Raw genomic sequence first — 139,139 nt, forward strand, 5'->3', positions numbered from 1 at the left:
AGCCAAGACATTGACCACTCTAATCCAGGCACAGCGGCCATGGCAGTTAATTACAGAGTGTGTTATTACTGAAAGATAAAGGATCTTTCATTAGGCTGTTTTTTGTGTTCACATGCATCGCTTTAGTAAGTTTTAGTTCAGGGCCGATCTCTCTCTATTTATCCTCCTCTCAGATAAGAAAGCAAGCGCTGACACGGAGTTCAAATGCTAAAGAATGAGAGAAAAGGAAGAGCAAAAGATCGGAATAAAAATTAAACAAAACCTAAAGCAGAGCCTTGTTTTTCCTATTCCACATCTGTTAGTTACTAAAAAACAAACAAACAAACAAACATTTTAATGAAAAATGCTGAAAGGTGGTGCTGCTAGATTACCTTGATGGCCCTGTGATTAAACATGTATAAGTTGCTGTTGGATGTGTAACAGGGAGCAATGAGGAAAAGTGCAGCACAGACGTTCTACTAATTTCAAGTTGCTGCAAACAAATTGATTCCGAAGCAACAGGTCAATTAAAATTCTCATCATAGTGTTTTCTTGTATGACATTCTCTGTGGTTTTATGTAGGCCTAAGTTTTTTTTTTTGGTTTTTTTTTTTTAATCTAAACATTAACGAAAGCATTACATTTTTTTCTAACACTGCTGAACTGTCCTGTGATAACCTGTCTGGGAGTACCCTGCCTCTTGCCCTATACAGCTGGGATGGGCTTCACACTGCAAAGTGGATCATGTCCTTCTTTTGGCTGCTCCCTTTAGGTGTTGTCTCAAAGAATAGTGTGCCTGCACCTCACTCTATCCTCTGCATCCTTCTCTTTCACACCACTTCCCTGCACGTCCTCCTTAAATGCATCCTTCTTTGGCTTCTGCATATGCAACATGATCCTTTGCCCAAGATATTCAATCTCCCTCCTCTGAATAGGATAAGCAGATGATTGATGGATGGATGGTTAACATTTCATGTTAACAGCTGTTTGTAGTCAGTTAAGCACATTTGATGGCAGCAGATGGCCGCCCCTCCCTGAGCCTGGTTCTGCCGGAGGTTTCTTCCTGTTAAAAGGGAGTTTTTCCTTCCCACTGTCGCCAAAGTGCTTGCTCATAGGGGGTCATATGATTGTTGGGTTTTTCTCTGTATCTATGAAGCGCCTTGAGGCGACTTTTGTTGTGATTTGGCGCTATATAAATAAAATTGAATTGAATTGAATTGAATTTGGAGCAGAGAATTTAGTTTCACTCTTTGCTTTAAAGTAGACTTGCTATGCTCAACACAAGCCCCGTATTTTTCTTGTTGACCTGCTAGGGTAGCATTGCATGATTCCTCTCATATGAAATCACCCTGTACATGAAATCCGTTATGTTAGCTACAGCTACCCCTCTCTTCCCTAACCCTACTTTTTTCAGATTGATTGCCCTTCATAAAGACAAAGGGCCAGATTTACAAAACGGGGCACAATAGCATCCGTGGGCAATCTCAAAACAGCACTAACAGGCATGATTAGTTTTACGGGTAATTTACAAAAGTGGGAGTGTTTTCGAAACACAGGTGCAGTCAGTTCATTTCAATAGCAAGCACAAAAAATAAGACTTTTTTTTTTTAGATTTTTTTAAAAATCATGTTTTAATCCAGCACCACAAATAAATTGACACAAGTGGAGAAATGTTTCACTCTTCTAGCATGTGCTCTTAAATCTCTGCAGCTACCACTGTATCAAACGCACTGGACTTCTTTTGTTTCGTGAAGACGTGTCATCTCTCATCTTCTGTTCTAAAAATCAAATGATGGAGAGTCCCAGGTATTTAAACCCTAGTGAGGGTTGCCCCCTAAGAGGGTTGTTGACCCACTATTAATCATGTGCCTCATCATATGAGCCAAGGTGTGGGTCATTACTACCAGAGGTTTCTGGTGAAACCACTGTGACACATTACCTCACCATATTATGTAACCTATTTTAAGTAATTGAAGAACTGAAGAAGCCTCTCGGATGAAACAAAAGAAGTCCATCTGCTTTCTTTGACTGATTTAAATACTCTCCTGCCTATATTTTACACCTTGAGAAAGGAACTCCCAGAAATGCATATGCAACAGGGTCAGTTACAGTTTTCCCTCCTCCTCCACGCAATCTTGTCACTGCGCTCTATTTGAAAATACAGGCAGTACTTTTTGTACCCCCAAAACCCAGTTTGCCCTGGAGGGGTGTGTTAGTAAATCTGGCCCAAAGTTTGAGCAGAAGGGAGGTGTGGATGATGGAGAGAGCTATGGCTGAAAAGACCACATTCAGGATATCTATTCTCACTAATACCAGAGCCAAGAGTGGAAAAAAAAAAACAGCCTTAAACAAAGCATTTTGAAGGCTGAGCTCTGTAATGATAGGGTTTACTTGTGTTTTACTATCAGAGGGAGTTTCACACATTCCCAGCTAAACCTACAACAATCCGCCGATGAAGTTAACGATCAAAACTATTAAACTATCGTAAGACCGAAGCTGAAGCAAACCACAATTATCCTTTAAAACACCATTGTACACAATAATAACAATATTAGATCCACAGCCATCATTATCCTGCATTATTATGACATCATTGCTAATAACACACTCGGTCTTCATCTGGCTGGTATAACAAAGAGCTTTGTCTGGTTTACAACGAAGGAAGAAACAGAGTCGAGCGACTGCAGCTCAATTATCTGTGGCATAACCCAGCTCTCAAACCAGCTGTGCTCTTTGTGAAACAACTTGCTGTGAACAGTGTTCTGCTTTTATTTTCAACTAAAAATCAGCACACCGCTCTCAATACGAAATGGAGGTTTACAGGTATAGTACTTTAAATCTAGTATCACCAAATTTAGTGTACCATATGTAAAGTTGAAGATTGTCAGCAACTACCAGTGACTTAATGGAAAATGTAATACATATCAATAGATATATATTTGTCCTTGCACAATGCATCACAATCAGGAATCCTGATGCTCACATTATGGATTTACACCTGCTTCCAAGTCATCTCCTGAAAAGCCTGAACACAGTTTCTTTCAGTTAAACCAAATGGATTTTGCCACTGCCTTTGTCTCTGAGCCATTTATTTTAATAATAGTAACAATAACGTTTATTCATATAGTACCTTTGAATTCAGGGTTATGCAGCGCTTTATACCCCTCAGAGCAAACAAGCACAGCGATACAGGGAGGAAAAAAAATAAATGAAAAAATATTAAAATGTCACTCATAAGAAAAGGGATAAAAATGAGTTTTAAAAGATAACTTAAAAGAACGGCGCTTTGATGAGCCCGAGCTCCTCTGTCAGATCAGTCAAAGACCTGGCTCACTTTAGTCTTAAAGCCAGACAGGGAACCAGCCAGCAGGTTCCTGTCGGAGGACTTCAGGCTGTGCACAGTTTGGTGGTGGTGGTAATGGTGGGGAAGCCCGGCCAAGAAGAGACTTAAGAGTAATCAATCAAATCTTTAAAAGACTATTCCTTTCTCTGCTGCTGTCAGCTATCATTTCAGTGTCAGATTGATGAAACTCTTCTCTGCCTCATTCATCTTCAGTTTTCCTCAGAACCGGCATCCGGTGAGCTCATCAGCTCACATCGCATCCATCCAACTCAACGACAACAACTGCTGTTAATTTCTTTCTCCACCAACGCTAGGGAGTGGATTCAGGCAATATTCCTGATCAGTTAATGTCAAAACAGCCTCACTTAACAACACGTAAAACAAATATGTCGAACTTTTGAGACTGTCCTGGTCTAAGGATAGCGTTTCTCACAACTAAAGCAGTGAAGCAAAGTAATAAATCCTTTCAAATTTCTTTCTTACTATCCTAACATCAGCCTCAGAAGGAGAGCGAACCTGCTAAACTGATCTTGTAAGAACAATTTTTAAAAAAATAAGAAAACCTATAATTTGTGCTGTATATAAATATAAATAAGATGCCAGGGTTTGCGGTGGTTTTTATTTTCCAAATAATATAGTCTCCGGTGAGTCAGCACTCCATTAAAACTACTGATTTAGTGCATTCACAGCAGGGATCATAGCGAAGTGCAGCACATGTGCCAAATAAAATGCTTTTGTGCCTCTGAGCCATGATGTGTTTCTTAACCACTTTAGCTGAGCCCGCTCCGTGCCAAAAAACAGCTTTATAGAATGAGCTTCATAGTGACGCGAGATAACAGCTGGGTTAAAAAACAAATAAAAAAACAGAGCTAATAAAATCCAAACCCATGCTAATTGCTGAGTTGATTTAAAGTGATGATGGGAAAGATTGTCACCTACAGTCTTCGCCCTGTAAAAACCTGACCATTTCTAGTTGGAGTTCCTCCCCTCAGCTTTGATGTTGGCCAGCTACCGTGGGGCAGACTTCACTTGTCACTGCTGTGCCAACAGAGTACTGATTGGAGCCAGCCTGGACTACAATAATCATTTCCGTTCCCTCTCCCTTTTTTCATGAGTCAGTCAGAATTAATTCAGCTGCCCTTTACAAGATTAGAATTCCACAAGGCGATGGGGAAACCACTTATCTATAATATGAATTCCATCAGTTACACGGCCACATTGAAATCCCAGTCTGTTCCCACAAACTTAAAAGGTAGGCTCACATTTTTGAAACAACAATCACAAGAGTTATCAGTCACCAGATTGGCTCTGAAGTAATCGTCACCTTCAGGTCATTTAACTGTAAGAAAGAGGGCAATGCGAAGTCCTTGAAATCAGATCAGCAAGAGCCAAAATGAAGCTTTCCCAGTCCGAGCTTGTCTGATTTAAATGCTCGACACACTAGCCTCTTGATTTTATGCATGGCAAGGATCATGCTTGCCTATTCTCTGAAGTCTATTCTCTTTATAGTCTTTTCTTCTTCTTCTGTCATCTTGTTCCTCTCGCCAGCCCAACAAGTTGCGGCAGATGGTTTCCCCTTCCTGAGCCTCGTTCTGTTGATGGTCTCTTCCTCTTGTGCTAAAGTCACACAAGAGAAAATGATGAGTGGAGACCGAGGCAAGGATGAAATTCTTGAAACCGTGTGCAATGAACTTGCAATCTTTTTAATTTTGAAATGGCTGCTTCAAAGACAGAATGATTTTGGTGCGTCAAGAAGACATAAAAATGGGAAAAAGCACCAAGGCCGACTGCTATCAGTCTGCGGTTGAATCAGGTCAAGTTGGCAATTATAAAACTGGCAAAAATTGAATATCTGTTAGCTTCTATATACACAGAAATTCACATTAACTACTTACTTTTAAACCACTCTCACAGTATAAAGCCTGTACTAATACCATTTAATTCGTCGTCCTGCTGTTGTAACACAATTTCCTTGTGGGGTCGATAAACCATCCAATTAATAAACCTGTAGCTGCTGCAGACCAGCAATTTAACTGTAAAATGACATAGGTGCTTGGCAATAATAATGGCAATAAAATACATATATGAATTAGATGGTAATTATTTGCAAACCTTTGTCAGTTTGTCTAAGAGAGACTGGAGTCAGTTTAAAGGTTTGAAGACGGGTCACCTCACACCAGGTGAACTGTGCAATTGCCTTGCAACCAGTAGCGGAGTGTGCAACAACCTCAGCCTCTGGGCAACCAACTTGAATGAGCAGGCAATCACCAGTTATTCCTAAAGAAGCCCGACAACCTATTTTTACACTAGTGTAACTGAACGGTTTAGAGGCTTCGGTTTTATCTCTCTATAAATAGAATTAAATAATTTTGGACTGATTTATCAATTTCTTTGGTCCAGACAGAAATATACAGAAAAAAAATGTTATTCCATTTGCAGGCATTGACCTCCACCAACTTAGGTGCTCACGTTTTCATGCCGAAAGTGAAATATCCAGGTATGGTTGAATTGTTATGAACTTTAGATATTTAAGTTCTATCTGGCGTTTGTATGCTTTGACAGCAACTGTGATTACCATGAGCTATACCTTAACATCATGAACTCTTTCTATGGTGAACTGTACATGCAGTCACCTACAAACTTACATATTAGGATGCTCTGGTTAGCGTTTTGTTCATAACTCTGGTCTCATAGACCCAGAATTGCTGTCAGTGAGGACAGTTTTCTATGCTTCTGGTTTTTATCTGTTGCAGTGTAATCACATTGATAGGGGGTCTTTTTATGACTGGCAGGAAGTTTGTCTTTTAAATCTATGTTTGTGTGAATATTGCTCTATTAGTCTAAGGGAGAACTGAAAAAAATGCTGGAACTGTGGAGAAAACGCATGCATTTGGAACTGAGTGAGGTAATCAGTTGCAAAAATTTCCCTTTTAACACACAACTGCATGTGGGGGGTCCACAAATGGCCTTGCGGTGTTTTCAAAGAGCCGTGCAACAATTACACCAGAAGTGCAGAGAAAGAAAGCTGCCTGCTGCAAAATCTGAACACTTTCTATCAGGAGCGGTGGCCAATTAACAGAATTATTAACTGAACTAACGTCTCTCTTAAACAACTGTTACAGGCCACTGTGACAGCAACGAGTGTATTTTAATTAAAGTGCCCTCCAGTTAGCTGCGTTTATATAAAGCCCACGAGGGACTCTTTTTCCAGTGAAAAAGAGATGTTCAATGAACTGCTGCACACTGCATGTGCATTGTGAACGCTTTGTCGACGTGGGCTAAATTGGTTGTGGATTGTTGTCAAGCGTTGGAGGGGGAGGGGAAAAAAAAGAAGCAATAAAACTATTTTTCTCCCTCAATCGTACCAAAAAGCTCATCATCTCTACCAGTACCACGGCTTTCCTTATGGGTGTCCAATGAAGCATGCAGATCAGCGTCAAAATTAAAGAGGGATCTGTAATGAAACTCCCAGAGCCCCCTGAGTAAGAAAGTAACAAGACAGCCCATAAATAAGACACAGAGAACAAGATCATAAACGATTTAGACACGCAGGAAGTAGGAAATAGGACAGCAGACAAGAGCAGGAAGTTTATGAATGCCTCGCTGACGTACCCACATTGTGAGCCCACAGGGAAACCTGTTTGGCATTTGGGGCAGAAATGTCATGTAGCTGTCACAAGCTATATTTAAATGAAGGATGGCAATGTCTCAGTTGTGAAGGTAGTGATCTTGGTGTTCAGTTTGAAATGTAAATCAAAAGACAAATTTAAAGAGTTCCTGCTTTGAAATGACTCAGATAAATTCACTCTCTTGCTGAATGATTTATAAAACAAACTACTGCTGCTTTTGAAGTTAGGAGTTGGCTCTAATCTGAGGGTTCCAAAATGATATCACTTTGAGCAGCGGTCCCCAACCTTTTTTGCGCCACGGATCGGTTTATGCCCGACAATATTTTCACGGACCGGCCTTTAAGGTGTCGCGGATAAATACAACAAAATAAAACTAGTACCAGTACCGAAAAAAAGAAGATTTATTTATAACACACGTGAAAAGACCCAAGAAAACCGAGTTAACGATAAAAACGATAACAAAATAACGCTGAAAACCAATAAAAACCCTGAAAACCATACATTTCACACCTGAGCCTCAACTCTCGCGGCCCGGTACCAAATGACTCACGGACCGGTACGAGGCCCGGGGGTTGGGGACCGCTGACTTTGAGAGTCGGCAGGGGCGTAACTTCCAGGGGGGTTAGAGGGGTTATGACCCCCCCAATAATCAGACCGAACCAATATAACCCCCTCAATAAAATTATGAATCATCTTGCATAAATAGGCTGTTGATTTTCTTTACTAATTTCAGGTATTACCAGCAAAATAGATGCATGTTTAATCATCTGGGAATTTACCCAGATTTATTTATTTATTTACAGCGATCTTGACCCCCCCAATGTTCAGCACAAGTTGCGCCGATAAGAGTCAAGGTTCTCCTGTTTTTTTTAATTTTTTTAACGGAGATACTGAAAGATCAACTTCGGGCGATGAGTTATGCTCTTGAAAAATGGATGGATGCCCTTGAGAATATGAAGCCTCGATTCTCAGCTTGTAATGAGTGCAGTGTAGCTGAAGCATGTTTAGCCTGATTGAGTGAAGCGCTTGTTGAGAGTTAAGAGACGGAGGAGCAGATGGTGAACAGAACCAGACCAGACCAGAGGGGAAAAAAATGCAGTGTTGGTTTCTCAAGTTTATTCGATCTGTGGTTATCAAAGACAATGCCCAAGAACATAAGTTATGAAAAACAAAAAAGCCTTCATGATGGGGAATTTTGATATGATTATTATTTTCAACATAGGCATATTTTCCTCATTTATTTTAAAATAGCAATGTTAAAATTTTAAAAAACAAACAACAAACAAAAAGAAAAACAGATGGACAGAAGAAACAGCAAAGATGCCGAAAAGGACATTATCTCAGTGGAGTGCTTCGTTTGGTGAGCCCCGGGACGGCTCTTGTGTCTGCGTGGGTGTCCGTGCGCGTGCACTGTGAGTTCACCACACTCCACATAATCTTACCATTGTTCGTTACCGGCGGAGTGACTGGCGTTCCCCGTTGTTCTGAGGGGATGAGGACAGTCCCCACTGTCGCTGCCAGTCTCAACTGCACAAACATTCATTCGGGGAAGGAAGAAATAAAAAAAACAACAAAAAAAACTGCTCACCAGTAACCAGGCACCTGGTCATGACATGGCCCCTTAGATTTAAACAGCACACACAGGCACACTTTGATCGCACCCATTCATCCTCTCTTTCAACACACACACGGACACAGTACAGTATACAATGCACAAGCCCCATACATACAAAATTAAGACCTTAAAAAGACACTTGATAAAAGCACAACGTGGTATTGTAAAATTAATTGCACGTGAAGAGACGAGATGGAGGAAGCACAGTAAGAGGGGTAAGGAGGAAGGGGATCGAGGGGGGTGTAGGTGCGGTGAGCGTGGCGAGAAGAGGGTCCAGTACATTCAGTAAACAAAAACAAGAGAAAACGAACAACAAAAAAAGGCAAGATTAGAATCAAAACCACTGAAAATAATTAAATAAAAAAAAAAAAAATCAAAACACTTATTTTCCAGTTTGTCATTTTTTTTCTCCTCAGTCATTGATTCGAAGCTCACTCTACAGTAGTCCCGGCGCCGTCTCGGGAGAGAGACAGCTCGGTCGGTTGTGTAGATTTTTAATTGTTTTCTTGCTTTATTTAAAATCAATGTTCACGTCTAAATGTCTACGGACCCGATATCAGAACGTCAGGCGGGGGAGTAGTGGTAGGGTGCAAGTCTTCCATGACCTGACATATGCACAGGCATTTACACAAGTGCGCACACGCGTTCTCTCCCACATACACACACATTCACGCTCACGCATTAACACACAGAGTGCATTCGCATTCCTATCACCCCTGGGTACAGGCTTCCTCTTTTCTTCTCAGCTTAGCGCACTAAGTACGCCTCTCTCTTCTGTACAAAAGCAGCCTCCTTCTCTGGAATCGGAGACTACATGTTTTTTTTCCTCACTCCTCTTAATTTTTTTCGATCATTTCTTCTTTTACTTATTTTGAGAGTTGAGCAGTTTGTCTGCCTCGGGGTACGTCGGGTACTTCACGGTCTCGATTTTCTCTCTGACCTTGTAGGAAGGGTAGAGGCCGGTGCGGCCCAGTTTGCGGTTGATGCCTTTGGAGTAGCCGTCCCAGTGGTTCCCGGCCACGCCGATCACGTCGCCGGGCTCCAGGGGAATGTCCTCGCTATTGCGGGGCTGGTGGGGGTAGACGGCAATCTGATTGTGGGCGTTTTGACCTCCGAAGTAGTAGATGTCATCCAGAGAGTAGAAGAAGGAGGAGGCGTCTGGATGCAGTGTCTGCATAATCTCATAAGCCACGCGGCAGACCTGAAACAGAAGCACAGCCAGGTGTTATTTTTATAGAAACATCCATACATGCTCAAGATCTAAAGCCGTCTTGGTGATATGACTGATTATCAAAGTGGTTCACACTGATAAATTCGACAGCTTCCTCACATAGATTTGACTTTTTATTCCTACAGCACATTTATGAATGTGTACCGACTCTCTCAGGTGCCTCTCACCGACTTTGGACTGATCTCAGTGTAAGGAGCATTCATTTGTGGATAAGCAAAGAACAGGAATTTAATGCTTGCTCCAGAGTGCCGTGGCTCTTCAGCTCTGCAATGGTGTCAATAGTGAGCAATGCTAGCTAACGACAGCTTGTTGATTTGGAGTCCATTAATCACTATAGACTCCCGGACCACGACCATCCTTCTATTACTGTCACTACATGACAGAAAAATGTGAATTCTCAGTCTGGTTTGCAAGTATTATGCTAGGAAATCACCTGGTAAAGCCTCTATTACACAGACCTAGAGACCAGTCAGCAACTCCCTAGAAACCACTGGTTGCTATGGAAAAATGTGTATTCCCTGACATGTTGGCACAAACCTCCTCGTGATTGCTTTGCTTGCTAGCAGATTCGCACGCTCGCCTGTAGTTTGAATGAAAAAAAGCAGACTTCTCTACAAACACACCGGTGAAACTGTGATAAGCATGATCCAAACCAGAGATGGAGAAAAATTCCCCTTCAAAATAAAAGTTTTGCCTTTTAAAATGTGCTGGCTACATTTTTGGTTTGTGTTACACTGTTTAAAGTCAAAAGGCGGGTAGTTAGCAAGTGTTTGCAAATAGGTCAGTGGCTTCCATGTAAACTAAACAACCATAATATGACCGGCTTCACCGAGTGACAGCCAAGATCCTCTAGGATACATTTGTCAGTTAGTCTGGAAATACATGATCTTCCCTAGTGACTGGTGGGTTCATATTGAGGTGCACAATCCCCAATATGCTAGAAAACGTCATGCAATGCAAGCATGAAGTAAAAAAATCCAGTCAGAGGGTAAATGCTACATGGTGAAAGCTAACGCTATCATCATAATATGGTATGTAGTATGCTAAATGCTAAATCCCACATGCTAAATGCAAGGCCTGTGGTCCTTTAAATTATATAAAGTGCCAGCTATAATACGTCTCTCATGCACAAGCACACCAGTTGGACTACACCCAGGCTGTATTGCGATAGCTGCTATGTTGGCATGTTAATTATGGCCTCCTGACTCTTGATTGACATACTCAGAGTCCTGTGATCGTCCAGTCGTTTTGAGTTAAAGAAATGAACGAACAAAAGCCGGACTTTAAATACAGGTGGGAGGAAGAGCATCTGCTCAATAACATAAGACAAACAGGTTTATCCTTTATGTGTGGAGCTCATGTGGAAAAATGAAAGAAAATACCATCAGACGACATGAGCAAACGAAGCACCAAAACAAGCACTGGGATGTGCACATACAGCAGAAACTCCAGAAGGTAGAAGAGTTAAAAACAAAAAAAAGAAAAAGAAAAAAATAGTCTGGTGTCACAGCAGACAAAAAACAAATCTCAAAGTAAAGCTGCTATAAAAGGCAGATTTACTGTGGTGGAAGAAATAACTACATCGCAGCATTTACTGAAGTTGAGTTTTTGAACCAAAATATGGTTAAAGTGCGCAATGTCATGTGTCAGAGTCAAAAAGCAAGCAAGTTTTTGAGGTGAAGCTTAAGCAGAAAGGAGTGCCCGCTATGTGCAGAGAGAAGAGCAGCAGTGTGAGCATGCTGAAAGAAAAACTGCACACTGCGTCACACACCAGGAAGGTTTGTGTGGTAAAACTCTTAAAAACTAAACATGTAATGAGCACAGCAACACCCACAGTTTACTTTACATGAGCCAAAGGTTCCATCACCTCTGGAGGAGATGAGTTCCCAACGCGAAGCCCCGTCACACTGAGGTGCGATGGCTAAGCCGATGGAAAGTGCTGAACAGATGTTTTGAGTTGTCTGAGGAAATTTGTCAGTACATGGAAAGCAAGGGGAGAGACGCCACAGAGCTCTGACATGAAAAGTGGCAGTGTGAGTTGGGGTTTCTGTGCAACATAATGAAACATCTCAAAGCGCTAAACCTCCGGCTTCGGGAGCGGGACCGTGTGAGTATAGACATGTACGCTGCAGTCGGAGCTCTTAAAATGTGGGAAAAGCGGGAAACGCTGGTTTCTTCCTGCGTGCTGCCAATCAATGACAAAACTACTGCTACATTTGCTACAAGTGGACGTTTTGCTGAAAAAAAACTGAGCATGCATAGTACATGAAGAGTTGCACGTGGAGATTTGCCCAGAAAATTAAGTTTCACTTTCTCAGTAAGTCATTCTGGAAAGAGCACCTACAAACATTTAAATCAAACTGATCAAACTCCAGTTTAGTGAAACACTCAAGACAAACTATGGCTACGTGGGCGCTGCGCAGTTCCCACGTTTTATCGCCAAAACGATGCCCCAGCTCCGCCTACAAGCTGTGAGAAAATGATTTCATTAGAAATGACTCAGACTTTAAAGAAAGTAAGACACAAAAACTAATGTCACTTATGTATCTTTTATTTTTAATGTGATCTCATCTGTTTGTTTGCTCTCTCAGATCGGTTTAGATCTTAAATCTGAATTCTAAGAAGTCTTGGGAGAAGATTGTCATAGAACAGCTGAAAAAACACAATAAAGTCAAGTATGTTTCTCAATAAATATCAACACAGTGTGGCTGTTTGAGTTGGATCCAGGTATTAATTTTCTGTGACTGAGTTTGACACCCCTGAGCTAAGTGGTGCTGATTTCATATATTTCACTATTCCAGCACTAGCCAAGAACAAAGTAAGGCGCTGGCTATAAGCCAGCCAAATCAAATTCACTATCAATATACTTATACTTGAGTATATAGTATAAACACTTTTTTAGTTAGTGTACAAAACAAATTACAGGCAACATAATAGTGCGGGGAAAGTGTCGTCCATGCCTCGTTATTGTTTTGGCCAAAGCTAAACTACACCTCAGAGTGTGCGAGCACACTACAAAGGCGAAATATAGGATGCTGACAACAGAAAGGCTGCAGGTCTCATCAATAAAGCAGCTTTTACGCAGGTTATGAAAAGAACCTTTATGCGTAAGCTTGAGAATACTTGAAATATAGTTAACAGCACATCCTGACAGATTACAAGGTTTATTTTTACTCCACATCAACTATATTTGCTTTCTCCGTGTCTGAAAGCATCAACATTCCAGTCAGCTCTCCGAGTTACTCCGAGCTGCTTTCATCCCAACATCAAATCCATCCTGACCTTCAGTTTCATGTGAAAACATATCAAAGACACCGTTTCGTGCTGGAAAGCGTGAACTGACCTGTGAAGAGAAAGTGCAGACCAAGAAGTCGGTTTGGGAGAGGAAGTGGATGTCAAGAATGACTCCTCTAAGCGAGTTCTCGGTGTAGCGGTTGTGGAGGCCGGCCGACCACGAGATGGAGTTATCGCTAATGAACTCATAGTCTGGGTACCTGAAAGTGATATGTACACGGAAACACAAATAAATACTTCAAATACACACTAAGGAAACAAAATGAACACGGGCAGATACAAAAACACGCTGTCACGTACGCATCAGTCGGACATAAACACTCTTACAGATTACACACACACACACACACACACTCCTAGACACTGACTTGGTCTTAGCTTCTTGCAGCAAAGATGGGTCATCGGTAGCTAGGTAAACCCGTTTCTTGTCGACATGAACACGCCTGGCCAGATGTTGGAACTGCTCCTCCACATGCAGCATGTACTCCTCTATGGGGTGGAAGGCTGCCTCAGTCCCCACTTTATCTGTCCTCCTCACATGGACTCTGGAGACAGAGAGAAACAAAGATAGGGCAACAAATTAGTCATCTATGTTAAACTTACACCATTAAGTTACGACTAATCAAAGGTTTTTCATTGGATTAAACTGGTTATTTGTTTGGCTTTCTGATATCTTGAATGAAGTCTGTGTTGAAATGTTCGGCATTTTCTCTCCAGGCCATAAAACAGTCGTAACACAGTTATGATGGTGCAACTCATAATTGCGTTACACGGTGCCTAGTTCTTGTGCTTACATTGCTGGAGGAACATATTTTCTTTCAATACTGGTTACTGGTTGACTAAGCTAAAAATGTAATCTACAACAACTGGAACATGTGCAACTGCTGAAGTATTTTGAAGAGCCCAGCGATTGATCACAATATTTTTACTGCACCTTACAAAAAAACCCCAAAACTAAATAAATAAAGAAAGAAAAAACAAGTCTATATTCAAACACACTCAGGGAACCTAAACTCTTATGACTTCCAAAGGAATTACAAGTGCAAGTAGCAACCAAGTGTGATAATCAGATGAACCTGGTTTATTGATCATCACCACATGCGGCTGCCTCTATAAAGAGCACAGGTTGTGGCATTTTGCTATTGTGGAGCAGTCACCACAATATGAGAAAAAGACAAGTATGGCTCATCTGGAAGGGTTTCTAGGAAAACGCGTTATCTCTCTAGAGCATGACGCACAGATTAGATTTGCAAAGTTTCATCTGAACAAACCACAAGACTGGAAAAATGTCCTTTAGACAAATAAAAGTGGAGATGTTTGACCATAAAACACGGCGCCATGATAATGAACTCCTACCAAAGTATTTAAGAGTGAAAGAGGCCACATGCATGACACCAAAAGCTTGGCCGATCCCGAGTCATGCAACAGGACAATGATCATAAGCACAGGAGTAAATCTACAACAGAGTGGCTGAAAAAGACTGCATAGAGTCCAGTGAAAACTTTCACAGGACTGCAATGCTGATGGATGTTCAATAAATATGGCCAAAGTTCCTAATAATGAGGAATGGAAAACATTCAGATTAACTGAGGTGACAAAGTTAAGGGATTTATTTTCAAAACGGTTAGAAGTCAATAACAGTCGGGGGAAAAGAAGCACACGGTCGTGACGAGAAAAGAAAATACACTTTTTTTTGTGTTACCGTCATTGACGAAACCTAGTTTTAAATCTACACCGATCTCAAAATAACAGTAAATTCATGTTTTGTTCACAACTGCATTTATTCTGCTGCAAACGTAAAAGGAAACAGCACTTTTACTTTAACGGCATCTTTGGGGAATCTTTCCATTGTTGGTGTAAATGCACACCCACAAAAAAAACGCTAGGACAGAGACAAAGTAAACAAGAAAGGCCAACAGTGACAAGAGAGAGGAGTTTAAAGGATGTAGCGAGACAGAAAAATGGACAGAAAGAGCAATAACCAACCCAGCTGTTTTTATTCCTTTCTTTTTTTTTTAAGTATCCTTGTCCTCGCTTCCAGTAAGAAAGGACAAAGAGAGAGTGCTGTCACTGCTGTACATCTGACAAAAAGAGCACAGCTTGAAAACGGAACAAACGATGAGAACTCCTCCTCGGACACAAAACCATCTGTCAACCTGATGGGTGCAGAAACAATTTTATTCCAACCATAACTATTCACTTACGCAACTACCCAAGTATATCTACATTGTGACTTCTGCCCTCAGGGAGAAAATGAAATTTATAAATATGAGACTGGAGAAAAAGACATTTTAAGTGTTCACTTCTTTTTTTGGGGGGTGGGGCAAACATGTGTGCCTTTTCCACATTAATATAATTCCACTATGGGAGCTGGCCAGTACAACCAGCTGTCTGCTGCTGGACAAGAAGCAGTTCCACTGGAAAATCTACAGTCAGAGGCACCTAGGTGAAACCTATTAGTCTTTTACTTCCACTTATTTGGGATCTCTCAGCTGCTTTGGGAGTTGAAAAAGTTCTGTGACCTCCCGGTTGCCTTGATCTCTTTTGTGAGAATGAAGCAGAAGTAGAAAAAGTTAGACGTTGAGAGAATAAACACTTTGTCTCTAATTTCTATCGCTGGCCACAGATCAATCAGTAACTATTGAGTTTGCTCGCTTTTATTTACGTGGCAATGAAACCCACAGAATGGAGGTGAGAACAGCAGGTGAATGGGCGCCGTGAGTCTTTCATTCAGCGTCGATGTCTCTGATCGGACAGAGGTCTCGACATCAGGCTTTCCCATCCTTTGTTACGGTGCCTCTCTCCTGCTCCTGCTCTTCTTTCATGTCTCCCGTTTTTTTGTTCCCACAAACCCTCGTTTTATCTCGCTCTTTTCTCTCTCTGTCAGAGCGGCAGAGGCCGCCGTGAGGTACTGCTTTGCTCTTAGCCCCCCCAATCCCACCAGTGCTCTCCCACACAACTGCCACAATAATTCAATTCACTCCTCCCTATTCATACAATATTGCCAAGGCAGACTAATTCTCATGGTGGGTGTAAAAACATACATTATAGACATCAAACACCCGCACCCTAGACGCAGCAAGCGCTGATCCTGGCAGACTACGACAATAGCATACAGACAAAATGAATTATTTGTTTGAGTATGACCTCAGTACTCTGCCCACCGGAGCTCTGGGCTGCTGGGCTTTGGAACTGTAGCTGCTATTAACATTTGAATCTTTAGAAAACAGCTCATATGATAATTACATACACAAAAGCTGTAGAATCACCGCTGATGCAACTTGTACTTTGACACCAAAACATGTCAAAGTTGTTATTAAGATTTATCTCCAGTGCTCATAATTATAGATTATGACAAATTAAATATAATGCCATCATCAAGTATCCTAATGAGCTGTCAGGGCTACAGTAAGCCTCTATGAGAGACTAAATTATATTCTCTGTTGGCAATTTGGTGATGGGTAGTGTGGGTAGTGCTATTATATCACCCCTAAATGACTTTAATGGATGAATATTTGGTGACTGTGATGGTCATATCATGATCCAGATCACACCCGGTGAGCACTCATGAAACAAAAAAGGTTATACTTTCCCTTTAGAGTACACCAGACCTTATATAGAAAATAGATCAACTCAGATATGTATAATATATATGAAAGGCATGGGAAACTACAGTTTTGCTTTTCATATCAGCACATTTTGAAACTTGCTAGCATGTCATCTATTATGAGATTACCGCCAACACAAAAAAGGGAAAAAAGATGCTACTTCACGAGTAATATGATAGATTGAAAATTACCTGGATTGTTTTTAAAGGAACCAAAAAGCTTTAAAAAAGTTGAATAAAAAGCAAACATGCTGCTGTTTATACACTAGAGTCTCTTTAAGGACAGAAAAAAATATCTAAAGCAGCTTTTTTTCATGTAGATTTTTGTATTATTGATTTTTTTTTATGTTTGTTCCAAAAGATATATTTTAGCCTGAGTTTACAATGAGCTGAGAGGTTTTAAATATGCACAGTCTAATAGAAGTTGTTAAAAAAAAAAAAAGAAAAGGAAAAACAGAATACACATGACACAGGACTTCACGGTAAATTCACCACTTGGGAACCCCTCTATATCTGCAGTAGTGGCAGTGTTCCCACTTGCTTTTTTCCCCCCTCTCTGTACCTCTAATATTAAATCGCAGCAGGCCGGACCTGCTGCTTTTAGTCCGTGGCTTCCAGCTTTTCTGCAGCTCGCATCCAAAGGGAGCAGCGGGGCATGAGTGGTGGTGTGGTGGCTGAGGCACGTGAGGTCGGCTGGCAGTTGCTGGTTGCTCTGGGGACAAGCTGCCTTTCTATCCCCTCTTGGTACTCTCTCCATCAACCCTAGCCTTTCCCACCAGTGCCGCCCTCTTGCCTTTTCCTTTCAGTCCAACTTTCACATCTTACATCCACCAAACCCCCACTCTACAGACACACTTATAATGCCTTCCCCCACAGTGCTGATAGAAGCACACAGGCACTTTGTTGCAACATCACTACATAGTGGAGTGGCTATATCAAAAGCTGAGAAGGGAAGAGGGGGGAAAAGGAATAAAAACTTTGTTCTACCCAGCGCCTCATTTCAATAACCCTTTTCCCCAGCGATATGTAGGGAGAAAAGGGTGGGATATACGTGTGTCGGGAGGGGGGAACACAAAGAACTGTGATAGAGATGTGTGGAAAATGATGAGAGAATTGTGGGTATAGATCTATGCCTTGGGAACATGAGGAAGAAGTGAGGGAGAAGCATAAAAACGGGAAAAATCCTGGAGCAGAATGAACAAATGAAGACAGAAGAACAATCATAAATGAGCGGATGTGAGAAGATGGTAGAGATTTATGGGCTCAAAATGTGGTCATAAATATTTTGTACTTGTAAATCAGTTTTGTATGTGTAAACAGAATTCGTGTGTGTGTGTGTGTGTGTGTGTGTGTGTGTGTGTGTGTGTGTGTGTGTAAAAAAGATTTGTGTGTGCGTAAAAAAAGATTTGTGTGTGGACTTAGCCAAAAAAAACCCTGCAAGTTACAAGTACGAATTTTGACCCTATTTTTCTTCCTTTCATCTGATTGGTCAATGTCATGTCAATCACAAATGTAACAATCCAATCAGAGAACAGATGGGTTTGGCTGTCGGAGGGGCACTTTTTTGAACTGCAGGTCCTTGAAAGGTAATACAGTTACATTTGTGATTGACATGACATTGACCAATCAGATGAAAGGAAGAAAAATAGGGTCAGAATTCGTACTTGTAACTTGCAGGGGATTTTTTTGGCTGAGTCCACACACAAATCTTTTTTACGCACACACAAATCTTTTTTACGCACACACAAATCTTTTTTACGCACACACAAATCTTTTTTACACATACAAATCCTGATTTACAAGTACAAAATATTTATGACCACATTTTGAGCCCATAGAGATTGACTACGCTGGGATGAGTCACTGAATTTGAAAAACAAAAGTGAAAAAGGAAGGGGCGGGGGGCTAAAAGAGGACGGGGAGAATGAGACACAGTGACAGGGGTGATGAAAGGCAGAGAAGTTAAAAAAAAAAGCCCACAAAGAATAAGGACAGAGAGTCAGAGGAAGAAAGAGAGTGAGTGGAACAAGCCGGAGTGAGAACTAAAGCAGAGCAGGACAGGAAAAGTGAGGAGACCTGGGAAGCTTGCTTGCAGCAAAATGTAAAGAAGAAAAAAGAGAAGTTATGAAGGCCGAGAAGCTGGCACAAAAGACTAGGAACATATGGATGTGAGAGTTATGAAGAGGATGACAGAACTAATGCAGGCTGACTTAAAAAAATATTAGAAGATATCTCTTAGCTTTTTTTTTTTTTTATTTTATTTTATTTTGAACTACTTCCTTCACCAGGCGGAGGAGGCAGTCTTGTGGGATGGAGCAGAATTTCAAGATGATCTCAGCAAAGTGCCTGGCACTCATTTCACATACTTTCAGATGACTGACAGCTTACTAGTGATTATGTGTCTTGTCCTAATATATAAAAATCCTCCTCCCTACTTCTAAACCAAGAGGGTTAAAACAACTGCCGAGATATATTCGCAAAGTCTCATTTGATCCAGGTTTGAAGTGGTGCAGGAAGGAATTATTTATGAGCCAAGAGGGGCTGGCAGACAGCACATGGATGTTGGTTGACTGAGTGCCTGACAGGGATACAGAGAAAAGTAAACAAGTAAATAAACAGCTACATGTCTAACCCATTTCTTAGAAGGCTGCTGTCAAAAGTGGCTTACAGTACTGTGAGCGTTCCCACAAAGGAGTGGCCCTCGTGGGAACGGATCTCGTCATACTTGTGAATGCTTTTTAACAATGCTGTGCTGGACAATAAGGAGTATCAAATCACTTTCAAGCATTGCGAGCCAAATCTCTGGAGGTGGCACAACACTAAGCATTAAGAATAAAAGCCAACACATTATCGATGACTGAAATCAGACCTGGTGATGACATATTTGGCAAAGATGCTCTCATCCGCACAGCTGATGCCAAGTTTCCTAAAAAGTAATATTTAAATATTTGTAACCTCGTAAATGTTAAATTTTAAGAGGACCGATAATTTTTCTGTTGTATATGTACTGTTACAGTGGCGGATGGTCATATTAAACAGGTTTTAACTAATGAGGTCAGTGGATGTAAAAGTAATCCCTGTGAGATAAAAGTCAGGCTTCCGACTGCCCCAGATACTCAATACTTTTATTCTTCTCCCGGGTTCGAATGATGCCAGTGATAGAGGATATCCTCAATAAGGTCACATGACTGTTTGCATAGAAGCCCCACTCACTTGACGTTCAAACCTTCTGTTTGCAGTGGACAGCCAATCAAAAGAAAGGAGTCTTAAAGGTAGAGAGAGGAGCTGAAATGGCTGCACCAAAGCCTAGTAAAAGATAACTAATGACCATTTTGAAATATGAACCATACAATGCTCTCCAATGCTCTGGGAGATGCCAAGAAGAAACTGTGGAATATTATAATGCTTCTGAAAAACATTTTCCCAAATTTTGTTTGTAAGCTCCCCTGAAATGTTACATATGCTACTATAGTTTATATTAAACAGGTAGTTGTAATGTATTCAGTATTGTGAATTAGGGTTGGGCGATATGTACAAATTTTTCAACCGACAATCATCAGTCCAATAATCGACGATGGGCGATATGTTCGTGCATGCGCAGACTTTTTGATGGGCGGTGCAATGTAATCATGCACGGACTGATTTGCGCGTTTACAACACAGAAGTCCAAACATGGACGAACTAATTTACCCCAAAAAACATTAGGGCTGTCAGCGTAAATTTTTAAGGCGCTCAACCCATCTGGAGTGCAGAATGAACAAACTTTGGACAAACTGCCTGAAATGTGTTGACACAGGCATTTCAGGGATTTTGATCTGTGTGCCACATGAGCAGACGTATAGAGCGAGTACTCAAACACGACTAACTTGCATGAGCATGTGTCCGGCTGAGTATGCTAGGCTATCACCGGCTTCTGCAGCTCCATCAACAAGCATTTGGGCGCACTCTGAGGAGGGTGCATTTGCTCGCACATGAAAGAGGGTCCTGTTAAAACAGCGCTATTATTTTTTTTCCTGTTGACTGCTTCTATTAGCTCCATCATTATCAGCAAACTTACTCATGGGCAAATAAATAAATAATAAAAACGATCGATGATAGGCTCAACCTATCGTTGATAGTCGATATATTCGTTCAATCGTCCAATCCTATTGTGAATAACTGAACCTAAATGGGAATACTCCCTTTTAAATGTTAGAAGTTCTCTTTTTGGTTTGCTAACATTTCATGACAAGCAGGTAGCCACAGAAGACCTTCGTCTACATGTACCAAATCCAAAATGCAAAGATTTTTCACTCAAATGATCATATAGTAAACTTTGAAATGCAGCATCTTAAATAGCTAAAATAATAATAACAATAATAAAAAAGGATGCTTGAGCATAATTTCTCAACTTCATTGTGGAAAGCTACATACAACACATGCTAGTGGAATAGATTCATTTTTCTTTATGATTTCCTTCAGCATAACAACAAATAAAAATAGCCAGGCTTAACCTTTAGGTAACAAGAACTGATGAAGGTAAAAGAAAAGCTGCCAGGCCACTCGTTTTTAATACCGTCGTAAAGGTACCGCTTTCTTGTCAGGTTTGACTGATTCTGAAATCACACACACCTTTAGCATTTATTTATATTTATAAGTCAAAATATCAAATCAGTATTCTCCATGGATTTAGTAATAGGGCCATTACAATAAAAATGAGGCACACTCCGGTATAGCATGCGACTGCTATTAGAAAAACACTCAGTGATGGGTACTGAGTGATGACATTTCTTTAAATAGGCTGATTTGCATGAATATAAGATGTCTGAGTATTGACGGTGTGGTAATGGAAAAAGCGAAAGCATTCTAAGGGTGAAGGTAAGAGAAAATAAATAAATAAAAATAAGCAAACAAAACACGATTATCAAATTAAGTTAATTTTAATACTATTCTATTAACCTCATATTAACCTCACCCAAAGCAGTGTTTGTATTCCACCACAGCTCTCACATCTATGTCTTTGTTTTCTCTCATTTCGTTTACTGTAGAGCAATGCTATAGGGAAAAAAAGCCATTATTACTTAGCGGCAAAGTAACGTGCACATACAGACAAGAAAGCTGGACATATTTACCCAATTATGGGGTGTTTGAAGCCCAGCTTGGCAGTGGTCTGCTGGATCTCCTTCTCAAGCCACGCCTGAGGACGCACCAGGTACTTGACAAACTGGGACACCCACCATACAGACGGGTCGCCGTGCAGACGCTGCAAGCGTGGGGCCAGGTCCTCGGGGATCGCAAGGGGCAGGTATGGAGGGCGAGGGTGGAGACTGTCCACTATGGGCAGCTCCACAACTTGGACGTCCTTATCATGGGCCTCACCTACATGGATCAGAGCAGAGGAGGCAGCTTTAAAACTTCAAGGGCTTTGTCACAGTTTCTCAAAGGCAAAAAACCCCCCAGCATGTTGCCTGAATACCAACTGAAAACCAAAAGATATTCCCTTTACACTGGAAGAAAGAAGAAGAGCATTAAATGAATACTTGAGTTTTTCCCTCACTGTTCAAACTCTTACAGGCGAGTTTTTTCCCCAATTATTCTAATCAGGGGTTAAAGCATAGAAGAAATGCGGAATAATTTGCAAAGCCCTCTGTGGAAAATTTGTGACATTGGGCTATGCAAATACAAATTAATTCATTTCCCTTGAAAGGCTTTGGATCAAACAGAGGTTAGATTGAGAAACTGACCAATTAAGGTAAGAAAACAGTATATGAAATCTGGAGGAAAACCATATGGCCTAAAATAAAAACAGGCAGTCAATTAAAAACTAGGTCTCACATGACACTTTTATTTCATTCCAACAAGTCACGTCAGAATGTGCACTCTGTTCACTTTCTTGTTAAAAGTTTGGACAGGCTTTTACTAGCCAGGGTTTACGTGTAGGACTAGGTCAGAGTGCAGACTACCACAATAACCAAAGCTAATGCCCAAGGTTGCAACTGCAAATGTCTCTGCTGCATCTTAGGAGATTCACATCATGGATGTGCAGCAGTGTGATGCTATCATGTCAGTATGGATCAATCTCCTCTAAATGTTTCCACGAAGAATTAAGCTAGTTCTAAAGGTAAACTGTGGTCAACCTGTTACTACCCACTACCATCACTTTTAACAGACTGATCAAGCAGCAATGCTGAGATTTCAAAATCTGAAAAGGGCTAAATAAATGAAGGCCCCCAAACAAAAAACAGGTGAGGGGGGTACAGATGCATATGATATGCCTGGAAAAAATATTTCACAATAACATTTTTTCTACTGACACACAATAGTATTCCATCTGAAATCGTTACAGGAACTGTTGAGTTTGCAGTGCAGCGCCTGCCATGGACGTGTCAGGTAAGCTCTAAGAGTGCAGTTGTAATGCTTACAGACGTCAGCGTGTTCTGCTATAATTAGTTGTCCTGCAATGGTTCCATCACTCATTATATATTCCATGTTAAATTAGTGAGGCTGACAGTGAAAGCACTGGGTAGTTGGTTTAAAGACCATCCCTACCCATATGTTAACACAGAAAAGTGTGTGCAGGTGATGCTCTGGCTGTTACTTAAACAAAGAGTTATGGTAGAGAAACTCAATCTTGCTGATCTGTCTAAAGCGCCAAACGCTGCTCACTGCAGAATAACGGGTGAAACAAAGCAACTTGAAATAGCAAACAGCAGTAGAGACTGAAGGAAGTCTCTGTGCACATGACTATAACCAGCTTTTCTAAAAACTCTTGGAAATAAAAGCTTTTCAAGCCAAATGAAAGATGTAAATGATGCAGATACAAAACAATCAGCATTCCTTTCAGACTTTTTTTTTGGTCAACTTAAATGCTCACTCTATATACAGTATGATAGAGTGTCATAGTTTCTATATTAATTCCTATCCTGGTTCCACTATCAGTCCAAATCCTCAACCGTAGTGTGTCCAGCTTTGATGACTGACAGCTATTGTTCACCTCTTCTTGCTGAAAGGCCAAGTCAAGCTCCTTTCTGTCAAGGTTGTAGAGGGCCAGAGGGCTGAGGCAAAGATTTGGATTTGAGGGTTTGGGGAGAGAGGTTGAAGGGGTGGCTGGTGGTGTGGCACCTTTAGGCTAAGTCCTTCTTGGAAGAAGCCCTGAGCAGAAGGGTTGAGCACGGCTGATTATGAAGGTCACCTCTTTGGGAAATAAAGAGCCCCTGAGCACTGCCAGACCTCCCCCTAGCCTTCAAGGCCAACTGCCTCTACACAAAGACACTTGCAGGTGCATGACACACACCTGCATGTGTGAACAAAAGTGGGAAATGCACACAAGCATGCAAACATGGATGCACCCAGTCACAAAAATGCCAGTGGGAACATGGACACATGAGCGTGCACATGTACAGAAGCTTCTGAACAGTGGAACAAGGGGTGGTTTGACAATGATAACTAATGGAGACCCAAATAAAAAGGGAAATATGTATTCACACCCAAAAACACAGACAAAGAGCTCCAGCTAATCTCATCTCACCAGAAGGGATATGGCTGGCAGACACAACCTCCACTCTCTTTCAGTCGTAAAGCCTGAGCAGAGTTTGCGCGTAAACCCTGGATTTAGGTAAAAACAAGTTTGAGGCCTGTGTTCTGTCAAACTTAAGTGGCTTTTGTAACTGCCACAGACAGCCCCTAGTACAGCTGCAAACGCTGCCTCCATAGCACACTTCAAGATAAATGGCATAATGAGTCATTAAAAATGGCCTTTCACAGAAAGGGTACATAAAAAACATGTTAAAAACAAGGGCAGCAACAGAGGCTTCAATTTGTGTGTGTGTGCATGCAGGAGCATGAACTGAATATAAATTGGTTGCAAGCATTAAATATTGAAAAGAAAAAATATTCCCAAGTCTGTCTTTGCTTATATAACAGAATTGGCACGATTCACATAAGGGGGAATGGGCAAATTTCGAGGCCTTCACTTCTTGGCACAAATGTACAGATATGCAGTATGTCTTCCTCCCACAGCTACTTAATTAGATCACAAAGCTACTCTAAATTGTATCTCAACTCCAAAACCCCTACATTCATTTCCTGTATGCATCATCACTTAGAGCATATGGGTCTGCACTGACACAGAATTCCTAAACTTAAGTCGCTGATGTATGCCGAGCCTAATGAATATTTTATGAGATTAACATGGCTAAGAAACTGTTGAGCTGTGAGTGACACCATCCAGACTCAAATATGGAGCCTCTCCATTCATAATACATTTGAGACTTAGTTTATGAACTTGGAGATCTCTTGTTCCAGTCTATCCATGGCAGGGAACATTATGTTTCTCCTGCTGCTCTCAGACTCGCACATAAGGCAGTAATATCTCTACAAAGAACCTCAAAGGAATATTCTCTCTTTGGCAAATTAGCTCTTTGATCAACAAACCATTGTTCCAAAAGAAGCCTGGTTTCCTCTTTTTGTGTCGAGACTTTAGTCTGTTATACCAGATGAGTGACGGTGTTAAGCTCTCCAGCTGTCCACTGAAAACAAAAGTTGTGGCAGAAGAGCAACATGAACGAGTGGAATAAACAGTCAGCAGGGGTAGATATGGAAATGCATTATTTTTTGCCATTTCTTGCAAAGTGTAAGTGTTTAAGAATGGCAGTATAAATTATGTTTATATTAACTGTCCAAAAGTTGATTCTGTTCATCTGGATGTAGCATTTTCAGTGGGAGAAACGTTTCGTCACTCATCCAAGTGACCTCTTCAGTCTGAAGAAGTCACTTGGATGAGTCCAAAACCAACAGAGAAAAGAGACTAGAAAATACTAATACTGTATATTGATCACTATCCCAATCCTTAAAAATTGTTATATTTTATATTAGGGCTGTTCGATATCATTATATAAATAAAAAAAACATCTATTGTTTCATTTTACGCTATCGTTTGTTTCGTGGTGTCGCAAAATAAACTGTTTACGGCAATATTTTTTCATCGTTTTAATGGTCACTGTAGTGGCTATATTAATTTCTTAAAGTTCTCTCTTTCTCTTATATTTAATATAACCACACTATGGACAGACAAGCGCCTGTTTTTTATGCGTTGTCGTTAGCAACAACGACAGTAAAACCATTGCGTGTCCGCTTGTTTATTTTCCACATAAACCTTTCAGAATAAAGCTCAAGATCCTGTTGAGACCTTTCAAAATAAACTGAATCACGTGAAAGAGTATACAGTGTTTATGGATGAGAAGAAAAAAAGAGCCGTCAGGTGCCAAAAAATAAACCTTAGACTCAAACGTTAGAACAGGCTGTTCCCCGCAGCACGCCGTGTAATAAATACTCACAACGAAAACGGCGGCTGTTACAACTTATGTCTAAAAATGTATCGTTTCATGCATCAATTAAAACACTTCACGCAAGTCGAGCTGCCTGAGATTCACTGAATTTTCAGAAAATGTAAAATTTTTGTGATTTATATCGTTATCAGAACGATAGATGTCTTATATTAGTATATGAGATTTTAGTCATATCGCACAGCCCTATTTTATATTTTTTAGCCATACTTCCTATTGAAAGGCACATTTCTTGGTGTCAAAAGCAAAATTTGGGTAGAATCACAATGGCATACAGCTATGTTTTTCTATCGTTTTTTTTTTCAGCTGTAGAGCAAACCATAGAAGGCAACCCTGTATGTCCTGATTATTTCAGGGTGGATCGTCTTGTAATGTTTTGTTTTTTGTTTCCCATTTGCGGAAAGAAAATCAGCGGGTCCCATAATGACTTCGTTGCTATCTTTGATGTTTCCCGCCATTATTATATTTTCCTGATAGAAACACCCTGTCACATACGCATAAACCATGGATCCTCTCTAGGTCTATAAATGTCTCACGTCCTGGGGGAAAACACTTAACAGAAAGTGGGAGAACCATGTATAGATATATAAGGAAATTGGAATTGTGAAGGGCTGTTACACAATATACCAGAAAAGTCAATTTTACCACATAAACAGAAACAATACAAAGGCATAACTCAGTACAGGACAACCCAAAGCATGTTTCTACATGAATGTAAACACAAACAAGTGGTGACATTCACAACCAAATGATAAAGAACATTTTGAAGAGGAGAATTTGAGAGAAACAAAAGTAGAAAATAAAGTGTCCTCAAAAGGGAGCGCTCACTACCATCTGGGAATTCAGCTTGTATTGGCACTACTACAAGTTCTGAAGAGATCAGTATTCACTACATTAAACACTGTAATTGCACTGGCATGGGCAAACACTTCACTTAATTAGCGAGATATTCAATGTATATCTACTTATTAATCCAAGGCTTTAGCATCCCTTTGTGGTCTAGTGCCCCAAGGAAAGTACTTGCTTGCACTGTTAACAAAACAGGCATGACCACAGGCGTAGCCAAGTACCCAACAGGATTACATTAGCTATGCCCAGCTAGTTAGCTGGCTTGATTATCAGAAACTACTGCCTCTGCAAATTGCAGGCTTTTATAAGGACAACAATTCAGAATGCTAAAAGGCCTAAGGAGGGTAGTGACATTTGGAGGGAGCTGCCTGCTGATGTGAGCTGCCAGATGGCATATATGGATCTATAGGAGACTGTTTGCAAGACAAACTCCTACGAAATACATTAAAAAGTGGAAAAGGACACATGAAAGGCAGGAGAATAAGAGAGGGAAGGCAGGGGGAGAGCAGGAGATAAGAAGGGAGAGCCCAGGAGAGCACAAGTAAAATAATGCGATAGGAGAAAAATGAAGAGCTGAAAGGACATGGCGACGAGAACGAGGAGGCAGTGGAAGATAACGTGATAAAGAGGGAGGCAGGTACAGTCTCATAGTAACACTTCTAAGTCATAACTGAGCTCCCTTTACATATGCTCCGGTAATGTCAGCTTAGAAGTGGAAAAACAAACATATACTGTGGGACTCAGTCATATTAAAATTGCACTTTATAAAACGGTTGAATTCATTTATAAATGATTCTGCTGCCTGTGCATTAGTAGGGAGAACTTTTTCCTCCCAACAGCCCCATCAAGCTTTGGCCTAAGGTATTCTGGTATCAGCTGTACATACGAACTAACTTTTGCTTCAACCGTGTTCACAATGAACTGGAAGTGTGCAGAATTCTAATGTCACGCAAAAATAACAACACCATGAATCAACAGCCATACTAGCATTGTCTGTATGTAAATCTGAAGGTGATGAGTATGACACTGGTTTTGCTGCCAGACTATTCCTTTGGCAAATGCCTAAAGCTGTGCTGGTATGGGCATTTCTACTGTTGCGAAAAATACAAATGTGAAATATGAAATAAGAGACTCGGGTTTAAAGCTATGCTCCAAACCTGCATGAATATTTATATTCCCTTTAAGTGTCCCCTGGCATATACTTAAAATGTCTTCAAAATATAAAAAAAAAATCAAGCATAAAATTAGTTCAGGCAGGCCACAAATTCAAGATGAGCCAACTATGGCAGTCAGCCAATATCCTTCCACATGTACTGTGGACAGAGCTCACCTGGAATATGTGCTATTTCAGGTCCCCCAGGCACACAGCCCTAGCACCAGTCAGCACATATCAGCCACTGGTCGCTAAGGGAATATATATTTCCTAACTGGTCGGCAAGTGGTTTCTGGAGGTTGAAGAGGGTGCTGCACCAAAAACCCTCTTGAGACCGCTTTGGTTGCTTAGCATATTGTCATGGTTTCTTGTTGTTTGCATGGAAGATGCCAACTTCTCTGGAAATGGCTGCTAAGGCTTAGTGTGAAAGAAAATTTTCTTTTGAATTTATTTATTTATTTAAAAGGGACAGTGCAGTTTAACATAGTTCAAGTGCAAGACATGAAACTGATGTACCGCACATAGGTTTATAGCTACTGCTAATTTTCAACAATTTTCTGGTTTGTTTGCACATTTCAGCTTTACTATTAATAAAAAAATAAATAAATAAATAAAAAAAAAACAGGCGGCAAGGGTTTGCAGACAAGTCAATTTGCATCTTCCATGCAAACTACGGTCAACTAATTCTTTTTGCAAAAATAATCACAAAGGGGATTTTTGTGCAGCACCCCTTACTGACTATCAGCCATCTGCACCCACTTGCCAGTCAGTTGGATAATACAGTTTTTTCCATAGCAACTTGTGGTTATGGGGGAGTCATTGACTGATCAACCTCCAGCAACCACTTGCAAGCCAAACAAGGAATACGCATTTTTCTTGTGTGACCAGAGGTCGCCAGTTTCTAGGTTGATGTATCTGGAAGATATGAATAGATTTTTGACAGGAAAATGATGCAATAGTGAAGCTGTATGGGAATATAAGACCCTTCAGTCAGTCTCTGCCACAGCCTGGGGCTACAACAGAAAAATGAGAACAGTCCTCTTAACCTAGGATTCCATAAATTAGCTCTAATTGATGCAGTTTATTTATGCTCGGTCTGTGATGAAACCTACAGGATGTGCAGGAAATTGTGAATCAGAATTTTCCCTTCAGTATCAGCCTCTAGGCTCTATCAGAGACTTTTGCACATATAAAATTACTGTAGGTCAGAGGAGTGAGGTGCATACAGAAAATGATTTTTTCCTTTTTGGCTATAAAATCTATGAACATTAACGTGCTGCTACACTGGCTGCCAAAACGTTTTAACAAGAATTGCATAGTAATGCTTAGCCAGGGAATTCACACTTTGCTTTCGCTGTAACAGCATGAAAGAAAAGGTCTGGCAAAGCCTGTTTTAGGTGGGATCGTCCAGAAATCAGCGTGCAACTAGTCACAACTGGCATCTCTGAGGCTTTCACTGTCTGTAATTCATTGTTGTGCTGTTAATTTTGTGTGTACTCACCTGACCAGTGTCCAGTGGTGGCCCCAGAGCGGTCAGTGCAGGTGTTACTGACGGGCAGAAAGACTGTTTCCCAGCCGCCGGGAGCATAGCGCCAGTTGTGAGACTCCAGAATGAGCGTGCGCTGGGTGCCATAAGCGATCATGAAGCAGTAGACGACATGGTGGAGCTGGCAGCCGTAACCACAGCCCTTATTGATGTTACACACCAGCTTTCTCGCCTTACTGCAGTCTGGGGGGTTCTGGGAGAAGGAAAGAGTGGTTCAACATTTTTTATTGCTTGACCTCCACCTTGTATCTCTCAAAGACCTACTCTGTGACTTTTAATATCAAATAGCTGATATTGTTTTGTGTCCTTTTCCTATCTAATACACCACTCTAATTTCACAATGCCTGCTTACTCCCAGGTTGCCTTTCCTGCTGTACATGCTATTTTTCTCTACTTTTTAAATTAATTTTGCCTCCTCCCCCTCTCCTTTTTAGTCTCATACCTTCTATTGTTAAAGGATATACATTCTATACTTCTTTACTTCTACAGTGTTACAGTGTTTAAGAATTATAGTGATTTTTCAAATTCAAATTCTATGTCACATACACAGTCATACACAGTACGATATGCAGTGAAATGCTTAGACAACTGTTTGCGACCTAAAGAAAAAAAAGACTATGAATAGGATAGGAAATAAATATGAAAATTAAAATGAAGGGTAAATTTAACTAGGAAGGAATAAAATAAAATATAAAAATTAAAGTTAAAAATAAGATAACTGTGCAACAAAATGCACAATACACAAATACACAATATAGAAATATATAAGAATATATGAAGAAACATAGAACAATAACAGCAGCTGTGCAAGTACTAAATGGTAATGAAGAAATATAATGTCCAGGGTTGTGCAATCCACATGTGTAAGTGTCTTGTGCAGTGCAAATATGCTTAAAAGTGATTTATTTAAGTGACTTGTGATAAAGTGATTCGATTAGATGACCACGCAGTGTAGTTGTGCAGTGGCCACTAGTGTAAACAAATGTCCAGAATGTAAAAACCATATGTGTGAGTCAGTACTATGTGGTACTATTTTTATATAGACACCAGTGTATGAATGTGAGAGTGAATGAATAATGGTATTGTAAAGCGCTTTGAGGGTCCAGAAAAGCGCTATATAAATGCAATCCATTATTATTATTATTAAATTAATAGGATTATTCCCCGAAGAACAGTTTCATGGCCAGGCGAGGCCTCCCTCTTTACTACTGTATCTGTCAGACATGAGGGAGGCAGTGTTATGGAATAGGCATGTGTGGTTGGCAGTGGATCTGGGTCACTGGTGTTTTATTTATGATGTGAATGCTGGTAGAAACAGTGGGATGAATTGTGAAATGTACAGATGTACTCTCTGCTCAGTTTTAACGAAAATTAAAATATTCTTTAATGGCCAAGTCAGTTGCATGATCTCAACCCAGCATAGCATCCTTTCAGTCATTAGTTACAAAAACGAATGTAGAGAGGCCTACAGAAATAGCAACTAAAGGTGGCTTTGATAAAGGCCTGGAAGAGCATTTCAAGGGATAAAAAAAAAAGAGCATTTGAAGATGTCTATGAATTCTAGACTACAAGCAGCCACTGATGGGAAAGACTTTCATCTTAGTAATTAAAAACAATCCTTATATTTTAGATGATAATAGTCTGTTCAACTAATTTTGAGCATCTGACAATAGAGGACTGTGCACAAAAATGGCTATAATTCCCCCCAAAATTCATCCAAAACCTTTTCGTTAAATCTCTTTAAGTATATCTACTTCAATCACATATTGATTACTACCAAAACCTTAATCCAACAAATTATGGCCCTAAAAATGTGTGAAACTGTTGTCTTCATTATAGTAAAAATAGTGACTGTAGAACATTTTCAGTTTCATACATATTTACTAGTGCATATCAACATTAACCAAAGTATAGCTCCCAGTATTATATACCATGTATAAATATATAACACTTGATGACAATTAAACTGCAGTTTACCACCTGTTTCAAGAAATTACTGAGCCTATAAAGATGACAAACTGTCAGATGAGCTCTTTTCCTGTGATTTGTTGACAGTAAGTAAAAATGTAGACTATTGAAAGCCTCATCATTTACTTTCGCTCATGCCTTCACGGTTCACAGCCCCTTTCTTTTGCTGCATTCTCAATGTTTCACCTTTACAATCACTCCTTTTACCACTCTATACCGCTTTATTTCTTGCAACTTCCCTCCTGCTTGTTCCCTTTTCCACTCCCTCTAATCCCCCATCTTCCCCACTACTTCAGTCTCATTCCTCTTCTTGAACATTAGCTTCAATATCATACAAAGTCTGAGGGGGAGAATACCAAATGAGAGGCGCTGGGGAAAGAAACAAGGATTTCTCTCTTTTTTTTAACATTAAAAAAAATAAATAAAAAAATTGGAAACCAGAAGAGAGTGACACATGCTGTGCTGTCGATGAGTTGCCGGGCGGGTAGCGATTCGCTCAGCAGCCGGTCTGAGCGACTCCACAACGCTCATGCCAACCAGCTTCCTAAACAGCAATTACAGGCTGATGGGAGTGTTTTCCTCATTAGGCTGCTGCAGCTGTGGATGGTTCACAGTAATCAGGCCGCCCGGCACCCACCGGCTAACGCTGCCTATCATACACTAGCAGGAGAGGAAAAGGAAGAGAGGGTGGAGGAGGAGGGAAGGAGAGGGAAGCGGCGAGGAAAAGGGATGAAAGAATAAAAATAAAAAAAACGTGGTGATGAATGTAAAAAGAGGACAAGAGGCAATAAAAAAAAAGGAAAAGGAAAAAAAGGAAAGAAGGGAGGATCCTTTATGTGAAGAAAACTGATTACCATCGCTGCTGCTCAATAACATGAACAGACTACAGCAGCCATAGAGGTGACAGAACAAGCCACACAGGTATTTCCCTTCGAGTTACAGGCTGCCGCTACTACCCCCATAGGTGTAGGCTAACTTACTGAACTAATAATCTACAGTGGCATCCTGAGCTTGTTTTCAGTGTCAAACCTGGCCCCCGAGTCGCAGTACGTGCATGAGATCATTCTGTAGAATGAATCTCGCGGCGTGGAGGCCACCGTTGGATGCCAGGGCGGTAATGGTGTAGCAGGAATGACTGCAGCGCTTAAGAGACGTGGTTCAAGGATAATGACGGCCGATGCATGCACAAAGGCAGCCTTCGAGTAGTGCTTTGTACTGTAGGTTAAGTGGCTGTTTAAATTGTTCTTTTTTTGAGTGTGAAAGACAGCATCAGCTGCAGAGCGATTCGCACTAGAGAGACCACGGAGATATTGTTTATTTAGGGACTATGGCTGAGGACCACTGAATCTGAGACAGAAGTATGCCGAGCTTAGGTAATTATCCACTGTGATGCTGAAATTCAATCGTGACAAGTTGTTCAAAGGGCTCCTATTGTGTTTTCCTATTTTTGTCATACGCATTTATGTTACCACACTGGATGATTATATTAGATATAAAAAAAACATGAGATCAGTGCACGTATGAATAAAAACCAAGACTTAAGACTGTTCTAAATGTTTGATTTCAAGCAATTTTTCTCCTCTTGGATCTGAGTGATGTCATTGAGAGGGGGCATGCTTAATACTGTCATCTCAGGCACATTCCTCTGGCTGTGAATGTTCTGTTTACAACAGGCAACCAATGAGAGGCCTACACTACAAAGCAGGATTTTGGCTTATCCAGGTAACATCTCTAAATCACCATGGTAACTTATGCTGTGAACCTAACCTGTGCTGGAGCAGGTTAAGATCCAGTTTAGAGATCAACAGGTATAAAATCACTACCTACTGATAAATCAGTTCTCCAGAAAATAGCATCACAACTCCTGGAAGATCCCTCAGACGTCTGTGCCTGAACAGTAGGAGCAGGTTATGTTCTGAGTTTCAGTTTCAAACCGGCTGGGACAAAATTAATTTCTCTTCGATCCGAATCAAATTGAGGCGATTTCAACTTCTTGTTTATTAGTTAGTAAACTTTAATGTTTAAATGGATCCTGTTTAAAGTTTCAGAGTTTTAAGGTGCAGCTGTCACCTTAGAAAATAAATAGCAGCACTTAGAACACAATCTGTGATAAAACAATCAACTGGAATTAAAATGTTTTATGCGCTAAAATTAATATCTAACGATCAATATGTGTCCTTTTTTCAACAGTGTTTCATTTTAAAGTTGCATTTTCTAAGTTCTCTATACATTTGATAATGTTTCTGTTGTAGGGGCTCATAGTGATCATTTTCATGGAAGAAGACGCCACTTTAAGATTCGTCAGATGCTGCCAACACCAGCCCTTTTGTGTGAATGCAAGTTAACTTAGTAGATAACAACCTTTGTGTGATCATTTAAACAGATCGACAATGTTAGAGTAAACGAATGCAGATAATGGAAAGATATCCTTGAACAAGCATCGTAGAGTAAGGCCCAGAACTTAAAGGGAAAGAGAAAAGAGTGAAAACAGCTCATTTCAAACAGAGCACTGTAAGATGAGCAGTTATATATCAGTATTAGTTTGAACTGTGAATCGTGTGAAGTCACTCTAGTCTAGTCCAAAAGTAGAATATACGACGCTGTAAATGAGCATAATAGACCCCCTCTAAAGTAAGACTCCAGCACATTTGAAGTAAAATCGGTGTTGCTGCGCTTTGCTGGCAGGAGACTTACAATAATATGTTGATGTTTCAGCAATAAACTGCGTAATATATTCAGCTCATTAAAGCTTCTGCATTTTCCTCACGGATGCCTTTTTAGGAAAAACACCTCTTGCTGACAGGCTGTGACATATTTTACACATGAAGGTGCAATAGCGTGTCATTTAGAGGGACTGGTTAATTAGCATGAACATCTACAATGGCTGCACGAGCTTCACCTTCAGAAAAAAAACTAAATCTAATATCATTATTAGAAAATCCGATGCAGGAAGAACTTTTTAAAAGGTTTTAGCATGTGTCGTTTCCTTTATCCATTCATGGATCATTTTATGAAATCATTTCATATTTTGTTTTTCCTGATAGATTTTCTTTGTTGGAAGCAATGGCAAAATGTTTTGCATTCTGCAATTGGTTTTCTATTGAATTGTTTTTCTGGTTACACGAGAAGTCTCCTTTTTGTTTATGGGATTTAAACTCTATACCTACACACAAGGGTACATGTAAGCACAACAGACAAAAGCTAACACCATAGAAAACAACATTCAATCATAGATCAAGACTGTCTTTTGATTCTTCAGCGTTAACAATGTGAGATAGGATGAATGCTCGCACTCTTCATGTCTCTAGATGTGTTATTAACAGGTACACGATCTGCTTTCCTTCTTTGGCATTGACATGAGCACTTGATTTATGCCTTACTCCAAGTGATTAGTAAGCATTACTCTGATTGGATCTCTGGCACTGAGGGGCATAGATGATCAAATCTATCTGGACAACTATCTTAAAGCTGTAACAGGTGAACACAACCACAGAGCTGCCAAAGCTCCAGTTTTTACTGAGCTTGTACAGTAGCTCTTTGAATCAAAACAGCTGCCTGCTGGGGCCAAAATTGCACAAATAAAAGCAAAACAAATCAGCTGAAAGATGCAATAAAGCTTTGTAGAGCTGGCTAGGGTGATTGTGATTATAAGCACACCCTTTCGCACACAAGCACGCCATGCCAAGCACTGGACAGATTTATAGTGATAAGTGGTCTCTAAGAAATGGTGTGCAAAAGCACCAAAGATCAAAAACATGATTTTGTTCATTAGCTTTTAACACCACTACGCAAAGGCTCATAGTGCAAAAATAGATGAAAGGCTTGTCCAACAGAGCGCCATCTGAAGAAGTGAGCCTCGATGTTGCGAGTGGACAGATGGAGCAGACGGAGAAATGGAGTTAGTTAAACCGGGAATGAAAGGAGAGGCTGGTGCGAGTGGCAGAGACAGGAGGACAGGAGGGAGGAGTCCGTCTGTGTGAGTATGTATATATGTGTGAGTATGCATAAGGGATGTTGAAAGAGACACACGCACAAACTCACGTGCACACACTCTTCGGGTATGAGCATGTGCATATGTAAAGCTGAGGTTGTGTGAATGTGCGCCAGTTGCCCGCATAGGTGCGGATGAATCCATCTGTACACGAATGTGTGTATGCGTGTGTGATGAATTAGTGATGGCAGCTGGTAGAGCGGTGTGATCCCTCAGCGGTGGTGACAGCAGCTGTTAGTGGTGCTGTCTCCACCCAGCCAGACTGACTGGGTCCTCTTCGTCAAACACACCGGCTCATTAATGCTGCAGGGCATGGTGCCGCACCACAACGCCCCGCCCGGGAACCCTGCAGCACCAGAGCTGGAGAAGGGGAGCAGGGCAGCTGAAGCGAGTGAATGCGTCCCGGGTCTTGAGTTGTGCATGCACTGGCCTGTAAGTGTATGTGCATCTCTGTGACTCTTGGTGAGTGTGAGTGTGTGCATTTGTGTCTGTTATTGTAGTGCATTGAGATTTCTTTACATTTTCGCATATCCACATGTGCTGATCTGTCACTTTGCGTTTCTGTGCTTTGCCGCATGTGCGTAGGTGACACTAAACTGCTGACAAACAACAAGTTTTCAGCTTGTCAAATGTAACTGCTGAAACCGTCTGCTATCGTACCACTCACCTGCTAGCTGTGCAAACTGATGTTGACAGATATGGACGGTGCAAATCAGACGAGCAAGTGCGAAAGATATTTCTGGTGTATGCATATGCGCATTTATTTGTGTGAAGAAAATATTTGCATCGATGCTCACAGCATAGTTATGTCTCCGACACCTTTGTGTATGTTTGTGTGTGAAATGGTACAGTCCAGTTGGCTCAGCAGCTGGTGTGTCTGTGGATACCTGTAGATAGGTGATTCTGTTTTGGACCAGATCCGACAGGTCTTTAGCCTCCTTCATTCTCCATTCACCAATTCCATCTGCCTGGCTGAGGTAGTACAAGTCTGTCATGATGGACCTGCAGACACACAAATTTCAAAACTTTATCACTAGAGAAGTCTGCCAGGCACATGTAATTTGTTAGGTCTGTACAACCCCCCCCCAAGAAAAAACACCTTTTCTAGATGCGAGCATTGCCAGTAACATCAGATTAAAAGCAGTGCATCTGCAAATCACTGCACTTCACATCTATGAGCATTGCTTTTAGTGCCAAACGCCCACAGTTCCTACCCAAAAAGCAAAAGTACATCTCTGAGAGGCTTGTACTTAATAATCTGACTGCAGTTGAAGCACCCCCCCCACCCCCCCACCCGTATTTAGAACAGACACTCTTTTGCTCTCATTAACAGTGTCAACATCTGGCACAGAGCTTTTAAATGCAATTAGCGCACTTATATTAGGTACTCCTTGGTAATATGTGTACATTCTCAAAGATAATAAAACACACAACCTTATGTCCTTAACAGGTCAACAAGTTAATCATCTTTCGCTGTGCAAAGCATGAGCCTTTCAGGGTGTGTGAAAAGTATCCAGTCACAGGCTAATATTAATTAAGGACATAAAAAGTCAATTTGTTGGTCATATGAACATTGCTTAATATGAATTGTACTTGAAATAGAGATTACAATGTAAAATAATTAGAACTTTAATGACTAGTGGCTCATCTGGCCCACGATCAATCAGGATTCACGGGTTATAGTTCTGTGTGAAATACAGAAACAAAGCTATAGGCTTTGTTACCGCTGGTTGGCTGCAATTCACAAATTAATAGAATTTATTGCCACTGATATCAAGATGTAAAAATATCAAAAAATAAAATTACATATTTAGTCCATAACCATATTGCCCACTTCTATTTTTGATATGTGGGCAGTATTAAATGTGCAACATCCATCTGCACTCATATGGAGAAGGGCTGTGGGGGCAGCAGTGTAAACAGACAAGCTCAGACCTCCCTCACCCCAGCCACCTCCTCCAGCTCATCCAAGGGAACGCCGAGGCCAGCTGAGAGATAAACTCTCCAGCATGTCCTGGGTCTGCCCCAGGGCCTCCTCTTAGTAGGACATCCCAGCAACACCATGCCCAGGAGGCGCCTAGAAGGTATCCCCATCAGATCCTCGAACCACCTCGGCCAGCTCCTTTTATCTTTCATCTACATGATGAAATGATTCGAAAGGAGGTCTTACATGATATGTAATCAATTTTTATTCTAATCTCTATCTGCGCTTTCCTGGACATAAACTGTCCTCAATAAAAGGAAATGTTTCCTCTCCCTGTAGCATAACAGTTTCCCCAATGTTATAATGGTATACACCTTACCGGTGAGACACTTGGATAAGAAAATCAACCAGACAATAGTATATTGTGCGAGTAAAGCATTACAAAGTCTGAATAGTCTTTTATATTAACAGGAAATAAATTCTAATGCTGACTGACAACAGTGTCTTTCTGGTTGTTTAGCTGCTTTTTGGATTAAGCTGGCCATCTGCATGCTGCTGGCAGCAAATTTGTGTATGTGTCACATGCCGCTTAATATCGTGACCATCCACTTCCAAAGTTACACGAGAACTGAGATATATGCAGCTAAGGGCAAATGCAAAAGCATCTCTCTCACACACACACATACACACAAACGCACACGCGCAGACACACATAATTTATTAGTCATTTGTTTGACCCAAATCAGTCACATCCTGTGTGACTGAGAGTTCTTTAACGTATAATCAGCCGTGCATACAAGGACACGCAGAGAAGATGAAAGTAACGCAGTGTTTCTTCAACATAAACTTCAGTTAGGTGTAGGTAGACCACCCAGGTATTTGTTACCGCTCACCATTTTCTTGTCTTTTCTTTTCTTTTTTAAACAAAAGCATCTCGATTTACTAGTAAATAATCTACTCACTCCAGTTTACCCCACCCGTTCCCATCTTGTATTTTTCCTATTGGGTGGCTTCCTGTCCAGGTTGTTATAGAGTTTTTTTTTCCAGGAAACTTTTTAAAGTGTTACAGCAGGGGACGTACATGTCAAATTATCAACAGATCAGTTCCGTTAAGAGACCCAAATGAGCTGCAACAGTGAATCAGCATGCAGAATTTCATCCTGCCACTGGGTGTGTGCCACATCCACTGTATAGACATGGGGCTTGCAACAGTAGTACTTCTTCTGTTTTGGGGGTCTGTTGAGAGCAGGAGCGCCTCTTTAAGAATTCTGCTGCAGAAAAGAGGTTCACATGCAGCTAGTTCACTGAAGCTCCAGAACAAAACAGTCCAAGGCAGTTGAGTTGGTGTTCAGCCAAAGGACGAGAAACTGACTAGAGAGGCAGCTGAATATGCTGAAAAGTTAATAATACGTCTACTTGACAATCCAAAACCCTGCAGAGGAGAAATCTGAAAAGTATTATTTCATAATTAATCTGAGAAAGCTTACGTGTCTCCTTTCCGCAACATATACGTCTGAAAATGCATTCTAAATGTGTGCGACACAAAACCGTACCATGGCCCCTTTTTAACAGTGCGGCACAGCGAATGGCGTCTTACTTGTTAAAGCTAACGAAGACAGCATCATTAGTCACTGTCCCATTTTGAAGCTGGAACCACAGCGTATAAATGGATGTCTCCTCCTGTAGTGCACAGGGGAGCCATAACCAACCCTCTGTGCAAAGGAAACGCAAACTGGCCCGTTGGAAAAACCTAACAAGAAGGAATCCACAGACAAGCCCTGAGGGATTTGGCAGCAAGGCAGGAGAACACCACGCTGATATGAAACCTAGCATATGCACTGTATTGTGCGCGGCTAAGTGTGTGGGGTCTTATGGATATCTGAAGCTCGCGAGCTTCGCCACAGCCTTTGATTGGCCGAAGGTGAAGCGCCAAAGGCTGCAGCTGCAAAACTTTTCTCAGCACCGACTGCAGAGCAATTACAGGTTTCAGATTAAAGCATAAATATCACAGAGTCAGTTGAGACAGATTATGTGCAAAAGGGAGGAAAGACAAGAGGTTCTTTTTTATCATCTAAATATTTTTTTTTTAATTGCTGTGCTCTACTCTGTGAATTTATTCTGGTTTCAGTTACAGGCTTTCAGTGAGGCTTTCATTCTCTAGCAGCGCAGTTATATGAGTTTAGGCTACCCAGCGGATATGTTTGTAGCACTGTTGAATATAACTTACAAATCCCTCCATCTTTCAGACATGTAGTAATTATCTCAACAGAAGTCATAAAAATTGCCAGATGTTCTGTAGCCCAAATTACACATTTCCTTCTCTGGGTGCTTTCTACAGTATGCAAATCAGTCTGATCAACTAGATTATTGGTGTTAGAAAAATAGAGTCTTTTTTCTGGAGATTTGGTCAATATCATATGATCTCCTTTAACCTCCTAGGACCTACCGTCCACATATGTGGACATCACATTTTGGGTTATTTAGACCAAAATACTCAATTTTGCTCAACAATAGCCTGATATCCACTTACGAGGACATTATACTGCTAAGGTTCTATTGAAATTTTAAATGAATATCCTCATATGTGGCTCAAATTTTTCTTAGAAACAAAAATCAGGTAAAAAAAATAAAAAATAAAATCTGGTAAATCTTTGTTTTTACATTCATCAGGTCCCAATATGCCCAGATGTCAAAGAGAAAATAAAAATGCATGCCGTGGAAGAGTTTGGGTCTCAGGAGGTTAAAATGGTGTGCTTTTTAACTGTGATTTTAAACCGTTATCTCAGCTAGACTATTTTAGGCTTAAGGTTAAGTTTACACTGAGCTTACAGTGCTAATATAGCATATTACCGAGAAACCGTAACACACACAAACACACACACACAGAGGCACCACTACTGTGACACATTTTTGATTGCTTAATTTCCTGCTGCAGACATTCAAACTTTGATCTGCTGTTTTATGACAGTTCTTTATGAACTTCCACTTCATTTCAGCTACCTGTAAAACTTAGTCAAATTAAAAGCCCTCTATAATGCAGTGATCACTTTCAGCACTTTCAGTGCTTTTTTTTAAGTGTGCTGCATTTTTTGCCTTGGACATTTTTAAGGCAATGACCTTTCAACCTTGCTGAGCAGAATTTAAATAAGGATTTATTTAAGTCAAACATTTCCCTGCTCTTTCCACCTCTGCTCCATCTTTGCAGCGAGAAGGGGAGGAGGGAGGGACCTTAGATAGAAAGCGAATGCGTGTGAAAGTCTGTGACCGTGTGCTCATGTCTGCCTGTGTATTAGGCGGTGGAATCAGTCTGTGGAAAGCTTCTTAGGCAGCAATGACTAAGACAATGGGTCTTATAAGCCACTTCATTGGGATTACAATGGAACCACTTGGCAAAGTGACACCCGGCTTTTCTCAGTTCAGCCCTCTGCAAAGCTGCAATCCAAATGACAGAAAGTGTGTCCATGACCTTTGCCCTTTATTACTCAGCAGCTATCGTAGCACTGCTTTCAAGACTATCAGGATTTTATCCCATTTATTACAGATGGCATTAGCACTAGTCACATCTATAATCCAAGTTCCTACAGTGTCTTTTTAAAAACCTGTTTGCCTAAATAACTAACTGGTACCTTAATAATTATTTAGTCCTAAAGGTGACAAAAAAGTTTGAATTTATCAAAAGCAGCCATGACTGACAGTTGTGCAAGCCCTTTTCTTTACACTTGGACACACGTATGCTAAGCTGTGCGTGTGTGTTACTTACTGTTACTTTAAAATCCTAACCAAAAGAATGGAGAGGCTCTGAAAAACACCTTACATATTAATAGGGCTCAGTGCCGTTTTTAATTTTTCAATACTGCTTTCGATGCGATACCCTAGTTTTTAAACTTATAAACTACTTTGTGAAATATGAAACACTTCTGATTAATTTAGCAACAAACAGATAAACTTATTTAACCAAGCATTTGATGTCGAGTTGGGATTTTTAACAGCTCCATTCTCTGTGGCATAATGAACTTATAGATTTCATCACTTGTCCTTACTGGCCTGGAGCACTAACCACAGGGACCATCAAACTAATTCCCCCGCAGATTGTCATTAACGTCCCAAACAGCAGCATTATTGACCCTTCTGCTGCAAAAATACATATAATTGTCAGCACATTTATATGCTTTTATCCCGGGGGTGGTGTAAGGGTGGAATTACATGCGCTTTCGCAGGGACTTATTTTTTTTCTAGTGGGATACTGCGCCAATTCCTGTATGTTAACTGCAAATGTTGAACATTTACAGGTGGTTTATATATTTTTGTTTCCTGATTTGAAAGGCATTTTAAATGGAAAATTACCAGGCTTGTGCTGTAGTTCTGTGGACTGTCCAGTGTTGGGGGCTCTTACATGACTAAAAAGTCTGAGTAGCTAATAGTTTGATAGGTGAGGGATTTTTAAATGCTTTTAGACCCTACAAAACAAAGTATATTATTTTCAGGATGTAGAATGCTTTTCCTCGACCGAACCTGCTGCAATTTTGCTCCGAAAAAAACTGAGAAAGCAAACCAACAGATAGCATTTATGTGCATATATTAAAATTTCCAAACCACGTAAGGAACCACAATCACCCAGATTTTAACACAAGATGAAATCTTTGCAGACTTCATAAAGCCTTCCACACAGAAAGGAGCCATTAGCCAGGCCTGCACCTTATTAAGATGGCGATACTAAATCAAAGACATAAAAACAAAACATGATATATATATTTTTTTTTAATTTATCACTGGTTTCACTGCGAGTGTTTCCCATTTTTTCCAAGCAGCCCACCTCTCCTGGTGTCCCAGGTCCTGCAGGAGTGTGTCAGCGTACTTCTGCCTCTCGCTGGGCTCAACATTGGCCAGTTTCTTCACCTCGCTGCGGACAAAGTACCAGAACTCCTTAACCCCATTCTCCACCCTCCGCCGCAGCTCCTCCTGAGTGGGCCCGGGACCTACAAGGACCAACAAAGACACTCAGCTTCTGTGACATTTTAGGCACAGGCGTAGAACTATTGAGTTACTCAGCTAGAAGAAACAAGGTGCCAGGAGGACTTTCAGAATATCTGAGCATTAGATTATGAGAGCGTAAATAACCTACAAGCACAAAGCAAGGTCTGGGAACATAACCATTAGTCTTCTTCTTTCATACTCTGTCTCTGGGTGTTTTTTTGACCTCATTATTAACAACTTGATCACTTTTTCCCTCCTGCTTGCGATGGCGCTCTTGTGTTTTTCTAACACAGGGAGGATCTCTATACCCCTCCCGAGCCAAACAATGTGGAGTAACCTACATGGATAACACAGCTGCCTGCTCTCATTTTTGTGGAGAAAAACAGAAGAAAAAAAATCGAGGGAAGGAAAGAACAGCCTCAAGCAGGGGAAGGAGTTGGTGAAGAGGGAAAAGCTCTTATTTTTTCCCTTGTTTCTCACATATTCTCTTTTCTCTTTACTGCCTCCCTTGTGGAAAAAAGCTGAAGGGTATTTTTAGCTTTTTCCTCCCCCTGCGGCAAGATGGAGAGACTGACCCTGCTCTGCCCTCCAAGCTCGCATGTCTTTCCCCCCCTTTTCTCTAGGTCTGTTTTTTCCCCTCACCTTTCACTCTTGCCAATGGTACATCCACACTGCTTCCATTTCATTCACACATTTCTTTGCTCACCTGACAGCTTACCTGCCCCTCTGACCATGCTTAGGGTGGCAAATACACACATAGCCCTGTCCATCTCATCATGTGGCTTTGCCATTATTGCTCCAGAGCTAGGGCAGGCTTAACGCCAGACTAGACTCAGATTCTCGCTGCAGGAAAAAGCTCATAGGAGTCATAGACTCAAAGCTCATAGACAGCCCACACCTTGAAAATCAATTTTTTTTCCTCATATTTGTAAGCTCTGTGCCAAATTCTTCCCTGCAACCTTTTAGGTAACTCTACTCTGCTTACCATCTCCAGTAAGTTTCTGGAAGCTGTGGATCTTCTGTTTGGCTCTGGTTAGTTGGTCCTCCAGGGAGCGCAGCCTTCCTGCTGCCAAGGACCCGGCATCTGCTTGACCCTCTGGTATCCTGACGGACACAACAGGAGATATAACAGGTGAATTTGGGAACATGTACATCACTAGTAAGAGAAAAGAGCAAAAATATCCATCTCTGCAGATAAGCTGTGCTGCAACTGTAAAATTAAATAGGTAAATAAAGGAGACACTGCAATAAATTCATTTTTCTAAACTCAATAATGAAGGGTCACACGATGTATATGTTGTATACTTGTAAGTCTTTAAATTGCTTATTTAAAATTGACAAAATAAAGCCATGAGTTTTAAATTTACAGTGATTTTAATGGGCTAACAGCCAATATATTTTCCAAATCATAACAAGGAAGAAAAAAATTCTCCAACATCTTTAAAACTGACATATGCAGCAGGCAAGAGAACCTCAAAATCAAACTCCAATCCAAACAACCTCTAATTTGGTGTTTTACCCATTTATATCTTAAGCAGTAATCAGTTTGAGGCAAATCGTAAAAGTGTTGTGGTGACAAGCAGATGCACATACAGAAATTCTTTGATATATTAGAGAGTCTTTGAGCGCTTTGTCACGCAATGCTTGAACATTTAGCCGGAGCGAAACTGACGTTTGACGACAGATAAAAATCGTTTGCACACATCAATGTCATGTTGTTTTTCAAAAATCTATCAAAATGTCAGATTTTTGCAGATATGTCTTTGCATCTTTATTGAAAACAGGTAAATCACATGTAGTGCAAGGCTAACTTGATGTAAAAGTCGCTGGAACACAAACTCGATTACCACCAAACTGACTTTTTAACAGTCTAATAATGTAGCTGAGTATTCTGATGAATCAGTGAAAATGTTTATCTTCCATCATGCACTGGTTAGTGAACCATATCTCTTCTGACTTAAAAGCTGCTTTCGTAACTAAGCCACGAAAGCTGGCATCTCGCAGTGTTCGCCACTGAAAATTCCATTTCATTTACTAAAAACACCACAGCGCAGCGTTCCAGAGCCCTGTCCTGATTTATTTATTCAGAGCTCAAGATTATGCACAGGGCACTGAATCACTCTCCGTGTTTGTTAAGGCCGACCTGTCTCCTACTCTACAGTTTTACAAAAATATCCCAAGAATCCACTGAGCAGTCTCTGAAGTGAAAGGCAAATGATGGTGAAATGCCATGTGTTACATTTGATCAAATAATGTAGAAGACAGAAACAAATAAAAGCAACTCTTAAGCTAGAACATGGTTCTCCTTTTACTACAAGAATGGCAAATGCATTGAGTTTGTAATGCAATACCTCCATAGGCTAACGTTTTAACTCCTTAATGGATACAAATTTGATTTAGTGGCAGGATCATAGCATACAAAGATGACACTAAATTACCATTTCAGAAAAACCACAGCTACATAAAAGCTATACTAGAGCACTAAATTGATTATTTACAATTAGTTACTGTACTTTGACTGTTTATCGGCAGATGCAGTGGGAATTCCCTCTGATTACGGCATCTATCATGTGCTACATTAGTGCTCCGGAGACTATGGTGGTCCTTTTGTTACCAGGCACGACTGTGATGCTGGTACTGTTTTCGAAATCTGCGTTGGCGTCATGGCAAGATGCCGCCCCGGCGACACTCAGAGTAGTCGGATCTACTTAAAAGACAGGCATTAGTCCTTTGGCATGTATTTATACAACCGACAAACACAAATAATACAAAACTTTGACTTTCTATATGAATATGAATTACATGCATGTAATAAAAATACAAATGAGCACTCTGACAACAGAGTTCAAATTAGCCAAAGGACAAAAAAAATGCCACTGACATTATACAAAATCAATTTCTCTACATAAACTCATTAAAAACTGAATATGTCCAAATGCACAGGGGCATTAGTGAAGTGCTGCAAAGGCCATGTTAATGAGTCATCAAGGCATGCAAACTCAATTTGCTCCATAAATAAGGAACATCAGTCGCTGGCAGGCATAAAGATGAGACTTTTAAAGTTGCAGTAGCCTTTCTTGCCACACAACTTCCCCCTCATTCCCCAGAAGCCCTGGCCTCCCACTTCACTGAGCACTAACTGAGCATTGTGCTTCAAAGCCATGGAAACTGAAGAGAAAAGAGAGGTTATTTGACATCTACATTACGTAACTGCGTCATGGAATGCTAAACCTCTGCATAACATTGTGGCACCACGGATATTTATATGCATTACTTAAATCAGGGCTTCTTTTCTCCGTGAAATCTATGTGTCCCGTTACAGCTTCCTGACACAGATCTTTTTTTAAAAAGGACCCAGGTGCATTTTCAAACCAAATATCAGCTGTAGTATCTTTTTTCACAGCTAACTCTGTTCAGAACAGCCGTCCCTAAAGGCCTTAATCCAGTAGTTACTCCATTGTACAGGAAGTAGGACAATTACAAAGTGACATCATTTCCTAGTGCTACTTTTTGTTCTTTGACAAAGCACACGGACACAAAAAACAGAAGACAAGGCGATCTATGTAACCTGAAAGGAATTTTGGCATCTGCAGGGGATGAAAAGAGGCAGGGTTACATTGCAGTAGTGCAGTCTGTGGGGTTTTTATGTCCCATTACAAATATAGATGTCTTTTTATGCAAGTATTTCTTTTGCTACTTATTTATTATCAAAAGTTCATTTTGCTGCCCTTTGTGTAGAATTCAACAAAATGCTCCCAACATATCAAATCTTTAGTTATTTCTCTTTCACAGAGCTCAAAATCTACGATAAATATTGAGCCGATCTAGACTAAAAACTATTAACTTCCATTATTAAAAACATAAAAACAACATCTGTTGAGACCAAAAATGTAAAATCCCCCCCCCCCAAAAAAAAATCTCAAAGTGCATTTGAATTCCCACCACCGATCTAAGCTTGAAGTGGAAGACTTTGTCTTTACTGCCTACACATGTAGTAAAGACAGTCGACCTATATGTGACAAATTAAAGGGAAAAAAATAAGGTAAAATGTATTAGACCACCATTTGCCACCAATTCGGTTTTGAGAATAGTTCAATCCCCTTAATTAAATTAATAAAGTAATTTAAAAGTGTTTATTAGCTTTTAAACCTTACAAAATTAATCAAATCACATTAAACAAATAAACTTCTACAGGTCAAGCAGAATTGATGCACTTGGACCCAAAGGAATTGAGGTTTCTCACATGATATCATGTGCACAATGGAGTTGTCCCCCATACTACATTACCAGTTGCTAGGGAAGAAAATGTACTTCCTGACTGGTTGGCAGTGGTTCCTGGAGATTGTCGGATCTCACTGGGTAAAATTTATTACAAAAAGGTGCTGCACCAAAAACCTCCTAGTGTTTGTTTTATTTGCTGGAAGACTTCCACTGTTGCCTGTATTTAACCATGTTTTCTGCATATACATACTAACTGCTAACCCAGCAGTAGTAAGACGTGAAAAAAAAGTGCAATACAAACTGCCTTTAATGAAAATTTACCACCTTTTGAAACATGTTTTCGGTCTGTGCCCCACTCGGTCAACTGGTCTGTAGAAAGCTTCCATCACTCTCCAGCAACCACTCACAACAACTCGGGTAATCCTCATTTTTGTGTCCCAACCAGTGATTGCCAGATGGATGTATACTGGTCTCTAGGCCTATGTGACTCGGGTTTTATTCACTTGATCCCACATTGTTATCATAATCGTGGACGATTATGGCTCAAGAGTTGGGAGTTCGCCTTGTAATCGGAAGGTTGCCGGTTCGAGCCCCGGCTTGGACAGTCTCGGTCGTTGTGTCGTTGGGCAAGACACTTCACCCGTTACCTACTGGTGGTGGTCAGAGGGCCCGGTGGCGACAGTGTCCGGCAGCCTCGCCTCTGTCAGTGCGCCCCAGTGTGGCTGTGGCTACAATGTAGCTTGCCATCACCAGTGTGTGAATGTGTGTGAGAATGGGTGGATGACTGCATGTGTAAAGCGCTTTGGGGTCCTTAGGGACTAGTAAAGCGTTATACAAATACAGGCCATTTACCATTTACTTGTCACATGTCCAAACTGATGAACAAATTAACGTCATATAGTCTGCAAAACCTTAACACATGTTCCATATATTAAATGCCTCAATGAGTGGATTTTTTACAGTGTGGATTCAACATAAGTATCTCCAACCAAGATTCTGTATGCAGGAAAAAAAAGAATCTCTTGAGGATCTAAAATAGAGACTAGACAAAGCAGATCTTAATCAAACAATACAGGAGAAGTAGCAGGAGAGAAAAACACTGAGTCAGGGGAGGTGGTATCTGAAGTAGGGGGGAAACAGCAGAGGAATGAAAGACAAAGCTGTGAAAGCAGGGGGTGATCTGCCCTGCAATTTTTGAGTACAGGAAAGCAGGTGAGGTTGAACATTCAACCCACTTTCTCCCAACCCAGTTTATCTGTGAACTGTTGCCATAGCTATCGCTCCACCGCCTCCTGCACTTGGTAACCATGGAGTTCACAGGGTTATCAGACACGGGCAGAGCAGTAAGATTAAATAATCCTGAGGTTTACTTTTTAAGTCAACCAATATGCTAACCAAGAAATGCCATGCATATGGATGGAGAGATGAAGAAATCTCGATGGTTTAAGGGATGTAAAGATGAACACGATTTTCCTTTGCATTAATGAAAAACCTGCATGCTTATATACATCTCAATTATCACAAGCTTTTAAGGCTCGACTGACATGTTCCAGCCTTTTCTGGGAATTCAAACATCTTAAGTCAGTTGACTCTAATAAGTCAAGCTAATAAACTACAACAATACAAGCGTAGTGCATTCTACAAATTGGTGGAAAAGCCTGTTCTTACCATGAAAACTGCGACCAGTGTTCAACATTTGTTTTTAAAAACGGATAAATGCCATCACCATTTACAGTATTATTTGCTGACGTTATATGCGTAGATGTTTTGTAATTTTGCATAATATATTTCAACCCCGTGTCATATTAGTTACATTTCCTGCCTCCTTCCTTTGCTGCATCCACTGAGTCACTGTTCATCCAAGTAAACTGATTCTGAATGGTGCATTTTTGCCTCGCATGCTTCAACGCCTCAGCATATCCAGGGCGAGCCAGCTCTGCTCTGAGTCCGACTTGACAGAGATGTCCAGACCCCAGACAGCTTCAACAATGGAGCTAGTGTCTATGGTAGAAGACCATCTCTCGCTGGGCCTGAGCGACGGCCGGGTCGATGGGAGTTCAGGTCTGTAAACGGCAGCAGCGTCTGCTCGGTGCGCTTGCACTCTTAAACTCTTACATCACAGCATAGGTAGATCTTCTTACTGTCCCTTTTCACACGAGAGAACAGTAGCCTCACAGAAAAGATATCTGTTCTAGAGATCAAATTTCTATTTAACATAAAAGGTAGCGACATATGAGGCAAATGTATGCAAAAAAGCACTGTGTAGATTTTACAACCTAATGTAGCCAGAAGCTAAACAACAAACAAGGACATGCAGAAGGCAAGTAATTGAGGTCTAATGGCCAATGGCCTATACCATTAAAAGACAATTTTACCAAAGCCTGTAAAGACAATTTGTCTAAATCGTGCCCTTTTCTGTCCTAGATCAGGGCCACATGTTGTTGTGTATGCAAATAATTTCTTGTATCTGCTTTGAATCATGGACACTACATGCACTGGGTCACCTGAAACACTGTGAACTGTTTATCGAAGATAAATTTAGAGAACTGCCCGTTTTAGCGTCTAGTATTTGATTGTATATCTCAGCCTGTTAGCACTGGGGTAGGCTGAAATAACATTTAAAGCAGATTAAGGCAATGACTGTGGTCTCGGCAACCCTTCTCATCCCCTCTGTCCTCATTTTTCATTTCTTCCTTGCTGCTCTTTACTTAGCGCAGTCCTCACGCCATCCATCATGCTTCCATCCTCTTCTCCTTCTCTGCATTGTCCCCTCCCTCCCTCTGCTGGCATGCCTGGGGGAATCGATCAGGTCCTCATCGCTCAGCCCAGCTGTCACTCTCGCTCCTCGTTCTCTCTGATGTCAGACCATCGGGCTGGCGCGTGTCACCGTCTCCACAGGAGCACTGGCTTCACGCCTGAGGTGACAAGCAGCTGCAGAGAGGGTGGAGCCAGACAGACCGAGCAACTTGACCTCGTGCTCACCTCTCATTAATGCTACTGGGCGATTGGTAGGCTGGCACGCTGCCTGTCACTCAAATTGCACAGGAGTGGCCTGAAGAACCGAATTGCTGTACTCGATCGGTAGGCCAGCCAGGTGATACTAATTTGAACCTAAGTGCTGATTGATTAATTTTATATGACAATTCCATTTCAGAAATGAAGAGTTCAGCAAAACTTTGTAAAAAGCGTGCAGAGAAAAGGTTGTAGAACTGAGCATTTTTTGTCATCTCAGCGACTTTCCTAATTTGTGATCAAGAAAATCAATATCCCGTGCAAACTGCTGCCGCTTCACTCTCTATTACAAAGAGAATGAGACAATGTAAACAAGATCCCTTCAGGTATATAATTAATGCACCACAATGCCTGATAATACATAACACATCTATCAAGTTCTGCTGCGGTGCGATGACAGTAACCGAGTTAAATTCTACTCTGAACTATACATCAGTGTCAGTGCAGTGGGTTTCTATTCAGCAAAATGTGCAATAACGCCGGTTTTATGGGTTTGAGGCCACTCGTGAAAAATGAGCGCACTAATGTGATAGTTAGGTACTTTAAAAGGATTGGCTCAGGTTCTTGTACAAGATTCAGAGATTCATGTTCTCGGACCAAATCTGCAGAACGTGTAAAACTGCGAATTGGGTTAGGCACGGGTTCCGCTAGTCGATCAGTGAGCTAGTGACTTGTTACATAGTCAGTCATTCTGTGACAACCTGCGGGATAGAGTCTGGCTCCGTGCCATACCCCTGTCAGCAGTTTGGTAGGAGAATGAGGCAGAGGAGAAGGAGGACGAGGCGGGAGGGTTGTAGGTGAAGGAGGAGTGAAACGAGGAACAAGAGGAGGCAATGAACAGAGAAGTAAGAGGCTGTGGCAGGGATGACGGGCAGCTCACTAACAGCCTTTTTGCGTCTATTAGAGCTCTAATATAGGGATAAGAGAGAGACGGCGGGATGAGGTGCTGGAGTTCTCTCTTGGACCTGTATCTGACTATTACGCAGACGCACACAAGCACACACATGCACAAAGAGACAACGACGTGAACAAGACAAACCAACCGCTGTTACTGTCGATAGCTCATAAAGCTTGACCTCAGAAAGCCTGTTGCCCACTTTTGGCTTGCTGTGCTGGATACTTAGCAGAAGCTTAGAGGGACTTGTGAAGGCCCTGTAGCAGTGCCCCAGTAAACAACTGCGGAGGCCTCAGTCCCAGATCAACAACCGAACTCAATAACAAGCAACAAGCGTGCAGTGTGCCGGGGACCCATCTGGACACTGGCCGACTGAAAGCTGCACTTGTTTTTTATGCCATGAATTCCACCTTTGTTTTAAAGCCAATTTTGAATAATTACAAAAGCAAGGGATTTAATCAGGGACCAGCTGTCTGAAGCAATGTGCACGCGTGTGTTTTTTTTATGTTTGTGTACACCGATGAGGGCCCCGCATCAAAGTGAATCGGAATATCACAGAGGAGCAGCAATGGCAACATCTGAAGTTCCCTATTAATATGGCACACACTGGATCGCGCTACCACTTCCCGCCCACATGCATGCGCAGTCACGGGCACCCATGCACAGGCGTAGACTTTATGTGTGCATAGAAACATCGGTGGCATGCGGCGATAAGAGCAGAACCATCTGTCTCTCTATTACACATAGAGTGAATGTGCGAAAGACGCTGTGTGGTTAATGGGCTTGTACAATGTGCTATTGTCTTCCAAAATGACACAACAAAATCTGCTGAGGTGTGCGACAGACCATCCATCTGTCTGTCACAGGCAGCATCTGCAACACCCATGATCAGCTTTGAAACTGAACACTGATCAGCTGATAAAACCCCACTCAAGCATTTTAACTTCAAGCCAGACGCAAGATGCCGATTTAGACAGATGCTGCTTAAAGTTCCATAAATTCTTAAGAAACAATCATTTCATTGCCACATTCATTCATTTGGAAAACTACTGATTGGGCCACCAGGAATCTAGACTGTGTGCTCATTGCTGGACAGGAGGAAGGAAGCATTGCACAACAGAACTTTTATCAACTCAAAAGTTTACGTAAGAGGCAAAGCAAGAGATAATAAGCAAGAGATAATAATTCAATCCAGAAAGACACAACCAGTACTCATGTGCAGGTAAAGGGACTTAAACTGAAAAGAAATATTAACGGTTAATTGTAGCATGCGAGTAAGTAAACACGCAGTTTACCTGAGCGATTCGGCCATGCGCCGCAGGTCCTCGTTCTGCTGCTTGAGTCGCTCCAACTTGGCCAAGATCTTGGAGAGCTCCCGGCTGGACCGCTCCGGATGCTCGCTGTCCCTCACCAAGTGACCACCAATGTAGAAGAGGAGTGTTCCCCAGGCCAAAAGCACCAGGGTAATCCAACGCCATGAACCCGCCCAGGGCCGCATGTTTCAGCAACGCAACCCAAAAATGCCTCTAGGTGTGCCTGTACACCCACCGACCTGCCGGCCTCCCAGCCGGATGCGCACACGCACTTTGTGCTCTGTCACCACAAATGCCACAGTGGCATTGACATCTCGGCAGGTATGGGAAATGACAGATGGGAAATGTATCTGTTTATGACCAAGGAGTGTTTGGTAAAAATACAGTGGGTGTTTCTCCGCCAATAAACCCGCCTCTCCTCTGTGCTAAAGCATGATTGGCTAATATGCTCAAAAGTCTGAGTTTTCACAGCCTGATTGGTATCTTCTCTCCTCCACCCCTGTTGACAAGGTCGTCCAACACCACCTTTCTGTGTCCTTCCACTCCCACAGGATATGTTTTATTCAAGTTGCATCCTGTAGAAACAAAGAAAGACATTGGACTTAGTTAAACCTGTTGCACAAAGTTTTGATTTGCAAATACGTTCTGTGCTTGATAGGGAAACAGAAGCAAATTACAGCCACTGAATAGTTTGCCAAGTAGGTCAACTTGGCAGAGAAGTATTCCTGAAGAGGAGAAGCGGAGAGCAAAGCATCCAACAGAAGAGTGCAATACAGAAACAGTGCGGAACAGGCCAGACAAACAGACTGGCAGACAGACAGCCAAGATGCTGCTGACTAGTCCTGACATAACCCTGTCTCAGCAGCCTACAGGATTGATCAGTGTGACACTGCAATTTGCATATACGTAGCGATGTGCAGTCCCTGAGCTATGCTGCACTGCTGTCGAGGCAGGACAGGGACGCACACATATTCCAGTCTGTCAACAGTCACTTCCTCAACATGCACGAAGTCGACACACAGAAGCCTCTATGCGAAGACATTTTTATTTCACGAACCGGACACAACCACTAATTCCGTACAACCGCCCTTCAAACACGCTCTTCCTCGATCTTAGTTAAAGCGCGACTAAATCCGACATTTAACTATTTATTTTTTTGTGGAAGACTGACCATTCTTCTTCCCAAGTGTCCCCCTGCCATCCTGGTAGCCTCGGTGACAGAATACAACACTGCCAAGGTGATACAGTCAGTTAATAGGGCAGAGAAAAAAAAGAAAAAAAATCCCTGGATCATCACTTCCCTTCATTCTCAAAGCAGCAGGGGAGATTTTGATGGACGCGTGCCGGGTTTATGAAGCAACCTTTGCTGTCAACTCCCCAACAAAGCCCTGCCACGCAACAGAGACTAGTCCTGTGATGGGATGAAGACTGGCAGATACGCGTGCGTGTACAGTTCATCCAAGTGAATGTGTGTGTACACTAACATCTCTGACTGTACACCACTGTGTGCTGGAGTAATGCCAAGCATCTTAGTCTTTATGTGAGCGGAGCTGGTGGGATGGGGTTGATTGACAACGTCACGATGTCTCTGGTGTTTCTTGTTCTGAGCTTTTCAAGATAGAAGAAAATGTTCCTGCTGGAGTTCGCCTGGCAGCATGGAAGTAGGTTAAGAGTAACTAACCATGTATGCCATAGCAGCATAGCTGATATGTAGGCCACTAATGGTGCCATGTTGCAGTGCTATAGAAGCTGTTCATGCTTCAGTGGCGCAAACTGCCCAGAATGCAACAGCTGAGATCTCTGAAACAACGAGCTGCAAACAATTCATCTTCATTCCTCACCAAATGATGTGGGATTATTAAAATCTGAGCAGACATTCCTTCTTTGCCAGTGCTCCTTTTGTGACTAACCTGGGCTGACACAAGGGTGGCTCTCCTTTATGCATGCGGCACACAGATTTGCTGAGCTGTGTTTTATTATGGAAAATAAGAGGTGCGAGAGGATAGCACTCCACCAGCTAATGCACGACTGGGACTTTACTAAAAGCCAGGCTGCATAAACCCTTGTCACTGTGTTTGAGGGAATATAATGAGGTTCGTGTGCAGCAGACTAAAACTGATAAATGCGAAACTGCCGGATGAGACAGGCAACTGCTGCCAAATCGGATATGAGAAAATTCTGAGATAAAATTTCTAGCTATTGGTTCTACTTATACAAAAAAAAAAAAAAAAAGTTAAGCTGAGCTAGTAATATTTTAGCCGGTATAATAAGAGAACTTTGGGGAAATTAACATAAGGAAATGGGCTTACTGGGACACCAACTAGTGAAGTGGTATCAGTCAAGATAATGAAACGCTAAAAAGGACAAAATACACATATACACATACAATAAATTCAGGGCACTTTTTTTGTGAACAAAAAAAAGATTAAATTCATCTTCATGACAATCACTAACAGCACTTCAAAAAAACAGCTGTATAAGCTATTCTGTGGCTCTGGATGAAGCCCTCAGAAGTCTGAGATGTCACCAGTACTGGCTTGAGCCAGGCATCAAAATATTTGACAGAGAAAGTGTGATATAAAGTGGAGACTTCACAGAAAAGGTTATTCTGCAGCAGGGACTGGCAAATGAAGAGAATACCGCGTTGAATTATGGGGAACAGACCTATCCCTAAATCGTCACTCGTACTAGACAAACTAAGTCTGAAAATGTTATGCTGTGCAAGTCCTCTTTATCACTTTAAGCTACTTTCGGCTGCCCCCTTATTCAGAAGGGGGTTGTCACATGATTTGGTGGATTTCCACACTGGATGCCTTTCTTGATGCAGCTCCAAAAGGGATTTCTGTCTCCTCTTGGGATCAAATAGGGAATCTTGTCCTTGTTCTCTCATAGGATGACAGACAAGGAGCACCTTTGATGGGTCACCAGTCTACCGCACGGCCGTGTAGTGTACACGGTATATCATATATGAAAACCAAGCACAATAATCTTCTGCACTAATGACTAAAGTTAGTAATGGAAAGCCACAAAGTCAAGCTCAGCCACTATACTGGCAGATCAGCCCATGGCTCATTTATTCTTCTTGGCAATCTCAGATATGCTGCATGATTTAACAGCTTGTCTCTCACTCCATATCTGCAAGCTGCTTTGCAACCCACCTCAGTGTGAGCTCCACTTTTTCGTGAGCTAATATCCATTCACTTATGGGCTAGATCTCAGTATGTCAATGAGGTTATTAAGCTCTCTAAATGCTGAAAGTGAGAAAAATTAGCCATGTCACTGAGAACACAAGGTGTCTAGATGTTAAATAACACAACCTTGGATCAACCACTTGCAGTTAAACCAAAAAAACAAAACAAAACAAACAACATGAAATAGAAATTCTCATTAAGAGGTTGAAAACCTAGAGGATTATTGGTTAATTCTATCTCCTTATATTAAATCCATCTTTACTAACTGCACATTATGACAATTATCAAATCCTGTCAATGTCTCCATAAAATGAATGAGGAAGGTTTAACAAATCCTTTTCATTGTGCCTTACAGCTTAGCCTTGGCTGTGATGAAATGTCAAAGGAAAAGAGAATCACATACAATGACTCTTCTAATTAAATGAATGAGGAGACATCTATTCAATATGCAGAATGTGGCCTGATTAAAGAGAAAATGTTTTCTACTATGATACTTTTGATATAATTTATTCCACTGATGAAGATCTGTCAGTGAAATATGTTACTAGAAATATAGCTGAATCGAGCCAAGCACTGAAGATTTTTGCATTTTTGCAAACCTCTCACATCTGCCCTTGAGTCAAATGGGGGGTACATAAATAATGGAAATTATAATAGTCAGTTAAATAAATGAAAGTTCCCCACTGTGGCACAATCATTTTTAAGCTGGACTGGTTGACAGATATGCTGACAATGAGACTTTAGAGAAGTTGGCCATTTCGTGCCTCTTCTTTGTTCCGCTTCCTTCCCCCAAAACCCCTCCTCCTTATCCCACCAAGTACAGCACCCCCCCCCCAGAGTTGTCAGGTTTTAGCAACTATAGACAAAATGAAATACGTGACTGCTTCGGCCTGAATGTGAAGTCCTACAATTTTATGAGTGGAAGGAATAAGTGCTGCTCATAAACAGAACCTTGGTCTGCGCCACCTACACGCTCCAAATCTTCCTTGTGACCTTGGGTTTCAAACATAATCATTCTCTCACTATGCCCTTCACGGTCAAGGCTGGTGTGGTACATGTGGCACTGCAGGGTGGACTGTCAGACCTGTCACAAAATGTCACTGTGCTGTGGCAACATAAAGAAGCCCGAGGGGTCAGCAGAGTTGACCTGTTTTCACTCCTGCTGGTGATTCTTCCGAGTGACTAAGGCTGCAGCAGAGGTTATCTCTTATCAACGGCCTCCGGTCTCCAGACAATAAGCGCCGGGATGAGGTCCGCTACTGAATTATGCATGCGGCTCTGCTTAGGACGGCTTCTATTACACCAACACAACCACTCTACTTCGAGGACAACTCTAAGAGAGTCACCTATACGGCTATAGATAGTAACTTATCGTTTTGTTGGCGGAGGAGATGCATTGGTGTGTGTTGCTAGGGCAACCCTGAGGAGGACATATAGCAGATTGTGTTTGTGCCGTGGTTTATAGCGCGGTGGCAGGGAGATATGATGCATGTGTCTAGAAAACAGACAGGTAGAAGAGGATAAGGAACAAATGCAGAGCAGCAGTGAAAGAATGCCGATGGGGGAAAAAAAATGAAAGTGGAGAAGCCATTTACACATTCATAGCTCTGATGCAGAAATATCTCTTTGACAGATGAATCTAAATGTGACCTATGATTGAAAAGAAGATGTATTTTCTGCTGATACTGTCAACGTATTCAACAGAACTGTGAATTTTCCATCCCAGCATATCGCCGGTTGGAGACACGCAATTCTCCATATCAGCTTACGAGCACAAAGCAGGGGGCATTCTTGCTGGTGTTTGGACGGCACAGATGTAGCAGCGCTGGCGTCAATTTTTAACCATTATTTATCCTCCAGCGAGTGAACAAGCTGTTGTTAGAGAAGCAGCCTTTTAAAAAATAAATAAAGAAAAGCACAAAGCTGCGCTGGTTTCTTATGGTTTCCTTCCAAACGCTGTAGAGCAGCCTTTCTGATTATTTTCTCAGCTGGTGTTGAGGTGTAGTCCAGTGACCTTTGATTCCTTAAGCCTCCTGTTTACATGGGAAGGACGATATATGTAGTGGAGTTGTAGGGTTGACACATTTTAAGTATTGTATAAATACATCAAATGTAAAATGAGTAAAAGAATCAGGGAATGGTATTTATCAGACTACCATTAATGTCTGCTAATATCACAGTGCCAAACAATGACATTTATCTTTGGCTGGTGCTTATCCAGGAATTATTCAGTGTGCTCACAACCCTGCTCTGTCATTAGAACAGACTGTGTGCCTTGCTCTTCATTCTCAAAGTGGGAGATAAAACCCTTGGTGTCTCAATGTCAGACTTGAGAGAGTAACAAGAGCTTCACCCACTGTTCCATTCAACATGCAAACTTATTTAAACGGAACTCTAACTACAAGCCAAACTGTTATTTTAAAAAACATTATCGGGCCAGAATTTTAAAAACTGGTGCCTTCCTACTTAAAAAAGGATCCAAAAAGAAACAGCAACAGTTGAAATAGCATGGTTCTGGATTATGAATAACATACAATCCGGTCGTTAAGTCTGACGTCACTAGCCGTGTCTGGGCCTAAACTCCGCTGCAGGTCTATATATCAAACGATCACTATGGCATTACTGAGAGTTGAAAAACTGTCTAAAGTCTTTCATCTTTAATAAAATGATCAGCGTTCTGCTCTACCAGGTGTAACAATTGAGTTTAACATCCAGGCATCAATGAAAACGGAATTTATGACATTTAACGGAGTTAAAGTTAGCAGGAAGTTAGCTCGCTAGCTTCTATCTAAATACAATATAGCATGTCCTGACTGCGGGGTTTTGGAAACAAATTCAAACGTACAGCTCTGTTATCACTTCCAACATAAATGAAAACAGAAAACTAAACAGCAGTGACGTTTGTAGGGTTACTGAAGTTTGGCTAGCTGGTATATAATGATGTGCTACGTGACCGCTAGCGACACAGCTATGTTAGCATAATATAAACAAGCTAACTTTTTTTCGACTCGATAAAAGTTAACGTGAGTGTTCTCGGTGGTCAGGAACAAATGCAATCGCATGGCAGGATGCTGTAAAAGGACTTCAGCCAGGAGAACTACTGAGATAATCCATCCACAATACGAGGTTAGTCATTCATATACTGCTGCATGGGCTGGGCTGTAGTTACATCCTAAGGTTTTAAAAACTGAGCTTAAATAAATGATTAGCGGTAATAAAAGCCGAGGGAGGTCAACAGTGATCACTGACTGTTTTAGGAGCTTTTTGAGATTGAATAGAAGAAAATACAAAACATTAAACATGTTAACAACACAAAAGCCATATTAAACGCAGACTACTTTAGGCCCGGAAGTAGGATTCCTCACGTCATCACTTAACGACCGGATAGAGTATCCTAACCTGAAATGTTTGTCCTCCTGTTTTCAGCCATTTGCAACTAAATACTGAGATTGAATTTTGAGTGTGACTCCCCCCCCGCCAGTATGAATATCAGCAAATGTATGAGTCATTCAATGCCAGAGTGCTCCCACTCGTTTCTCTGCTGGCTCAGAGCCAGGATACGGAGACACCCTTAGCTTTTTGGGGTGCCCCTTGTGTTTCATATGCATGCGTGTGACTCTGAGTGGGTGTGTGGGAGTCGCACGGCTTAGTACAGCCGACTGCACACGCAGACACACACCTCCACACAGAGGAGAGCGGTGAATATTTCATGAGCTGCTGTTTACTTTACAACATTTCTAAGCAGAATGTGCAGGAGTTCATTAACTTAAGCTAAAAGGCAGGGTGAAAGCTTGGCGTGGGGAAAGAGGAGAATAACGGCTAGATGGTGAACTGGCAAGATGAAAGGGCATGATGTGCAAATGAATGTAATGCATTTTATATACATGAAAAGCCCATAGCTAATACATTATACACTGAGATCATTTCAACACAGAGTTTAATTTCTGCAGTTGCAGGCAGGAAACACGGTAGCTTTAAAAAAGAAAAAAGAAAAAGAAAAAAAAGGGGGGGGGGTGCTGGCAGCAAACCAATGCATTTATGCACGTAGATCTGGTCAAGAAAGCCTGCTTAAGTTCAAACAAAGTATTGGAATGGGAAGAAAGGTGATTTATATGATTTTCAGCGTGGCAGACAGGTGGTCTGAGTATTTCAAAACATTTTTTTGCTCAAAATCATCTCTAAGGTCTATAGAAAATGGTCAGAAAACGACATGATATCCAATGAGCGGCAGTTCTCTGGATGATGTCAGTAGTCAGGAAATGGCCAGGATTTTTCTAGTTGATAGGAAGGTGACAGTAACTCATACAGCCACTTATTACAACAAAAAGCTAAAAGCACAACGACAAAATAAAGTCTTCGCAGGAATAATCTATGGTGCACCTGAAGCCATAAAACATTGCGCAAGCAAAGCCGTAACGGATGAGATATACAAGTGCGGCTCTTGCTGCACCACTTATTACAACAATGGTGTGGAGAAGATCATTTCTGAATATGAACCCTGAAACAGATGGGCTCCAACAGCAGAAGACCACACCACCCAGTGTGGTACTCCTTTCAGTTAAGAATTGGAAACTGACGGTCCCACTAACAACAGAAAATTGCAAAAACAAAACAAAACAAAAAACAAAAACATTGTGCGGTCTGATAAATCTTGATATCTACTGTGAAGTTCAGGCCAAAAATTGGTGTAAAAACATGAAAACATTGCCCCGTCTGCCTTGTATCAACAGTTCAGGCTGCTGGTGATGGTGTATTGGTGTCCTTGGCACACTTTGGACCCTCTGGTACCAACTGAGCATTGTTTACACACCGCAGCCTATCTGAATATTGTTGTTGACAATGCCCATCCCCTTATGACCACAGTGTACCCATCTTGCGATGACTGCTTTCAGCAAGACGGCACACCATGTCACAAAGCTTGGATCATCTAAAAGTGGTTTCCTGAGCATGACAGTGTGTTCCCTGTACTCAAATGGCATCCACAGTCACCAGATCTCCGTGCAAACGTGCACTTTAGGTATGTGGTGGAACAGATGATTTGTATCATGGATATGAAGCCAACAAATCTAAGGCAACTATGTGATGCTATCATGGGAATATGTATCAAAATCTCTGAGGAATGTTTCCAACAGCTTGTTGAATCTGTGTCATGAATAATTAATGCAGTTCTGAAGGCAAATAGCGGGATCCAACCCAGTATCACCAAGGTGGACTGAATAAAGCAGCTGGTAAGTGTGCTTGGGAGATTATCAAGATATACTGAAATATCTGAACAAGAAGTATTTCATATAAGTTAATGTTTTAGTTTTATAAAATTTTATAATACAACATACCATCTACTATCCAGCCACCTATCATATGACAGGTTTGATTTATGATCTCTGATGTCTTAGAGATAACAGTACAGTAGCATCATAGAACCAAGGGTCACCAAATACAATGACTCCATACAAAATCTGGGTGAAAAAAAGAAAAAGAATTGTCTTCTGCCATTTACCACTCTCCAGTTTGTTATTTTGCTGGCCAAGATGCTGATTATCAAGGCTTAAATTCAAACTGGGCATAGCAAGCAACTACGCTACAGGGTGGATATTATTTACTTTATTGTTGCCAAGTATTTTTGCTGGAACATATGTTAATGTCTAGTTTGAGGAGCTTTATATTTTTAGTTTATAGTGATGCATAGTGTATCATCTTCTTAAACAGGTCTCACGGGAGCAAAGATTCGGTTTGAACTTTGTGAACACAAAGCAAATAACAGGCATTACTAAAACCAGCCCAACTTAATTTGTTTAATCAAAAAGGCTGAAAGCACAAAGACGAAATAACAAAGTCTTCACAGGAGTATGGTGGACCCGAAGACATTAAACATTGCGTAAGTGGCTGAGATATATAAGTACAGCTCTTGCTACACCTGTTGGTGATTATAGTTCCCCACTGCCAGCATCCAAAAAACACCACCTCACCGTTAAACTCATTCATTACAGTTACAGCATGCTAATAGCACAGAATGGAAACCCTAATGGTTGATGCATATGCGTAAAAACATTCTAGTTTTTTTTACATTTCCAGGTTACCGGAAAGAGCCCAATTCTTGAGAGTGTTGTAAATGTGACTGCATACATTCACACTTGAGCCACATTGACAGTAATTTGCATATTTGTATGGGATATTAGGTCCAGGGTGCTTATTCAGGCAGTTGACTCCAAGTCTAAACTACTAAGTCCAGGGGTTTAAAACAGGTCTTTACAAACCAAACCAAACCATATATCCTTTAGATATAAACACTCTATATGACACAAAACCAACATGGAACACAGCATATGCCTAAAAGGGGCTTTGATGATAACTTGGAGGCAGCAAGACCACTTCTGGCAGCCCACTTCATTGCAAGTTTGGGATTAAATCTCAGAGAAGTGGCTAAATGTCTCAGAGAAGTTCTAGCCACACAACCACTGAGCCCACTGCAGCTTGGCATTCAGTATCAGAGCTCAGCACACAGCCTCTCCTTCAAGGTTATCTCTATGGAGAATTCGCTGACAGCAGGATACACGAGCACACGCATTCACACATGCACAGGTGTTCACATAGTGACAAAAGATAGGTACCCACAAACATGACTTCTCAAACACCCACACCCCATGCCCTCATGGGGTGTGGGTGGTCTAAGGCTTGTTTATGCCAGAGGTTTATACAAACAGGCTTTTAATTGGGACACAGGGACATATGATTAGCTGTAAAAATCCACCAATCAGTCCTGTGTTTTATGACTTTTTAATGCCCAAATGAAACTGGGCGGGTGCTCTGCCTGCCAACCCAATCTGTCTCCTGACGACTGAAGGTGGATCTCGGGGTCCGGACGTGGTAAAGGACATGATTGTAAATTCAACATTTCAGTGAGGGTGATGAACTGGCTTTGCAGCATTGCATTTGTGAATGTGTCTGAGAGAAGGGGGGGATAGAGCAAGTGTCAATGCCACTCATGCAGCTATATACATCATGGTTGGTGGATAAAGGGCATTAAGTTTCAGCGTGTGTGTTTATTAGGGGAAACTACAAATGGATTGTTTACTTTATGAATACCACAATTAAGTGATTTGCATAATGGCCATCATTATTTATGAGCAGCAAAAAAAGCACAAGCTCCAGGTCTGCGCTTTACCTCCACCGTGATCTATACCAGCGGTCCCCAACCTTTTCTGCGCCACGGACCGGTTTATGCCCGACAATATTTTCATGGACCGGCCTTTAAGGTGTCGCGGATAAATACAACAAAATAAAACTAGTACCGGTACCGAAAAAAAGAAGATTTATTCATAACACACGTGAAAAGACCCAGGAAAACCGAGTTAACGATAACAAAATAACGCTGAAAACCGTAAAAACCCTGAAAACTATACATTTCACACCTGAGCCTTAACTCTCGCGGCCCGGTACCAAACGACTCACGGACCGGTACCGGTCCGAGGCCCGGGGGTTGGGGACCGCTGATCTATACTGCTGCCGGTACCCACACACACAGCTACTGTCCGTTCTAGTTTCTGTTACTCATAATGAGTCCCAATGACGGCTGACCTTTCACAGCCTGGGGTGCCGGGGACGAGCTAAAGTGATGGGGGCAGTGAGGGAGGGTGGCTGAGCCTGCAGTGACCCCATATAGAGGGTGCCAACCTTCATTCGGTCACTTCAAAGTGGTCTAATGAGTGGCAGAATACACAGGAGAAAGGCGAGTGGAGGGGAAAAAAGAAAAAGAAAAACTGGGGATAATAGAAGAAAATCTTTGGCCAGAGAGGAAAGGTGAGAAGGAGGAATAAAGAGGACACAGAGAGCGACAGTGAGTGCATAGCTACAGTTACACTGTCCTCAACTGCCTGATTTTTATCATCGGAATATGCAGCGATGCATAATATGATATGTCCGTATCTACTGGATATGGATTTTTTCCCAGAATACAATCATACCTTTGGAACGAGACCGGGTGGACAGGCTCGCACTCTGTGACATTTCTTATAACTTGCCATCAAGTCACAATTAAATTGATAGTTAAAAAAAGGTGTTTTAAAAGTGCTCTAAAAGGAGGAGTTCAGTTATTCACTCTTAACAGTCTTTCTGATCTGCTACCAGAAGAAAAAAAGAAAAGAAAGACAAAATCATGATGAAATGACCTTATGTGTGACCAGCCCACGTAACAAGACCTGGAAGAAAGTAAAGGGAGAAAATAAGAAATGTCACTGCAGCGAGAACAGACAGAGGAAGAAGGTGTTTGAGGTTGGAAATCAGTGGTTAAGGGACACCAGCCACAGGGGGGAGAGGGAGAGAAAAATTGTTCTGGTCTTCTATTGCAATCTTCCAATAAAAACCTAGATTGACGAGAACAGGGTCCTCGGCGGTCTCTTGTGCGCTAAGTTACATTTTCAACACAATAAGCAGCGCGCCCAACCGCTGCACATTTCCTACCTCACTCATCCTCTGCAACAGAATTTACGGTCAGTGGTTAACTCCCATTATATATATGGCTCAGGGCAAATGTGGTTCCCCCTTCCACAAGCCAAAGTGCCCTTTTCTGAAGCCAAGGCTTGAATGATAAAGCAAGAAAACGAAGAGCTTTGGCTAAAAAAAGAATTTTTTTTTTTTTTTAAAAAGACAGCGAGATCTAGGCAACAACAGATGAGGAATACTAAGAATAAAGAAGAGGGAAAAGTAAACAGCACAAGAATGCCCAGACAGCAAGAACACCGAGATTTAAAGAAAAAAAAAAGTTGTATTGAAAGACAAAGAGGGAAAATAAAAACGAGTGTGGTACGAAAAGAGGAATCCATGGAGGTGGTAATCAGAAGAAAGACGGCGGTGGTAGACGCGAAGACAGAGGGAGAGATGAAAAATGTTCCCCGAGGGGCCCGAGTCCTGACTAATACAGAGAAGAAGTTCTATAAACAGCAGTAACACATAGCTCCCACAGATTCATCGCTCTCTGCTACATTACCTCCATCCTCTCGTCTTCACCTCTTAGCTCCTTTGCTCTTTGACCTTAAATCCTTTACAATGCAAAAAAGACATATCACCAGTAACATGTGACATGCTTATATAGCAAAGTTTACCTTTTAAATTCAGGCATTTAGCCTAGAAAAAAAAGAAGAAATTTATAGTTTATTATAGTCTCCTGTCTTCCCTTTAAAACAAAAGACTTTATTATGAAGTCTGGACTGGAATCCACTTTAAATAGTCCTGCATTAGAGATTTATGGATTTTAATAAAGGATGGGTCACGCAACTATTTCTCGTCTTAAAATATTCTTCTTTCTGTTGTTTTTACCAGTGCCTGGTGGTACAACTGCCAGAAGGTGGCAACAATGTAAATAGAGGATACCAACCACTTTCAAATAAAAAAAATATATACAGACCCCCAAAAATAATGAGGTGGTTCTATAAATTGGTGTCGGACACAGCAAGGGTGTCCTGGGCGTTCTGTGTGAAGTTAGGTTAATTAGGAAATTAGGTGCTAACCACCGTGATCCAGGACACACTCTCGATTCTAAAGTTCTGTTTCTGAGTTTAAAAAAAGTTCAAATTTTTTCTGATACGTTGCTAAACACCATGCTATTAAAGAAGAAAAACAAAACAAAAAAAGCACTGAACAACATGAACAGGTCTCTCTGTTTGCGGGTGTGTTTGTGTGGAAGGGACAGGATTGAAACGCCCTTCCCTAAATTTATTACACCGCATCTGTCAGATATTCAAACTGAATAGTCAGAACTTCACCCTCCATGTTCGCTTTCCGAGTTTCTCACAGCTTCGATGGTTGCCTGCTGCTCTCCAAAGACACGCACGTGAGATGAAATGAAAATTCAAATTTGCCAACAACTGCATGAATCGGCCTGTCTGGATCGGCCCTGTGATGGACTGGAAGCCAGCATGAATAAATGCTAAAGCAGACTCCAAAATTAATAATTGACAAGCTAAGATTGGGTGTTTTTGTGACTTACCCCTGCCTGACTGCTTCTTTGCAGGTGTCCTACTGTCCCCCTTTCAACTACCCACTTCACTCCCTTTTGCTTTATTCTGTTTGCTGGTTTCCTTTTAACTCCATTTCCTCCTCCTCATCTTTACAGATTTTTGTTAGAGCTTGACATTTAAACCCAAACCAAGCGGGACCTGCCTGGAGCAGACTTGGGTAAGCTTACACTGAGTTTTCCCATTTAATTGCTTGGCTTTGGGTGAGGGTTGTTTGAAAATGTTAAAGTACTTTTACCCTCTTTTAATGACGAGAAAATACTTAGCAGTGTTTAGATTGAGAGGTTTTGGATATTAACGAGTTCGGCTGTTGATTAGGCAGGAATTTGTAGAATCTGTGACACGCGGAGAACAATTTAAGTGAATATCTGATTTTTGCACGTTGCAGCCTATGTTTAACATCACTCTGTCCTTCTGCATCCATGTTGTTTTAAGCTTCTTGCCTTTTTTGTGTCCTTTCACCGCAGTGGCATGCATGTGTCACCACACAAGCCATATTGACAGAGCTCCTCGTCTCCGTCAGGTTGCGTTTTCTGCTTCGGGTCCGTACTCGTTCGTCTGCCTCACTTCTCCTCTGCCTCTTCCACTCGGGCTCTACGTCTGGCACTGTGTTTGTCTGCTTTGCCCATCAGCTTCCGCTCGGATGCTCCTTCTACTTGATGTGAGTTGTTTGTAGGTCTTTTGTACTTAAATGTATAGACTGTGTAACGGTTTCCATGTGTGGACCATAAGTGGAAGGTTTGTGCGATTTATAGGTAGCACGGCTGGCATGATTTCCTTCGCTTGGTTCGACAGGAGTTTATTCTGGTATTGTAGTAAAACAATCCTATCATCACACAGAAGCGTTTCTGCTTTAGTGGAGACACTAATCACATTCACTACATTCAGCCTTGACTTGCCTGAATTGGTTGTTAGTGTAATGAAACTGACAATTACAGGCTACAGAGCAAACATTCCCTCTGTGGTCTTTCACAACCAGAGGCCTTTTCAGTGTATTTATTCATGCTTGGCCCTAAATGGTTCAACTCTACATCCCTCCAGAGGACAATAAAAAAAAGTTACAAGAGTCCATTTGGAAAAAAAAAAAAAAAAGCAGCTCTAGGGAATGCTGTTTGCTAAATACTAAAAGGAAACACTGCCATGCAGTCTACCTTGACCCATATTAACAAGTCCTGAGAAAACAGTCACTACTTTTCTCCTCTCTACTAAGCAGAACCTGTTGCTCAGATTATATTAACAGCAGGTGAAAACAACTCGACGTGCCAAGCAGTGCTAACGCTGCACTGTTCAACTCAACTCTTACTACCGTCTCTTCCACAGGAAAATAAAGAAATTAATGAATGCGTTCCTGCAAAAACAGAAGTATGCGTTTTCTATCCAGGGAAGGCACCACTGAGACCTTATTAGTACTCCGTAAAGCCAGAGCAGGAGTTTACACAACGTGACTTTGTAAAATCTGGAAGTGAAGGGAGAGACTAAACAGTTCTTCCACTGCTGGCGGAACACTGTGATCCAACTGGGAGCAGCTGCATCCCTTGTTTCAATAACACGGCAACAACATACCGCACCCTTTACAGTTGCGAGGATCAGTCGGGGAGAACCCGCAGGGAAAATGTCACGTTCTCCTTGGTGACGTTCTGGGATTCTACAAGACGGCCACGTTGCACATCAGACATGACGGCAACATTACACAGAATATGTAATCTTTCCTGCGCATCGAGTCAGCTGTCTTAAACATCAATGCTGAATCGAGTCTAGACAACAGGAAAGTCCATCAATCGTCCTCTGGGGAGGAAAATATTTTGTTGCTTATTTAGTTCCCTTGGGGAATGATTGAGCTTTTACCCCACTACTTGCTTGCAGCGCCTATTTCCTAAGTGTGTAACAAGCTACTGTGCACAGCTGTCATGTGTCTAGGCAAAGCAGTGTGACTGACAGTCATTGTTCAAGACTGAATATGCATTTCTCCCTCCAGGACTGATGCATGCCAAATGAAGGACGTTCCCCTGATTGATGACATCTATTTATAACAGAGCTCTCCCGTTTTGCTCTTGTACAGGCTTTCTCTACATTTCTCCCCGTCTGCCATGCTGACCTCTGACAGGCCCAGAGCTAGATTCCACCAGTGGGTAAACAGAAGGAGATGCACTTGAATGCCGAATCAAGAGTTATTGGAAATCTCTTATAGTTCACCCACGTTTTCATTAGAGTGGGGGGAGGGAAAAAATTCTGTTTTGCTGCAGAAATTATGCATAGGTAGGGAGGAGTAGGAGGGAAAGGGGGAGGTGGGGGTACTCCCAAGCACCGAGGTTAGATCACAAACACAATCAATAATGCACTGCCTATTGTGTTTCAGCACTGCAGTCAGCTCAGCTCAGTTCCATTCAAGTGAATCCACGGTGCAGGACTGGCCGAGCCCGTGCTAAGTCAACAGTTCACATGAAAGATGGGTCTTCCCGAAGGCACTGACAGAAAACAGCAAGGAAGGGAGAGAAAGGGATGATGGCCTGAGCAGATGAGAGGGAACAAAGGCGGTCTTGGCAGGAAAACGAGGCACTGAGGGAGTGCACGGTTGCCACTGCTGCAGATGTTGTTTGTGAGTCTTTACACAATGTTGCATTCGATCTGCAGTTCACATAAAGAGATGGAGACGAAGCTGAGGCACATACTGGTGAAATGCCATCTTCTGTGGTAAAACGCATCTTACTGGTGTATGTCTTTAAGATCTCCTACCCTGGCTTTTCACTACTTCCCCGCCGCAAACTATTGACGCCGAGCATCAAAATCCTTCCTAAACAGCAAATCCACCCCTCAGGCAGCATCAGCGGTTTCATCTTCAGCTCTGCGAACCAAAATACTGGTAATCGAATTGAATTTAAATCCTTCAGCTTCTGTCCCTCATTGTTAATAGGTCCTTGGAGTGCATTAAAATATATATTGTCTCCACATATTTATTGCTACATGACATACATGTGGATTATTCACATTGATTTTCCGGGTAACCTTCAGTGGCCATGGTGACAAACAGTCTTTTCCATGTTACTGCCACTATATTGCCTTGTAATCCAGATGACTCGCCCTCTGGATTATTGATCCGGTCTTACGTGATATCCATCTTCGACGGCACGCTGCGATGCGACTGCGTATAGATCATTTATAAATAAAAATGTGGAAACTGCTACATGTAAGATCACAGAAATAACTCAACTGTGAAATGTATTTTCAAATTGCTTTCATGTGCTAAAACACCACAGGCACACTTTGTTTTTATTGTATTTTGTATCTGAGATAAAAGCAAATCTTATTTGATTGTACTGGAAAACCCTGAGCGAAGATGTTGCCTATTACAAAGTTCTCCAATTCAAACAACCACACGGCTTAGAAATTCTAATCATATCTCTGTGAATACATGATCCTGGAGAATCACATAAACCTACGAGGCACATTCTGTACAAAGTGCACATTGATCTTTCTCAGCTAGCACAGATATAATCCCAGGTCTATGAACTGGCAGGGTGGTAGTTAGATCCCGCGTACTTGTGTGTGTGTGTGTGTCGGTAATGGTCTAGTTTGGTCTCGGCCTGTCCGGAGGTAGAACTCTCCTCCCCTCTACACTCCTCCTTTCCTCCTCAGTCTGTCGGATCTGATCCTCCCAGTGTGTCCTCTGTGGTGTCTGCTTCTGTTCCCCTTCCTGTCGGTGAGCTGAGGGCCAGCAGAGGGGAACGGGCTGCCAGCGTCTTGGCCTGGTTGCCTGGCTCCCCACAGCCTAGTCATTACTGCTGGCTAACAAGCAGAGAGCGGGGGACGTCTGCGGCTGCTCTTTCCCTTAACTAACAAAGAAAAAGACCTCATGGGTAACTGTGGTAGTAGCAGCGGCACAGAGGCACGGGCTCCTGCTGGACCCATAATGGTGCCTTCTCATTATAGGCTGTCTCCTGGGGGAGAAAAAAAAAAAAAAGTTGTACACGCTGGGTTACAGGTCCTTTCAACTAGGCACTGTGGGACTACCGGGGGAGTGAGGAAGGAACATTATGTACACAACCTGTGACATGCCATTGCTTTGAATTATCTTTATGTAGCGATGCTTGCGTTCGAGTCTGTGCATGTGCTCTGCGTAACTCTCACGTGCGCTCAGGTGGATGTTTACACACTTTCATATTTACGCTGGTGCCAGAGACATCAGGGGAGTTCCTCAAAAGGGGTGGGGGCGTTTGAAATGCGTTTGACTTCATTTGATTTGATTCCAGCGGCTCTTTTAGAGACTGAGGTGTGTGTGTGAGTGGGAAAAGCAGGACTTTGAGAGAAATTATACCAACCATGCACACAAGCAAATTAGGCTTCATTAAATGCAAAAAAACTTGTGGTATAAGCAGCATTTTCTAATAGTTGGCAGTCAGTTTTAGTAATGGGCGATGGAGGCGTGGAATATGCTTATTAATGGCTTGTAAAATACATCTAAATCCGCAGCCCACTGCTTGTTTGACACCTGTTTTTATTAATTTTCAGCTTTGTGTCCAAACTGATGTAGGCTGTACTTTGGCTGCATTTCTGTTGACATTTCATCGACTCAGCTCAATATCTTATTTTCACTCAGCCAAGAAAGTCCCTCGCCGTTTCAAATTAATACGACTAATGTTACCTAACTTAGTCATGCAAATTTGCCATACTAATCCTTGAAACACTGTCACCGTACTGAATATGTTCTATGTTCTTTGGATGGTGGTTGTCTCCAAACAAGAGATAAAATGTATACCATGAGATCTCCAAATTCTAATGAAATCCCATGCAACAGTTCTGCAATACAAATTGTACTTTTGTGAAGCCTTTAAGGCACTTTTTGTTAACCGTGTCAGAAGTTTATTACTGTAATTTCACAGGCTGTAATTTGTGATAAGGTTATACTGGAATATGCAGTATTGGAAGTGTTTTAATATTTATTTAAAACAACAAGAATATACTTTTAGATTTTTTAATTTATTTTTTGGCCAATACAAAAGGGGCTTCACAAAATGTGCATCATATTCAAGGCTATTTTATTAAAAAGCATTACAACTTACAAGTTGATGTAATTATGTGCACCCACACCAATTTTGCATAAAAGTACAATTCATTATGCTAACTGTAGTTCAATAATTCACATATACTTCAATCTGGCTTTGAATCTGTAGCTTTTCATTTAAAATTGCAATAGAGAGAACTGCCTGGAGTCAGAAAAGAAACAAGAATAATAAGATCCAATTTCATCCACCTGTGATACATTGAAGTTTGGCTATGCAACATTTTAATGAAGGACTTGCTATTATATTTAAAGTTAAACTCTTGTAAAAGATACTATTACTACATAGTAGTGAGTTCCAGCTTTACTGAGGCATAAGATCACTCAGAAAATAAATGAATGTCTTTAACACTTTTATCTTGATTAGCCATCAAGACAAAGGCAGCTGGCAAGAATGACTTTGTTTATATATCATTTTAATTACCAGGGTTGGAATCAACCTTTGAACGTCTTGGTTTTCTATTTTTATAGATGTAGCCTTCATATCCAGCTTGATCTGGGTGGAGCTGCTAATATTCACATTCACTGTTGCTGAACGTGCTTAATGTTGTAAAACTGTCAGTAGAGCAATCATATAAAATATCCAAGATCTTACAAGCTCATGTTGTGGTTGTTGGAACCACTTAAGCTGAACTTACTTCACAAGTTACCCTATTGTTTATGAACAAAATGCAGTGTTCTGTGACAATGACACGGCATGAATTAGTTTTCGCCAGCTCTGCATAAACGTGTAGTAAACGTTGATTGGGAAAAACAGTTTGATTCTATTAAGGTTCTTGTAGAAGTTTCTAGAAATCGTCAGAACAAGGACATTTGGGGCAGTGCAGGCCATACTGACCAATCAATTGACCAGATGACCTGGACAATATAGGTCTATACTCCAAATGTTATCTCTTTTTGATTACAATGACCATCATTAATGGCAAACAGGCTTTTTATTCACCATCACCTGTTATGGCAGTGAATGTTCGGTAGATGGCATATGGTAGCCCACTGCCATGTGAGCTACCATCTGCCATCTACTCAAGAGAAACTTTGTGGAGTGAATGAATTTCCTAAATAAAGCCTTCTGAAATCTTTCATTTAAAAAAAATAACACACCTAATTAGCATATATAAAGTCTAAAACGCCTTGCAGAGTTGTTAATTTCCCTAGACTTCCCAGTTTAAGTCAGTATGCACAGAAAAGCTAGTCATCCTCATTCCTTTTAGTGGCTTAACCACAGATGTTCCATACCAGCCACTAGTTACTTCCTCAAAATCCAGACGTGCCATATGCACCCAGATCACATGGGTGATCTTGGGCAGGCTGCACACTGTGGCCTGTGCAGCACAGCTGCCTGGAGACCAGAACTCTGACCCCTGGTAATGCTTCTCGGTGGGGGGTGGGGGTGGGGTGGGGACAAACCTATATTTCTGAATACAGATGTAAACTGCCCGGCTTCTCTGCTGGGACCTCCACATGCTACCACCTCCCATCACCTACCCTTTCTCCTCCACAGAGATCATTACAATGTAATAATGTGACACTGTTGCCAAGGTTATGTGGAGATGGGAAGGGCTGGGGGTGGGGCAGTATGCATATGGCTACATTGGTGATATGAGACAAAACATTACGATGAGCAGTCGAATATGAACGCTGTACGTGAATGTTTACTGGAATTGTTTTTGTTAGGAGATACTGTGAAACTAGGGACTGCAGCACTCCTGCCTGGCCTCAGTCAGAAGCCCCAGCAGGAACCTGCAGCCCCCCGCCAACACCTTGCTTTCCAGCTGCCACTGTGATTTGCTCACCTCGTCTCTATTGCACGTGGAGATAAGTTGAGGTCGAGCAAAAAGAAGCAGTCACTCAGAATGCGTTATCATTTCCCAGGTATTTGATACATGCACAACCGCAGCTATCTACTAAGATTATTGCTCAAGGGAAGGTTCAATGCTTTAATCTAATCTAATGACAAATTAAACGATTAGCGTGGGGACTGATTAACCTCTTCTGTGTTCTGTTCACCCACAGCCAAGCAAGTCTCATTTTATCTTTCCCCCGCTCAGTGGATGCGGCTCTGCAAAGGTCAGAGTTAGCTGCAAGTGTCACTAGCTTGATGCATCGTGTTGTTCTGTATGTGCAAGGGTGGCTCTGCTGCACCCATGGCTCACCAGCCATCTGCAGCCCACTGAGGGACATATGATGATGATGGCTGAGTCACCCATTATCCCAAATTAGAGCCATCCTTCCACCATTCAAGACACGGCCGCTGGCAATGCCACGCAGTCAAAGCCATTACAGAAAACACGCGCTAAACTGATTTCACTCTGCAAATACCATTAGCTGGTGCCCCAAGATTATAAATATCCGAACTCCCGATTTGACGAAGAAAATGAGCTTGGATGGGAAACCATGTTAAGAAAATCCTGCATCAATGTCATGGCCCGAGGGCAGAGAGAGGCACATAATGGCTACAACAAGTCAAAGAAGATGAAGGCGCAACAACGGTGGCCAGAGGAGATGAATATGGACAGTTATGCTTGCTGCAGGAGTTTAGTGAAGTGCGTTTAAGGTTCCTGAAATAAAAATAAAAACAAACAAACAAACAAACAAACAAACAAAAAAAAAAACCCACACAGAAGCTTTACAATACCCCCCCACCCCAAAAAAGAAAGAAAAAAATCACTGTTTAAAATTATATAGATATGAGTAAGTGCTCTCTAAAGTAGCTGCAAAAAATGGTGGGACATGCTGTTCAAATGGCCTTGGTTTGGTAAACAACTGTCCTACATGTGGGCCAATTTGTCAAAACAACACAGCCACTTCAAGCCTGGGGAAATTGCCATTTTGTTCATACAACCTATTTTGATCCACTCATGTTTCTGTTTTGCCACAAACGCACCCCAACCCGCCTGCCTCTTTCACCATCTCCTTTACTTGAGGATTCCTGTTGAATGCCAAAAACCGTTGCCTAGCAACTAAATATTCACCCTGCAGAAATCTGCTAGATTATTATTTCTTTCCAAGTTCCACATTTCTGAGAGGAAAGAAAAAGAGAGAGAGCGAGATATCTTTGTGATGTGAAGTTTACAAATCCCAGTTGTGCACAAGCAGTGGTATGCTCTTCAAAAGAAATGTACAACCCTCCGTCACATCTACAGAGCTAAAAACAGCTGCAGACACACCACGGGCGTTTCAGGGGAGAATTAGAAAAGTGTTAAAAAAAATAATAAATCACTAATACCAACTTAACGTGCTCGGTGTAAACATGCCATCACTGATGATAAGTTAACCTCCATTCTAACAACCGCTTTAAAGGCTGCTCTTGGAACTTTTCATACAAAGTCTGATTACTGATGAGATGTGTGCTCCTCCGAACAAAACACTGGTCTTGCTGAAACCAGAAAACTCTGTATTCTGCAACTGGTTGGCGAGTTGGTGATTGCAGTCACAAGTGTGAAATTGGATGCAAAGACACTGACTTGACTACAAACACTTGCAATCTACTTCTAAATTGTGAGAAATGAAACCTAAACTATTGAACGTGAATATTCCACATTGCACGTTTCTGGTAAATGGTAAGTGTTTGCAGGCAAGTCGATATCTTCCATGCAAACCATGGGCGACTACAGCAATGTGCTAAAAGGTTTTCAATGCAGCACTGGTTGAAGCTAATTTCACCTAGCGACAGCCAACAAACTCCAGCAATCAATCATCAAATACATGTTTTCCTTTAGCAACTGGATGTTGCCAACCAGTCTCCAGGGCTGCGTAACTGAGGTCTTGCTGACTTTAACCAAAATGCTATGTTATACATCCCAGAAATATTAATGTATGGTTTTCTATAGGGAGAAATATTTAAAAGTGGGTATAAGAGAGTTTCTAAAAGTCACTATGTTGAAAGCTTTCAATTTGTCCATCCTGCATTGTCAATGAGTACTCAATATGACCAATAAAAATGTGAACAATACCACTTTGTGTTTTACTTCGCTTAGTCAGATTAAGTGTATCTATAACTGTGACAATGGGTCAGGTCATACTTATGAGTAACATGTATGCACGATTTTACCAAACTGCCACACACTTCCTTCTCCTAACCTCACGAGATTTAACTTCTAGATTTTCTTTTGTTCAAGCAGGCATTCCAAGAAATAGTTTGTCATGTCTTTATTTCTATAGCGCTGATGATCTTTTCTAAATCGTTAGAATCTTTCCTAAATATAGACCATTAAAGGTAAAAAATAGCCAACAAATGAACTTGTTTTTCCCCTTGAAGACTGAGCGTGTGCCTGTGGCTAACCAGCAGTGTGGGCTGCACTCTGGACTCACAGTAATATGTCTATTTATTCAAGACAACAAAGGCTCACTGTGAAAAATACCACTGGGTGGAGACTTGATGCACACAGCAAACATTGTAGTAATGTATCATTTCCAGTCCATATCTGAGTCTGATTGTAGAAGCGATGTGCCTCATGCTGTTGGCAGCAATTTTAAAAAACCTTCCTGTGAATACATTTCACACTAATTACTAACTTAGATGTTTTACTTTTGTGAACAAGTTTTTCCCCCTTTTTTGGCAGTACTGCATCTGTTAACAGCTGGAGAGACATTATTTGCTTTAATCTTGCGCACAAAAGTAATGAGACTTCAAGTGAAGACAACATATATTATTGTAATCATAATGAACCTTTATGGATAATCACATTTGTGTTTTGTGCTTTATAAATTCACAAATGCATTTAAAATGAATGCGTATGTGTGTAAGACTACTCCCAATTTTAGGGTGCAAATAATTCATTTAAGGGAATTAATTACTAGTTGAGGGATACAAGTTAATCATTCAGGGTTAGGAATTACGCTGGGGATATACTATCAAACATTTTGGCAAAGCCCTCTGGGATCTGTCTGTGAAGGTTCTCAAGTCATCCAGGTCATCGTAGTTTAAGGATCTTGGAAAGAAAAGCGTCTGGACTTCTTTAAGTTGCTTGAAGACATTTTACTTCCCATAAGGCTTAAATCTGGGACTCTCCACCATTTGACCTTAGAACTGAAGAAGCTTCTCGGATGAGAGGTGCAACGTCTTCAAGCAACTTAAAGAAGTCCAGACGCTTTTCCTTCCAAGCTCCTTAGACCCCTCTGGGGTCTGCAAAATTGTTGAAGTAAAAATGTACATACATCCTGATGAGGGCTAAAACACATGCAACTGTCAATGTTACACATTTGGTAAGAGAAAGTAAATCACTGACATTTTCAATCTGTCTCTACTGGGATGTGCTTGAATCTGTCTTTTCACTAACATTGATTGGACGTCCTCCGTAAAAATATTTAATGAAGCACAGGAGACTTCTGAGGTTTGAAATAAATGCATTTGCACATCCACCGTCATGACTACGTACTCAAGGAAATAAGAGAATAAGTGTAGCACACAAACAACTAAAGGAAGCCGTTATTCTGACACCTAAACAATAGGGGTGCAACGATACACAAAATTCACGGTTCGGTTCGATACTTTGGTGTCACGGTTCGATATTTTTTCGATACAAAAGAAAATGTTCATGCTTTTTTAATTTGTCATTTATTAAAATTATAAATATATATTTTAACTCAAAAGTACAGTTTTTAAATTTAATGTTGCTGAAACAACAAAGTAATAAAAAAATCTGATCGAGAAATCACTCATCTTTGGAAAAGAGAGTTTATTACAGAGAAATGGCTCTTTCCAAAATAAAAGCTATACTATACGCTTCTTCTGGGCTATATTCTCAGCAGCATATTAAACATATCAGGCCCCCTTGTCCTGGTGGGTTCCAGAGTGTGGGGGTGCCTACTGGGGTCAGCGGGGGAGCTGGCCCCAGGGAGGGGCCGCTTGCCCCTCCCTTTCTTCCCTCCCCATCCTCAGCTGCCTCCCTATTCCCGCTCTACCACACCCACCCACACACGCAGGGCTTGGGGTGCAGGTATGTCACCAGGGTGCAGGGGAGGCACTCCCCCTCTGTCCCCTTCTGGCCGCCTGTGCCTCAATTTTATTCTACAACCTAGACATCCACATTACTCACACTCTCACATAACACATACATATAGGGCCTTGGGGGTGGGCACGTTTTACAGCATCCAGAGGATGGTCGGTGTACTCCAACCCACCTCTGGCGCTGGTGCCCTACCCTCAATTTTAAATGCATTTAGACACCAAGGGTTTTCGGGAGGAGCCGTGCTGCTCTCTGAGAGGAAGCTAGTACCATGCTCTCCTGAGTTTTAAATGCACTTTAGAACAGCACACAGCAACACTACATATGAGCGGGCGTAGGGAGGTTTGAGGTCTTCACTCACCCCGGTTCTGTTAGCCGTCAGGGCTGGGGGGCTGGGAGGAGGTGCTGGCCGTCAGACTGGGGTCTGGGATGCGGGGCCTCCCTGCTACTGCAGATAAGGAGGTGGTCCGCTTGCCTCCACCCCAGAGAGAAGGGTTACATCTCCTGGGTCTAGGTGCGGCTTGCCCCTCTGAGGGCGGGGATACCTGGACCTGGGATATAGCGTATGTTTGGGGAGTGCGACTGTCTGTGCAGTGTCTATTTGTGTCTGTCTACACGTTGGGTGAGTGCCGAGTATTTGGCTGTGCATATGGGGGTGGGAATGCACGTTTGTGTCCGCGTGCGCCTGTTCGTCTGTGTCTATATGTCAGGTTGGGTCTTAGACTCAACCTCTCTGGGTACATCTCAGGCCCTCTAAAGTACGGAGGCCTATCTCCCCTCACCACACTCCCTGCCGGTGGCTGATGCCCTCAGACGTTGGTGTGTTGGTGGTCCTTGTCGTCTGGGGCTGGGCGCTCATGTATGTACCGGCTCACTCCTGGTGGCCGATTGGCGGGGCCGGGCGCCTGCGGCCCGGCTGGGCTCCTTCCGGGGGGTGGGATGCCCTCAGGCCTCTGGCCTCTGGGCCTGAAGCTCGGTCCTCTCTGGCACAGCTGGCTGCCGGCAGAGCCCGCGGGCACGCCACTGCAACCCCCTCTGGCCTCTGCTCCGTAGCTGCGGGGTGACCTCTTGTTTGGGGCTCTACCCAGCTCTTCCCAGGAGGGTGGCACGGTTCCCCCCCCTTTGGTGGTCCTCCTCGGGTCCTTGTACTCTGGGGCCTCTGGATATCTGGGGCCTGGATCTCCTCCATTCCTGCTTCATACCCTGGTGGACGGGGCTATGGCTCCCCACACTCCCTAGCAGATCGTTACATGGAGAAACCTTTGGAATACAAGCATGCTGATCCACACAGGTATGCACACAGGTGTACACACGGGTGTTCACAGACGCGGACTACACCTTTCTTGGCTGCTGCCTCAAAGCACATTGTGCGCTGTCTATCTTGCGTGCTGCACAATATCGTTTATTATTTAGTATCTACTGTTATCTACTGCTAGCTAGTTTATTGTGATGGTGCTGGTTTTTTTATTATGTTGCTCTTTGTTGTTTGCTTTCTCTTCTGTTTTTTTTCTCCATACAGGTGATCCAGGTGTTTTGTTTGTTTGTTTGTTTGTTTTTTCCTTTCTTCCCCCCCTTCTCACCGTCTCTTTTCCCCTTTGGCTTTCTTTCTCTCCCTCTTTCTTTCATTCTTTCTCCCTGTCCTATCCCCCAGTCATGTCTGTCCCGTTTGTAGCAACCGAAAATAAAATAAATTCATAATTATAATAAAGGTCAATCAAATGGACCAATATGGCAAGGCCATGATGATCCACTTGGTAAAATAAATCCGCTTGGCAACTTTCTTGGCCTTAAGACAACAATTCTGATGGCTAAAGATCCAAACGGGACACAAAAAAGAAAAAAAAGAAAAAAAACATATCAGGTCCCCATAAGGAGAATCATGTGCTAACGGCTGTCTAAATGACTCGGGTTAAGTTTGTAGCATGCGTGCTTGTTGTTTTTGTCTGCTTCCACTTGTCTTTGCACTAGGATGATGTCGGAGTAAATGTGCAGTCATATTCGTTGTGTTCCCACTAGTGCTGTCAGCGTTAATCTGAAATGACTTTAATCTCCGTTAACGAGCTACCGCGGATCGCCCCGTGCGTGGGGTTGGACGGCGTCAACACGTTAACGAGCTAACTGCGCTAACGCACTAGTTCCCACCCATGTAATTGAGCATTGCGTGGCACATCCGACATACTGTTTTACTTTTGTCCATGACGCGCTTACCTTCAGGGTCATACTTCACATGAAAACCAAAATAGTTCCAAACGCCACATCTGAATTAGGGTGGGGGAGGTTCAATTTGCCATGTTGCAAAGAGAGCTTAACTTCTGTCTCGCTAGCTTGCGCTGAGCTCAGTGAATCTGCGTTCGACTACTCCGCCTAGGCTGCACTGTCGAGCGCAGATCCACTGAGCGCTCAACACAGACAGCATCGTCAGAAGGAAAGTTGATAAAATAAATTAAACATTTTGTATTGTTCGATACACATGCGTACCGAACCGAAAGCACTGTATCGAACGGTTCAATATCGATACGAGTATTGTTGCACCCCTACTAAACAAGTCTTCTTATCTGATCTAGCTTGTATGCTTTGTTGCTCGTTAAGATAATGCAGAAATATGAAAACAAAAAACGATGGCGAGAAAGCAGGTTTGAAGCCGGCAAATAGGTTAGTATTAATGTTCTGTTGATGGTCCCATCAAAAGATTCTGAACCTCGATAGAGATCCTTTTCACTCCCTAAAGTTTTAGATGTGTCAGAAAAATCGCCACCACTGAAAGCCTGCTGTACCTTCACGCTTATGCAAATATTTATCTAAATTCACACTTGCCTTAATTCGACACGAGCAAGCCAATGTTGAATGGCTTTGGATGCAAAATGCTAATTACCCCTAAACGAAGCAGGAATAATGAACTCGTTAGCATGCTCAGCCTACTGGAATTGATTACACCACCCGACTCCTGATGGAGCAAAACCTGATCTGTTTTCATTCCCAACCGCTCCAAGCTATGTAGGCTGTTATGTGTCCAGCAGACACTTAAAACTACTTGTACACATAGAGCAAACCCAGAAGTATGAGTTCCGCTAATGAGAATGATTGCTCTCGTGTCTGCTTCCCACTGCCTCATGTGATTACACAGGACTTTTCACAGTAAAGCAGGATATGCACGCTCAGGTTAGAGTCATACAGCAGAACGCTTACTGTGGAAAAATGTGAGCAAATCAAAGTTAAACCAAGTTATATAACACATAGCATTAGTTAACGAACCAAGATTAATGAAGGATACTAACAACGTAACAATTAGACTGATTTAAAAAATGGAGCGTTTTCTGGGACACAAGCTACTTGATAAGTTAAATAATTGTGAAACAGACAAGTGCTCTCTGGAGAGTGTAAGACTTTCCTAAAAAATGCTTCAAAAAATTCAATTTAAAACGCTTCTCCATGCGTGCATCATTACTGAGGCAATTACACATTGGTTTTTACAAAGTTACAATTTCTGTTAAATTACAGCTGAGGAAAGCTTGAGACTTTTGATTATTAGTCATTACTTTTGTCAATTTGTAATCTTCCACATATATTTCAGTGGTAATCTTCTGCTTCATATTAAATACGGTTGTTGGTAAGAATTGCAAAAACCCTATTCCACATGAGGAAGTTGTTTTCTTCCTCATATTGTTTCTATTGTTCAGAGGAAACTTGCTCTGGTTGCCTATAGTTCCAATCCATTTGAGCAGACCAACAAAAAACAAGACATGCTTTCATTAATTATAGTTTAAAAAAGGTTCTTTTTCACAGTAATGGCATCACACTGATGTTTAAGCAGAATCTGACACTTTCAAATTAAACTAAAAATTGACTTATCTCTATAAAGCAACCCATTCACAAAACACCCCTAGCATACTTACTCACATACTAGCATAATTACTTTACACTCCTGTGCTTAGGTAGGTCAAGGACAGATCACAGAGGCAACCCCATTCAGCATTTGTCCTTTTTATCTAAGGGAAATGCTTGCAGGCAATCTGCCTGTTTGTCCAGCGTTTGAGTCAATCACACCCCCAAACAGGCTTACAATCAATACACACATTGCTGATTACATTTCAGATGGGTATTTGGGAGGTAAACATTTGAATGACAGTACAAACACACGCGGTGCTGTGACAGACACTGCTCTGATCCTTGCCAAGTCTGTCACACTGCAGCAACTGTAGTTTCACGATCACATTCTGCCACAACGCAGCTATGCTAGCTATTTACGCAATATTGGCACCCTGTACCGCTGGCAATTTATGACCATAAACTAATTCCATTGTTGCCGTCCTTGTGACTCACTCTGGATACAAGCATTGGCTAAATTACTAACAGCTTTTTACTAGTATAATTCAGCACCTAGCAGTGAGGCAGCTTTATTAAAGTTGTAGGGTACCTGGTGACACCCAAAGAGAATTTCAGGGCTAAAGCAGTTATTAGAAACAGCTGGGCAGCATATGGGTTAATGTAATGGTTTTGCATGTTGAGCAGAAGTGGCGTTAATCTCAGGCTATCAGAGAGTCATCGACAGAGCAGACCCGCCGCTTCATCTCTCTCATGCTCAGTGTCCCTGGCCCTGCATCTCCTGCTCTCCTTTTTCCACTCCCCTCTAAGCACCCATCAATTGAGGCAGTGAAGCCATCAGTGCCTACGCTTACCCCGCCTGTCTCATTGCTTGGATGGTCATGTGTATGTGAGAGAGGTTTAGTCTTTGAGAGTGCTTGTGTGTGGAGACCTCTGATTGGACTCTACAGCAAAAGCTGGAACATTAATGAACACTGTCTGTCACAGCCGCAGTCCTCTTTGCAGATCTCTCACCCATCACTCTGGATGGATCAGCATGGCCAGATCTAAATGGGCTCTCCTTTCCTTTTATTTTTCCTCATTCCTATGACGTGCTGCGCTGGCTAGAGATCGCCAAGCTCAGTGGGGGTATCAAATCCTGACACCCAGCAGCTTCTCTGCCCATCTCCCAGAAGTGTTTGTTACAGCTATCCTGGCAGTGCTTAAATCAAATCAAGAGACAGAAGTGACGTCTAATACTGCAGGAGGCTGTCAGATTTTGATAAATGAACTATATTACAGATATTGCAGTACTACTTTAAAATGGTCCACAAAATAAGTGGGCTTTACAAGATTTTTGCTTTATGCCTGCAAAGGAAAAAAAACATAAAATCAGCATTTAGTTGTACATCAATACCTTTAAATACCAAAGAATTCAAATTCCAAAATGAATAAAAACTGAAAATGCTGCATGACAGACTGCTTCAGTTCATTGAGGTTTGTGGACATTTGTTTATTCACAGGTTTCTTTAAGGTCCCACCACAGGTTGAGGTCTAGATTCGGACTTGGCCATTGCGACACTTCCATTGCAAGTCTTTTCTTTTTTAGCCATTCGGTTGCAGATGTGCTGCTGTGCTTGGGATCATTGTCATGTTGCATGATCTATTTTTAGCCTAGCTTTAGCTGTCAGACTGCTGGCCTTTGACAGACATTTGTATCTAGAACACTTTGGTGTACAGAGGAGTTGACGGTTGACTGTGGTGCCCAGATCCTGTGGCTACAAAAGACCAAATCATCACCCCTCCAACCACTGTGCATGACAGTTGGTAGAAAGTGTGTGTGTGTGTGTGTTTTTTTTCTTAAGCTGTTCCTTATGGTCAAATATCTCCAAATATCTCAGATTCACCTGTCCAAAAGATACTACTCCTAAACTTGTGGTTGGTTCAGATTTAACTTTATAAACCTAAGCTGTGTTGCCTTGTTCTGTTTAGAAAAAAAAACCCGAATTTCTCTTGGCAACCCCTCTAAACAAGTCATTCTTGTTCAGCTTCCTGAACCGTCATGAACTTTAACATGCTAACCGAAGCCTGAGATATAGCTGTTGAGGGTTTTCTTTTCTTTCTTTTTTTTTTTTTTTTAAACTATCTGCACTGCACGGCCTGACCTTGGATTTCATTTTCTGGGACATCAGCTCTTGTGTTAACACACACCTGAATGCTTCATTTCATTAGTAGCACCTGGGTGCTACTTCCAATTAATCCATTAATTCCAATGGAAGTCAAAAAGGTGTACTTTTTCAGAAAACTGCAGAGTCCTGCGAAAACGTTCTTTTTCACATGACTAAGTGGTACAGCCAAAACACAATGTGGTATTTAAATAACAAAAACACATAAGCAAAAGAGAAACGGAGTTTGCTTGAACACAAGGAGAATACTAGCCTTCATTAGCTCTGGCAACAGTTACTAAGATTCACACTGCTCAGTCAAACTTCATGCCACTCAGGTGTGGATTAGTGCCACTGAATTTTAATTTTAAAGTATTTTATTTCTTTATGGTTGTACATGTCTTTTACTGTGTTTATGAAAATCATAAATCAACATGACATTAAGAATGGAGAAGTACCAGTTTATTTACTTTCTTTACATCAACCAGCCGGCATACATTCCTGCCAGTGGCTGCACAATATCTCAGTCATTTACAGCTGGCAGTAAAGAACCAACAAAGGTAGTCTTTAGAAATCTTTTTAAGGGGATGGAAATGAATTTAACACATTTGCTACACATACTAGGTTTTAGTCAGTAATCCTAAATGCAACTTTTGTGTGGTTACAAGAAAGTGCCAAAGGCCATCTTTTGAACTGTAAAATTTAGTGTTTTATTCAGTAACGGCCCATCAAGTGATTTTCAGTGCTAGCAGTTTCTGCTGGTATCCCTTGTTTTCTGTATTTGCAAGATAACATCAGCAATTTAATACCGTGCAAGGAATAAAAAGGTTAGATTGCTGCATCCTCAGTAATTACTGAAACAATTTGAATGTTTTTGCTGACAAATAACTCCCAGCCAGTAGTAGAGGAGCAATCTCAACCAAGTTTTTATCCTTAAATTTATGAAATATTTATGAAATATCTAAAATAAGGGCCTAATATTTAAGAGCCCTTAAATAAGTCAAATTACATTTTTTTGGTGCATTTTATGTTTTATTTTGCTCCATGCTTTATTACGTATTTCTGTTTTTTTAACTAAAAAGAAATTATCTGTTGCAGTATTATCTCACTGCAACAGATTTTAGGATGCAGATAAATTTGGTGGCACAGTCTACAAAAGGAAAGTATGTACCAGATCAAAACGCAATAATATTTCAGCATGAGGACCGCACAAAGCCAAAATTAGTCTTGCAGAAGCCAAATCTGAACAATGACCTCATACTACAGGACCCTGCAGAACAGCAGGACATAGTTAAGAAGCACACAGCCACATGATGTCAACCTGCATAACATCTATCCACTTCACATTAGGGAGGAGCACTTATTATGAATGTGCAAGGTTACAGTACGAGGAGGAATTTGTCCCTACCCCCATGTTTTACTTAATGAGCCTGGGGTTGGCTTGATTTGATTTGCATGTGCTTATTACAGAATCACGCAGCAACATTGCTCATGCCCACACACTCCCCAATATAGTGACATTTTGATTCCATTTTTTGCTTGGCTTGCCTGTCAGTGTATGCGAGCAGAAGGACCGTGACTCAATTTTCCACCGAGGAGTCTGCCGCTGCTGCCATTTGTATGCACTTTCACATCAAGGGCGGAAGTTCTGCTGCTCAAAGTGCATGTGAGCATATGCGCGCGTGTGATCTGAGGTGTGTCGTTTGAAGCCGAGTGTGCGTGGAAGAGTTAGCTCCCTTGTGAGGGACAGCTCTGAAGAGAATAGTGCTGATGTGGTCCCTCTAACCGACAACAACCAAAGAATACCAAGTGAGGAGACGGCGGGATACGAACTACATGAAAAGGCCTAAAAATCTGCAGCCAGTTAGTGCAGGTCTTTGATAAAAGAAAAAGAAAGGGGGAGGGAAAAAAAAAGGACGAAGATATAAAAATTCTCATGTCTCTTTCTTCTTTTAATCTGAAAATGACATGGATGCTCATACCATACTTGGCAATTAATAACCCCCGGGGCAGAAACGTGTCTCATTTTTGATGATGTCAGTGCTTTGCGGTGAGGGACAGGTCAGCGCCAGCGCCACGGACATCAGAAGCCTGTAGCTCTGCGGCGAGATGTCAGCCCAGCTAGCGCCATCGCCGTGTGATGAGGCCTGGACAGCCAAATGTGACAAGGCAAGCAGAAACGGGGATGATTCGACCCTGCAGTAAGGACGGAGACAGGGAGGGAGAGCGAAATGCAAGGAGAGGGGGAGGCGGTTGTGGGAGGATGGGTACACAGAGCACATGGCGAGGAAGACTAAAAGGGAGGGGATGAAAAGGAACAGGGGGAATGGGCGGCAGGAGAGATGATCATGATGGGGATTTTAAAAAAAATTGGGAGTTTATAATATACAGCACAAAAGAATTCACTTGGGGGGTGAAAGGAGGAATGTATTAACAGAACAGTGTGGAGTGAACGAAGCACGTTAATGAAAAGGGGTGCTGCTGAGCATAGAGAGCAAATGGGAATACATCTTTTGAATAGCTGAGGCTTGTAGCAATAATGAGAGAAAGGTGTGATGATGGGAACCAAATTAAAGGATTAACACGTGGCTTGAATCAAGGTTGATAAATGGAGACCAGGAACAAGTCAAACACATGGCAGTATGACCAGAAGTTCCCCCAATGATGCTAAATGACCCTTGACCCCACATGTACCCACTGGTAAAGTACACACTATCCAACCTGCTCGGGCATAGCTGTGGCGTACTGTAAGAAACAAACATGTGGTTCTCCTGCAGGACTCCCCCAGTGAATCTGAGCTGCTGTATGAATGTGAAACAGGGCATTGCAAAACAAGAGCGCACATCCTCTGCAGACTTTCACTGAATAATTTAATGATCTGTGTTTAAAAAAAAAAAAGAAGAAGAAAGAAATAAAAAAATTCAAGTCAGTTTTTCCTGTTTTTGTGTTGCTGACATATCCAGCAAATTCAATCTTTGGACCATTTATAAAAGCGGTTTCATTTTCGCCTACAAGATAAATATAGTGAGTGCCTGTTGGGTCTTTCCCATGACTAAAGCTTCTGCACCAGGAACCTGCTAGTCATTCTTCCCTTTTTTGCTGTACAAATTTACATGATTCTCTATCTCTGTTTGTTGTTTTTTTTTTACTTCCTTATTGCGAAAATGCTAATCTAGAATTTGACTGAAAAAAGGAAGAGTTTGCTTGAAATGCTGGCCGTTTACTACGCTTTTGTTTACAGAAGACCAGGAAACAAGCTATTTTTAAAACCATAAAGTTTTCGATTTGACCAGTGTAAATGTCAGATGCTGAATGTCAGATGGTCCTTATCCTGCCAGGTCCCTAGTGTGGTGTCCAACTTTAGACAATGTCCCAGCTTGATTCTCCAGAGATTTTTCCCAGACTTCATGTGCTAGAAAGGCCAAAAAGACACCACACCTGTTTCAAGTAATTCAAGATGAGACTAAGTAATTATAACTATAAAAAATAAATACAAAAGAGACTGACAAAATGACTGGTGAGGCATCAGTGGTGATAGGGATGCTACACCTGTCTGCTGTGATGATGAGATAGCTAAAAGCTAAAGCAAAGCCATTAATTTACTGGTCGATCTACGTTCCAACCCTCACCTATGACCACATTAGATTGTAGACCAGCAGAAATGAGCTTCTTCCAAAAGGTAGCTGAGCTCTCCCTACGAAAAAGGAAGAAAAGATCAATCACTCTGGAAGGGTAACGAAACATCAAGTTGAAGTTGAAGTGGTTTAGCCATCTGACCAGGAAACCTCCTAGAGGCTAAGTTATGCGTTTCTGGGCTTGCCCCACCACAAGGTTGTGTAATGACATAATGATGCTCTTGTATTGTCTTGTGTTTTGAATCCAGCACATCTCTCTACTTTACAGCAGTGTTTTCACCCAAACTGCTTAAGCAAAATAATGGAGAGTCATAACAAAGTTTATGTATCCTTCCTCATGTGGAAATATCATTAATGGTAAGCAGCAGCAGCAGCAATTTTTTTTTTTAACTGTGGTGGAGGCTGCAGCCAACAGGGACTGCCAGTGGCTTTTGTGAGATGGGGTCAAAAACACCCTCTAGTGTGGGTCTAACTCTAGCAGATGGTGCAAGCCCCACCCACACCCACCCCATTTTTTTAATCTATCTATCTATCTATCTATCTATTTGGTTTTCAGTTGGATTAAAATTAAACACACAAAGGAAATGGCCCTAAGTAATTATGTTTAAATGACTTAAATAGTGACCACAGTATCCACAGTCATTCATTTACATATATAAACTTTAAAGGTTTTCTGGCTCGTGGCTTTCTCAGAATTAAGCTTTTCAATAGAAACAGAAAGTGTTTTGTAGCTTTGACCTTTTCAGTATATTTCACTTTGCAATTCACTTTCGAAGTAAGTGCCAGAAATCCCTAAACTGTAATTGCTACAAGATTGTGTGCAAAACATTTTTCTCTTCATTTGCAATTTTGTACTTTGCTAAAGGGAGCAGGGGCTGGAAGGACACGGGGAGTGTCATGTGAGCAGAAGGCGTGGAGCCGACTCCAATGGCCATCTGGAAAGTTGGTGGGAGCTCAGGATCTGACAGGGAGCGCAGACTGTCACCTCATATCCACACCTGAGCTCATGCCAGTGTCTGCCTTCATGTGTGCGGAAAGACAGAAAGAGACAGATCGAGTACAAGCAATGTTACAGTTATCAGGAGGCCATGATGAGTTTGTGTGACTCTACATATCTGTCAGCAACCCGTGTTTATATAACGGGCCGTGAGAAATAAAGGAAGCGCAGGGGGACAGATGGAGAGAAAATGAGATATTGTAAGTGTGTCAGAGCATATTGACAGGGGCATCCCTTAACAGAACTGCTGGTCCTTTGATATTAATCACATGACCTGAGCCTTTTGCATTCACATGCCACAGAAAATCATGAAGAGGCTGACAAATATGATGAAAGACATGAAATGAAAATATTAATGTAGCAGGAGACAGAAAAATCCACGGCGAGAAACAAACAAAAAAAAAAGCAACGTTTTTAAACTCATGGCCACGGAATTAAATGAGATCAATGCTTTACGGAAAAAGGGAAGTGAACAGAAAACCAGCTAGAATCCTTCACCACCTTTATTCTAGGGCAGCGGCCTCTCTCAGGCAGAGCTAACTGCCTCTAAAGCCAGTAGCAAACCTACTGTAAAATTAATTTCAGTGCTTTCTCAAAGACAGAAAGAGACATTTTAAGGCTAGAGAAAGAAAACAAAGCTCCGTGGTGGCACTGGAGTTCAGTGTGGACAGGCAGGAAGACTGCCTGGAGCAAGTCCTTTGCAAACATGTCTTCACTAAAGGACTGCTGACTGTGTAGTCCTGATGGGGCATCTCAGATTTACTCAAATTTCACATTAGCAGTTATTTATTAACTTGTTTGCATTTAGCCTTTATTTGACTGACTTAGAAACATTAATTACACCTTCATTTAACTGGTTGTCTGTAAGGTTAAGATGCAGCTCTATAAAAAGAGGAGCTGTTATGCTTTTTCTTTATTTATTTGTTTACAACTCTTGGCTTTATACGATGTGCATGAGCGGAGACTGAACGTACAGGAGCACCACCTACCCATTACTTAAATCTTCTGGTTGCAAAGGAAAGCCAATCAGCTTTAATGGGAGCAGGAAGGAAGCTGAAACAGCTTTGTCCAGGAAGTGGATTAACTGAGGGGCTGCACAAAGACCCTGCATGAGGTAAATAAGGATTACTTTTAAACCGCAAAGCTACTCTTACAGGGCCCAGGAATAAAGTTATGGAGTTGAATATGAACATAATAGGTCCCGTTTGCAGAGAGGCTTACAGCTCCAGCGTTTTCATCGTCTTTCCAGCATCCAGTAGTCAGCTTTTTCAAAGCGTATCATTTACGGCATTACCTGCTTAGCTTGATAAAAGGGTATCCTCACCTTTTCAGCATCCCCTCATATAGTGATTCATTCCGCTGTTCTTTTACCCAACTGTGTTTTAACTGTGTGCCTGACTTGACCCGTTTCCATTAGTGTAGTAGTGCTGGAAAAAGATGTTCCTAAACAATGAAATATCTCATATCTCATATATTAGTTTATTTGTTCTTTTTTAATTCGACAGACTTACATTCCAAAACTCAAAGATTTAAACTGAAAGCTTACAAAACTGTTATTTTAATTCTTATTTGGCTTAATCAGTTGACGATTTAAACCTCTATTTTTCCAGTTTCCCAGAGTTATGTTGACCAATGCTTTAGACCGCACATGAACAAGCAATGCAAAGCTGCATGCTGTGAGTGTACACAAATTTGCCCGCTGTGCACTGGTCCCCTGCTTCTCCTTCTGGCAAGTTTGACTGATGCCATTACACCACTGCCTTAAGCCTGGTTAGAGCAGGTCTGACACAGTCTGGGTCTAGTGCTTCTTGCAGTGTAGCCACCATAGTAGGTCAATGCACAAACTAACACAATCATGGAAAAAAAACACACTAGTATGCATACAAAACATCCACACTGTGGCCCCCTTGGCTATATAACTCCTCTTTCTCTGCCTCCAATATAATATATGTTGTTTGTTTGCTGGATCTGTGCTAGCCAGCAGCATTACCCTGATGCAGCCAAGCGTAGACTGCACTGGACACACACTATGTCAACGGCAGTAAGCAAACAGAGCACTGCACTGCCAGAGATGTGGAGCAACAAATCTATACCTTTCACAGAATGGGAGGCTGCGGATGGAGGGGGGTGGGGGTAGAGGGTATCCAGCTACAGTATGTGATAGAATTTGATAAACAGCAAGGGTCGGGAGGCAGGTCAGCACACCATTTAGTTATTCTGACAATTTTGATCCATTGTGCGCTGGGATGAAGCACTGGGTGTCGCCTGAGATGAGAAGGCTTTAAAAAAAAAAAAAAGTAAAAAGAAAGAGCTGGCAGGAAGCATAAAACAAACAGAGACAGTCTTTTACTGCAGGAGATGAGAGGAGATAAAGCACATCAGAGGGAGCGTTTGCTTTATCAGAATGCAAAAAGAAACCAGGAGGAGAAACACTCCCTCTAGAGAGTTTGGAAGATGGAAAGGGCAACACGGAGGTGTAGAGCTGTGTTTAAAAAAGAAAATTAAAGAATAACACTTTTGACTTATTCTGAGATTTCAGCATTAGTAATGACAAGTGTGTGTGTGTGTGTGTGTGTGTGTGTGTGTGTGTATATGTGTGGCTTATGTGGACTTTACTGTATGCAATAGTCTTCATCTCAGCGAGGGAGGTTTGGGACTCAGTAGGGGGGAACTAAGGCCTTTTCTTTAATTAACAGTTCAATTCTCAGGCAGCTAATGGCTTTGTAAATATAATGGGTTAATAACTCCGCAAGCATGATCAATCATCTGATTTTCACTTTTTGAAGCAAGAGAAAGTTCTAAATTTGGAATGCACATGTGCAGTACATTGTGTGTGTGTGTGTGTGTGTGTGTGTGTGTGTGTGTGTGTGTGTGTGTGTGTGTGTGTGTGTGTGTGTTTGTTTCTCTGCTGTTATAATAATGAAGAAAGTGGAGCAGCAGTCATTCCTCAGATGGGTTTTCCATTTGAGTTTAGGAAAAACTGAGCTAGTATCAGCTCTGCAAAGTTACTGCTGGCAGCTCATTGACTGTAGGTTAACCGTCTCAAATGAAGAAGTAAATCTATACAGTGTAACGGGCAAAATGATTGTGTATGGGGGAAATATTTTAAACGGTCTTTATATCCTAAAGGTAAGTTGAATCAATTTCACTTCACAGTAACTGAATGTACAGTGGCTTCATTCTGATGTATTTAAAAATGTGGTGTGTGTGTGTGTGTGTGTGTGGGCATGAGCCCAATGAGGCAGAAAGGGTGCCAGTAGCCTTTGAGGAAGGAGCATGTGTCCAGCATCCACCACTGTTGTTCTGGGTCACAGATGTCGCCTCCTCCAGCAGCCTTCCTCATACCACTCGCCCTCCCCCACTGCTCAGCTCTATGTTGCAGGTGAATACAACGAGCCAGGAGTGTTAATCATTATTTAGATTATTTAGGAAAAAAAATGGGTCAAAGAATGGTCGTAAAACTTCGTCAGATTTAATATGAGAAATGTTATGCAGAGCTACTGGCTATGTTATGTTGCCAAGGTCTTGCCAAGTGAAAGTTAAACTGAATTAAACACTGTTGGCTCCTGGGTTTAAGAACCAGCTAATCAGAATGGGGAAAAGCTTGGCAAAGGGATAACACACTTAGATCGTTTCAGCCGCAGGAAAACGTGTGAAACCAGCATCCCACAAAATAAAAAGGACAAAGAAGTGTGTGTGTGTGTGTGTGTGTGTGTGTGTGTGTGTGTGTGTGTGTGTGTGTGTGTGGCAAAAGCATATAGAGTCTGCTAATCGTAAAAAGGAGCTTCCTTTTAACGGTGTGGTCATCTTTTTGAGAGGGCCTGAAATTCCTTTTGCACGGCTCACCATTTGTTTGCTTGAGACGCTGAGAACGGTTTACCACAGGAATCCTCCATGGGGATTGTTGCGTGTGCATCATTCTCTCCATCTCTCTCGCTCTCACTCATACGCACACATTAAATGTGTCCACCCACACATCGCTGACATTTCTTTTCGGAGTGTCTTTAAATTACCACGCGTATTAGTGAAGCACTGCGAAGACCTCTTTTTATTATTCTTCCTAATCTCATGCGCTTACGAGGTCAGCGGCTGCCCCCGCTCCCCCATATGCCTTTCCTCTCCCCTTCACTCCTCCGCCTCTCTCCCAGCTCCCTTCTGCCAGCAGGCACAGACAAGTGGTTACACCCAATCTCCCATGGGAGCCCCTTCTGCAGTGCACCGGCAGATTAGGAAAGGACATCATAGCGTGCTCCTGTTACATGCCTGCCTCCTCTCCCTACACTTGCCACCAGCCGCCCACTTTCTCCCAGCTGTGACTCACTTCTCACAAATCCAGCCAAGCATTTCTGCATGCCATTTTGAATGTTATATTAATGTTACATGGGCGGAATTTGAATTAGTTTGAATATTTTTTTCACATTTGCAGGTTAGACTTTGGTGTCTGCTAGGTTACGACTTCCAACAAAGATTAAAACTGTCAGCAGGAATTGAAATAGCCATCGCCTCCAACAATTTTTGTAACATTCTGAAACAAACTGAGCATTTGAATAGCACGCTCCCTTCATGTAGACAGGCATTTAAAAAAAACAAAAAACACTCTGGTGAGGTATCCAAAGATTTAAAAAGTACAAAGAGTTTTAAATTTAGTCTCTGTACCAACTTTTTTCGCACCTCTGAAAGGTCTAAACACTTTTAAATTGTTGGCAGGGCAAATATTAACTAGTTCGTTTGAAGCATATTGAACCACGTGCTTTCACACACAATTTATTTCTGGAGCGAGCAGAAGGAGGTGCATTTCAAGAATAATTGGTTAAGGAAACAATCGGTAGATAAGAGTTTTGGGTTTTTTTTAGGAAAATGGGTCAAAGGAAGACAGAGCATCAACTTGAGCAATGAGTTATTTGTGAGTGAGTTGGAGGTGCAGAGCAAGTGTAGGGGCAGGGCTGCCTGAACGTTACAAGCATTGGCACATCAGAAAAGAGATTAGAAAACTTTATGTAATGTGATATCAAATTGTATACAGTACTGTGCAAAAATCTTGCACTGGCCCTCATTTCTTAATACTTCTAATGAGGAGGATGACATGGGCCGTTTTTTCACTCATTTTCAATTCAGTCCATATACGTGACCATGTTCAAAAGAATGTTGCCCCCCCTTTTTTTCAGCCACTTAACACTAACTTATTAAACACTAAAGCACAGCAGAGTAAGGCGCCCAACTCAGGGGATAAGGATGAACTTAGCAAGAGAATTGATGATTTCTTTAGACACTTTGTTACTAGCAGTCTGTCGCAAAGAGCTGTTAGCTGAAAACTTGAAATGGTGTGCAGTGTACCCTTTAAAAAATTTGAGGTAGCAGGACAAAAAGAAGAAGTGGCATGCCTACATCACGTAAACAGTATTTGAAAGTCACTTCTTTAAGAACTACACCTGACACAGCACCACAGAGATGCATCTGGGCCTTGCGTTGATTCACCACTGAACCTCCTGAGAAAGGAGGGTGCAGAGTAGATTTAAAGAAACTATTCTACAACTGGAATGAAAATCAGTGTCAATTGAGTGATGAATGTAAATTTAAATTTTTTGTTCAAGTTGTTATCAATATGTAGGGGAAGACTCATGCGAAGCCTGGAAGAAAAAAGCTTGCCCAAGAACGTTTAGGCACCAATTCCATAGTAAAATATAAAAAAAATGACAGGAGGCTCAATATTTTTGCATGTACTGTAGCTATAAACTGCATTGTTTCATCCTTTATCTTATCTGAAAACATATTGATTTATCTTCAAAACCTAAGACCCAAGAACAGCATTAAATCCATTTTGTACAAACAATACTCTACAAGCTGCTTGGACAAAGCTAGCGGTTGTGTTTTCCTTTCTCTTGCTATAAATAGATAATCTTAATAACTCACATCCTAGGAGAGCAGGGCAGGATGAAGCCTAGTTAATGGACCCGAGTACTTGAATAGATGACGGAGATTCACATATTTCCTCCCAACTTTGAAATGGTCAAAAATGATCAGGTAAATATCATTTCTGTAAGAAACATCCAAAGGCACTGAGAGAGTTCAAATAACTATGAGGACAGGGGCGGGAGCGCAATGTGAGGGCCTATGATTCTAATCCCAGTTAAGACAAGCCTGGCAGGCGAGCCGACACAAAGGAGCTTGGTCCAGTGTTAGAGGAATTAAAGCAAAAGCCTCTTCTCTGTTGTTATGCTAATCCACAAGACAATGATTATCTGCAGGGCAACGTTGCCACGGTGATAAACATGGCTCAAGAGTGCCTCAATTAGGGCGCCAATTGCCAGAGGAGAGCAAAAAGTGAGTAAGGTGGATGATGCTGCCATGAAGGAACAAGAGACAGAGTGCATGAGGTCTTTTGTTATTTCAGTCGAGTGGATGGGTCAGCTTTCGATTGATAGGGTAGCTTACAGATGAACTTTGACCTTTACAGCTTGACCTTCGTCGGGCTTGTCCCTGTTCACGCTGTAAAGACCTGCTCGTTCACTAGGACAAGTAGTTCAAGAGGGGATATGTAAATCAGCTCTCGAATCAAGGACACAACTATAAGGTAACACTATGAATCTCGAGTACACGCCCTGTGCAGTGCAAGTGGAGTGGCGAAAAATAAAAGGGCGTCCGGGGTTGCGGCTCTCTTCATTCATCCTCCAACATGATAGCACCGCCGTTCGGGTGACTGCAACTGTTTTCATTTTTATATAAACACCAAAAGTTGGAGGACAACCATAACACTTGATTCATCTATGAAAATCCTTCATTTACTCCAAAAATCAAAGTGAGGAGGCAAAGCCCTTGCTAGGTGTTGAAAAGCTCCTCACTGAGTTGATGTGCCAACTTCAATTCTTTGCTGTTGTAACAACATCAAAGTAAAGTTAAAAAAAAGAAAGAAGGAAAATCAGGCTGGGAGAGGCTGTTTTCTGTTTCTGGAGCAGCTTGTCACTCAGCTTTTTCACAGATGCATATTTGAAAATCTGGTCATGTGGTTGGCATCACACGAGTGTCTCCTCGATCCTCGTCAAAACTAGCTCTGGGCCACCGACGTAGACAAACAGAATGCATCCCCGCTGCTTCAGAATACCCCCATCCTGTCTATTTGGTCTTGTCCTCCACTTTCCTGCCGTTTCTATGAGGAATGTTTCAAGTTTTGCCTTTTTTGATCCAGTCGGTCACTTGCTCTCTTTTGTCTTCTCTCCCCATCTGTCCTATACAGATCCAACTGCATAATAGGCCTTGGACTGCTGTGTCATCTCACTGAGTCCCCATTAGGGGCTCTTATATCTGACTGGCACGTTGTTATTACTCTCCCAGACCACAGCTAAAACTGAGAAATGGGTCTGCCAAGCAGGCCCTTTAAAGTCCACTGCACTGATAGCTCTGGCACTGAGGAGCAGTGGGGTTGTGGTGGGGATGGTACAGCGACAGCACATAAAGATGGGAAGAGTAGGAGGTGAGGCTATATGATGCAACACCTCTAGGGCAACATGACAAGAATGTCAGATGCAAATGGTCTCATGCTGGTTTACTAAGGGGCTTTGCCATAGGTGAATGCCAGCGCTGCCACTCTCACAAACACAGAGGAGAACTAAGTGGCATCAACGATCTTGCAGAGACAGCAAGATACAAAATTTAAAAGAAAAGTGCTGACGTGGGAAAGCAAAGGTGGCCTATGAACCTGACTCAGAGCTAAAGCACAGGTGCTGGATCTGGAGAATAGGTCCCGCAGGATTCAGAGTCTTTCCCGGGTAAACAAACAGAGCAAGATGTTACAGCTGCAGTGTTTTTTGTTGGGATTTTTTCTTTTTTTGAGAAATAACATCCTCCTCTCCAACAAGAACTAAAAAAATAAATAAATCAGAAATTAAAGCAAGTAGGAACCAGAGCTGGGACAAAGATACATGATGAGAGAGAAAATGAAAATGTTTGCTTTGTTCCTCTTTTCTTTCCGGCTGTCAGAAATAAAATGAGCTTCCAACACACTTCTCCACATCAAAACCTTTAGTCTCAGGCTGGTTTCTTCCTCCAAGCAAACTGCTAATATATAGAAGTCTGGTTGATGTTACAGAAACACCAGAGAACACTTAACCTTGCACTGTAGCAGCCACTAGTTCAAGTTGTACCCGAGTAACAGAAAAGAAAGTGCGCTCTGCTGCAGCAGACTTCTACACTACGCTCAGCAACAAATAACACAGGAAGATGTTTGTTCCTTAAACATTATTTTGTGAAGCAACTGTGAAGGCGTAACCTTACAGGAAAGATGTCAGTACATGGAAAAAAAGACGCATGCAAACCCCTCAGACACTGCTTTGTACCAAAAGTACAGCTTGATTCATTTGTACAGTTGCGGTTACAGTTTGCAAAAGAACATCTTTTTCACTTCTCCAATTACATATTTTAAGAGTGATGTGGAACTGAGAAAAAGAAAAAAAAAAATCAATGTGCTCCTATTTGATGGATGGACAACTTGATGTAAATGATGTCTTGGGAATAAACACACACACTCATTTTTTGTACTGCAACCCACAAACAACTGGCGTCTGCACTATACTTGGACTGGAAATTCATCCTGACACTGCTCTAATGCAAAGCCTGCAACATGAGCATTACAAATTAATTTTATAACTCAATCAATAAATGAAAGATTGGAAGTGAGACTTCTCTGGCACACAGTACTCCTTAATACCCAGAAATACCATTAACCAGCATGAGACTGGACATCAAGGAGGTCCCATGAGACACATTTCAACTATATACCAAAAGCAAAAGCTCCTGGAAATGTTTCAAGTTACATCTATTAAGCTAACTAATAAAACCTTGAATCCATTCTGCAAATGCATCGCAACTGCAGTATGCGTCAAACGCGCTGATGTGATGCTTTGTCCCCATTTTGCAGTGTTGCTCTCTTTTGTCTTTGGGCGAGCACGCTGCACAGGTATAATCATCGTGAGGAACATGCTGTAATCTGTTCTGAGAGACCCCAGTTTGCGGAATGAGCAAACATTTCTCTTTATCTGGAAAATTAACCCAAAAAAAACTTCTGTCCACCACAATCAATACTGAGTTACTGTCTTTGAGGAACACCAGGACTGCAGTGCTTTAGGATAATTTGCTGACATCTTGCAGTCCTTCCAAAGATCAGATTTATGAGAGTAGCAGACAGACAAAATTAAAGAGAAAAAAAACGGACTGCACACCGATCTGGGCTGTGTTTGTGTTTGTTGATGTGATGTTATCTACCAGATACATAGTTGTGGAGGATGAACAGACAGTGTTTGAATTCCAACAAATTCAATCTACCCCCCCCAAAAAAAAAATAAAATACACATATACACACACACACACACGTCATGCTTTATTCTTTCTGCATTTGCATAGATTTTTTTTAAGTAGCTGTGTTTAAAATTTTAAATAAAATATGCACTTTGTACAAGTTTAAATCCAAGGAAACAACAATGGCGCTCATTTGAACGTAAAAGCAGAAAGACGCTTCCAAGATGGGCTTTATACATAGAAACTGAACTACGAGACGGCTGCTTATATCCACTTCAATTTGAATCTGTTAGACAGACCTTAATATGTTAGGTTTAAGGACTTAATTGGTTAAAGTATGTTAATGATTACAGATGAACACACCTTTTGCTGTTCTCTAGTTAAGATTCAAGTCCTTCTTTGTTTAAAAAAAGAAAAATACCATCTGACTTTTGGCTGGTGTCTTCAATTAAATCCACTAAAGGAAAGCACTAAAAGAGAGCTTTGAGAAAACAACAACAAAAAATCTTCTATAAGATGCTCTCACAGCACTGAAAACCATCAATATGTGATGAACAATGCATTCCAGGAGTTATTCTGTGATTTTTATAATTACTATTTTGTTGTGCCCACTTTCCTTCAGCTTTCCTCATCTAATTCTACTTCAGTTAGCGATTTCCTATATTTCCCAGAGTGCTTTTCAACAACCCCCAGTGAAAAGGCTCGACAAGCTCAATGGAGCAAGCTGTTTTATTCAGCTTAGGGAAACAGAGTGGGCATATCTGAGCTTTTAGGATCTTTTTTGGAGTATCGGTTCGTCAGTATGGGATGACTATATCGTCACTAGTTTGAAAAATACAGACTAGTGATCGTAATATAGAAATGCCCCATCGTTTTAGCCTTTTCAATCTAACTTTAACATACCGAGTGCATACTTGGTGTACTGAATACTACCTAAAAATTACAATCAGCTCTAAACTATCCAGTATTACTCAGAAGACACCAAATATCTTTTAACTGCATTGTATGCAGGTCTCTTGAAGCTGGTTAAAATAAATAAATAAATCTGTGAGTCATCATTTACGGTACAGAGAAAGTGCAATCTAATATTTTCTTTTTTACGGTGAATGCTTGGGTCCGCAATGCCTGAATGCAAATTTTGCTGTATATTCACAGTGTGACTGCTGTCTGATTGCTACCCTGCTGTCTTCCAGAGCGCCATGCGGTGCCAGGTGACAAGCCTCCTACAACGGAAATCCAATCAGGCCAATCCTCTACGATCCCACTCAATCCTCTCAGCCGCCGCCCTACACCGACAACCATCAGTAACACACGCAGCAAATGTCACACACACTCATAGTGAACTCTGTGACAAATATAGAGATGGACAGATTCACATTAACCACCTCTTGTGAACTTGGCACACATATTGGGGGGGGGGCTCAGTGTAAAAGAAACACGGCATCTCTTCCAGCTACAATGGCCACACGGTGTGGCTGACCCTGCATTCTGACCTCTCAATGGAGGTTACAGAGATGAATTTATCCCTTAAGGATCAATAGTGCGACTGCAAAAATCCCCAAGCACTCTCCCCACCAAGGCAAATAAACCCTTCAGGAAGCAGAACTGGCAACAGTGACACAAATAGGCCCCCTGCCTGGGAGAACGATAATGCACGCCTTTCATCACAGTCCAGGTCCCACTTTCACAGGAGCCTGGGGTTGAACCCTCTCCGGACCTGCATAGAGGTCACATGCAGGCCATCCAATACTGGCTAGTACCATTGGATACCACTGGCTAAATGGAGGACATTCAGCAGTCCTTGTGTGCTGCTGGGAATTTTGGTTTGATGCTGAAAACAGAATAATATCCACAACCCCCGTGCACGCCTGTCACACAACCTTTTTACCCAAGTGTGGGAAATGCACCCATTCTGTCAGAGGAGCTCATAGTCGTGTTCTTTTCTACCCTGTGTGTGTGTGTGTGTGTGTGTGTGTGTGTGTTGTGGAGGGCCTGTGCATTCTGTGTTCGAATGAATGCGAATTATTGTCACTGTGATCCTAATGTCCAGCATCTGGCTCTCTGACTCTGTTTTTTTTTTTAAAGCAGGGGTGAGGTGGGCAATCTGAGCATTTGTGCTTCAAGCTACACAGCTGCCCCAGTTACTGAGACTCTTCCCTCCTAATTTTCCATCCATACCCATCTGCCTCTTCTTTACTCCAAAATATCTGTCCCGTTCAGCCTTGGATGACACTAGTGATGACTTCGAAACATTCCTTAGAGTCTGTTAATTTTAGATCTTGTTTTAACTTAGACAGTGTAGGGTCCATAAAAACAACACAGCACAGTAAACTTGTCAGACGGCAAAGAATTTTTAGCATCTCTGAATCCCTCCAGCCCTCCATGCCTGTGCTGATCCTGGCCTGAGCTGTGGACTCAGAGGGGTTAACAAGGCTGTTTGATGGGCCATGGGCACTGAGCATCAGGGGTTTTGTGGGTAGATGGGTGGTTTCGGCTGTCTGTGTCCCACAGTGAATCCCTGAGCAACTTGTGATGAGCTAAAAATTCCCACTGTGTCTCATACCCATATGAATTCAGTTCCCCAAGCAGAAAAGGCACCGCTTGCATTCTACTTGTCTTCGTGTGATGCTTACACAAAGATACAAAACTAGAATACATACATATATTACATAGAAAGACATAAATTAATGCAAAGGCACGTGGGAAAGTGTGCAGCAAGGGGGACTTAAGTGCCTCCTACTGAAAAGCAGAAGAAACAGGGGAAGGAGGAAATTTAAGAGCTGCAAGTGGATGGGTACATGCCTATTTATGGATGGCTCCAATGAGCCGAGAAAAAATGTCGTAAGACCCACTTCCCACCTCAGACTGCTGCAGCAATAACTCCCCAAGAAAAAGCAAAAGCAAGCCTACACAAGGGAGTGTGCACGCACAAGTACACATTCTCAGTGATGCGGGTGAACTGCAGGCTGGGCAACCTCCCTGCAGGGCCAAACAGAGAGGGGCCAGCATACTCTTCTAGGGGGAGCCCTGGTCCGAATGTCTGACTGGTCACAACAAAAGTAAGAGGAACAGGGTACACTTAGAGCTATCCCTCAACCCCAGTGCATGTTCTAACATCCTCCAACCCCACCCGAGATAGATGTAGCAAAGACATGCGATCTATCTCCACTCCCTACACAAATCAAATCTGATGGCACATGGCTATCGGCTCAAGCTCCTATTGCGCCTGTCTGACTGAATTCCTATTCCAAACTTCTTCTTCTATCCTGTCCTTAGATATTCAAGTGAGTAAAGATGGGAAGACAAACAACAAGACATTTAGACAGGCAGACAGCAGGGCAGGCCTTCCAGGGCCCTTTTCTTCTTCTGCTGCCGGAGAATGCTATCAGCCTGGATCAGGCTAGCCTACTCAAGCTGAGCTTCAGCAACCTCACGGGCCAGCCGGCTTTTCACCATGGAAACCTGCCCTATACTCGCCTTGTGATTGGCTCATGCAATCACTAGACAGTCACTCTGTCTTACAATACGGATAATAATGGCCCTCCAGCAGGATGACAGCAGGAGAAGAGTGATGCAGAAAGGTCTTTTTCCTACAGATTTTGCCCTTTAGAAATGCTGCATTCTGCAGGTCCACAAAAAGTACAATACCTAAATCTGCTCAACTCGTTTCTTCTACAGATCCTAGCCAAACCCACAAAACACAGTCCCAACAAACTCATTAACATCTTAATATGTTAGTGATTATTTTCTCATCTCCATAAGGACGTTTTCAAATCCTAGAGGGCAAAAGAGAGATAAAACAAACCCCAAATAACCACTCTAATATGAAAAATGCCAGCCAAATGCCAGCACTGGTCATACAGCAATTGCTCACTGAACCGCATTCATGAACCAGCTATTCTTTATCTCTTCTATCTTTACAGACCGAGCTCCTAATAATACGGCTCAAAAATGGGTATGTGTCCGTGTTTCCATACATAATCATTTCCGCCTTTTTCTTCCCAAAAGCAGGGACAACAAAAGCAAAAGCGTCTTTTCAATGGCCTCTGCTCTATTTACAGTACATTGTCTGGAATTCGAATACCCAGCACAGAGATTAACAATACCAACAAATCAATGCTTGCGGATGAGCCTCTTTTGGTAACACTGTTACTGCATCTCCCTACAAGCATTGCCATGTCTTGCATAGCCTCTTCACTTCAGTTGTTCTTTGTGTTTATAGCATGAAGCCCCAAAACTGGGAGCATGTGTTCAAAATGTGCTGTTTGTTTCCTCCACAGCACAATTCAGCCTTCTCATCCGTCTGACGTTTTTAGAGAGGGGAAAAAGAAAAAAAAGGATATATCTGGGACAACAGGAGGAGAAAGGGGATGTATACACAGCACCCCGAAGCCAACATCAAGCATTATACACACACAAACTGTACACTAAGCCAAAACACTGTGATGCTTGAAATTAGAATGGCTTTTCATGCAAACAGAGGCGCTTGCTGTGCAGGTGACAGGCTGGTGCTGCAGAAAGAATTGAAATGAAAAACAAATCCAAATGCTATTTTAAATAAAAACACCACTTGGCAGGGACTCGCTGCGCTAAGCCAAACAGAGGAACGGTGCTCGCCACGTGACAAACATGCATACGTTAAATACACCTATTAAATGAGTCGCCGCCCATTTTTGCTCATCGCCCCGCATCCAACCTCTTTGCCAGAGCAACAGTAATATGTTTAATGAAGTCATTAGTCAAAAAAAATGAAGACAGACAGCAGCATGAGGCACTGAAGGTGGAAGCGCAAAGGGCAGAGACAGAGGCAGGGAAACAAAAGGGGAATGGGGGGGGAAATGGATCAGCTGAAGTGTACTTCTCTGGAAAGCACATTCTCGTGCATTATAGATGCAGTATCATGTGTGCCAGCAGCTACATAGCTGCAAATGTAATATGTGTCTATTCTAATAAACCCAACAAACAGAAGGAACACAATCAGGGGTGGCATTTTACAAAAAAAAAAGTTCAAACATGCCAAGTAAATTTTCAGGGTAACTGCATGTGAGCGTTATCACTACTGCTCGATCTAAGTGCTTCATCCAAATAAGACACCCGCGAATGAACTACTCTAATGAAATTATTAATACTTGGCTGGTATAAATGGGTCCACCCATGGCTATGCCCATTCATTCCTCAAATGGCAAAGCCCAGATCAAAGCAAATTGTTGCCAAAGCATGAGTCACAGTTGCTTTTATGTAAAATAATTGCCCCCTGACAGTTTAAAGCAGCTCAAATAAACCACGCGTCTATCTGAAGCAGCACAGTGGCTGCCACTGGAATCCAAGACTGAGCTCCCCTGCCATGGCATAGACTGCTGTCCCAGCAATATATACAGCTGTTTACTTATTCATGAATGGATTAGGGCTACTAACTCAATCAATCTGCTTCCAGTTACCAAGGCTGACTTTATTAGATAACATTAATGATGAATTAGTTGTCCATAGGTGTTGCGTTTCTCCCTTGTCAGCAAATATAATTCAAATGGGAGCACAAGGGATATGGGCAGCAAATGGATCAACACTCTGGGGATGATTGTGGCACTATACAACATTACAGACTAATAAATTATAGTCGGGCCATATGCCATTGAAGAAAGAAAAATCACTTGTGTGCTTCATGGAGATGAGATATGTCTTGTAATATCTGCTCCAGACATTAAGTGATATGAAATAATAAAGTCAAGCAAAAAAAAAAGGAGCCATGCTTTACAAATCGATTTTCATGAAAAAGAAATAAGATACCGCACTTATAATCTGTCTTATGGAACACAATTAAACAAGAGCCTTTCACTATGCTTCTTTCTGACATGCTTTGATTTTAGCTAGAGCTCTGACATCATCGCAGTATTACAGCCATTCATATACCAAGAGCTTTTGCTGCCTAAGTTGTACATTTATCACGAGCTATTTGGTGGTCCTCACATCACTATGAAGGAATACATCTTCTAATGGGTGCCCCTGCTGGGAGTTGAACCTCAGGCCTTACCAGCCCTGACGGTCCAGATTCTTATCAGTGGAACTACACCACATACAAAACACATACTTCCTCCGTGCGTGTGGGCATCATCGCCAGCTTTATCGGAACATGCACGCGTGAGAGTGGAGATGGGGAGCAGAGCTCACCCCCTCTGACCTACCTGACGCGATGCAGCATGAACTTAACTGAGCAGTTTTTATTTCTCAAAAATCCCATATCAGAGGCCTCAGCAAACACTACCCATACCTCCAGATGCCGAAAACAAACGCACGCCTGGCTCTGGTGATACAAAGCGATTCCAGATACTAGCAGTTGTGCACTGAGGCTTACACACAGGCAGTTGCTTTGTCTGCCCGCCACGCATAAATACAACACAGCAAAGGAAGGGAGGCACACACTTGTCAAACACACACGCCGGTGTCATGTGTCTTTATTAACACGTTGTGTGCGCGAGACTGGAGGTCAAAAGCATTGCATCCTTATTTAACGACACATAGAAAAGCGGCTAGCATATAGGCTACACATTTCTAGCACTGTTGATGTCAAAAATTAACCCGCTGCACGTTCATTCAGGTGATTATTGGGTCTTAAAAGGCGCTTTCACACTAACTACCCGGGTCCTGACGCGGTCACACTGTAAACCAATTTGCTCCGAGCACTTGCTTTTCTCAACGCGAACAAGCGATAAAAAAAACCCCAAAAAAAACAAAAACGGGGGGGGGGTCGCAAGGCAGTTTGTGGGTATGTAAAGCAGCCAGGTGTCAACAAGAGAGACCCCCTGATGGAGAGTAAAAAGCGCGGATGTAACGGGACCTGAAATCACTTCCTACCGTGACCGCTGTTTGATCTAACCAGCGACGCAGTCAACAGGCCGGGATGCAACGGGCTGAGCACTGCCTCTGCTGCTTCAACATTTCCGCCATGCGAGCAGCGTGATCCGCTACCTACCTTGACTTGATACGCCGGCTTCCAGAGGCATCCGACCCGAGCTGTGGAGGCTGGGTCCTGAAGCAGCAGACAGACGAGACGTGTTGCTCCACAAAACTGAGTAGGACGGCTGCGGCGGAAACAGGAACTGAGGGGAGCTGGGGTCTGTGAATCCGGCAGTCGAGGCTGCTCTGTGGGGATCTGCTGAATGGCCGGTGTCAACAGAGATCGGAGAATGGGGAGGGGGATGAGACTCCACATCCGGTGAGATAATTTCAAAATAAAGAATGCGCGCGCTTCAGGTGCAGTAGCTTAAAGTGGAGCTGGAGTTATATGTACTTTAGGGTTGGAACTAAATATATTATTTATTCTTTATGTATTTTTACTTAAAAATACAACAAATACATCATAAAACAAACATGTAAACAGATACAAATTCATTGCACATTTCCAAACACCACAGTGTGTTCAACTGTGTTGTTTTAACCTGTGTTCAGTGTATTGTCTGGCCTGGCAAATAAAACAAAATAAAAGTTATTTATTATTTCTGTTTTGGAAAGGACTAAGACATCTCAAATACCCCTACGGTTGCTGATTTTCTCAGGTTAGTTAATCCGAGTTATTTCGTTTTATTGTGAAACAGAAGAACCTTGTCTTGATGTCTTGACGCATGCTCAACCATCCAGGTAAGTAAATGATCTAAGACAGAAGAAGTCACCTGGATGAGTGACGAAACGTTTCTCCCATTGAAAACGCTAAGTCCAGATGAACAGAATCAACCTGCTGGGTACAGAAGAACCTTATTTTGTCTTGTTTCTTCCTTATTTTGAATTGTGTTTACTCTTTTTATAGTATACAGAAGCACTTTACTGCTCTGTGCCAGTACGAAGTTCATTTGCAAACCATATTGTTTCATTTATTTTGAAGGCGCGTAGGTCTAATTTCCTGATTGCGCGTCGTTCTCAGTGATGCAGACTCTGATGGGAATCGTTGACTTGAAAGCGGCAGTGCGCACACCCGCGTTGGATTGGTGAATTGCATGGGCGCTCACAGACTGACAGACCCGGTGTCACCGGCCAATGGAGGGCACGACTCCCCCGTAAGCGTGGTACTCGACCTTGTGACTGGTACAGTGCAGAATAGAGACACTGTGCACAGTATTAGGTCATCAGCTCTCACTCGCCATCACTTATCTGTTACAGCCTCTTGCATTACTCTTGGCATATTCTCTGTCCTCATAATAACCGTATGTCTAAACTGAGCGATAAGACAAATAGCTTTAATATCCAACATTTCTGTCTTGCTTTACACAGTAAATGCAGTTGGGAGTATGTGTAGACAGAAAAAGGAAACTACCCCACATTTTTCCACCAGGTAAAGGGATGACAGGAATTCACATTAGAGTGAGTCATGTTATTCTCAGTAGTTTGCTGACACAGATTTTTCCAAATTATGCTATTAATATTTTTACATCCGTCTACCAAAATGAAAACTCGAAGAACTGCACAATACACAGGCAAGGACTTGCCTCTAAAGTATTTTACAGTCTGGGTAGTGCTTTAAAAAAAAATTACGAAGTTTTAGCCACAACGTGTGTGTGTGTGTTCACCTTAAATACAAAAGATTGTGAGATGTTAATAAACCCAAAGACGTTTTTATAAAGTGGTTAGGACTGTCACCTCACAGCAAAAGAGACCTGAGTTTGAAACCACTGACCTGTGCCCACGTGTGCTCTCTCTGGGTACCTGAGCTTCCTCCCACAGTCCAGAGATAAGACTGTTAGGATAATAGTTGATTCTAAATTGGTCATTTCTCTGTGTTAGAGCCCCGTAATGGAGTGGTGACTTGTCTAGGTTGTACCCTGTCTCTTATTCCGCGACAGCTAAAATATTCCCACCTTGACTCTGGTTAGGAAACTGGATATATGTAATTTGCTACGTGGCTATGACCTAAATTTCATAAATAAAATGCTTCTTAAGGTTAGATGGCCACTGGGCAGTCAGAACATCTGTTGTTTTTGGGGGCCCATACAAAGCTATCGAACTAACACACTATAGACAACAGTACAACATAAAGGTGTAGCAAAGTGTCATGCACAGGATTTTTATGTAATGCAGCTCTGTGATGTTGTTGCAAAGCTCATTCATTTTACATTCGGTAACAGCATTCTTGAGTGGACTCTGCTTCTGCACAAGTCATCAGTCACCCGGCTGTAAACCACTCCTGCAAAGGTTGTGCATGATCACCCTCAGCTGTCCGTGCCAAGACCTGTTTATTTATTAATTCACAGTCATGGTCACAGTATATTCATTTTTAATTGCAGCTTGCTAACGTTATGCACAGAGGATCATCAACTTGGAGCTGATGCAACAAAAAAACATACTGTCTGTCATAAATGTAAGTACGCCTTTGCTGTATCTCTCTAAATTAACCCCACTTGGCTTGAAATAGTGCCAAGCAATAGCTGAAAAAAAAAAGAAAAAGGAAGTGTAAGGATGACCTTAAAGACGTATTCCATCTGTACTATTCTCTATGAACTACTACACAGATGTTTTTCTACCCACTGGTTTCAGTTTCACTTGAGAAATAAGCCAGTAAATCAAATTCTTAATGCCCAAAGGCTTTTTATTTGTTGCTGCTTTTCCATCCATCTTTGAAAAATATCTGTTGTGCCTCTGAGAGGTCTCTCTCCTGTGGCAGGAGCAAGCCCAGTCTTGCCCGTAAACCATCACGTAGTGGCGGTTGAACGGGTTAAAGCACAAATACAACCCCCACCTACAAATTTGCTTGAGTGGTCTGAGTCATAAAGCTGATGCCACAGCGCCATCATGTGGTGCAAAGGCAACTTTTTAGTATTGTAGAGAAATGAGCAGATAAAGCAGGCATTTTCTTGCTACTGTAGGCAGTATTTTAATTAGAAAGGTGTGACTAAGAAGATGTTTCATTTTTGCTTCATCATCCAGGCTCAAAACTGGCACAAAAACACACGCATACACATGCACACTATATTTTTATGACTTCATAGGCTTCGGAATGACGACCAACCTAACCATAACTACATGACTAATCCTAATCATTATCTACCCCAACTGAAGTTTACTATCACCCTTAACAAAATCTTCAAAAACATGCACACACTCACCCTACCTCCAGCAACAGAAGGCTGTTGATGCCATATTCAGCACTGTTCTACAGGCCAAAGGCAGGTCGATCCCTCCTGACCTTTTTTTTCTTCTTTCTTTCGGTGTGTGCTGACCTTTTCAGATTGAGATACAGAGTTCCTATAGTAAAACACATGAGCTCTGATCACCTAAAGGTAAAACCTGAGTTTGAAGGTAGCAGTGGGAAATAAAGCACAAGTGCTGCCTTATGTTTACAACAAATGAAATTAAAAGTTATTGGATTAAAAAAAAATCTTTATGCAGGCTTGGCACGCATCATTCTTCAGGCCATGAAATCCATCTGATACTACAAAACAGAAACAAAATGGAGCAGACTAATTAAAAGCTCATTAGAGTATCATTAGAATATCATTATCATATGAATTTGTAACACTTTGGAAAAGAAGCACTGCCACGACACTTTCCAAAATGTATTCGGTGCAACAAAACATTTTTATGAATGGGTGACATTTACAACATTTTAATGATGACATATTGGATATTTAATGGGTGTCCTGGGGGTGAACAGTCAAAGAGCTCATATTCATAACATGTAATAGAAAACACCTGCTTCACTTCTGTCTGGAGAGCTTTGTTTTTGATGAGGGCATCGGGGATGGTAACACCCTCTTTCCCCCAAGTGACATGATTAATGAAACAAGATATTGTGAGTGTAAACATCTACACAGTGCAGTTCACGTGCAGAGAGTTGGGAATTGTTCCAATGCAGAACACTTGGAGTAATAGCATCAGATATATTATATTAGAAAATATATTATGACTTCCATTCCTTGGATTTAGAAAATGATCCCACCTGGGTTTATATCACATGGGAAACTTAAAAGTTGTTTTTAATGTTATTAATTTCAATTGTGTTCCTAAAGGCACTGGTAAAGAGGCACAGGCTAATTTGAGACCCTGCTCTATAGAGTTACAGAGTTACATTACAACTAATAGATACTTGCAGTGCCTATAGATGATGACACTTATGTATGTTACCGGCATCGCTAAACAATTGCAAAAGTGAGAGACTTCACTTGTTTGGCTTTACTTAAAATAGCAACTAAGCTACTGAGTAACCTGCTGGTAAGTGAGCACTTACCAAATGTAAACACAGTAGGAAATGTTTAAGCTGACTGAGGCCTCTAAGGATCTAACATTATACTGTATTTAAAACAGGAAGAATTTATTGTATAACAAAGGGTTGAGTTGCAGGAAATTACAAGTCAAAAGTTTTAATAATTGTAAATGGAGTGAAGTGAAAACTGATAAAACTCCTCCAGCATCAAATGTTGGCAGAGAATACATTTTCATCTCTAACAAAAGCGTTATTATGACTTGTTTAACTGTGTGGAGTGTCTAGCCTGCTTTTAATGATGTCACCTTCATAGGAAGGTTTGCTGAAGATTGAGCTTAGGTGTCACGGAAATATCTGTGATATGAGTATTTATATTTTATGTAGTGCAGTAGTGCTAAAACGCAATATACTTGGATATAATATTTGAATATGAGGAATATTATGAATTTGGCATACATTTTTTAAAGGTGCATTAAAAATGGGGTAATCAGAGTACAACAGCAACACATTTGAAATTTGAAAGAAGAAAAAGCACCTGTCCCAACTTAAAACAGAATAAAATGAAAAAACGGACATCAGCATTAAAAAAAACGAATAAAGATGTTGAAAATGGTGATCCTGGGCACACATAAAGAGTACAGATATGGATCTGGAGCTGATATTGATGATAGCTATAATACTGATTCTGTTAGAGACAGCAGTTCTTAAGATTCAAATTGCTTGCTCATTAAGATTGCATAACTTTTGCTCCCCTGAGTATTTTTATATGCTGGGACATTCAGCCGAAGGACATAATTAATTAATACTGAAATACCAACTCAGTGCCCTGGAATTGTAAAGGATGGTGGTGGGGGCAAGGGCCCAAAACTCCAGTGTTAAGGTTAAAGGGAGAACCCCTTATATCTTTCATGGGTGAATGATGGTTTAATGAGCATAATAACATTTGTTTTTCGAAGGTGGGGAACTGATTGATTTAGATGAAAAAAAAGAAGAAGCGTTTGTTTACATTTATGCAAGCTGAACAGATTCATACTGATTGATTCACTGACGTGTGCAGCGTGAGCCTCCGCCTGCTTTCATTTTCCACCGCTGCTAATTAGGCGCTGTATTGACACTCAGATGTTTATGAGTGCAGCTCTGCCTGCGTGTAACACACTAATGTTTTAACTCTTTTGGGACTGTATGAGGATGAAATGCTTATATTGTGTTTTGCTGGAACTTCTTGTCATTTGATTTATTGTAGAGTGAATGAAAATATTTCTTGTCTATTAAAAAAAAAAGAAGTCACATTTACGCTAAGAGCTTTGTCACAGCTTTCAGAATGTTGTAATAGGAAATGGGTGAACAAAGGATAACATTAACACACACATAACTGCACTCATTAATCTACAGATAGCGCAGGTATTGATTCTTACAACTTGATGGTGACTTTTACAGGTTTAAGCAGTTTTTAAAATGATGATAACGGTGATTCAACTAGATTAAGACCATCGCTGGTTCGCCATTGCTTCCAGCACTTGTTCAGAAACGTCAGTGCAGAATCAGCCAAATCGGGATATATCAGCTGATATCAATCTACACACCCAATTACCAAATCTCATACAGGACACTTAAACTTTAGCTTGACTCTTCACACCAAAAGGTATTAAGAGACAAATGTAACCCTATTTTCTCTTTATAGTGCTGTCAGACCTAACTACTACTGTCATATCTGTTGTCACTGATTGCTTCTTTTATTAGTGTATTTTTATTAGTTTACATTATAAAGTCAGACACAAAGCCAAAGAGTTTAATTAATGAAATGGTTCTTTTTACTGCACACACACCGGACTCCCCGCTGTCACAAAGGGCTTTTCTCTAAGCATCGTTAATTACTCTGCTATTGATACACCTCTTACGCTGTATCACTTCATTTCACCTTATTTATTTTGTGCAGTACATTGCACCTGGGGCAGAAAGGTACATTTTGTGCTTGTCAAAAAATTTCATGGCACATTGCATGATATTAATGCATTAAATGCAGCATGATACTTGGGAGTCTACAGTTAAATGAGCTGTCTAATTTACTAGTTTGAGAATTTTCAAAGTGCAGCTTACAATAGGGAAACAAAGCAGGTTATTAGTAAAACAGATTCAACGGTAATGCAAAATTTCAACAGTTTCATTTGGCAGTTTGCTTACATTGATTTTCATCCCTTCTTTGAGTTTAGGCTTCTCTTTGAAAGAAAATATTTTGCAATTTTTGAGTTTTTGCTACAACAAAAGACAATTTTAGTGATTAATTCAAAAGGTAAGGTCATTTGAGATTTGTTGAGTGTTTTGTGCATAAAAATGAAATTCCAGCTCTTGAATACAAGGGTTACATAAGCCTGGGGGAAAATGAAAATAAATATATCTCAAATAATAAATGAACTACAGGACAATTTTTAAATTGTAATAAATTATATTATTGGTAGACTACTAAACTTGACATGAACAGGTCCTAAGGAGGTCCTAGATTTAAGTCCTTCTAAGCTGCTTTAAATTCTTAATGCAGGTTGTATAATTTCTTTTAATTATATGGTAATAAATGATACAACCTTGAATGAAAAATAAAAATAAAGACACAGGTACTAACATGTTGCACAGGTTATAAATGTACAAGATACAAAACAAACATCATGCTCATGAAAGTAAATCTTCTGATTTTTATCTTGTATATTAGGTTAGGGAATTATGGGGAGTTTAATGAACAAACTACTTTAAAATGCAGCAAGTAACTGGTAAGAAAATAAATATTCTGTGACATTTACCTTTAAATGATCATTTTAATTTAAACACTAGATGGCGATGTCTCATAATTTCTCATGTCTTATTTCTCATGAGTGTCAGTTCATTCATTGTCCTCTCAGTAAATCCAACATTTCTACATTATGGTCATTTGATTTTTGTCATTTTATTTAAATATTGTATTTAGCTGTGTGTCTGGATTATAAGCTGTGACATTCGTTGTTTATTCTTCGGTTCTCAGGTGTTTATGCTTCTGCTCAATGTCACCTCGCCAGTGCTTACTCCTGGGGTATGTAAATACAGCTGGTGATTAAACTCACAAAAGAAATAATATGGCACTTTTCTGCTGGTCAAATTGAGAAAACTCTGGAGCGCTCTCGTGGGATCTCTTGTGTCAGTACACCAGCAGGTGTCACTGAAGCCTCCTCACTTGAGAGGAAGCTGTGCTGTGATAAAGCAGCTCAGTTTCTACTGTCACCTCTGTCATTAATGTCATCATCGTTTTAAATCATGTTGGAATTTGGCATGATGGCAGCTTATAAATGAATGAAGATAGTTTTTAAAAAAAGATCAAACATGAAATATCAGACTTAAACGAACAGATTTATATAATAAATACAGAAAAATGCTATTATGTGTTATTTATTATTATTATTATTATTATTATTATTGTTAAATTAGTTAATTTTTGTCTGTACAGCCAAACCAGGGAGAATAAAAAATGGGAACAACAAGACATTTTACGGTGGAGCCTACAGGTGGATGCTGGGTTGGTGGAAGAGAATCAGCAGATGGCAGCGGAAAGAAAAAGTAGCACTGACATGTCATGACCATAATTACTGTGACTGTGCGCAGTATGCTCTGTGATCTCATTGCTTTTGAAATGGTTGCTTCAAGAATGGGGAACAGGTCTGTGATCACTCACAGTCAGCTTCTGTCTTCAAACAGACTTTGTTGCAAGAGATGGCGAGAAAATGGTGATCGAATGGGGTCAAGTTGCCAATTTCATCCAGTCCGCTTGTGATAATTCAGCAGTTAACTGATAGATCATGAAATCTATACACAGAAGTATGTATGAAACAGTCTAACTAGAAGCTCAGATTTGAGATGGAAATTCAGAAATTCCTTCACAATGAGTCATATAGTTGCTGCTGGATGGCAATTTGGCAAAGTGACATAGGTGCTTGGCAACCTTGCTGTTATATAGGAGTATAGGCAAAAAAACAACCAGCTGAGTCAAGTCTCTCATTGCGAATACATGGACTGCAGATCGGTACAGACTGGCTGTAGTGTGTTAGTAGTCTGTCCGTGCTTATAAATTAGGCAAATATTTGCAACCTTCAGACTATTTTGCCATCTATGTGACCAGCCGGTCACTGCAATGACTTGCAGTTGGTGGCTGAATGTGCAAAAAATTCAATGTAATCACCGGGTAACCACCCGTTTTTTTTTTTGTTTTTTTTTTCATTTTTCATAGTTGCAAAGAGATTGCCGTCCTATTTTTACTCTAGCGTGACTGAGTCATAATATGAGGAGAAGACTGGATGTTTGCAGCTTAAACAGACTGCCAAACTGAGAGAATGTGTTATGACACGAGGAGAGTCAGACATGTTACGCGCAAATAACACAGTGTAAATTTAGCCTGAACTTGCCTGCAGATTTAATTTGCTCCTCTATATTAATATGCATAAAACTCATATCTTACATACTGAGACTAGGGGATGTCTGGCATCTTTGCTTGGAAACTTACCAAACTGTTTAATGCATTGTTAAAATAATCACTTAATTAACCAGTCTTTTAACCATACACAATAAACAAGGAAATTATTTAACCATTGGAATTGACAGTGTTTGTTTGACAAGGTGTGGAGCTAGAACATAAAACACTGATGAAAATAGTGCCAAAACAATTAACTGATTAGGAATGAACAATACAGAACACAACAAGAGTTCTGATAACAGATTAATTTAAGAGCATCAAAAGCTGCTTCCAGTTCTCAAATGTGGGGATTTGTTAATTGTCTGTTTTATATCACTTATATCTCCGGCTTTTGGGATGCAATGCTAGGAAAAAACAAGGTAATAAACAACATGTTTTAAATGAAATAATAAAAACTACCATAAAAGTGTATTGTATCAAGTGGTAATGGCTAAAACCTCAACTGGAAACAAAGCATTTCTTTGCCCTCAAAGCAATAAGGTGCACAATATACTGTATATTTGAAGTTTAGCCTGTCAGTTATTTTACCACTCATTCCTAAAGGTTCATTAATTCTGCTGTCTGGCGAGTTCCCAGCATTTGTTCATTTTCAATGCACCCTTCCCAGCATTTTCAATTTCATCTCTCTTGTGTGATTCATACCTTTATTTCCCATAAAAGCCATTGAGTCACATTTTTTTGCACCGCAGAGCAAAGACTGCTTCACAGCACGCTGAGGTCAAGAACTTTCAGTGTATTCGACTATGCTGAGAAGGTTCAAGGTTTATGATATGTGATTTTAAGAGCGCTGTACTGAAAGGGAGGCTGACATCTGCTCCCAAATTGTTGTACCTGCACCGCTTCTTGGTTGATAGCAGTAGCTGTGTTTACTGTCACAAGCTAGGTTAAATGACTCCATCTGTGGCAGTGCCTGACATTTAGACTTAATGAGGGAGTAAAGCTGTGCAACTATGTAACTCATCAGTAGCTACACTCAGTTTGAAAATGCCACCCATTTGACTGCATTGTAAAACAAGCAAGCAAGGTCAAGCTCTGCACATAAGGGCATTTCCAAATCATGCACCATAGTCAGCAGTGAAACTTGCCTCGGTGGAAAATCCTTGTCACCTCCGCAAGAAAGATTGTTCTAAAGCACCATCTCATACTCAGCATGTCAAGTGGAGAGTTAAATTGAATCCTGGTGGTGGAGACTGTCACAAATCTGCTGCGGTTAAGGAATGTGCTGAAGAGGAGCTGGCTGAGTGACTATTCTAATTTGTGAGATAGTGGGTTATCTGGAAGATCTCTTGCTGTAAATGGGAGATGCAGAGGCAGTGAATGGTTGGAGAGATACAGTGTGTGTTGTGTGCATCGTGTGTGTGTGTGTATCAGGTATCAGCATTTAATATATAATGCCTTTGCAGACCGTATGAATGAATTCCAAAGCACACAGAAGGAGAGAGCATGTATTTTATTTTCATGTCACGCTAAATGCTTTTTATAAAAAAGGTGGGAAATAATTAAGGAGAGTTATAAATAAAATAAGACTTCTTTTGAGTGTCTGATAAACTTTCTAGATGGGCACAAACCCACCAAATGAAGTGGAGAGAGTGAAAGCACTACAAAAGAAGCACAACAGATAAATAAAAGACTCATGTAATTAGATCACAATGTGATAATATCTGTAAATTACAGAGAGAAAAATAGGGGAATTAATGACAGTTATTAATCAAACAACTTCCTTTTTTGGCTTATTTTGGTGATGTTTTATTCCCATTTATATTTGTGCATCAGTGCGTCTGCATTGCTCTGAAATCACAACCGAAACTAAGGTGATCATGTTGGACTTGGAGTTAATAGATCTTGAACAACAAGTCACTTTTTCTGAAATGCAGTGCGAGAAAGAGAAAAGACTCCAACAAATTGAGTTTGTACATGGATCGTCACAGCTATGAAAATACGGAAATGACATACAGCAGTGTGTAAAAGTCTGAAGCCACCTTTATATTTTGCTAGGAAAATGGGGAAATAGGTTACACAATTTATTGACACATCTGCACATATGCATAGAAGTATGATATATAAGGCAAGAAAAGATGTTGTACAGCTTGAAAGTCAAGATTTTGTATTCCCACTTTTATTTTTCAACTCAGCCTGAACAGTGTTAGCCAAACTTTTTATAGTCTTTAGGAATAATTCTCCAGGCCCCTTGAAGTGCAATCCAAGCTCTTCATTGAATCTTGGCTGTCTTTTGTTCTGTTCTCTGTCGAGCTGAGTCCACAGTGCTTCAGCAATGTTGAGATCTGAACTCTAGGGAGACCAATCCATGCCTGTGTCATGATCCTGGGTTTTGGACCCAACGTTTTCACTTTTGGATTTCCAGTTTCTGTTATATTATATTCTCTGTTTGACTTGAACCGGTTTTGAGTTTATCTAAAATTACATTTGTTCAGGTTGTGTGTTTGTTCATATTCAGTATTGATAGTTATAATTTTTAGTTATTCGAGATTTTTCTGTGTCTAGTCTGCGTTTGTGTTACGTCTCCCATGTCAGTCTTGTCTTTATGTTTGTCTACCTTTTGTCCATGTCAAGTTTGTGTGTTTTTGTCTCTGTCCCAGTGTTAATGTTTCCTGATTTATTATGGTGGCTTGTTTATGGTTTCTTGTGCGTTATGTTCAGTTTTGTTTCCCATGCCTCATTACTCCTGATTTGCCCCTGCTGTGTGGGGTGTGTGGGTGTCTCCACTTTCCTATCGCCTCCTATGTGTGTATATATTGTCTGCATCTCTTTCTATTCCTTGTTTTGTCCTCGTCATTTGTTGTGTACTTGTCCATCCATATGTTCCTTTCCTAGTCTTAATCTCCCAACCACCCAGTTTCTACTTGTCATGTTTGATCATTAATTAATTCAATTTGTTATCAGCAATAAAGCTGCGATTTAAATTCACCTTCTGTTTGCTGAGTCCAGGTTTGTGTCCCACCTGTCTGCTTCACAGCCAACATATGACAGCCTGATGGTTTTCCATTTTGTGTTTTTCTGTCCAGGGACGCTTTTACTGTATTGGCAGTGTTTAGAATTATTGTCATGCTGAAAAATGAAGCCATTGTCAATTAAATGCTCTCCAGATGGTATTTAATGGATCAAAATCTGGTACTTTCCTATGCTTGTAATTCCATCAATTTTGAAAAGATGTTTATCTGCTGTCAATGGTTTTTGGTCCTGACACTTCTTTTGTTCTCTATTTCTCCAGTTTACATTAATTTTTATAATTAATTAATTTTTATAAGGACACATGACACATCATTTTTTGGCAAATATCTCTTTGGAAATCACCTTGTTTACTAACAGGTATAAAAAATACTATTTTATACTTTATAAAACTAAAGAAATGTGGAAAAATAATGTGTTTTAGCGACAGGCTAACAAAGTGCCTTTAGATACAACCCAAAATATGTTCCTAACAAAATTGATTGGTATGTGTGGACACAACCACTGGTGCCTTAGGTTAAGTGCCTTTTGTATTCTTCATTCAATTCTGCTATAAGTCAGTATTTAATGTCTTAACCACCAAACAAGGAAAAGTGAAAAAGCAGCCAATGCCCAAAGAAACTTTGAAAGATCTTCAGAGAGCCTGGAGTACTATTGCTCACCACTTTAAAAACGTTTCACACAGTACTACATATTGGCAATATACTAGAAGGATATTGCCAATATTGTGACCAACTTGATACAATGGCCTATTTCATTTTATTTAATTTAAGGATTATCCTGTTGCTAATCAATATACTGTATTTTTTGGGCATATTAGTGGTGGCTCTATCACAGTTGTGTAGTTACTTTCCTTGGAAGTTAAAAACCAGTCTACATCATGGATCATGGTGTTGGTTATACAGCAATTTCATGCTATTTCTATAAATCAAACTTTACAAGAAGCTGCCTCTACATGTAGACAGGCTCATTTTATGGTATGCACTCAGGTTTTAAGTACCATTTTTGACTGTGGCCTCTTGTGGACCAATCTTGTTGATGAACATTGCTCAAAGCAGCTTGAGTTTGCTGTGCCTGCTACCAGGCGATCACGCCAAAGCAGGTGGCCATGTTGTTAGATAAAATTGCTTTTCCAGTGCTAGAAATTCAATATTTTCTTTGAAAATTAGAAAAGGGTTCTAACATTACTATGCAGAGTAAAGCTTGTTCACCAGCAGTAAAAATATTGTCAACCTTTTCAATGCTATTGAAAAATCTACAATATATATAGCTTTTATATTTTTTAAAGGGTAAATGATGATCTGTTGCTTAATACAGCTCAAATACAGGCAACCTTTCTAACATTGTTTACCACCTTTTGTAAAGAGAAATGTCACATTTAAAAAAATAAAACCAGCCTTTTATTTTGGCCTCACAGTATACCAATACCATGAAACCACAGGAAGCAAACTCTAAATAAGAAATGAAAAACACAGTGCCTGTTCTCATTCCCATGCTGGCCATATCTTCCATCTCACAGATATGAAGAAGTTGTGCTTTGCATGAGTGCCATCATGCACAAGGTTACGGCAGCAGTGAGATGGGACTTTTGCTTCCAACTCATTACATATGCATGCTTGTAAAGGACCCCTTGGCGTCACATTTAAAAATTTACATAGTGTTTTTTTTATAAAGTTAATATTGTGAAGATGCATATTTAACCAAAATTAATTAACAGCAGTTAATTATTTAGAGGAGAAAAAAAAAGTTCCTGACGATGGGTGAAATAAACCACATTATGCTGGCTAACAAACATGTGATTTACTCCATCAGCACTCCAAATCTCCTAATGTGGACTTTGGCTTTTTCCATGCCTGATCTGATGCAGATATGTCACACATTCCTGTGTTTATGGTACACACACGCCACAAAAGATGAGATGGGTGAGGTGAGATAATAAAAATGACAGTAATATTGCATAAAAGGTATTAAAGAAAACATTAAGGTGAGAGCAAGAGAGAAGGCGTCATTGTTGTTCGAGATTTTCAGGTTTGTCAACTCACTTGATCACAGTTTGCAGTTAAATTAAAAACCAAGCTTCTGGTGTGGCTAAAGGGTATGTTGCTATGCTAACTTAAACTGCAGACCTAAGCTGTTTTAAAGTAGGTTATGTTTGAGGTATGAAATCATCATCTACTGACCAATCAATTCTACCGAAAATGACGTCAGCATTCCTGGAAGTTGCCTCGTAGCTCTGTGCACATGTACTGTTTCCCTAATAAGCATCATTAATAAATACTGATTCTTAGATGCAACTTTATTCCTTGATTCTTTCGAGTTCCAAAAATGTTATTTTTCTATTCATATATATGATACATTCATATATGATCCTAAAATAGAGCACCTATTTGTACGTGTGCACCTTAAAACAAAGGAGCTAAGTCTACATTTGAATTCAGTTTTTCCATTTCTTTATTCTCACTGTGTAAAACACCACTGTGGCTCGAGCTGAAGGAATAAAACGGACATATAAACATTAACTTCATGGAATAGCAATCGTAAAATTCTCTAATTCTCATTAAATGAAACCACATCATCATCAAATTCCTTCATTAGTCATGTTATGAGTTTTGTTAACCTACACAATCAGCTTTCTTTCCTGGCTTCAAATAGGTTAGACTTTATTAATATGGTAGCTCTTTTACAGTCTTTTTGACCACACACATTCATACAGTGCTTTAAATACTGTGAGCTCTCACACACTCAGCACTGATTTATCTACGCTCTGTGTTGCCGTTTCGTGTCGTTAACCTCTTAATATTTTTCAAATATCATCTTTTATCTTCCTTTTTAAGATCAGCTGCTCTGTTGCCTGTTGTCTTTGACTGGTCATATATATTGCCAACGCCACACCTTTCATGTGAATGTGCTCGTAGCTAGATTGATATTGCAAGTGGTAGGCCAGGGTATTTATTACTTTTTTTTTTTTTTTTTTTTTTTTTGTGTCCCGTTTGGATCTTTAGCCATCAGAATTGTTGTCTTAAGGCCAAGAAAGATGCCAAGCGGATTTATTTTACCAAGTGGATCATCATGGCCTTGCCATATTGGTCCATTTGATTGACCTTTATTATAATTATGTATTTATTTTATTTTCGGTTGCTACAAACGGGACAGACGTGACTGGGGGATAGGACAGGGAGAAAGAATGAAAGAAAGAGAGGGAGAGAAAGAAAACCAAAGGGGAGAAGAGATTGTGAGAAGGGGGGGAAGAAAGGAAAAAACAAACAAAAACAAACAAAATGCCTGGATCACCTGTATGGAGAAAAAAAACAGAAGAGAAAGCAAACAACAAAGAGCAACATAATAAAAACAGCACCATCACAATAAACTAGCTAGCAGTAGATAACAGTAGATACTAAATAATAAACGATATTGTGCAGCACGCAAGATAGACAGCGCACAATGTGCTTTGAGGCAGCAGCCAAGAAAGGTGTAGTCCGCGTCTGTGAACACCCGTGTGTACACCTGTGTGCATACCTGTGTGGATCAGCATGCTTGTATTCCAAAGGTTTCTCCATGTAACGATCTGCTAGGGAGTGTGGGGAGCCATAGCCCCGTCCACCAGGGTATGAAGCAGGAATGGAGGAGATCCAGGCCCCAGATATCCAGAGGCCCCAGAGTACAAGGACCCGAGGAGGACCACCAAAGGGGGGGGGAACCGTGCCACCCTCCTGGGAAGAGCTGGGTAGAGCCCCAAACGAGAGGTCTCCCCGCAGCTACGGAGCAGAGGCCAGAGGGGGTTGCAGTGGCGTGCCCGCGGGCTCCGCCGGCAGCCAGCTGTGCCAGAGAGGACCGAGCTTCAGGCCCAGAGGCCAGAGGCCTGAGGGCATCCCACCCCCCGGAAGGAGCCCAGCCGGGCCACAGGCGCCCGGCCCCGCCAATCGGCCACCAGGAGTGAGCCGGTACATGCATGAGCGCCCAGCCCCAGATGACAAGGACCACCAACACACCAACGTCTAAGGGCATCAGCCACCGGCAGGGAGTGTGGTGAGGGGAGATAGGCCTCCGTACTTTAGAGGGCCTGAGATGTACCCAGAGAGGTTGAGTCTAAGACCCAACCTGACATATAGACACAGACAAACAGGCACACGCGGACACAGACGTGCATTCCCACCCCCATATGCACAACCAAATACTCGGCACTCACCCAACGTGTAGACAGACACAAATAGACACTGCACAGACAGTCGCACTCCCCAAACATACGCTATATCCCAGGTCCAGGTACCCCCGCCCTCAGAGGGGCAAGCCGCACCTAGACCCAGGAGATGTAACCCTTCTCTCTGGGGTGGAGGCAAGCGGACCACCTCCTTATCTGCAGTAGCAGGGAGGCCCCGCATCCCAGACCCCAGTCTGACGGCCAGCACCTCCTCCCAGCCCCCCAGCCCTGACGGCTAACAGAAGTGAAGACCTCAAACCTCCCTACGCCCGCTCATATGTAATGTTGTTGTGTGCTGTTCTAAAGTGCATTTAAAACTCAGGAGAGCATGGTACTAGCTTCCTCTCAGAGAGCAGCACGGCTCCTCCCGAAAACCCTCAGTGTCTAAATGCATTTAAAATTGAGGGTAGGGCACCAGCGCCAGAGGTGGGTTGGAGTACAACGACCATCCTCTGGATGCTGTAAAACGTGCCCACCCCCAAGGCCCTATATGTATGTGTTATGTGAGAGTGTGAGTAATGTGGATGTCTAGGTTGCAGAATAAAATTGAGGCACAGGCGGCCAGAAGGGGACAGAGGGTATTTATTACTGGCCTAACCTGTAAGGTAAGGCATCGTGTCCATTTGTCTGCAGGACCACTGGCTTATTTGATGCCCTGCAATAAGAAAACTAATGTACACAAATGTGGCTGTTTTGTCACTTTACCAAGTGACAAAGTAAAAGCTTCATATTTACCTGGAAGTTTCTTTTTGCCATATAGGCAAGGAGTTGAATAACATCTTGAAATAGCTCCTGGACCTATTTCAGAGTCTAATTCTGAGTTAAACTCGTGGATTTCACAATGGCTTTATGGAAAAACACACATTATTAGTAAGGCTTAAGCTGCATGTTCAGCCAATATCTCCAACAACATCACAATCAATATACTTGAAATTGAAAGTAAACATGTCCTCATTCCTCCACACCGATGGTCTAATGAACAACACGATGTGCCAGGAAACATACATTATCTACCAACCTAAAACAAACAAAAACAGCACGATTGTGATGAGAAAAAACTGAATACATATAACTGTTTGTTTACAAGACAAAAAAATCCACAGGCTAATTTAAAGATGCCATCTGCTCTCACAGTAGGGAAAATATCATTAAAATGCCATGCCTTTACATCATTCCACACTCCAGACTAGACAGGCAGAAACCATTCCTACAAACCTGGCTACAAAATTCATTGTGATAAAAACTCCACACCTTATTTCCACAAGTTAACCAAATTTCCAGCTGAGCGTGAACACAGATTAAAAAATAAATAAATAAGTAAAACCCCAATTGATTTTCTTCCTGTGGAGTACACAGTCCCAAGATTAACCCACTCACCAGGAATTCATTCCCCCAGCTTATCAAACAGAACATTCAGCCCTCTTAAAACAAACCGAACCCTAAGATGCAACCCTAAGAAACCCTAAGAAAAACAGTCCTTTCGCTTTCAGACTGACAATGAGAGGGCAAAAGACGAAAAGAGAGAGACCTGCCACATCGATCGTCGAGTGGCCTCCTGTTTCTTTCCTCTTTGCTATCTGTCTTCTGTTAATGATAACACACCCAGAGTGACAAGCATGGATGCAACAGTGACCATGCTGGCTTCAGTCTGCTAACCAGCAGGGCTGGAGTTGGGGCTTCATTCCCACTGTTATGCTATGTAAAAGAGACTGCAAAATAATGACAAACCGCCCACAGAAATACACCAACACAGAGACGGGTGTGTGTTTTGAGTTTGATTTCGGTGCTTTCAGAGAAAGTTAGCAACAGTGATATAAAATAGGTCACATCGGTGGCAAAGAACAAAACCAAAACCTCACATTACAAATTGACATTTTGAGCAATCCCACACATTTACAAACATGCACACTGTTCTAACCTAACAGAGAAAAAAACAAACCCCTTGTACCAAATCACTGTGACTCAGCACAATGTGAGAATATGTAGTGCAAGCGTATGCAAAGTCAGTGAAAGATGAAGTTGTAAAGATGTCGACGGAGGACGTCATCACCCCAACTTTGTTTGGCAAGGGCGTCTCTTCCCTCTGACTAGGGAGAGACACCACTCAATAAAGCTGGATGGCAATCTGGAACCTAAATTGAGCCACGTCTCGGCTTCTGACAAGATGAATTCACTTAATAATGAGAGCAGTTGGGATTTATGTATGACGTCGAGGTGAGCACCATCTCTCGTTGGCCACGGGCTCTTAATTTCAGACAAATCCATTGACTCACGCCCTCTCTGTGGATGTAGCACCTTTTCACTCCTGTCTGCACTGCACTGCCAGGAAATGCAGTTTCTCCAGTGAAGCCTGTCCTGCTCTATATTTGCAGATCAGGGTGAGAAGGCCGTGTTGCCAAGAAGACAAGACCGTGGAAGAAATATTTGGACAGCTGTGACAGAGAAATACCTCTCTTGTGTTTTCACTTACAAACTTTTCAGCTCTTTCCAAATAGGGGAAAAGTGGAGCAATAGAATACACGTTTGCTTCTTTGCTAAATATATTCAAACGTTGATTATACCTTCAGGAAATACTTTTTGGCCTTGATAATACTGTGTTCTTGTCCCTAAAATGGATGCTTTTCCTCCCAAAGGAGTTGCTTCTGAATATAGCCAAACTCTTTTTATGCACATACCTGACACATTTGAGGCATAAAGCTGCTTCCTAACAGGTGGATGGGGCCCTGTAATGAATTGCAACATGAAAGTGACGGACCGCAAGATGAATGAAATCCTGAAAATACATCTGCTTTTTGGTCATCTAATACTCAATACCTTCACGTTTTTATATCTAAAAAAAAAATAAATTAAAAAAAAAAAAAAAAAAAAAAAAAAAAAATATATATATATATATATATATATATATATATATATATATATATATATATATTGAAAATTCTTATGTTGACCAGGTCACAATCCATTGACATTTATATTAAGTAAGTCTGGATCATAAGTAGGCTTTTTTTTTTTCTTTTACACAAAACATTAAAACAAATCACCTAAGGCGGTGTCGAAGGACACTGGCAGTGGACACTTGGATCCTATGGGTTGCAGGTTGAAGCCCCTGTGGAGGCTTGTTCCAGTGTATGCTGCATAACCTTGGTTGGAATAGGAGTTTAAGGGTTTTGCTGTGTTCCTGAAGTCATTACTGAGCAGTTTTCAGAAACATACTTTCCATTAAACTGTTACGGTCTAGGGGATTTTGCCTTTTCCTCGCTTTCACATGGAGATAGGCAGGCTCTGCCCTGGACTCCACCTACTGGTTTCCCACTTGTTGGTGGAGACACCTGTTCCTCATTTGTTCATCACTCACCAGTACTTAAGGACCAGCTCAAGCTTGTTGTTGAAAGTGGTTGTGGTAATCAGCCTCTCTTATGATGGTAAAAACTCCTTGTGTTTCTCTCTGCCTCTCAGCAACCTGTTGCGTCAGCTGAAGGACTCTTCCTGTGCAAATAACTTCTCAAATTCTGAGCTGATTCTCTCCTGCAGAAAGAGCAGTTGTGAATTCACTTACCTCCAGAAACTCACCGGCCTGCCCACCCTCTACTGTTTTCTTCTTGGAAAATTCCTGACCAGTCAGCCTTCTCGCTGCCTTAAATTAAGGACTCAAAAGCAAAATAAATTCTCAACATAAGTCTTTCTCTTTGACAGAAACCTGCTCCTGTTTAGTGAACTAAACCTCACCTGTGGTCACCTCTGCTGCAGCTCACCCTTGGTTTATTCAAGTGACTTTGCAAAATAAATATTTCTGAGCCACACACTGAATGTGTTTTTTGGGTTTTGATTCAGAGTCCGCAAAAAACCCTTTTCTCTCCTTTGGTTTTCACTTCGCAGTATTTCCCAGTGGATACTAAAAATTCACTTCACCTCTCGATGTTTCTAATGTTGTGGATCTACTTTGTATTTTAAAGATGTAAAGCTTAACAATTAATACGATATGACCCCGATAGAGCACTTTATTCTCAGACTGCAGGCTTATTCGTGGTTACTAGGAAAAGTAGAATGAGATGTGGAGGCTTCAGCCTGTCATCTGTGAAACCAGCTCCCAGTTTAGATTTGGGAGGCAGACACACTCTCTACTTTTAAGATTAGGCTGAAAACTTATATATATATATATATATATATATATATATATATATATATATATATATATATATATATATATATATATATATAATTGTAGGGTTTTATCTAACAATATAAAGGGCCTTGAGGTGATTGTTGTGATTTTGTGCTGTATAAAAACAACTGAATTTCATTGAACAATTTTGCTTTCTTTGAGCAATATTTTTAATCAAGTGGTTAGAGCTTTCACATAACATGCCCACATGTGTTGACTCTAATGCTACACTGCAGGCTACATCACTGCTGATGTGCACGTATTTAAAAATGCTGCGACGTGTCAGGGCCATGGAGACCAGCTGTTTCTGGCTGCTTGCGTTTTTTTGTGTCCTGGTGCTAGCAGCCATTTTTCAGAGTGAAGACCCCATTAAAGAACTGGAATTAAACCACAGATGGTTAATACCTTTCAGGAATACATGAACCACTTTCACAGCAAAGCCTCTGGGCGATGCTGCACCCAGTATAAAAGTCAACAAAAGAGTATAAAGTAATAGCATGACGATAGATAGTGATGCAGCAGTGACACAATGCAAAACAGAGCTGACCTGAATGTAATCCCCAGTGTTACAAGTTCTGATGGTTGAATCCAGCATGTTCATATTATAATGACTATATTAAAAACATGAAGTGGTGTAATGACGTAAGATACTGTCACAATGCTGGGAGTGGACCCAAATGCAGGACTCTGGAGACTGATGATAAACTCAAAAAAGGCGGCTTCACTGCTGTACACAGAACACAAAGGGAGGATTGACAATGATGTGATAATTAACAAATGGAAACTGAAGACTTAAATACACTCATGAGATGAGGGGAGAGTGGAGATACCCGGGGAACACGGCTGAACAGAATCCAACTAATAAACCAAGGGAAGCAAAACTGAACAAAATGCACACAAGACGAGAGACTATCAAAGTAAAACAGGAAGCATAACACTTAGACAGAGACCCAGACTTAGGATGTACAAACTTGGCAGGACTAACTGACTAACTGGGGAGAACAAGGCTCACTCTGGTCTCTCAGGGAAACCAGACAACCACAGACAGGGAACACAAATGATAATTAAATATTACAAAATGTAGAAGATTAACTATAATATAAATTGGCTACAAATGTAATAAAACAAATAAATGCCTAAAGATCCTAGAAACTAAGACCGCATACACTTTTTTACTTTTGTTTGTGCAGGCATATTGGTACCAAAACGAGCAATATCAAAGCAATGACAAAGCTTTGGGATGCTGAGCACAATAATTGCATCAGGACATTGTCTGCCAAAAAGTTGTTACAGCAAATTGCTTTGCTGAAACACAAAGTGTCCTTTTCACGATTCAATTTGTGCAGGGTAAAGATTTTAATTAATAAGCTTTAGAGGTGTTTGCAGTTGTTCATTTTCACTTTGATAAAATCATCTGTTCGTGAGCTCAACTCTTTCTGTTTAGCTGAAACAATTTACCAAATAGAACTAAATATGTTTAGTCCTCCAAAAACCATTTCTTCAAGAGACGTTTGTGGGAACGACTTAAAAACAAGATTTCACCTTTTGTGTTCAACAACAAAAACATATTGCCAGATGTGTTTTGGGTTTTTTTTGCCTGACTTTAAGAAAAGATGTTAATATTGAAGGCGGAGAGGAGCAGGCTGTCAGGGCACAGCAGGGTTCTTCAGTCATTACTGCAGCCCGGCCAGACAGGGTTGGTGTTTGCTGTGAGCAGAGCAGCTTCTTAGTCATATCATTGCCCAGCAGGCTCATTTCCTCCACAACTTCACCCCATGCTGGTTTAAAGCAAAGCTTTGTGCTGGATATAAGTCATGCAGTGGAAGGCAAAGGCACAGTGCAAAGTGTTCCTGCATTCATGTCTTAGGAACATGATTAACAAATGCTGTAACTATCTAGTGTTTCATTACAAACACATGATGGATCGGAGTTCTGTTGAAGACTGCAGATGAAAGCTGCAGTTCTTTTTGGCCTATCTAAGTGCAGCTCACCCTGCCTTAACCATTGTAAATGAGTTCTCGCTCACAAAGGAAGGCTGCCCGGCTGCTTGGCCTCACCGGGCCCCTCCTCGCTCCACTGGCCCCTGGACTCGCCACTCAAAGCCTACTTTTTCCATTTTCCAATGCAGCCAGGAGCCAGCTGGCTTTATTGGAGTTTTTAAAAGCTATAGCCTCAAACATTCATCCTCTGTCTCAACACATTCTAGACAGTTTCATTTTTTCTCTCTGCCTCACTTCATCTTCACCCCCCCCCCCTCATTGCTGTAGACACTTTCTCTCGTTTTTGAAACTTCTTTCCCGTTGCCCCGGTCTTCCTTTCCCCCCCTTAATCCTTCAACTTATCCCCAGAGCTTATTCCAGTGGTTCAGTTTGGCCTGGCTTTTTTTTTTAAACCACTCTCTCATACAATCAACACTGCCAACACAAATGCTAGTTTCAGCCATATTAAATTCTGCTCCTGCTTCCTTCTTTCACACAGAAACAAAGTCCTCAGAGGATTGGGGGCCTGCTCTCATCTACTTAGATTTAATTTAGGTTTCACAAAATGATACAAACACATTCTGCTGTCTGACTCATGTCGAATGAAAGACCTGAGACTGGAGAGAGTGGCCTCAATTTTCTTCTTGTGCTTTATTATTATTCTGCTGGCAGCGTGTCCCAGGGCAAGGTTGTGGTCAGCGGATCTCTGCGGTTCTCCTGCTAAATAATTACACAAGACAATTGGAGAAACCACAATCAGTGGCATATGGGTTGCACTGGGCACAGTTATTCTTCCAATTTGACGTGTTTTTTCTTGCCCACATTTTGCATATGTGCTTAAGACTTCATTCGGTGGATCACACAACACGCGGTCCTTTTTTTCAGTCTGCAGCCTAATTACCACTGTTACTTGAAAGTGACATAAGAGCACAGTTCTGAGTAGAGCTGCGTACATATAAACAAGACTCTTGCCCAAATGAGACAGGAACTGTCCTCAGCAGAATTGCTTAGCCAAGTATTTCTATATCATTAGTGGGAATATGTCCAAATTCTGCACAGAGGCATGTCATTTCCCTTTGCCCAGGGAAATGAGCGCATCTGTGGGGAGTTTGAGGCTCTCGGCAAAGCAAACAACACAGCATCTGTGTTCTTGGAGATGCATATCCGCAAGGGATAGGGCCTGCTTCAAAATCCCAATGAATCCCCTAAAAAGAGAGACAAATTGGGATGCCATTTTTGAGATAAAGGGGGATGATAATTCAGTGGGAAATTAACTAAATTCAAGTATGAATTGAAGCTTTGTAACTAATTTGGACCCTTATGCCATCAGTGATATTACATTGAGATAAATGGTTGCTATGGTTGCTTTCCAGCTCTCTTTATTGTTTGTTTCACGATGGGGAGCAGTTTTTCAGTGCTTTTTCCCCTGATATGAAGACAGGCCTGAGCTTACTTGTTGGCTTAGTTGGTGCAAACCTGCCACTAGCTTCTATTCCCTCTCATTTTGCCCTCATTAGTGCTGCTGTCTTTACTCTTTAGCATTTCATTTGTCATGTCATTCTCATCATTAGCACAATCATTATCATATTAGCCATTATATCATTTATATCAGCGGTCCCCAACTCCCGGGCCTCGGACCGATACTGGTCCGTGAGTCGTTTGGTACCGGGCCGCGAGAGTTCAGGCTCAGGTGTGAAATGTATGGTTTTCAGGGGTTTTATCGGTTTTCAGCGTTATTTTGTTATCGTTTTTATCGTTAACTCGGTTTTCCAGGGTCTTTTCACGTGTGTTATGAATAAATCTTCTTTTTTTCCGTACCGGTACTAGTTTTATTTTGTTGTATTTATCCGCGACACCTTAAAGGCCGGTCCGTGAAAATATTGTTGGGCATAAACTGGTCCGTGGCGCAAAAAAGGTTGGGGACCGCTGATTTATATCCACTCACCAGTCTCTTCCTCAGCAGTAACTAATTTGTTATCATTATTATAAAGACAAAGCATGGACGTCTAATAATTATAGAATCAAGTCCCGCAATATTTTGGAGCTCAAATAAAAATGAGAAAATGTTGCGGGATAGTTACAGAAAACAATAAAACACGTTGAGACAATTCAAAGTATTTTCACAGATAACAACGCTTAGAAGACTCTGCTTCAATCAAGTGGCAGTCTCTATGGCTTTTGTGTGGTTAATTTCCCTAACAGCCTGCCTAAGTCTGTGCTCCAGTTTTGAAGATTGAAATTTTAGTCTTTTATTTGCACGTTTTTTTTGTTGTTGTTTTTTTGCAGCGAGGGCAGCATGAAGATCTTGGGTTAAGCCTGGCTGACGTCCCTCTGTGTGGGCTGCCTGTGTGCTTTCCAGGTACTCTGGCTTCCTCCCAAAGACATGCATGTTAGGTTAATTAGTGAATCTAAAACAGCTGTAGTTGCAAATATGAGCGTAAACGGTTCTGTCTCTCTTTGTTAACCCTGCAACCACTGATGAAGTGTCTAGGGTGTACTCTACTTCATGAACTGTGACAGCTGGCATTGACTGAGTTGGATAAGCAGGACAGGATGGATGGATTTATTAGCAGATACCATGGATTTGCTGGGATTTCCCCTCCTATAGTCTACAGGCCTCTGTTGACTAATTTTTTGTATCTCGGATCCCATTCCACTTTAAATTTTCATTATGCCACCAAGTAGTGCTTTTTTGCCGTGATAACTATATAAAATAAAAGAATACATGAAATTCATTCATAGCATTGGATCTGCATATTTTACCTGAGCCTCACAAACAATATTGAGTCTCAAACACGTGCTGATTGCATACATCAGATCTGCCTACAAAGGGGAGAAATCTGCAACTTTGCATTTGCACTGGGGCTGCTATCTGTGCAGTCGAGTTAAAAAGGCTTGATATGCTGGGCAGCTCTGAATAAATGTTATGTGCACGGCTTGTTGGTTTTGCAAGTGATGGTGCAGCCACTCTCCTACGTGAAAGATCAACCCTAACCTGAACGCCATTCGCTGCATCAATAACAAGTTAGAGCTCGCTTTCCATGATGCTGGAGCACACATTACAGAACCGAGTCATTTTCAGATATTTATTGACTCTCTGACTCCAGAGGTCTGCTGTTCATCTTAGCAAATAGAACAGCGTTGCTTCCTTCCCTAGCCAGACATTTGCAGAGTTTTAAAAGACGGGTTTCTAACATGTTGGAATCTGTAGCATAACATCTATATATTGCCTTTCTTTTATTGACAACATGTTTTGCTGTTGGCTTTTTGAGATTATTTCATATTAAACATTAATAACTAAGTAAAAGGGGAATTTAATTCTGAAATGTTGAAAAAGCATTTAATCCTTTGTATTGTGATGTTTGACAGGATCCACTGTGTCTGCAAAAGGAAAAGATGAGGCTGACAATATTGTGCATATTAATTCATTTGACTTTGAACAAAGAGATTGAAATATTAAAATATTACTGAAGTTCATAACTATTATATAAATGTTAAATTGGCAACTGTAATAAATAATAAAGACTTGGACAGGCTTAAGAGTGTATATAGGCATTTATGTGTTGTGAATCAAATAAACAAAAAAAGTTTCAGAAACACCCATGTGGATTCACTCTGTGGATCCCTTGTAAACCAAGCTTGCTAGCTAGCTGATAATTCATGACTTCGGGGTTGTGCTGTTATCTGCTGGGTTTAATCTGATTGCACCACAAGAAATCACTGATTGAAGTTCAGTTGAGCTCTGTTGCTCCTATAATGTTGGTGTCACAAGAGGTTTGTTTACAGCCTTACTGTCAGAAATATACACTGTTTTCCCCACTCAGAACAGTCTAATGAGGTTATAAATGTGTGCTCCATTGCATTATGTGTTATATGGCCAAGAAAACCCTCATGTAAAAATGGGCTAGCTAGACCATTAAGAGGGTTTCTGACTCAAATGCAGGCGCAGACAGGAACTGACAGTTTCAGGTCTGCTTTTATTTACATTAACTGGGATTTAAGGGGGGGACACTGGGAGCAGTTGTCACTGGAAACAGCTTTCTAGAACAGAGGAGAGCAGCTAGTCAGGGGTTTTTAGAAGCTGGTGGTTACTGTCCAGAGTAACCACCACTTTGTTTGGAGATAATGCAAAAGTGAGCTTAATTAGAGAGGTGGGGGACAAGTTCCCAAGGGTGGGGTGGTCATGTGAGGGTCGCAGAGGCTTGTAGGTTCTGAGTTCCTTGCCTGTTCTGATATCCTTTCTGAGGTCTGGAAATGAGTGAGGCAGGGGAGGCACAATCCCAGAGGCTTTCGTGAGAAAAACGGGACCAGTGTTGGGAGGCCAGGTGAGTAACAAACAGTCATAAATTCTTGCTCAAGACCAAGAGGACCTGGCGACAGAGACACTGCGTGATTAATACACAAGGAAACAAGATACTGTAATCGAAACAGGTCCATGATTGCCGGCTAAAGAAGAGCAGGTGAGTTTAGTGGGATTCAAGGCCTGACCCTGCCTGGAGCGAGGAACCAAACCTGACCTGAACACAGAGAAGGCAGTCCAACCAAGATCCTCATCCTGGACCATGACAGTCCACACTGTTCCCTACTGACATGCCTAAAAGCTTCAAAGACATCAAAGAAGGAGGCAGACTTTCTCTTTTCACCTTTCTGCAGTCACGCTTGAAACAAATCCCCAAAATACCAAGGTGAGAAATAAACCTGTATCAGTAAGACAAATATTTGACTCCTCGAAATAACTCCTATCTGAAGCAGTTATTTTTAAAAAGCGCATTACCTCTCTCATCATCACCTTATTTGTCACCGTTAATATCAGCCTCGTAATGATAATTCCTATCATCATTATCATCATCATAAAAGCTTGTACCTCTCCTATGACATCATCATTATTACACTGTCACCATTTTTTCCCCATGATCATCATCATTAAACTATTTGTTATTAATATTACTAACTTTCACAGCCATTGTTCAGCCAAGGAAATGATTGAACAGTGGTTGACCTTTTATAGCAAATGATTCAACATTTAGATTTAAAGGAAAAGGCACCATTCTTAACAAATCTGTAATAGCAAAAAGAATTCAGGTGCGAGCAAACCGCCTCTCGATAAATGCATTCAATTTCCAACATAAACAGGAAACATGTAGAGGAGGGTGCAGGGGTGGAAGACCCGGAGCATTACCGTGAGCCTATTAGAAGAGCGGCGTTGAAAAGCGCTAAGAAGATTAAAATTTGAGCCCCACAAACATGCATGAATATGACTTGACCTGACGAGTCAGCCCGTATCTAAACAGGCGATGGAGGAACCAGCAATTTGGAAGTCTGAATGAAACAATCAGCTAATGTAGGCACATAATCACTACCCTGTCTGGACTGACTCTCCACTCCATTTGTTAACATCAGTCAACATTTACATTGTTTATCTTTTCCCCATAATCCTTATTGCTTCATCGCCATTGGCTGCTGTATTTAGGCACTTTTACTCTGTCTGTTTAAGACAGAAATGTCATTTGAACATCCCATTTCGTTTGACGCAGGATGGATGAATGAGGTTGATAGTACACACAGTCCTCTGAAAAAAACTTTTCACAGGACTCCATGCAGTCCTGTGAAAAACTAAGTACAGCCCATGATTGAATAGCTTGTAGAAGCACTATGAGTAGCAATATCATGAAGTAATAAGTTTCTGTATGATCTTATCAGTTTCTCACATCGTCGTGGAGGGATTTTTAGCCCACTCTTCATTACAACGTTGCTTCAGTCTACAGCATTTCAGCTGGGTTCATGACTGGAGTCTGACTGCAACACTTTGCAGCACGCTGTCATTCTTTTCTTTATCAGACATTCTGTAGATTTGCTGCTGTGCTTGAGATCAATGTCCTATTGGATGACTCAGTTTTGTCCAACTTTTAAATGCTCACGTTTGACTCCAGAGGACTGTATACTTTGGTGTATAAGGAGTTCATGGTTGACTTAATGACTGGAATTTGCCCAGGTTGTTTAGACCAGATCACCACCCGTCCATGATGATGGTTGAAAGTTGGAATTCCTATCCGATCGTTAAGTGATGACGTGACGAATCCTACTTCCGGGCCTAAAGTAGTCTGCGTTTAATATGGCTTTTGTGTTGTTAACATGTTTAATGTTTTGTATTTTCTCCTATTTAATCTCAAAAAGCTCCTAAAACAGTCAGTGATCACTGTTGACCTCCTTCGGCTTTTATTACCGCTAATCATTTATCTAAGCTCAGTTTTTAAAACCTTAGGATGTAACTACAGCCCAGCCCATGCAGCAGTATATGAATGACTAACCTCGTATTGTGGATGGATTATCTCAGTAGTTCTCCTGGCTGAAGTCCTTTTACAGCATCCTGCCATGCGATTGCATTTGTTCCTGACCACCGAGAACATTCACGTTAACTTTTATCGAGTCGAAAAAAAGTTAGCTTGTTTATATTATGCTAACATAGCTGTGTCGCTAGCGGTCACGTAGCACATCATTATATACCAGCTAGCCAAACTTCAGTAACCCTACAAACGTCACTGCTGTTTAGTTTTCTGTTTTCATTTATGTTGGAAGTGATAACAGAGCTGTACGTTTTAATTTGTTTCCAAAACCCCGCAGTCAGGACATGCTATATTGTATTTAGATAGAAGCTAGCGAGCTAACTTCCTGCTAACTTTAACTCCGTTAAATGTCATAAATCCCGTTTTCATGGATGCCTGGATGTTAAACTTAATTGTTACACCTGGTAGAGCAGAACGCTAATCATTTTATTGAAAGACTTTAGACAGTTTTTCAACTCTCAGTAATGCCATAGTGATCGTTTGATATATGGACCTGCAGCGGCGTTTAGGCCCAGACACGGCTAGTGACGTCAGACTTAACAACCGGATAGAAACAATAAGGCTGTATTTTTGAAAGTACACCCTTACATGTTATTAATGCATACATTTGAAAACTTTCTTTTTCATATGACTGTAATTAAATGCTATTAATTTTTTCTCTCCATAGCTTAAAAGACATGCTAAAAATAGAAAAGCCTACTGCTGTCTGAAAGCTCCAGACAAACTTATGAGTGTTCGTCACAGTGCAAAGCAGTGAAATTTTACAGCTCTGTGCACACAAACTTTTGAGAAGTGCTCCAAACCACCCATGCACTTTGATTAATGTCATATTGATCTTATTTTTCAACTGTTGAGATATTTGTCTTTGAGATTTCAGTTACGCGACACAGTGAGGCAGTGCTGTTGATGTCTTAATACTATGAACACCACAAAAAACTCATCCACCTCCACCGGCTTGGAGGTGGATACCTAAATCAGAGCCATTTTCACATCACTTCATCTTACCATTACAGGTAACCAAGACAACCCATTTCCTGTAATTTGGTTGAATTGAGCACTTAAACCTGGTATTATTTAAAAAGTTATGAATTCAATTCCACTGCATTAACAACATCAGTACTGGTTTTACTATTTCTATTAACTTCACCATGATACTGAGCTAATCACACACTTCTTATGCACCGTTATTTATTGATCCCAGGATATTCGTCATCCTCACTGTTTTTGCCTGGGATTGCCTGCAGAGGTGCAGAAAAATGAAATGATTTTCCTGCACCATGGATAGTGGTGGAAATGTCAGCGAAAACAGCCCACAGGAGAAAGAGAACAAAACAAACAGGGGCGATCACGAGTTTGATCTGCTATTTATGAAAAAGCGGAAAAACAAACCAGGACTATGAAATCGATAGATTCCTAAATCACCTGAGAGAAGGTTAGCAGAGGCTCCCGGGCAGGCCTCCAGCTCAGCGACCGGCAGTTTATGGATCCTCTGTCGCATGCATCCAATATACACAGCTTATGCACAAGCATAGTAGGAGCGTCAGATCCTGAAAACAGACTTATTTTAGGCCAATATATTTCTAGAGACCCATAAAAAAACAAGAATGCATACTGTTCTTACTCTCTCACAATCAGACACATACAGAAAAACATACACCCACATAGACATACTGTAATCCCTCTTTCTGTCACACACTCACGTACGCACTGACATCCACAGTGACAATCCCTAAACAAAATCCTGAAAGCATGTCTCTCTATCTTTTGCACACATACACAGAAGCACACTTCTCCACAACTGCACTTTCTCACAGAAAATAAAAAAATAAACAATCCTTCACTTGCTCTATCTTTCCCTCTGACATACACACACACACACTTATAGTTCTACTCACTTTAACACATCCTCTTCTGCACAGACACACACTCATTAAAGGCCTCCGACTCTCACACAAACACGAATGCCTACTGAGATTTAGTCAGTGCTGCATAAAAGGTAAAATCTTGGGGTTTTTTGTTGTTTTTTTTTCACCAGGAGATTATATTATGCTCATATTTTTAGGTAAAAGCTGCGTGGTGAAATATGACATGAGGCGAAGGGTTGTAAATACACACACTAAACTGCGGCACTGAGATATACTGAGCAAATAAAAATGATGTATTCAAGTTGTGATTGTAACCTGCACTTGCATACTGTTTACTCACACCTCAGCTATAAATAGTTTAGCTCCAATTTTTGTCTCCTAAATTACTTTCACTGCCATGCTTCAACACGACTTTAGTTATTGAGGAAGTGAGATTCTCAGCAGAATGAGCACAACGAGTCAATGAGAGGTTGTTGTTGTTTTTTTTCGTTTGAAATAAATGCACTAATCACGTCAGACTGTTCCCTTTTGTTGTGTGTGTGTTTGAAGCCTGTTCTTTTTCATGTATTTTTATGTATTTCTATGTACAGCTACTCTCTATCTCCTCTGAGGGCTGCCTACTTGTTTACTCCTTCGAGTTGCTTCTCATTCAGCATTTTGCAGCTGGTGTCACGGAGCAGTTAAGGTGAATGCCTGGTCAGCTGTGTTTAGACCTTCCACCAAGGGGAAACACTTGATTCATATGCACAGTCTCATCTGCATATATTAACATGATCAGCGATGACACGCAAGTACGCAATGCTTCCACACTCCCTCAGCGGGTGGTAATGACATCCACAGTGCTCGCTGTGTCCCATAGAGAAATGACGAGAGTGACATTTTTAGAGTAGGAGAGAGGGGTGAAAATTAGGCTTTGACAAAGAGGAAATGACAAGACGAGGAAATAAAAGAGAAACACTGTCAGGGGAGGGTCATAATCTCAGATAAACAAAAGCACGAGTGAAATGTTTTTGGAGTTGAGGAGAGGCTGAAATAAAGTGCAAAGCGGTGCCTATATCCTACATAGTATACTGTATTCTGTCATATCTTTGGAAGAGCAACAGTGAGTAGGAGACAGGGATGATGAGTGAAAGGGAGTGGAGGCCAGAGCTGTTTTCTCCCAGGCGGGAGGCAGAATGTGAATACCTAATCAATAGCCATCAGACACGGGAGGATTTACTGTCTTGCGCTGCAGAACCTAGACACCCCAAGGCAAGCTGAGCGCTCAGACCAGAGCAATGGAGCATGAACGCTCCGACACAGCAAGTCACTGTGAAACAAACAGGGAGGAGGGGGTAAAGAGGACAGTTCTGCTGGATTTAAACACCTTGAATGTGCAGGACTACATCAAATGCCTGTGCAGTCTAAACTAGAGTTTCAATAATGCAGATATAGTGCACTGTATGAGACAGCATAGGACTGCTAACAAAAAGTTGGAAGATTCGTGTATACTTATCTATATTCTTATGCTTAGTCATCTAAATGCATCGTCAGGCTGATCTGTAAGACATGTCTATTTCAGTGATTCAGTGTTGGTCAGGCACAAGGCTTTTTGTTCCTGACCTTGTTTTGTTATTTGTGTGCTAGTTTGGTTAAATACCAGTGACAATATGTAGTATTGCAGGAGGCTGCTTGGGGCGCTTGGATTTAATACTAGTAGTACTAAACAGTTAGTAGGTAGATTGTGTTACATTTGCCTGAAGGCAACAACTAAAAGACTACACGGTCAACAGAGAAATATGATCAGGGTTTAATTGTTAGCAAAAACATCTTATTCTACTGCATAAAAGAAAAGTATATGTGAAAAAAGCCAGCAAATGCTTAAACATTATTTGCTTAGTGCTCAATAGAAAACTTCATATAAGCATTCACATGCTAATTAACATTTGCTAATGAGGAAATCAAACTGGACGAGCTCTTTACACTCTTAAGGATATTTTAGGGTGCATGGGAGTTCGCCCAACCAGTCAACATGTATTTTGTGGACTTGGGGAAGGAATTTGGTCGTGTCACTCTGAGTATTCTGTGCAAGGTGCTCCGGAAGTATGGACTGGCTGGCCCATTGTTTTGAGCCATTCTGTCATTATACAGTGATTGCAAGAGCTTTGCTGGAATTGCCGGGAATAAGTCAGACTTGCTCCCGGTGAGTGTTAGACTCTGCAAAGGCTGGCCTTAGTCACCAGTTCTGTTCATAATTTTCATGGACAGAATTTCTAACCCTAGCCGAGTGGGAGAAGGTTTCCACTTTGGGAGGTCTCAGGATCTCTTGTTTTTTTCGCAGATGATGTGGTTCTGTTGGCTTCATTAGGTGACGACCTCTGATCTCCGGCTCGCAGCAAAGTGTGAGGTGGCAGGAATGAGAATTAGCACCTCCAAGTATGAGGCCATGGTCCTCTGCTAGAAAAGGGTGGTGTGCCCACTCTGGCTCAGGACTACTGACCCAGCTGGAGGAGTTTAAGTATCTTGGGGTCTTGTTCACGAGTAAGAGGAGAGGGGAGCAGGAGATCGACAGATGGATTGGTGCAGCGTCTGAAGTCATGCAGACGCTGTACATGTTTGTCATGGCAAAAAGAGAGCTAAATGTAAAAGCGAAGCACTTGATTTACTGGTTGATCTATGCTCCTACCATCACCTTTAGTCACAAGCTCTGGGTAGTGGCTGAAAGAACAAGATTGCGGATAAGAAGCGGTGGAAATTAGCTTTCTCCAAAGGGTGGCTGGCCTCTCCCTTACAGATAGATGAGGAGCTCGGCCATTCAGGAGGGGGCTCAGAGTAGAGCCGCTACTCCTCCACATCAAAAGGGGCCAGGTTAGGTGGTTCAAGCATCTTCTGTGTATTCATGTCAGTGTCTCCCTCAATTCCATGCCACGTCCTCCCTTAAGGGGTGTTTTTCTCTCCCTGTGTTTCACTAAGTTACAGAATCCCAGTCTTTGTATCACCTCCATGCCAGCTAATAAAGCTGTGTTTTTGAGTTTATTTTTCGTCTCTGTGAGTTTGCATTTGGGTCCATTCCTGCCTGCCTGCACAGACGTTTTATGACAGCCTTAGTTTCCCCGGGACAAGCTAAAGGATGTGGCTGGGGAAAGGGAGGTCTGGCCTTCTCTACTTAGGCTGCTGCCCCCGTGACCCCGTCCTGGATTAGCGGAAGAAAGTGGATGGATGGACATTTATATTACAGCTCTTTAAAGCGCCCAGTTTTAAAATACATTCAAAAAACAACTTAAAGTTGTATTTCGTGTGTGAACTATTGTTAAAAAGTAACAATTACAGTGATTTAGTGGTTGTTAAAATGTGTTCAGAGTTTGCAATTCAATGATGATTAATCTCAGCAGTTATGACACACAGATCTCCACTACATAAGCTGCCTTTATAAGTTAAAAGTACCAGTATTGGTATTAGCAATACTGGCTCTGTGTTTACTCTCACATCAACACCAAAATTTGCAGCATCGCACAACACTGACTCGATGTCCAGCATTCCAATTACAAAAAAGAGACTGATGGTAAAGGTAGTGGAGGTGCCCTTATTTATAAATAAAAAGAGACTGAGAACGTCATCACAGTATTAACTGGTCAGTGTGAACCATTCACAAAAATGTATCAGAAACATTATAGAAATGCACAAAGTCAGAAAAGTTTGGGTTTCACAAGCCACAATGAAACTGTTACATAAACCCTGTTCTTATTCTCTCAAGCACTGGGAATCCTGCAAAGATCACACCGAGATCACAACATGCAATACCGAAAGAGGTGAAAAAGAACCCAAGGGTAAGAGTAGAACACCTGCAGAAATCTCTACAACCTGCTAAAACCTTTATCCGTGTGTCCACGGACAGTGTAAGAATAAGTGTAAATGGAAGGACACCACAAAGGAAAACACTACTCTCACAAAAACAACTTTGTGTCATGTCTTACATTTGTAAAAGATGCCTTGGAAGTTCCAAAGACATTGGTGACAAAATCAAATATGAAACACTGTGCTTGGAGGAAGTGAAAGGTACTTCAAACTAACATGAAAAACTGTGGGGTAAAATTAGAAGAAACCACATGCAAAACAGCGCAAAATTTTTTAAAGGGGGTTTACAGAGGACCTTAAAAGCTGTCCACCAAGGATCATTTATTAGATAGCTGCTATATTGGATTGCACTAGACTAGACAGGGCGTGTTTGAAATAAAGCGCTCAGTGAGTGTTTAAACATTAATTCCACCATGATCACACCAAACCAGCCCTGATCAGACCTATAATTACACAAAATAGCCCACCATGTGTACATGTGAATTCCCACTAAGCAAAAGGTCACCATGGGCTGGAATTTTAAACATCTATCTTTGTGAAGAAATGAGAGCTGTATGTAAAAAAAGAGAAAAAATCACCAAGAAAAAACTGGCTGTTTTTTTTTTGCATGTTAGGAAAATCTGCAGATGATTGGGGTAGCATAAAATTTGTAACCAATCAGTTATTATATGCATGGAGATGTTAATTATAATCTGAATGATTATGCACTCTGTGAAATTATATTGCAGGCTTGTAGATTACATATTGTTAGAATGCTAGTATGCATTATATATATTTCTTTTTTTTAATCAAAGTAAACTAAATGAAAAAAAAACAAACTTCAAGAAGTGTCTGCTGTTACAGGTTTAATTTTTAACTGGTAATCTATTTTTAATCACAATTTACTCACCACTGAGCAATGATGACAAGTCAAACACAAGGGGAAAACAAATCTCCCCTCCCCGAGACTTGATGAATGATATTATCTGTCTTGCAGAAACTCCTGGATGAGTTCCGTTCTTAAACTGCTTAAAAAAAATCCTGTTATCGTTGCGGGTGTCTCTGCATGGCTACAACATGGGCGATAATTATGAATAATTACAGACGATTCTGTTTGTTTTGGGGGTGTTCTGCTTAATTTTGAGAACAAAACCAGCTGTTAATTGCTCACAACAGCATCCCTATATGAGATTTTCTGTGAATTCATCTCGTCTACTCGTGTAGGCGTATATGGACACCGTGAAAAAGAAATCGAGCCATAAGTAAATGAATTGAGTTAACTGAAATTTCAAGGCTGATTTTTGTTATCACTTTTCACGTACAATCCTGCAGTGACTAATACGTATCACACTGCAAGCATATGCATATATTGACAATCTATGCGCACAAATACACCCACCTCTTGGATGTAACTCTCCCCAGAAGACCCCTCAGGACACACCAGAGTGGCCTTGACGTTTATGCTGATCTAGCATGGCAACAGCAGATATTGCTCTGCACTCCCTCTTCATATTGTCTGCTCGGCCGGCATGGTTCACTTACTCACCGCTCCGCAGCCTGGCGGCGAATAGACTGTGAACATCCAGACTGTCCATCATGGAGGGGAGTTTGACAGTCTTCTGACAGGCACGCTGAATTGATTCTTCAAGCCCACTGTTTATTTTCGCCTGCCTTGCCAGCCCGTTGCTCAGTTGGGTCCATTCTCTTGCTTGCTTGGTTTCAAGGTCCAACCAACCACCCCACTGCCCCTTCCTCCTCAACCCACCCAACCTATTCCTGTCATTGCACCAAACAAGTGACACTGACAAAATAACAGGGTGTGTGTTTCACTCCTTGGTTTTCTACGTTTCTTTTTTTTTGTTCTTCTTTTTATTTTTTTAGTGCCAAGCTACACGGCAATACGTTTTGAATGGCAGCTGGTAAAAAGGAATGTAGCACAAGCTGCTGTCCCTTGTTCAAACAATGCTTTCCCTGGCCACTAACCCTAACCATCAAAAATGAATTCCTAACCCTAACCCTTGGCCTAAACCTAATCATAACCTAATTGTAACCCTGACACTAAAACCACATTTTGAGTCTCAAAAATGTCTTCAAACTCATGGGGACGAGCATTTTGTCCTCATAAGGGACTGTTGGTCCCCACAAGTATAGTAGCATTCTAATTTTTGGTCCTCACAAAG

General features: G+C 41.3%; 1 protein-coding gene across 2 annotated transcripts; it reads right to left on the reverse strand.

Annotated features, from left to right (window-relative positions):
* Positions 1-8,044: 8,044 nt before the first annotated feature.
* Positions 8,045-103,133, reverse strand: fut8b (fucosyltransferase 8b (alpha (1,6) fucosyltransferase)). Of its 2 annotated transcripts, none has more exons than XM_084952109.1 (10): positions 102,925-103,133; positions 51,849-52,441; positions 43,411-43,529; positions 42,265-42,427; positions 36,415-36,529; positions 29,524-29,761; positions 21,809-22,055; positions 13,459-13,635; positions 13,140-13,290; positions 8,045-9,766 (listed from the first exon to the last, which is right to left on the reverse strand). In XM_084952109.1, the coding sequence occupies exons 2-10, from the start codon at positions 52,049-52,051 to the stop codon at positions 9,428-9,430; spliced, it is 1,752 nt and encodes a 583-aa protein (XP_084808235.1). In that variant the 5' UTR covers positions 52,052-52,441; positions 102,925-103,133; the 3' UTR covers positions 8,045-9,427. The 2 variants fall into 2 exon arrangements, with proteins under 2 accessions (XP_084808235.1, XP_084808236.1); XM_084952110.1 differs by lacking the exon at positions 102,925-103,133 and adding an exon at positions 102,807-102,827.
* Positions 103,134-139,139: the final 36,006 nt, after the last annotated feature.

The sequence above is a fragment of the Perissodus microlepis genome, chromosome 15 (assembly GCF_051167445.1).
Source record: "Perissodus microlepis isolate ML-2025 ecotype Zambia chromosome 15, ASM5116744v1, whole genome shotgun sequence".
NCBI classification, from domain to species: Eukaryota; Metazoa; Chordata; class Actinopteri; order Cichliformes; family Cichlidae; genus Perissodus; species Perissodus microlepis.

Coding starts and splice junctions, on each gene's coding strand:
- fut8b (XM_084952109.1), bottom strand. CDS start 52,051: ATGCGGCCCTGGGCGGGTTCATGGCGTTGGATTACCCTGGTGCTTTTG. Junction 36,530..42,264: donor GACCTGGGACACCAGGAGAG/GTGGGCTGCTTG, acceptor GTGTGTCTGCAG/GTCCATCATGACAGACTTGT. Junction 13,291..13,458: donor CTGCAAGAAGCTAAGACCAA/GTCAGTGTCTAG, acceptor TATCACTTTCAG/GTACCCAGACTATGAGTTCA.